Here is a 144,179-nt window from a genome sequence, read left to right on the forward strand (position 1 = left end):
TTAGTGATAAGGTATGACCAAATAATTCATTATAGTCGGCTCAGCAGTACATACATAAGAATCATCGTAGATAATTTATTTATTTAATATAGTACTGTTATACTCGCTGCTACATTTTCGTACGTTTTACAGTAACACATACACACCATCGCAACAACTTTAAACAGACCAAAATCCACTACAAGTTGTAAAAGTAACCATCATTAATACATAAGGCCCACAGTTTATACCCAAGCGTATAGGCTTGCGTCTGATAGCCTAATTTATAGAGTAATTTCGATACCGAGCTCCTCGTCAGGCTGTGAAGGTGCAAGGAATGTCTACCGGCTTCTGTCTCATCCTCTGCCTTGTGACGTCGTGCGGTTGCCGTAAGGAGGGGAACGTGGTCAGCTGCAGTCTCCATTACTCGGTAAAGTTGCTTCTCAGCTGTCATCAAGAGGCTGAGTGCACCATGTACCAATCCTCCCACTACGGAAAAGCGCCTGGCAATACCCTGAGTAGCACCCACGTCCTGCACATTGCAGCCATCTGTGCTGACCACTCAGCTACAGAGGTGGAGACTGGGTGATGTCCATAGTACCACAGAACTATTTCTTCAATTGCTAGATTCACCCCAAAAAAATAGCCCCATCTCTGATACTTCTGTACGAGAGCCTCCGCTAATGGTTTTGTTTTGAAAAATTTGTCACAATTGTTTCCATTAGCCTTTTTATCATCATTGATATGACACGCAGATTTGAGTTCAAGACACCAGTTACGACTCAATGCACATTTCACTATTTGAACAAGATTAGTATGCTCAAAACTAATGACCTCTTTCACTGGACAATTTACGATTTCCTTTAAAGATTGAGAACCCGGCAAATAAAAGAATTTCATCAGGTACAACTAATAAATGTATATTATTATTACACACCCTAACTTCCTTTAAGTTTCTTCTACAAATATCCTTACAAATTCTTCTGAAAAATTTTCTTAGAAACCTGTACGAATATGAGATCATACATCTTTTACTTCAGTTCGTCCGATGTACGTGAAGGTCTCTTTCCTAAGTGAGGAAATGAAAATTCCAGAGCCTCTTTACGGGCTCTTTTAACATAAACATCAGCAAAGTCTCTGTTGTCTCTTTCATGCGAAATTTCAGTAGCACATACAACATTGCTTACACAGGTATTTCCTGACAATTCTTAATACACTACTGGCCAATAAAATTGCTGTACCAAGAAGAAATGCAAATGATAAACGGGTATTCACTGGACAAATATATTATACTAGAACTGACATGTGATTACATTTTCACGCAATTTGGCGCATAGATCCTGAGAAATCAGTACCCACAACAAGCACCTCTGGCCGTAATGGCGGTGTTGATAGCCTGGGCATTGAGTCAAACAGAGCCTGTCAATTGTTGCCTTACACTCTCCCTAAAACTCTGTACAACCTCTGGTTCTTTCAGTTTATCCAGGTCCCATCTCCTTAAATTCCCACCTTTTTGCAGTTTCTTCAGTTTTAATCTACAGGTCATTACCAACAGATTGTGGTCAGAGTCCACATCTGCCCCTGGAAATGTCTTACAATTTGAAACCTGGTTCCTAAATCTCTATCTTACCATTATATAATCTATCTGATACCTTTTAGTATCTCCAGGGTTCTTCCATGTATACAACCTTCTATCATGATTCTTAAACCAAGTGTTAGCTATGATTAAGTTGTGCTCTGTGCAAAATTCTACCAGGCGGCTTCCGGTTTCATTTCTTAGCCCCAATCCATATTCACCTACTACGTTTCCTTCTCTCCTTTTTCCTACACTCGAATTCCAATCACCCATGACTATTAAATTTTCGTCTCCCTTCACTATCTGAATAATTTCTTTTATTTCATCATACATTTCTTCAATTTCTTGGCAAGACAGCCAAGCCACTAGGAGAGGAAGCCGAAAGGCACACGATTAAGCTCACGCAGGCTGGCGTGAGGTCTGGAACAGGACCAGGATATTAGACTTTAGAAAAAACGGACGTAGCTGGTGGAATACTTAACTTTAGTCCATAAACGGTGAACGTCGCTCTTGACTGTACATTACTCACAATGCCAATAGCAACTGGCGTCTTGCTAGGTCGTAGCAAATGACGTAGCTGAAGGCTATGCTAACTATCGTCTCGGCAACTGAGAGCGTATTTGTCAGTGAACCATCGCTAGAAAAATCGGTTGTACAACTGGGCGAGTGCTAGGATGTCTCTCTAGACCTGCCGTGTGGCGGAGCTCGGTCTGCAATTACTGACAGTAGCGACACGCGGGTCCGACGTATACTAACGGACCGCGGCCGATCTAAAGGCTACCACCTAGCAAGTGTGGTGTCTGGCGGTGACACCACACCCCTAGTTATATCGCCAATTTGTAATGTAATCCCTCTGACGAAAATGTATTTGTGAGTAGAGGGCTAACTATTTGCTGTTATTTCCGAAACTCATAAAATAAAAAATATACTCCAGATTTCGCTTTGTTTTAATTGTTGAAGTGTTTAAAATACCGCAGTGTTTAAAAAAATCAAATTTCTACAAAAGCCACCTCTAAGAAGTGTAATGAATGACTGGAAGTCAAGAAACTATATATATTCAGTAAAATTCTCGTTTGATATATAAAATAGAAAAATGCGGTCTGTGAGACACCCTCTATAGTAACTGTGTTCCTGTGAATGACCATAGTAGTTAAGGGTTAAGTACATTCGGTAGACCGAGCGAGGTGGCGCATTGGTTAGCACACTGGACTCGCATTCGGGAGGACGACGGTTTAATCCCGCGTCCGGCCATCCTGATTTAGGTTTTCTGTGATTTCCCTAGATCACTCGAGGCAAATGCCGGGATGGTTCCTTTGAAAGGGCACGGCCGACTTCCTTCCCCATCCTTCCCTAATCCGAGCTTGTGCTCCGTCTCTAACGACCTCGTTGTCGACGGGACGTTAAACACCAATATCCTCCTCCTCCACATTCGGTAGCACGGCACAATTGTTTTTGCTGCGTGACAGATGAGACGAAGACGTGAACTGCACGTCGCAGCGGCGACACGCCGTGCGTCACTAGCGGCCAACTACGCAGCGGCACAGTAGCACAGTAGGCTGCAGTAGTGTGCAGCACGAACGACGCGATCGCCGCTTTCATCCGCCACGGCGGGCACAATCTGGCTTATCGCCATTCAGCGCCGCGCTGCCTTTCGCGATAGCCCGCCTCCGACAACACGCGCGCACCTCACCTGCCGCGCTACCAGCCGCCGGCGAATGTTTTGTGCGGCTCGCAGGCGTTCTTTGATGGCCCGGCAGAGCAATAACACATATCGCCAGCGCGCCGCCATTCACCAGTTGGCAACAAAGACGTGGACGACAAAGCACCGCTTGTTGTGTCGCCTGCACTCGCCGCCAGCTGCCGCTGCGCCACAATTCGCGCCCGCCTGCGCTCCGGCTTGCGTTCAGTCCCTCAAATGCCAAACACAAACCTGCACGTCTGCTGCGCTGCTATTCACCGCCCCGTTCCAGACTGCACCGCCGGCAATACACTGAATGGAATTAGTACTGTCCGCACTGCACTCGCTGTCTGGCAATGGCACGATATTGAGACAAAAATAAAAAAAAATCAGTAGTTCTCCACGGCTTTTTCTTTCGCATCATTTTCAGTTTCATGTTGACTGGCAGATAATAGTGCCATAGTCCATTGGTCCCGCAGTCTCCTTCCGTCTGCTGCACAACAATAGTGGCTGCGTCAGACAGTCGCAGAGTCTGCACACGCTCTGCTTCCTTTAACGTCTGATTTGTGTGTCCAGTCCCTCCTATCCGTCCTCAGTGTCGCACATAAATAGGCGAAGAAAACCACTTCTGTACGGATGCACAGTATTACTTAAAATTCACTGTATTTGTTTATTTATTTATTTATTTATTTATGCATTTATTTTACCTGGCAAGATTAGGGCCTTCAGGCCCTCTCTTACACCTAACCAGGCATACTCAGATTCAACAAATTTCAGTTTCTACAGAACATTAAGGACATATAACATGTTATACAGTATTAATGTTACAGGAAAAAATTAGAGATTATGAAAGTAGTACAATGATTATTATAACAATCAAAAAATAATTATAATAATCAAGAATAATAATAATAGTAATGACTATGTATAGGAAAGTAAACATATTTTTTCTTTTATGAATGTCAGTCCTATTGCTAGTTGGGAATTTTCTCGTTATATTCTTGTAGCTTGTGAGTTATTCTCATCAAGCAGAGACATAAGACGATAGAATGGGGTGAAAGAGTTATAGAAGAGGTAGATAGGTTAGAGGAAGAGAAATAGAATGGTAAAATTCGAAGCTATGATGGAGAGGAGAAAGAAAAAGATGAGAGGGGCACGACAATGGTGGCTATACCGTCCCTAATATGTAAGTCTTGAGTTCCCTCTTGAATGTTAAGTGGCTTTGGATAAGACGCAGATCACAGGGGAGCGCGTTCCATAGTGGTATGGCTGAGATGGAGAATGACACAGAGAAAGATTTTGTGTTATGTAAAGGTACAGCCAAGATGCTAGACGTATCCGATCTGGTATTGCTGTTGTGGAATGATGATAGGTGTTTAATGTGAGAAGATAAGTATTGGGGGCACCAGACGTTAATTACCATAAAATGTACTCCGGAACACAAGTAAATATCTCTCGATTTGGTTTAAGGGTGCCGACAGTCCTCCTCTGTAATGTAGAAAAAGGCCAGAGCTGAGAAGTTCACGTTACAACAACATAAATATGTGGATGGCCATACATTTTCTGCCTGTTTTACGAAGTTAGTTTTATTAGTTCTGCTGAATGTTATTCTAGTAAATATGTTGACAACTTACAAATACTATTTGCTATTTAAGAAAGAGAATACGCATGGAATGTTAACATTTTGCACGTAGACACGCTGGGCTAGTCAGGGAAAAGCTATTGTCAAAGAGTGTAATAAATTGTAAATGCATTATCGCTGCACGTGCGAGCGCGCCCTGAAAGTACCAGTTCGGAGTCGAGAGGAGACGATAGGTGTCGTTGGTTGTGTGCATTGGCCGGTATGGCTACGAAAAAGTGCGGAGATAAAAAGTCTGTTTTCGAAGTGAAAACTGATATGATTGTTTTGGCGAATGTCTAATATGAGCAAGCAATGTGTATGGCCTTTACTGGGCACAGTACAAATGTAGCAAGAGTACTGTGGGCCTTTTTATTGGCTATGGTAAGAAGATCAATCTGTGCCCTATTTTACCGCTAAATGAAGCCGCTCGACAAACGAACGACATGATGAAGTGAAATAAGATCTCGACTTTTTATAAGTAGAAGTGTAACAGACTGACCAGCGTAGTTGGAATTTTATTACATGAATAACATTCTTTTCGTACATATTGTCACGTAAATAATTATCCTAAGTCACTATCCAAGTGGTACCCAATCTATCCATTTATGAACCGAGATAATCAGAAAATGAACTGAAAGTGAAGCCAACATTAATTAACTAGATTATCAAAACATAATTTTTCCAAGTTTTATACAATTACGTAATAATTAAATCTCTGGCTGTAGTGTGAATAATGTGAGAAATAGAATTACACAAAAGCCACTGTTAATTAATTTCCTAAAAACAGAGTAACTTTCATAATGAAAAATTTGTACTAAAAATTCATGTAACTTTCACACTGAATTAATTCTCAAAGCACAGTGGGCATTATTTATAACGTTTATTACAAAGAAATATCAGAGTAACTGCTAGGTGAATGACAGTCCTTACCAATAAGTAAATTGAAACAATCTTTCTGTTTGCTGCAATTGCGGTGAGTAACGTAACAAAACGTTTCAGTCTGCAGCCAGTAAACAATCTTACTTGAAATGATCTTTGAAAATTAATATAATATGTTGTATGTGTTTGCTGTTTGATTATTATTTGACTACTGTGAGGTGGGTGGTGTGAAGTACTTGAAAGTGTGCGTTAGGTACTGTTGCTATGTTATGACACCAGTAACTATTCTTACGTAAGATAGCTTACGAATGTAAAGTTCAGTTGAAATTAAATTATTCTTGTTCCGGTGACGAACTTGAGGCTATTGGTTATTTTTATTAATGACACACTTTGAAAATCTTATTTCCAACTTTTCCACTAGCTACTGTTCATTAAAAGCTAGTTTACGTAATTAAAATATGTAACGTTAACCGAACTTTGTTTCCAATCGTCATTGCTAAAGTACTAAGCAGTTGCGATTCGGTTATAACTTCTTGGTATGGAATTATTCTTCTGAGTAAATGCGTTTTCCCCACAGATTAGGGACTGTAGGTACACGGTCATATAGAAAAGACTAATTAGCTAGAGAGGTAGGAGGGTTATAATGTCATTTGTAAGGTTGGTTAATGGTGTCACATCGGCATCAAATTTGACCACAATTGTGCCCAACGCCACCGCGAACATCTCACAGATAGGAGGGTCGTAAACCTCCTCTTACCCACCTTTTTCTACCTCTCTTCACGTCTTCGTGATAGAGGTTAAAACCGCCATGCTGGTGGCGGAGGAAAATATTTCTGATAGACCACTTCTCATAATCGACACAAAAAAGCATCACCCGGTGAAATATGGGTGTAATGAAAGAACATCTTCTGTTGGGTCGTTGGCTCCCACACACTGAGCAACTGTGTTTAGGTACATGACAAAGTTTTTAACTACCTTTGACGCTGCTGATACCCCTGGACGATTCAATCTCTCTCTGAAGGCGTCGTGGATCCACACTCTCGCTGACAGTGACAGCGCTCCTGTGGAGTGCAGACTTGTTTCTCTGGTTTACAGGGTGGAACTGCTACGGTTCAGAACCATTCGACGCAAAATTTGAACGTAATATGAAGCACCAAGGGCTGTTTATTTTTCTCGGCTCTCCAGTGGCATGACTGAGGACGGGGACTGGTGGTGGGGGAAAGAGTAGGGGTGGGCGGCGTGCGACATTGGCACATAAGTGACTAAAATAGCAACGGGTTCAAAAGTCTCTCTACGATCGCAATGTCATCGTATTTACACATAATCACATTTCATCACTCCTCATTATTCCACTTCCATTTACCTTGATACCTCTAAACGATACTCTATAACTTGAGCCTGCTCCTCACTTTCATTGTGTCCCGTGACTATATGTGGTACTATCATATATCTGATTTCGGGATCTCTACCTGACCACGATGTAAGCCAACTGAAATCTTCCCAGTCTTCCAAAACTTTTCCATGTATTCCTCTACCTCTTCTGTTTCTTGAATAATTTATCCACTATTACAAACTGAAATTTAACCTGGAGCTCAATTACTCTTCCTCCTGTCTTGTCCTACCACCCAGCCCATATTCTTCCGTAACTCTTTCTTCTATTCCTTTCCCTATTACCGAATTCCTATCTACCAAAGTCCAACATAATCTCCTTTTAAATACTTAATTACCTGTTCAATATTGTCATATACTTTCTCCACCTCTTCTTCTGCTTGCAACATCGACTTGTGGCTTACTGACTCACTTTCCTATTCATTACATATCCTAGTCCTTTTAAACATTTTCTGCTGTTGTTGATATTACCCTACATTCATCTGACCAGGAATTCGTATCTTCGTTCATTTTTACTTTACTGAGGCACACTGTATCGAGAGTGAGCTTTTGTATTTTATTCTTCACATTTTCTAGTTTTCCTACTGAGACGCCCTGAAACAAGGAATTCCTGGGCTAATGGAGATTGAACATGATTCGTTAACGAATGTTACAAATTATTCACATTACAAAATTCAACATGAAGCAGTAGATTTAAAAGGATGGCCATCAAAATCAAAGGGTATACTTACCAATTTCTAAATAGAGCACTGCAAGGCAAAGATTTAGGTATGTTGAAATTCACCAAATATTCTTTGCATGAATGAGCATTTGAGAGTAAAATTACGTTACCTTAACGGTATAAGCTGTAAATAAGACTAAACAACTCTTAAAAACTTTTTGCAGTGCGTCTAATAATGTACACAAACGAACACTAACATCCATCTGAAACTTAAATGGGCACATTCTATGACGCATAAATCAATTAAAACAATATTATGAGTAACGATGTATGCAACAACTGTAATACGAAATTTAAAGGTGAGACTTTCACAAAATATTCTACGGAATCATCTGGTATTGAATGCCGTCCGCACCTGCTGGTACTCCACAAGAACGCGGCCAAGTCGTCCAAATTAACTAGTTCTAAAACATGCACTAGACAATTATTACAAAGGCACTAACATCAACACGTGCAATATAGCGTGGCTACAAAGAGTTGAATCGCATACCCCGGCCGGTGAGGCCGTGCACTTGTAGGTGCTTCTGTCTGGAACCGCGTGACTGCTACGGTCGCAGGTTCGAATCCTGCCTCGGGCATGGATGTGTGTGATGTCCTTAGGTTAGTTAGGTTTAAGTAGTTCTAAGTTCTAGGGGACTGATGACCACATATGTTAAGTCCCATTGTGCTCAGAGCCATTAGAATCATTTTTTGAATGGCATACGCTTGGGATCAGATATATGAATTAGCTGAACGCCTTACTTCATTACTTTTATGTTTTACAATACAAGAAAGGACAAAATAAGACATTCCTAGTACCAGGTGATATAACAGATCTGCAATAAGTTAATACAACTTTCCTCCAATTACACCAAATAAAAAGTTTTTGATTACAAGACCATCATCCTGGCTTTAAATAAAAAGTCTCGTTAATACTTAGCGATGGCTGCAAGAGCACAGGTGGAGACTTAAATGTCACGCCAAAACTTTACGCTGTTCACAACGGCAAAATTTTGCTGAATGTGAGATCCTATGTCGTTTTCCACTTGTCTCACCAAAGAACCAATGCAATAAACAACAAGCACGAAATGAGAAGGAAGTTTTATCGCAGGCAGCTGAACGTTGACAAACAAATCAAATGATTTAAATAGCGAGACGATTATTGGCTTCAAATGGCTCTGAGCACTACGGGACTTATCATCTGGGGTCACCAGTCCCCTAGATCTTAGGACTACTTAAACCTAACTAACCTAAGGACATCACACACATCCATGCCCGAGGCAGGATTCGAACCTGCGACCGTAGCGGTCACGCGGTTAAAGACTGAAGCGCCTAGAACCGCACGGCCACACCGGCCGGCGAAGACGATAATTAATGGCTATCGGCTTCTCTCAGAGGTCTGCCCACTGCACGAGCATTAACCATGTTAGCCCAGGTTGCAAGGCTGGTATAAAGTGTAACTGCAGTTACAACAGCGCCGCTGCACTGTTAAATGGAAGCGACAAATTCGAGCTCCTCTGCGGGTATTAAAGAAGAGAAGTAAACGTGCAGCTTGCTGTCCCATGGCGGTAGGTAGAGTAGAGCTCCGGCATAGACGACGGTTTGCAGCACCAGTCCTTGGATAGCGGTGGGAAATGTGTTTCTTTCCGTGGTGCCACCAACTATGACGGGACGCGGCTCACACCCCCGTCGTCGAAAGCTCAGCCCCCAACCTGGGACCGCCAGGTGCTCCAAAAACTCCACGAGTTTTCCAGCTAGACACCAACTGCCTCCGCGGCGGACTGGCTCGCCTCAAACCTCTTAGAATACGATCGTGTTCACTCTGCAGTCATACATGAGCGCACACTGAAGCCTGATGCGATACGTTGTTCCGTGACATGGCTTACCTCCCACATTCAAACTTCTGACGTCCGATCCATAGCACGTTATGCTTGCGCTGATTATTTTATGGTTTCTTTGTTTTTCGATTCACCTCCCCATTAACGGTGCTTTTCCGAATAGGGAACTACGAGGTGCATTCAAGTTCTAAGGCCTCCGATTTTTTTTCTCCGGACTGGAAAGAGATAGAAACATGTGCATTGTTTTAAAATGAGGCCGTGTTCATTGTCAATACGTCCCAGAGATGGCAGCACCGTACAGCAGATGGAATTTTACCGCCAGCGGCGAGAATGAGAACTGTCTTAAATATTTAAAATGCGACGTTTTCCTTACTTGAACAGTGTGCAATCATTCGTTTTCTGAATTTGCGTGGTGTGAAACCAATTGAAATTCATCGACAGTTGAAGGAGAGATATGGTGATGGAGTTATGGATGTGTCTAAAGTGCGTTCGTGGGTGCGACAGTTTAATGAAGGCAGAACATCGTGTGACAACAAACCGAAACAACCTCGGGCTCGCACAAGCCGGTCTGACGACATGATCGAGAAAGTGGAGAAAATTGTTTTGGAGGATCGCCGAATGACTGTTGAACAGATCGCCTCCAGAGTTGGACTTTCTGTGGGTTCTGTACACACAATCCTGCATGACGACCTGAAAATGCGAAAAGTGTCATCCAGGTGGGTGCCACGAATGCTGACGGACGACCACACGGCTGCCCGTGTGGTTCGTTGCCAAGCAATGTTGACGCACAACGATAGCATGAATGGGACTTTCTTTTCGTTGGTTGTGACAATGGATGAGACGTAGATGCCATTTTTCAATCCAGAAAGAAAGCGCCAATCAGCTCAATGGAAGCACACAGATTCACCGCCACCAAAAAAATTTCGGGTAACCACCAGTGCTAAAAAAATGATGGTGTCCATATTCTGGGACAGCGAGGGCCTAATCCTTACCCATTGCGTTCCAAAGGGCACTACGGTAACAGGTGCATCCTACGAAAATGTTTTGAAGAACAAATTCCTTCCTGCACTGCAACAAAAACGTCCGGGAAGGGCTGCGCGTGTGCTGTTTCACCAAGCAACGCACCTGCACATCGAGCTAACGTTACGCAACAGTTTCTTCGTGATAACAACTTTGAAGTGATTCCTCATGCTCCCTACTCACCTAACCTGGCTCCTAGTGACTTTTGGCTTTTTCCAACAATGAAAGAAACTCTCCGTGGCCGCACATTCACCAGCCGTGCTGCTATTGCCTCAGAGATTTTCCAGTGGTCAAAACAGACTCCTAAAGAAGCCTTCGCTGCTGCTATGGAATCATGGCGTCAGCGTTGTAAAACATGTGTACTTCTGCAGGGCGATTACGTCGAGAAGTAAGGCCACATTTCATGGATTTCGGGTGAGTAGTTAATTAGAAAAAAAATCGGAGGGCTTAGAACTTGAATGCACCTCGTAATCCGGGATGTTTTGCCAATGGAGAACCCACTAAGACCTTTCTTTTTTTTCTTTCTTTTTTTTTTAGTTGCAGACACAAATATTGTGGATACAACCTGTGTGTCTTTGATAGTAATGGTCTTTATTTTCGTCTGCAGTCTGATGCTGACTGTCCCTCGTTTTAGGGTCAGTTTATCAGGCCAAGAACGAGAGAGTGGCCTGTACCTCTGTCTGCTCCTCCGCTCACATTGACAAATAGTTGGCAGTTGCTGACGATTTTTGTTCTCTAAAATTTAGTAGTAGCTGGGAAAGAACCCTGAGTGAGGACGTTTTGGTTACTACATTCTATATAATCGTTGCATAAACGTCCGTATTAAATATCCTTCATCCGTTTCTAAGCATTAAGATAAATTCAACCATGAACACTAGCATCAAAGTGACGCCATCTTTCAGAACTGAACCTAAATAGAAGCTGTTGCGTGAGGGAGGGTGACTTAAACGAATTTGCTCTGATGGGATCTATTGTTTCTGTTGCCTTTATCAGACATATGCATTAAGGTCTACATAGGTAAGCAAGCAGACGTACAAACGTGGCAAAGGGTACTTCTGCTACATCTTTGTGCTCCCTCTTCCCTGTTCTATTCGAAAACGCCGGATGGAGAAGTGATTGTTGGTTGACGATATTAGGTCTACTATCTGGGATTTTTTAGTTTTTGTCATTTTACGAGAAGTATGTGGGATGAAATTAAATGTTGCCTGACTCTTTCCGGTACATATTCTATCGAAATGTCTATAGTAAACCTCTCCATCATTCCGTGACTTAAAACGCCTCTCTTGTAGCGTCTGGAACTGGAATTTGCAGATTATGTCCCTAATGTCCTGTGATGATACGTCACATAAATATTGTCATTTTTATCGGTTGTAAACCGTAATTAAGTATTTTATGAATATAATTAATGTAAAAGATATAGTTCTTGAAACAACTGATATGCAGCGATAATTAAAGAGTAGCATCTTTATTTAATGTCTATGAAAATAAAAAAGGATCAAAAGAGACGCGATTCTACGGCCGAGGAGGAAGGACGTATTTTGTGGTACGCACACTGTTTCGTTTCGCTATACGGAAGGCAGCCATTGAGCGGCTACACATATTTTATGTAAGTTATTCGTATTTATTGCTAAAATAAACTTGTTATTATTATAATAAATGAAAAGCACCAGTTTGCTTTTGTTCTACAATATTGTAGAACAAAAGCAGCTGGTGCTTTTCACTTAGTGTTACTATTATTACAAAATGAATTTCTTTGTAATAGTTGTCACCTCAAATACTCGCAGTGGCTAATTATTTTTAATAAGTATTTCTTCAGTAATTTGCGCTGCGAGAAGCTCATCTTCCGATGCAGCCTCTGGGCGGCCATTACGCAACGAAGTATTAATTTATTTTTCAGTGTTAACAGTAACTGTAAATGCGAGATTTTTCGTTATAAGAACCTTTTTAAATTGCAACAGATAATTAATTTACGTTAAAGTTCATTTTTTTAAACTATACAGATTCCATGAGTTCAGTAAGTTTTATCTTGGCCGCTCCACGGCAACAATGGAAATTCTCTCATGCCTTGCTTTGCAATCAATAAATAGAAATTAACAAAATTACGTTCAATTCAGTTAACGGTAACTATGTTTTAGTCATCACGTTCAAAATCTAAAGTTGGTACATGAATAAATGAGGCCCTTCAAGAACCCGTTTCATATTTACATATGCATGTAAGTAAAAGTGATAAGAAAAGACAATATCCCTGAGAGAAAGAAGCATGCTGATAATTAAAAATAAAAATATATAAAATATATAAATGCAATTTTTTTGTATACGACGTCACGAATGCCACCGACGTCACAAGTTGGGCCTAACAACGTGAGGGCCCGAAATTTTATGTAGCAGAAATTGACTGATATATGGTTGTCCGTCTAGAAAACTATATTTAGTTTTGTAAGTACGTAATTATATATATGTGAAATTAATGCCATATATGCAATCTATTTGCACGTACCACAAAATAAAAAAACTTGGTCGAGACCCTACCAGTGAAGGTAAATGGACATGAAGCTGACTAGATGCATACCATTGCCTCGACTGAGATAAAGACAACACCAAGCAACAATAAATAATAAAGGTAAGGGTGTATATGCATGCGCGTCTGGGCTGGAAAGTAAAGGAAGAAAGGATCCTGGAGCCATGCACTGTGTTTATCTTCTTGAGTTAAAATTTGTCACAAGTGTTTATGCAATTTGTTTTAACGTCAGTGGATAGTGAAACAGATTCATTTACTACTACTGAACAAATATCAGTGTTAGAATTCTGAGACAGTGATTAGTGTTCTGGATTTGAGGTCACACAATCAGCTGTCTAAATCAAATAACTGCTAGTGCAGTTGATTGCCCGAGTAATGTTTTTGCAGAAGTAAAATTTTTCACAGTGCAACGGAAATACAACAAGTACGAAAGTGTAACTGTTAGTTTCAGTAATAATAGTAGTAGGTAGCTTCTTTGCTTTACTTGATTTCAGTGTTTTGTATGTGCTTTATGTAGTTAGTATATTTAGTGCGTGTGTCATTTTTGGGGGAAAATAGATTTTGTGTGTACTCGTGTCTTACCAGTCAGGATTAATACTAGTCGAAATGGTGAACACACGGTTAGAGGGGGAAGGTCTGTCAGGCTATGACACTGACGAAAATATACAAGAGTTTCGAGTGAGAAACCCACCCACAATGACAGGTTCTCAACTTCCAAACCCGGAAGCTGAGGAACCTAAAACGGACAAAACATTAGGCACTGATCAGGTTCAAGCTCAATAGAGCAAAGAAATCCACTCGATTACTGGCACAGGGAAGGAGGATGCTACTGCGTCGACAGCGAATGTTGTACAAGTACCTGTACCAACGACCTATTTTCTAACGGTGCTGAGAGCACAATTAGACATGAGAGACAAGCAACGGGAGCAGGCATTAATTAATCAAGTTAAGGACATTTTAGCGGAAGAACGTCTCGAACGTGAGGAAAAGGAAAGACAGGAACGCCTTGAACGCGAACGCAGGGAACTGGCAAAAATGAACGAAATGTTTGAACAACGTGACAGGGCGCTAGTTTCATGTTTGTCACAGGAGATCGATGTAGTAAAACAGCAAGTGGCAGAAGAAAGTCATTCCACAAAAGGACACGCAATTGGACGAGCGCGTGAGTCAATTAGTCAAAGCTCAGAGTGTGTTGGAAAAACAAGTGAAAGATATTCTTAAAACTGTTGATGAAATTTCCAAGTCGCTCGAGCAGCGAGTCGAGGATTGCGTATCACAGGGCTGTGCCTCGCTTAGGGCAGGCCGGGCAGTCATTCACCCCCGCGCTATTCAACAACAACATCATCATCATCATCAGTTATCTGCTATATTAGCAGGTCCTTTGCCTCTCCATTTTCTGCGATCCATTGCATCCTTCTTAAGGCTGCTGTATGTTGTGCCGTCCATCATGTCATCCAGTATCTGGAATCTCTTCCTTCCTGGCTTCCTTTTCCCTTCTACATAACCTTCTAAAACTGTTTTTATCAGTCCGTCATTCTTTCTTAATATATGCCCAGTCCAATTTCTTTTTCTTCTCCTTATTACATCTAGTAACTGTCTTTTCTCTCCCATTCTTCTCAGTACCTCTTCATTTTTTACTCTGTCCATCCAACTTATTCTTTCCATCTTCCGCCATGTCCAGATCTCAAAAGCCTCCAGCCTTTCTCTGTCTTTTTTTCTCATAGTCCATGTTTCAGCTCCATATAGAAGATCACTCCATACAAGACATTTTATGAGTCTCTTTCTGAGTTCTCTGTCCAGACCGCTGCAGAAGATTCTCCTTTTCTTATAAAACGCCTCTTTTGCCATTGCTATCCTTGTTTTAATTTCTGTGGTTCACTTCCAGTCGGTGTCTATCCTGCTCCCAAGATACTTAAAATTTTTCACCTATTCTAATGCTTCTCCATTCTGCACAATTTTTATCTCCTTATTTCCTACTATTGCCAATACTTTTGTTTTATTTGTGTTAATTTTCATTCCAATTTTTTTTCCGTTAGTTGCAATGGTGTCCACCAAATCCTGTAATTCTTTTTCCCCTGTGGCTAGAAGGACCATGTCATCAGCAAATCTCAAGCACCCTACTCTTCTTCCTCCAATTTCTACTCCTTTGTCATCTAATGTGCATTGGTCAATCATATTTTCCAAGTACAGGTTGGAAAGAGTAGGTGATAAACAGCATAAACAACAACATACAGTATGGAAATGTAACGATAAATGTATGCCGAGTGGAAAAAGCTGACTGCGAGAAAGTGCAACCGCCGTACTCGCCAGTCAATTGTTCAGGCTTTGTCGCCGCGAACGGAGAGGTAGCGCTACCAACTGTAGCGCAAGTAAAGCACCAGGAATCACTATTAAAACACAGGCAGTTCCAGACGTATAACGATGAGAAAAAGATTGTCCATCCGGTAATATTTATAAAACGTTTCCGGAATGTACTCCCGGCATCATGGACTGAGCACCAAAAGGTTCAGTTTGTGATCTCTTTCATCACAGGCGACTCGGCGCTGTGGGCGGAGCAGTGTCCGTCGTTTTCTGAATTCAAAAGTAAATTTCTTGCTGGAAACTGTTCGGGAGCGTCTCCGGAAACAAGTGAATAACCCGGAACCATTCAATCCCCGTTCAGGTAACTTGAGAAAGTATTTTGAAAGATACCTGAACAACACCCCATGAACCATTGACCTTGCCGTTGGTGGGGAGGCTTGCGTGCCTCTACGATACTGATAGCCGTACCGTAGGTGCAACCACCACGGAGGGGTATATGTTGAGAGGCCAGACAAACGTGTGGTTCCTAAAGAGGGGCAGCAGCCTTTACAGTAATTGCAGGGGCGACAGTCTGGATGATTGACTAATCTGGTCTTGTAACACTAACCAAAACGGCCTTGCTGCTGTGGTACTGCGAACGGCTGAAAGCAAGGGGAAACTCCAGCCGTAATTTTTCCCGAGGGCATGCAGCTTTACTGTATGGTTAAATGTTGATGGCGTCTTCTTGGATAAAATATTCCGGAGGTAAAATAGTCCCCCATTCGGATCTCCGGGCGGGGTCTACTCAAGAGGACGTCGTTATCAGGAGAAAAAAAACTGGCGTTCTACGGATCGGAGCGTGGAATGTCAGATCCCTTAATCGGGCAGGTAGGTTAGAAAATTTAAAAGAGAAATGGACAGGTTAAAGTTAGATACAGGAGGAAATAGTGAAGTTCGGTGGCAGGAGGAACAAGACTTTTGGTCAGGTGAATATAGGGTTATAAATACAAAATCAAATAGGGGTAATGCAGGAGTAGCTTTAATAATGAATTAAAAAATAGGTGTGCGGGTAAGCTACTACAAACGGCATAGTGAACGTATTATAGTGGCCAAGATAGACACGAAGCCCATGCCTACTACAGTACTACAAGTTTATATGCCAACTAGCTCTGCAGATGACGAAGAAATTGAAGAAATGTACGATGAGATAAAAGAAATTATTCAGGTAGTGAAGGGAGACGAAATTTTAATGGTCATGGGGGAATGGAATTTTACAGTAGGAAAAGGGAGACAAGGAAACATAGTAGGTGAATATGGATTGGGGGAAAGAAATGAAAGAGGAAGCAATCTGATAGAATTTTGCACCGAGCATAACTTAATCATTGCTAACACTTGGTTCAAGAATCATAAAAGAAGGCAGTATACATGGAAGAATCCTGGAGATACTAAAAGGTATCAGATAGATTATATAATGGTAAGACAGAGATTTAGGAACTAGTTTTTAAATTGTAAGAAATTTCCAGGGGCAGATGTGGGCTCTGACCACAATCTATTGGTTATGAACTGTAGATTAAAACAGAAGAAATTGCAAAAAGATGGGAATTTAAGGAGATGGGACCTGAATAGACTGACTAAACCAGAGGTTGTACAGAGTTTTAGGGAGAGCATAAGCGAACAATTGACAGGAATGGGGGAAAGAAATACAGTAGAAGAATGGATAGCTCTCAGGGATGAAGTAGTGAAGGCACTAGCGGATCAAGTAGGTAAAAAGACGAGGGCTAGTAGAAATCCTTGGGTAACAGAAGAAATACTGAATTTAATTGATGAAAGGAGAAAATATAAAAATGCAGTAAATGAAGCAGGCAAAAAGGAACACAAACGTCTCGAAAAATGAGATCGACAGGAAGTGCAAAACGGCTAAGCAGGCATGGATAGAGCACAAATGTAAGGATGTAGAGGCATATATCACTAGGGGTAAGATAGATACTGCCTACAAGAAAATTAAAGAGACAAAGAGACCTTTTGAGAAAAGAGAACCACTTGTATGAATATCAAGAGCTCAGATGGAAACCCAGTTCTAAGCAAAGAGGGGAAAGGAGAAAGGTGGAAGGAGTATATAGAGGGTGTATACAAGGGCGATGTACTTGAGGACAATATTATGGAAATGGAAAAGGATGTAGATGAAGATGAAATGGGAGATGTGATACTGCGTGAAGAGTTTGACAGAGCACTGAAAGACCTGAGTCGAAACAAGGCCTCAAGAGTAGACAACATTCCATTAGAACTACTGACGGCCTTGGGAGAGCCAGTCCTGACAAAACTCTACCATCTGGTGAGCAAGATGTACGAGACAGGCGAAATACCATCAGACTTCAAGACGAGTATAATAATTCCAATCCCAAAGAAAGCAGGTGTTCACAGATGTGAAAATTACCTAACTATCAGTTTAATAAGTCACAGCTGCAAAACACTAACGCGAACTATTTACAGACGATTGGAAAAACTGATAGAAGCCGACCTCGGAGAAGATCAGTTTTGATTCCGTAGAAATGTTGGAACACGTGAGGTACTACTGACCTTACGACTTATCTTAGAAGAAAGATTAAGGAAGGGCAAGCCTACGTTTCTAGTATTTGTAGACTTAGAGAAAACTCTTGACAATGTTGACTGGAATACTCTCTTTCAAATTCTAAATGTGGCAGGGGTAAAACACAGGGAGCAGGCTAATTACAATTTGTACAGAAACCAGATGGCAGTTATAAGAGTCGAGGGGTATGAAAGGGAAGCAGTGGTTCGGAAGGGAGTGAAACTGGGTTGTAGCCTCTCCCCGATATTATACAATGTGTATATTGAGCAAGCAGTAAAGGAAACAAAAGAAAAATTCGGAGCAGGTATGAAAATCCAGGGAGAAGAAATAAAAACTTTGAGGTTCGCCGATGACATTGTAATTCTGTCAGAGAGAGGACTTGAAGGAGCAGTTGAACGGAAAGGACAGTGTCTTGAAAGAAGGATATAAGATGAAAATCAACAAAAGCAAAACGAAGATATTGGAATGTAGTCGAATTAAGTCGGGTGATGCTGAGGGATTTAGATTACGAAATGGGACACTTAAAGTAGTAAAGGAGTTTTGCTATTTGGGGAGCAAAATAACTGATGATGGTCAAAGTAAAGAGGATATAAAATGTAGACTGGCAATGGCAAGGAAAGCTTTTCTGAAGAAGAGAAATTTGTTAACATCGAGTATAGATTTAAGTGTCAGGAAGTCGTTTCTGAAAGTGTTTATATGGAGTGTAGCCATGTATGGAAGTGAAACATGGACAATAAATAGTTTGGCTAAGATGACAATATAAGCTTTCGAAATGTGGTGCTACAGAAGAATGTCGAAGATTAGGTGGGTAGATCACGTAACTAATGAGGAGGTACTGAGTAGGATTGGGATGAAGAGAAGTTCGTGGAACCACTTGACTAGAAGAAGGGATCGGTTGGTAGGACTTGTCCTGAGGCATCAAGGGATCACAAATTTAGCATTGGAGGGCAACGTGGAGGGTAAATATCGTAGAGGGAGACCAAGAGATGAATACATTAAGCAGATTCAGAAGGACGTACGTATCAGTAGGTACTGGGAGAAGAAGAAGCTTGTACAGGATAGGGTAGCGTGGAGAGCTGCATCAACACAGTCTAAGGATGGAAGACCACAACATCAACAACAAACACATTTAAATTCATCCTGCTAAAGAGCGTAACACCTTTGATGCGAATTATATAACCGATATTTCGTAACAATTCTGTAGAGGGCCTCCAGTAATAACAACAAACCAAGGTATCCTGCTGTGCCTATTATGGCCTCCTTTTATACTCTTATAGAACCACAATGATGGAATATAATCAGTCCTGCACCGCTATTTTGTGTGCCAGACATCCGTTGGAAGGATGGAGGTAGTCCACCGTGTGTAATATTCTTATGTACGGTACAGAACCCCACATTGGTCAGGCTTCGAGCAGGTTTTTGAGGAACAGATCGCAGCTGTCGAGGAAAAAAGATAAGTTCTCAAACAAACAAATTCTGATTGCTGGATGTTTCGAAACGCTGTTTCGAAACAGTGAAACAGTTTGTGTTTTGTAATAGTACTGGAGGCGGGAACAAACTGCAGAAACAACGGATACGCTACTGGGATTCCCAAAATTCGTTAGTATGAATAATATATACCCGGCCTGCTAATATTCATATACACATTGTGGAGAATAGGCACATTGACTATAGACTCATGAACAAAGCCACATAATTCGAAAAAATAACGAAATATAAGAGAAAAAAAATTTTTGTCCTTCAAATTGTTTCAAATCTACTATCTTTATAAAGACACCATTTGTTCATTCTGAGAGGGACAGATAGCCTTGTATACACAATGGATCCTTTGCGTACATGTTATTTTACACAGCCGAGTGAGGATGTCGCTTACATTCGAGAATAATTCTACTGCTCGTGTTGGATGCCAAGGAAAGCGCGCCTTGAGATCAGCACAGTGCATTACATACATCTGCCGCCTCCTATAGTATGGGAGTCGAGGGCTGGGAGACTGTTAGAGAGGCAGGCATGTGTTCACCATGCACATCGCTAGACAATGAGCCAAGTGGCGCACGTGGCGTCGGGTGTCTCACCACTAGAAAGTTACGATGCACTTGGCCAGGGGCCCTTTCACCTAAAGATCCCAGAGCAGGGCAGGAAACTGCAGGCGTGTCTGATGTACCAATATACCCGACCCAGTCCTACCACTGGTTACCCACTGTGCACTATATCCAGAACGTGTTTAGAGGATGATCCGCAGGGCAGTACGTCATGGGTACGGTTCAAATGGGGATCCACCTGCTAGAGGACTAGTTGAAACCTCCCACTCACTTATCGACCTTAATGACAGTGAAAAATTAAACCGCGTGTACCTAATGGAAATTTGGGAAAAGCAATAGTCACCGAAGTCAATTTGTCGGTAAAGAGGGAGGAAAGGGTTACATTTAAATGAAAGGAAAATTGCAAATGAAACTGGTGGAAATTAATTTTGAAATGGGGTAAAGTTAATAAAGAAACTAAATGTGCGACCGTTACGTTAACAATTAACTAGCGGTAATTAGATATTTGAGATTTGGGGGAAATTACGGTCGCCAGTCCTAAGGACAATTACTATAGTAACTGAAAAAGAAAGGTTATTACACATATAATTAGCACTAGAAGCGTGGCAACTGAAGGTTGACACGTGTAGTGTGAAAACTGAAAGTTTGTCAGAAGAAATAAACTTCGCTACACTCTGAATTAATTTAGCAAAAGAGTTAATAAAACCGGAATATCGAAAGTTAGTTTAGTGACTGAAGTTAATAGTGAGCTTTCTTTCTGAAGCACATCGAAATTCAGTAAAATACGGTTAGTCTTCGACTACCTCAAGAATCATTTCAAAAGCTGCTTGAATCTACGCAATTTAGAAATAAGAGATTTAACTTTGAACTTGAATTAAATGATTCTGAACAATTAACAATAGTAAAATTTAGTACGTACCAAGCTGAGCTGCAATCACAGGTAACCAAAATACGGTAACAAAACTAGCACTCTTAATTTGTGCTTGTGCAATCTAAATATTGTAGCCAGCTATGAATACCTTAACTGAACTTTGAATTTAAAGCAGTGAAATCGAATGATGCTGGTGTTTGAATTTCAACGACACTCGGATTCATTTCGGAAACGTAAGGGACCCTGCTTGGCTATGCAATTGGGACAATGAGCAACAAAGGTCCATGCTAAGTTGCTGTAATTTTGTGATGCAACAATTTTAAAAGTTTGAAAAGCTGAGGTCTTCCATACAGTTCTAAAACTTTACATGCTTCCAGTCATCCTTGTTGGTTGATTGAAGGTTTTAAGCCGTCGATCGAGAAGGTGACGACAGTCACTCATAGTCAGCCATCACTGTTGCAGAAGCCGGATGTTGGCGCGCCTTCTTCTCGACACGGTCACTAGACGAAACTGGCTCTTGATGTGCGCCAGCTAATGCTTCCCGTCCGCGACACCATGTCAGAAACTATCATCGCAAGTCGAGCGCAATTACATGCTGCCAATCCCCGAAAACGCGGCAACTCGCGGGAGCTTCACACAACACCCCTGCTCCACTGCACCACCCCAGCCAGACCCTCTCTCTGCCCGCGCTCCACGCGACAGAGTTAACACTACCAAAGATCCTAACCACTTTGGTTCTCCACACAACCTATCAATGTATTCGTTCGATAGCATAGTTTTCCCTAAGCCAGACCCAGCGTATAGATACAAATAATATTCACAAAACAAACCAACATAAATGCATAAATACATACATACATACATATATATATATATATATATATATATATATATATATATATACAAACAGTAAAACAATTACAATATATAAAGAGACAGAAATGTCATATCATCAGGTGACAAAATAAGGAAAAAATTTGCAGTGCAATAGATGGAAATAGGAGGATATGCATTTCCGGCGTTACACGTGTCCCACATTGTCTGAGAATGTTCGTGTAACCTAAACAGACTCAGAAAATGTCCGAAAAAGGAAAAAGCAGAAATGCATATGTTCAAAACATCAACAAAATTTAGCATTCGTCTAATTAACCATGAATCAATTTTTAGACCATAATAATTGAGTGGAGACACTCCTAATCTTATACCACTCTGTCATCTTTCACAAAATAAAACAGGTTGAGAACATATTAAAATTCATAGGAAACATTGAAAATGGTTCAGCTATTCAAAAAATCAAAATTCTTAACAGTATCAAGAAAGTACTACTATTTACAAAATTAATCTGAGTACATGGTGATAAAAAACAGGTATATCAAAATACGCAAATTAATAATTAATTACATAGAATAGGTATTTTATATACTTTTCATAATTAATATTCTCGTCATGAGAGTCCACTTAACGCTAAACAAGAAAATAATATACAGCAGATCTCAAAAAACATAAATATTGACAACCGAATTCTTTCACATCAGCTGTCCGGGAAGAAAAACAACTCCACTCTCCATACCCGCAAGTACAAAGAATGCCGACAGCGGCACAAGAGCCGACAGCAGCACAAGAGCCGACAGCGACTCCGCCTCGCCAGTATTGCTGCGCCCGCCTGTGCGGCACGCTTGATCTCACTCGCCCTTGTAACAGTACTTCAGAACGTCCGTTTCACTGAATTCTTTCAGAAGAACTCACTCCCGAGTAATCTCAAAGAGTCCATTAACGTTATCACAGTGGATAACTCAACACTGCCCATCATCGCACGCATGTACTAGCCTGAAACTTCAAACAGTGTCTAAGTACATCGGCAATGACTAGTGGAACACATATTCATGAAATCTTACAGCTAGTTACGAAATCGTATTTACATTACTTGATGTACTGTCACTCAGCTGAAAACTTAAACTAGCAGCTTGGATTTTTCAACTGACAAATAATCACTCTCTCTTAAATCATTTAGTAAAATTAATTTCCTATTAATTAAAACTTCTTTAATGTCCTCTTGGTCGGGCAAACGCATGGCAATCTATCAAGTTTTTAAATCTTACACTCTATATTTACATACTGTACAAATCACCCATTCTGTGGTATTAATCAATCCTATGTTGGTACAATTTCAAGTCTACAATGTTCCGTATACCTAATAGTTTTCCAGAGCCTGGATACTCTGAACAATAAGCATTTGTGTGAGGTATACTAATGACTTTATATGGTCCATTATAAAGAAACTTAAATTCAGAGATTTCATTGTCTATCTCGCTTGATTCCTCATGAGCTTTTACCAGTACTAAGTCTCCGATTGCCAACTTAGCAAAACGCGCTTTAGTGTCATGACGACGTATGCGACCATCGGTTTTTAGCTTCATTATTTCTGACAAACGATCTTTTTTACACCAATACTCGGTTTGTCTGGAAACACACTCTTATTTCTCATTATTACTTCATACAGGCCTCGTCTTTGTTCGTGTGTTACGTTTGACACACCGTCTACAATACTTTCCAATTCACTTTCTACACTATAGTCAATGCCGAGATTCCTCACATTACAGTAGTTCAAATTAATACCTACATCAATACCATCCAGCCAGTTCACAATGTGCATAGGCTGGTATTGCATATGCACACCGTCTCCTGCCTCGTCAAAGCTAACTACTATTGTTTCATCTTCTGACGTACATGTCAAAGTTTTGCTTTCACAATTAATCACTGCACGGCACTTCAATAGCCAATCTAACCCGATAATTACTTCTGTAGTTAAGTCTGGCACGACGACAAGCTCTTGTTCAAATCGCGCCCCACATATCTCGAAGTTGACAAAAATCTGTTTTGTGACCGGTTTACTGGCCTTCCCAGTAGCACTGATAATTTTTACTCCTGTTATTGGCATAACTACGATACCAGGCCTGTCTTTCAGTAACTGAAACATTTTCCCAGATACAGCACTCAATTCTGCACCGGTGTCAATCAACGCGTTTAGTTGTAGGTCGTGCATATTAACAGACCCTATTATCTCTCTACACTTATCCTCGACTGTTTCTTTATTTTCCCACAGTAAATCTTCGTCTATATCCAGGTCATTCCAGAAAAAAACCATCCGGCTTTGATCGTAAATCCGGCTTATCTAGCGGCTTTTTCACCCTCTGTTCACATACAGTTTTAATTTCAACACGTTTGTCCTGAGGCTTAGTCTGCAGCTTCGCCTCCAATATCGAAATATTTTCCTGTAAATCGTCAACTAGTGAGGGTTTCTTTGCTATCAATTCATTAATTGTCACCTTCGTTGATTCCTCTTTGGTCAGATTGATCTCATCCGCCAATCTACCTGGAGGAATGTGCCCAGTAGTATTTGCAATTACTTCCTCTAGATCTGCGCAACCCACACTGCTATCGTCTGACCGTATAATGTCAGCTCTAACCTCATACACGCTGTAATTTATGTGCTTTTCTACCAATCGTGTCCGGCTATCACTAAAATTTTCGTAATCTTTCTCCTTAATACTCTCGCAATGTTTAAACTGGAGGTTTGCGTCGGATGGGTCGGCTACTTCTACCACTATAACTTTCGGTAAAGTCTGCCGGTTAGGGCCAGAACATTCCGTTACTACTTCAACATCCAACTCTTGCGGGACGAAACACGACGAATCTTGCTCGTGCTCCCCATTAACATCAACTATTTCTAGTAAAGTCTGCCGGTTAGGGCCAGAACTTTCTATCACTTCACAAATACTATCTTCCCGTGGGACGAGACGCGGCAAAGCCTGCCCGCGCTCCCCATAAACACTTCTCCCATACAGGCCCCTATAATCTCTTAGTTCGTCATATAAGCGACCGAACTGCCTTAACCAGACCTCATCCCTCTCTGCATCCCCTCGCTCAATGACGGACGTGTTATCCGACATCTGATCTTCTCTCAACAATTGCGAATCATTCTTAAACTCAATCTCCATTTCCGCTGTGGGTGTTACAGCTGCCACTTTATAATCGTTATCCGGAACACTACTTAAATTGTTCTCACTGACAGTGAATGTATTTTCTACTGCCGTGTATACAGCTGATCTACTACATGTGGGCGCACTCCTTTCTCTTAACACTGGCACACTCTCCCACCGTTGAATATTCCATACGGAATTTTCGTAACGACGACACCTGGGTTTTCTCCTGTTATAGGTCTCCAAAATTTCTCCACGCCCGGTCGGCCCCTCACCGGCGTGGCTAATGGTTTCCCTGTCTTGTCCCAGCAGATACGCTCCCCGAATGCTGCAGAGGCGGCTGATCACACCCTCTGGCTTTATTACTATTCTGCGGAGCCCGTATCACGCTAGTATGATACTGGTTTCCGTCATTCCTGTTATTATTTGCATTGTACCGATGGTCATTACGGCCCGAACCACTATTGTTATTGCTGCCAAGATTGCGGTAAGCATTATTCACATAGTTATCGTTGTTGTGGTTGCTGTGGTACCGGTCGTTGTTACCACGGCCTCTACCACTGTCGCGATTATTGCGCCAATTGTCCTCGTCCTCAACTCTTTCCAGGAAATCACTGATTGTCCTGTAATTGCTTCCTACGTAGCGTTTTGTATCATCTGGAAGCTTCTTGTAGAGTTCCCAGACTATTTCGGATTCCGTGCGGCGATCACGCAAATATTCCAACTTGCGGATCCAGTCCTCACAAAACTCCTTTATCGAGCCGCGCGAATTCGCATCGAAAGTCCTCGATACGACAAATTCGCGCCAGACACTTTGCTGTTTTAGCTCTGACCAGTATTCAGCCAGAAACAAATTTTTAAACTCGTCGAAAGGCAGGTTCGTAATGTTGAGGTTTAAGCCCCAACGCTTGGCATCACCAGCCAACACGTCAATAACTGCATTAATTTTTCTCTGATTAGTCCATGATTTGTATAAAACTCTTTCACAATTTTTAATGAAATCCGTCGGGTGTATACCGCATTTTTTCAAGGGGTCGAACCGCTCCTCTTTCGTCAACAATTCCGAACTATGTGCACAGATTGGCACATAGCTCTGTTTTTCGTCAAGTTTCTTTTCTAATTCCGACACTCTCGTAATTACTTGGCAAGTGGTTGTCGCAAGCGTTTCTACTTCCTTTTTTTTCTCTTCGCAGGTATTAGCCTGCTTCGTCACTTTGGTATCTACTTCGGATACTAAAGCCTTTAAAGATTCCACCTTCTTTTGATCCTCTTTTTTCACTAATTGAATTTGTTCCGTCACCTTATTCACGATGATCAGATCAATTGCTTCTCCTACACTTTTCTCAATTCTGCTAATTTCGGAATAAAAACGAGTATTTATGCTCGCAATTTCCGCCTGATCGCCTATCATTTCCTGTTTAAGATTACCGATTTCAGTATTAACCACAGCAATATCTTCTTTGATTTTATCAACTTTTGTGTTAACAACTCCAACATTGTTGTTAACAACATTAATAGCTTTGTTCTGATTGTCTAGCTTTCGTTCAATTTTTTCAGACTGAGCTTCTTGCTTGGCAGCCTGAGCTTCTTCCTTGGCAGCCTGAGCTTCTTCCTTGGCAGCCTGATCTTCTTGCTTGGCAGACAGAGCGTTAATTTCTGCCGATTGACTCTTGATATCGTTAATCAAAACATTCAATAAATAAGTTAAATTCCCGTAAACTACTGGTTTTACTTCCGTAGCGGCTTCCTCTTTAATTGTCCCCCCGTATTCGTCATCAAGGGATTCTGATTTGATTTTCACTTCCGATTCCGAAACATTTTCTAAAGTTTGGAATTTCATTTCTGCTCTTTTTTGCGTTTCGGCGGTAGCGTCTTTCATGCTAGCCGTCTGCCCCTGAACAATGGGTACCACGGTGCGCGTTTCCCACTGTTCGACCGATTGTTCCGTATCCAAGTCTACCACATTTTGGTAATTGTTGCGTTCACTCATTTTAATAATTTTCCATATAAATGCCAAATCCCAAATCTAATTAGGATTCCTCACACTAATATTCTCGCTGACGTATCGACCATTTCGTAACTAATACTTTGTTACCAGATTTCCACAATGCAAAATTCATGTCCAGAACAACCTCAAATCCGAAGATTCTCCTGTCACCAGGTCGCCACGTGTAACCTCCCCCTCACTTAGCGACCTTAATGACAGTGAAAAATTAAACCGCGTGTACCTAATGGAAATTTGGGAGAAGCAATCGTCACCGAAGTCAATTATTCGGTAAAGAGGGAGGAAAGGGTTACATCTAAATCAAAGGAAAAATGCAAATGAAACTGGTGGAAATTAATTTTGAAAAAGGGGTAAAGTTAATAAAGAAACTAAATGTGCGGCCATTACGTTAACAATTAACTAGCGGTAATTAGATATTCGACATTTGGGGGAAATTACGGTCGCCAGTCCTAAGGACAATTACTATAGTAACTGAAAAAGAAAGGTTATTACACATATAATTAGCACTAGAAGCGTGGCAACTGAAGGTTGACACGTGTAGTGTGAAAACTGAAAGTTTGTCAGAAGTAATAAATTTCGCTACACTCTGACTTAATTTAGCAAAAGAATTAATAGAACCGGAAAATCGAAATTCAGTAATATACGGTTAGTCTTCGACTACCTCAAGAATCATTTCAAAAGCTACTTCAATCTACACAATTTAGAAATAAGAGATTTAACTTTGAACTTGAATTAAATGATTCTGAACAATTAACAATAGTAAAATTTAGTACGTACCAAGCTGAGCTGCAGTCACAGGTAACCAAAATACAGTAACAAAACTCGCACTCTTAATTTGTGCTTGTGCAATCTAAATATTGTAGCCAGCTATGAATACCTTAACTGAACTTTGAATTTAAAGCAGTGAAATCGAATGATGCTGGTGTTTGAATTTCAACGACACTCGGGTTCATTTCGGAAAAGGAAGGGACCCTGCTTGGCAATACAATTGGGACAATGAGCAACAAAGGTCCATGCTAAGTTGCTGTAATTTTGTGATGCAACAATTTTAAAAGTTTGGAAAGCCAAGGTCTGCCATACAGTTCTAAAACTTTACGTGCTTCCAGTCATCCTTGTTGGTTCATTGAAGGTTTGATGCCGTCGATCGAGGAGGTGGCGACAGTCACTCATAGTCAGCCGTCGCTGTTGCAGAAGCTGGATGTTGGCGCGCCTTCTTCTCGACACGGTCTCCAGACGAAACTGGCTCTTGATGTGCGCCAGCTAATGCTTCCCGTCCGCGACACCATGTCAGAAACTATCTTCGCAAGTCGAGGGCAATTACATGCTGCCAAACCCCGAAAGCGCGGCAACTCGCGGGAGCTTCACACAACACACCTGCTCTACTGCACCACCCCAGCCAGACCCTCTCTCTGCCCGCGCACCACGCGACAGAGTTAACACTACCAAAGATCCTAAACACTTTGGTTCTCCACACGACCTATCGATGTATTCGTTCGATAGCATAGTTTTCCCTAGGCCAGACCCAGCGTATAGATACAAATAATATTCACAAAACAAACCAACATAAATGCATAAATATATAAAAACAAATAGTAAAACAATTACAATATATAAAGAGACAGAAATGTCATATCTTCAGGTGACAAAATAAGGAAAAAAATTTGCAGTGCAATAGATAGAAATAGGAGGATATGCATTTCCAGTGTTACAAGCCATCCTCAACACAAGCATGGACTCAGACCTAATGTACAACATCAAATCTACAGCATCATTGTGGTCTGAAGAAGATCCTGCAAGAACTGGACCAACGACATCTGAAGAGGATCGTTCAACCTGACAGAAGTGCAACCCTTCGCAAATTGTTGCAGATTTGAATGCTGGGCCATCAACAGTTGTTAGCGTGCGAACTTTTTAACGAAACATCGTCGATATGTGCTTTCAGAGCCGACGCCCCACTCGTGTACCCTTTATAACTGCATGACCCACCGACATTGGACTGTTGATGACTGGAAACGTGTTGCCTTGTCGGACGAGTCTCGTTTCAAATCTTATCGAACGGATGGACGAGTACGAGTACAGACACAACTTCCTGAATCCATGTACCCTCCATGTCGGCAGGGGACTGTTGAAGCTGGCGGAGGCTTTGTAATGGTATGGGGCGTGTGCAGTGGTAATTATAGAGGTCCCCTGATATGTCTGGATACTATTCTGACAGTTGACACGTACGTCAGAATCCTGTCTGATCACCAGCACCCATTCACGTCCATTGTGCATTCCGATGAACTTGGGCAATTCCAGGAGGACAATGCGATGCCTCACACGTACACAATTGCTACAGAGTCGCTCCAGGAACACTGTTCTCAGTTTAAACACCCGCTGGCCACCAAACTTCCCAGACACCAACATTATCAAGCACATCCGGGATGCTTTGCAACTAGCTGATCTGAAGATATCTGCATCCTCTCGCACTCTTACTGTCTTCTGGACAGTCCTCCAGTGCCAATTCAGACATTCGTCGAGTACATCCCACCTCGTGTTGTTGCAGTTTTGCGTACTCGCGGGTGGCCTACATGATATTAGGCAGATGCACTAGATTCTTTGGCTCTTCAGTGTAGTAAACCAAGTTTGGGCGGAACTGTATACAAAAACCAATGTAAATATGAAACTCTCTCATTACTTAAACTCCGAAAAGCCATTTACAAAAGTAATTTTTCACAAAACAATTGCGTGTCAAAACGTGTTAAGTCCACCCAAAGCTTTAAGTAACTCAGTTCATGAAAAACAAACATAATGTGCCAGAGTTTATTTTAATTTCTAGCGTAGCTACAGAAATAGTTATAGGAAGATTATGGTTGCTGCAAAAACTTATTTAAGGCGAAAGTAATATATTGTGCAGAGAATGAAAGCAAAGCAGTGTGAGAACTCATTAAAAAGGAAACAGGGAGAGACAAAGACATAATAACATACTGATAATGGAGGAGGATAAACTAATAAACGTTCTACACCACCTAGAAAACTATAGGAACGAGCATTTTCCAGGTATTGCAGATAGCTTACAAGAATACATTCTCAAAAACCAATAAATCACCTACATATAATTATGCACTTAGTACAATAATGTTTCTACTAACCACAGAGTCTGAAGTCAGTTTAACTGTACAAAATGTAAAACATAAAAAAGCAATAAGGTTAGATAAAGTACCAACGTATGTGCTGAGACAGTGTATACAGAAGACACAAACTTGCTTTACAGTCATAATAAATAAATTATTCACATTAGAGAAAGGTATATAAAACAGATAAGGGTGTTACTTCTACTAACGAAATGTAATGATAACGACAGAAAACTACCAGTCCCCGTCCCTGTTGTCACTATTATCAAACATAATGGAATAAATTGTGAAAGATTAAAGAAATATTTGAGTAAATAAAACCTTTTGTGTATGAAAATTTATTTTCCAATATGGTAGAAATACAGAATCAATCATATAGGAGTTTAAAAGTGTAGTATTTATGCTCTTGACAAAGATAAGTATGGCATTGACATATTTTTAGACTTTTCTAAGGCTTTCGATGCTGCAGTGCATTAGAGTTTTACTAAATAAGCTAAAATAATTAGATGTGCACCTAACGATTCTTTCATAATACACCTAGCACATAGGGCGTGGAGAGCCAAGTTGACACATTTCTCAAATAATTGCCAACTCTTAGTAAAACACTTATGGAAACCAATATACATTAAGACAGGAGTTCCTCAGAATAGTATATTAGCGTCTACACTGTGCCTGACATAAACCAGCGACTTCCCAAATAGTGTCAGCCATTATAAAGGAAATTTTTACAAATGGTCAAAATGCAATAAAATGACATTAATCATAAAGAAAACATATGCTATGAATTTTTATTTGAAGGAAGAAACATTGTTAAATTAAATGTAGATGTTACCCCTACGAACTACATAAAAAACACAAAATTTTAGAAATGGATATTGATTAGAGTTTTGTAATCTGTGTGTAAAATCCAGTGCCTCTTATTTACATGTTATTCATATCTACACCCAGTTCTTAGCGACGGAATTCTTTTCTGCGGAATAATTCTACAAAATATGAACGAAATTTTAAAACTATAGAAAAGAAACTCGAGGCCATTGGAAACGTTTGTTCAATACACTGTGAATTTTAATACACTTATGTTCAGAAAAAAACAGAACATCTTGAACGACTAGAGGTAGCATGTTCATCTTCACAGGACATGTAGATTAGTATGTTCTGCAGAAATGATCAGCATTTCAGTCACTTTGGTTCAGCATATGTAGTCTTCTCCTCCTGTATTATCATGGGCCGGCCGGTGTGGCTGAGCGGTTCTAGGCGCTACAGTCTGGAAACGCGCGACCGCTACGGTCGCAGGTTCGCATCCTTCCTCGGGCATGGATGTGTGTGATGTCCTTAGGTTAGTTAGGTTTAAGTAGTTCTAATTTCTAAGGGATTGATGACCTCAGATGTTAAGTCCCATAGTGCTCAGAGCCATTTGAACTATTTTGTAATTTCGTATCATCTTCTGTGTGCCGGTCCGATATTATAGGAGGAGAAGGCGTACCCGCCTTACAGTCTATAAAGCAGATGCACAAGTTATCCTGCATGGTCCATCAGTGTTCTGTGGTGGACATCTTAACTTTACCCTTAGCAACAGGGCACAGGGTCCGCCATTGACCCTAATAACTGTTCTATGAGAGGTGACATCGACGCGTATAAGGCACAAACAGCGTCATGTAGAGTAGCAGTGCATGCTGCATTCATGTGGTTCCTAATTTCATATGTGGTGGTTGGCATTGGGTCTCAATGTCGCACACGTCATTTCATCACATCCCACACATTTTCGACTGGCGAGAAATCTGGTGATCTGGCGGCCCAGGGCAGAAACCCGACATCCTGGGACACAAAGATGGTGCACGTTCGTGCAGAAACATGGGGTCTGACATTTATTGCTTGTCAATGGTGTCTAGGGTGTGGTGTAGAAAGGGTATGGCTATGGGCTACAGATTGTCATTGATGTAGGTCACACTGGTCACAGAGCCCTCGACATGCACCAATTGTGACATTGGTTGTACTCAGTAGCACCCCACACAGTAAGGCTTTGGTTTGATGGTGTACAATATGATACACTGTTCCACTGCCTCGCCAAAGCCCCTGAGGACGCATATGTGTCTTGCAATGCCATTCGAATGAGATGTCGGTTTTTTTTTGGGGGGGGGGGGGAGGGTTATTGCGACCTGACCCATTGCGTCGTCGTGTTCTCCGGCCTTTGTGAACCGTTCTGAAGACACCATTTGCACTACCGAAACACTTTGACCTAACGAGCAGCAATTTCCCGGGTAGTTGTATCACGTTCGCACATGCCACTAACGCGGCCTCTTTGAAGCTCACTGGTTTGACCGTACGCTTGCGAGGCATGCTGCTCGTCTGCTTACGTGGCAGTGATCCAGTACCTTCCGTTTATAGCGACAACGATAGTCGCAGGTACGTTTCACTGGTGAGTGGTGTTGCGCCGTGATATCGATGTTGCCTTCGATCCTGCTGCCGACGTGGTTCAAATGTTAATAATGTCTGCAGAACATGCTAATGTACTTGTCCAGTGAACATGAACATATCGCTAATCGTCCCACGTGTTGTCTTTTATCTGAACACGGGTGGACAACGTGTGTGTACATTTATCACTCATTTGTAGACATCAGACATCACTGCAGAAATATCCATGACCATAGAACAACAAATTGACTGAACTTACACTTGCCGGTCGGGGTAGCCGAGCGGTTCTAGGCGCTACAGTCTGTAACCGCGCGACCGCTACGGTCGCTGGTTCGAATCTTGCCTCGGGCATTGATATGTGTGATGTCCTTAGGTTAGTTAGTTTTAAGTAGTTGTAAGATCTAGGCGACTGATGATCTCAGAATTTAAGTCCCATAGTGCTCAGAGACGTTTGAACCATTTGAACTTAGACTTACCATGAAGGAAACTGGAAATAGCATTATCTACAAATGAGTATAACTGTACAATAAATTTCCCTCTGTGACATAAGAGATTTCCATGCAAGCGTAGGTTCAAATGGTTCAAATGGCTCAGAGCACTATGGGACTCAACATCTTAGGTCATAAGTCCCCTAGAACTTAGAACTACTTAAACCTAACTAACCTAAGGACATCACACACACCCATGCCCGAGGCAGGATTCGAACCTGCGACCGTAGCAGTCCCGCGGTTCCGGACTGCAGCGCCAGAACCGCTAGACCACCGCGGCCGGCTAGAAAGCGTAGCTGAAACGTTAATTGAAAATACCTATTAAGGAATACAATTATACTTTCACGGAGTAGTTACGATCAGATAACGCAGAGTAGGAGTGTTGTAAAGGTAGCAACACGTATAAACAATAATAACGATAACAAAACTTTTCGTTTATTACTTCGTTTTTTCTGTCAAACTTTAATCCCAAAGTGTAATACTAACACCTTATCGTATTTCTGAGATCAACACCTCATTCGTTAACGACGTATGACGTCTCAGATCATCAGTATTGCAAATTAGAAGTTGCGCTACACAGAATGGAAATCAGACATTGTCGCTGTTGTCCTGACATCAGCTTTCACTGTGTGCGGTGTTCCCTCACATTGTTACAGTTACAGCCGATATGCTGACATTGCGGCGGGGCGTGTTTGGCGGTCCTCGTTTCGCGATTTATTTATTGACGTGCATCTATTCAGTATAGCGTCCGTTCACCATCCGTTGCTCTGCATTCGTAGGTACTATGTGGACGATGAAAAAAGCAGCGTTGAAGAAAACCACCATCCATACTTACGCTTACAAAGTCCGTGTAACTAAAATAACAAGATGAACCTGTAAATCTCTATTAATAACGGGCAAAGTGGGTGCTTCCTCCCTTCATTGAAAATGTTTGTTTGTAGGTGCTGATGTTTTATTACGATCGTTTTCATTAATGGTGTCACCAAGCCCACATTTACGTTGGTAATACGTCCACTACTAGTTCGTGCAGCTTATATCACACGTAAGACCACCAGAAATGTGCTAAGTCCGACCCCAAATATTACGAGATTCACACAGGCGATACACTGTTACAAAACCAGTTCACATTCGATCCTTTTCAGTGGATTCCTCGAAAGAAGAAGCTCGCCAAAATGTTTTGTACATGCATACGGAATATGCCACGCAGAATGTTCACAAAGGCCGATAGTTCCACACGCGGTTTATTCGGCAACCAACATTTCAAAACCTCTCAAACCTTCACCGACATGTCCGTAATTGCATCTGCTAGCACTGCGATTTAAGCCGACCGCGATTTAGCCGTCATTTCCTCATCTTACAGAAAAATTTTTCGGACACATTTAACATGACCTCGTCCGACAGCGAGTCCATGACTGACTAAATGCCGTCGCTCACAGGGCATATAACTCATTCAATTACGCGGGAAAGACTTTCCTCCCATTAGTTGATCAAAATGATCATCCAATCAGATTAACTTTTCACGATCAATTTCGCGCGCAAACCGCTTTACTCCAATCAGCATTCGCAGATGCATCTACGTCATTTCATACTGCAAAATTTCACAAAATGTTCCACAAAACCTAACTAAACGAAAATCAAAAAAATGCTATCCTTGAAATATACTTTAGAACTATTTACGCTACTACCTTTCTGGCTGCTTATTACAAAAGCAAACGCTCGTAGACATACGTCATCCACCAGTTAGGGCGATTCAACATTTTCAGGACATCCTGGTTACGTAACACTTGCTAGTTACGGATGGTGTAATACATTATAAAATTGAAATTTGACGTATGTCCCCACATACACACTCACATTCACTCTGATCTCCCCCCACCCTAACACAAAATATAAATATCAACTTTTAAACCAATACTTCCATTACGAAAGCAAAATTATTGCAAGTTTAGAATCAAAATTCCTTAGAATTAACTTGTGCGCACTGACAGTGCTGTTGTTGTTTTCAGATAGCAAAGAAACTTAAACTGCCATGATTCCTATCTGAAATTACTTTACTAAGCGTGGGCTAAGTTTTTTTTTAATAGGTTTGGTATATTTCCAAAACTATTAAAGTTATCGGCATGAAAATTTTGCACACTGTTCTTCCAAATTATAAAAGTTCCTATATAAAATTTGGAAACAAGCAGATCATATTTATCATAGTTATTTAGTTTCTTAGGTGAGATGAATAAGTGATTTTAGTGCGCTTCACACAGTGCAGTTATCACGTTCCGCACACTGCGACAGATGGCATTATGACGCCAGCAGCCGGCCACACAACGACCGGGGCTGGAGGCTTCATTGCCAGCCTCCAATACTGCTTGACCAAAAGGAATAAAACTTACTGCAAAACTCTGCAGCTGTGCAAATAACTGCGACGTTACAATGTGATATGAAAAGCACTCGTTTCCTGCGCATGCTGCCTTACACCTTGTGCCTGGTGCTGGTTGTTGCGCATAGCTAATGATGGTGGCAGACATAAAACTGTTACTTGACTAGGTGCTACTGCAGTCTGTCGCATTCCTAGGTTCCGGGTTGAAAGGGTCACTGGGTCCTGCATTGCTGGCAGCTCCGCTGTGGAGGTCTCTGCAGGTCTGCCCAGTCGAGGGCCGACAGTGACGGATCATCTGCCACTCAGCTGCGTGCTGGAGGGCGGAGCCGGAGGCGCCTGTCCGGAAAGAGTCGCCCTCTGAAGGGCCCGCTGCCGGCCCTGGACAAACAGCTCAACTCTCCCCACTGCCAGCACGACTCAGGGTAGACGAGACCATCACATCATATATGCTAAACAACACCAGAATGTTTGCACAAAAGAGTCCGCCACCAGAATCTTGCCATAAGACACAAAATAAATAGACAGAAACGCAAAGAATTGTTTAGTGTAAGTTTCCAGTGGAGAATAATAATCAGAAGTTTCAGAGAAATTTGAAGATAACAGCCGTAGTCGTGGTCGAAACGACGTGTGACGTTAACGGTCTTAACGACCGATTCTACTTCGTTCTTTGATTAGTTGTTTATTCGTGAACTTGTTATTTTAAACAGATATGAGACCTTTTGCGACTGCTAGCTTTCTCAGCGTACTTCAGCTATGAAAACTTCACGGGTTATCAGCCGAGTGGCGTCGTCGCAACATTTCAATGGATTGCGCATCCATTATCTTCGCCTGAAGATGATGAATACGCAGTCATTTGAAACGTTGCAAATAGAAGGCAACGCCACTCGGCTGACACCCAATGAAAGTTTCACAGCTGAGACATTTTAGTTGCATACAACACCAAATCATGGTTAATAACAAATCAATGTGCAGGTATATAATTACTTAAAGGTCAAGACAAAGATATTTACACTACTGGCCAATAACATTGCTACACCAACAAGAAAAGCAGAGTATAAACGGGTATTCAGTGGACAAATATACTATACTAGAACTGACATGTGATTACATTTTCACGCAATTTGGGTGCAAAGATCCTGAGAAATCAGTACCCAGAACAACCACCTCTGTCCATAATAACGGCCTTGACAGGCCTGGGCATTGAGTCAAACAGAGCTTGGATGGCGTGTACAGGTACAGCTGCCCATGCAGCTTCAACACGATACCACAGTTCATCAAGAGTAGTGACTGGCGTATTGTGACAAGCCAGTTGCACGGCCACCATTGACCAGACGTTTTCAGTTGGTGAGAGAATGTGCTGATCAGGGCAGCAGTCGAACATTTTCGGTATCCAGAAAGGCCCGTACAGGACCTGCAACATGCGGTCGTGCATTATCCTGCTGAAATGTAGGGTTTCCCAGGGATCGAATGAAGGGTAGAACCACGGGTCGTAACACATCTGAAATGTAACGTCCACTGTTCAAACTGCCTTCAATGTGAACGAGAGGTTACCGAGACGTGCAACCAATGGCACCCCATACCATCACGCCGGGTGATACGCCAGTATGGCAATGACGAATACACGCTTCACATGTGCGTTCACCGCGATGTCGCCCAACACAGATGCGACCATCATGATGCTGTAAACAAAAATGAGGTTTTGCCATTCGTGCACACAGGTTCGTCGTTGAGTACACCATCGCAGGAGCTCCAGCCTGTGATGCAGCGTCAAGGGTAACTGCAGCCATGGTGCCCGAGCTCATAGTTCATGCTGCTGCAAACGTCGTCGAACTGTTCGTGCAGATGGTTGTTGTTTTGCAAACGTCCCCATCTGTTGACTGAGGGATCGAGACGTGGCTGCACGATCCGTTACAGCTATGCGGATAAGATGCCTGTCATCTCGACTGCTAGTGATACGAGGCCGTTGGGATGCAGCACGGCCTTCCGTATTACCCTCCAGAACGCACTGATTCCATATTCTGCTAACAGTCATGGAATCTCGACCAACGCGAGCAGCAATGTCGCGATACGATAAACCGCAATCGAGATAGGCTACAATCCGACCTTAATGAAAGTCGGAAACGTGATGGTACGCATTTCTCCATCTTACACGAGGCATCACAACGTTTCACCAAGCAACGCCGGTCAACTGCTGTTTGTGTATGAGAAATCGGTTGGAAACTTTCCTCAGGTCAGCATGTTGTAGGTGTCGCCCCCGGCGCCAGCCTTGTGTGAATGCTCTGAAAAACTAATCATTTGCATATCACAGCGTCTGTAGCACTTCATTTTCATGGCATAGCAATTTTAATGGCTAATAGTGTATTAGACTACATATTCACTGCCCGTACAACACTCTTTCTGCTCACTATGATCCTATAATTTTGGATGACGTTGGACGTCCCCATTGCTTTCTTTTGCGTAACGACTGTTCTGCTCAGGAATGTGGGTACTGAGGGAGATTTCTTACAGAAGAGGTTCATAGGAGATCAGCATTTTTCCGTTACAAGTCTTAACACACTTAACCTCTTAGCAACAAATACTCCTGAGCTAATAACGAGGATCAAAAGGGATAGAGGAATTAGTGAACACAACATTGTCGTAACGAGACTGAATACTGATACCCCATATCATCCAGACATAAACGATAAATATACCTGTTCAAAAAGGCATGTAAAAATTCACATGACGCCGTCTTGAGAAACAATCTGTGCTCATTCCAAATGAACAGTGTAAGCGTACACCGGATGTGTCTTGAATTCAAAGATGTAGTATATACAGCAATTGAGAGATTCATACGAAATAAATTAACAACCGACGGAGCTGATCCTCATTGGTACACAAAATGGGTCAGAAAACTGTTGCAGAAACAACGAAAAAACCATGCCAAATTTAAACGAACGCTAAATGTCAAAGTCTGGCGATGTTATACAGAAGTTCGAAATTTAGTGCGGACATCAATACGAAATGCATATAATAGTTTCCACAACGAAACTTTGTCATGAAACGTGGCAGAAGATTCGAAGAGATTCGGGTCGTACGTAAAGTATGCTAGCGGCACTACACAATGAATGCCTTTTCTGCGCGATAGCAATGGAAAAACTACCAACGGCAGTGCTGCGAAAGCAGAGTTATTAAACACAGCCTCCCGAAAATTCTTCTCCATAGCAGACGAGGTAAATATTCCAGAATCTGAATCAAGAACAGCTGTCAACATGAGTAACTTAGAAGTAAATATTCTCGGAGTAGTGAAGCAATTTAAATCACTTACTGAAACAAGTCTTCCGCTCCTGATTGTTTACCGATTACGTTTCTTTCAGGGTATGCTCATCGAATAGTTCCATACTTAACACTCGTAAACAACCGAGCGTTCGACGAAAGATTCGTACCAAATGACTGGATAGCTGCACAGGTCACACCAATACTCTAGAATGCTAGTAGGAGCAATCCACTAAATTACCGCCTCATACCATTAACATTAATATGCAGCAGGATTTTGGAACATATCTGGTGTTCGAATATTATGAATTACCTCGAAGAGAATGCTCTATTGATACGCTGTCAACAACGATATAAAAAACATCTTCGTCACAGATAGCTCTTTACACACACCAAGTGTTGAGTGCTTCTGACAAGGGATTTAAAAATTATTCCGTATTTCTAGATTTTCAGAAGGCGTTTGACATTGTACCACACAAGCGGCTTGTAGTGATATTTCGTGCTTGTGGAATATCTTCTCGGTTAAGTGAGTGGATTCGTCATGTCCTGTGAGAGTCGTCACAGTTCGTAGTAATCGACGGAAAGATATCGAATAAAGAAAACATTCTGGCATTCCCTAAGGTAACGTTATAGGCACTCTGCTGTTCCTTATCTATGTACACGATTTACGAGTCAATCGGAGAAGTCATCTTAGGATGTTTACAGATTATGAAGTCGTTTAACATACTGTTAAGTTGTCAGAAGATCAAAAGAAATGGCAAAACGACTCAGAAAAGATATCTCTATGGCGTGAACACCGACCCTAAATAACGAAAAGTGTGAGGTTATCTACAAGACTTGTATAAGGAATTTGTTAAAATCCAATCACACAATAAATCACTCAAATCTAAAGGCCGCAAATTCAGCTTAATACCTAGGAATTTCAATTACCAAAACCTTAATTTCGAAAGAACACACAGAAAATGTTGGGGGAAGGCAAACCAAAGACTGCTTTTTATTAGCAGAACTTTTAGAAAATACAACAGCTCTACTAAACAGACCGCCTACACTACGCATGTCCGTTCTGTTTTGGAATGATGCCGCGCGGATGGGATTAACGGAGTACATGGAGAAAGATGTATTATCGCGAAATAGGGGAGAGAGTGTCAATGACATGACACATGATTTTGGGGGGACGTCATTATAACAAAGGCGTTTTCCGTGGCGCAGAATCTTCTCGCGAAATTTCGATCACCAACTTCCTCCTCCGAGAGCAAATGTATTTTTTTTTAGGCCGACCTACACAGGGAGAAGTGAACATCATAATAAAATAACGGAATTCAGAGCCCGCACGGAAAGATGTAGGTGTTCGTTTTTTCCCCGTGAATATCGAGATTGGAATAACAGAGTATTATTGTGAAGGTGGTACGATGAACCCTCTGCCAGGCACTTAAGTGTGATCTCCAAAGAATCCATGTCAATGTATATGTTAATACTAAACTTTCTAGTAAAATGCATTATACTCTGAAAGCTTATTTCTAAAGAGATGTCGTTTAATTTTTAATTCTCCCTGTAATATTTTTCACCTACTTTTACTTTTCTTTATTTTATTAATATCTTGCTGAGTACTATACAGGGTGATTCAGCTACCGCAACTATGGATTTATGCAACCCGCAACACCTTCAAAAACCACGTGCAAATATTTTATATTGTCTCGCTCGAGATGAGGTAACTGTTAGTCCATCAGGAAAAAATGAACTGGACGTCTTTTCAGCTAATGTTATGTAGTAAATTTGTGTACTGGTCTATGTTTTCGCTGCAGACCACAGTTTTCGAGTAGTAAAAAAAAACCATTAGAAGGTCACTTTTGTAAATTTTCCTTGAATAATTCGAAAACTGTGTCCTCTAGCGAAAACTGGCCCATTATCAAATTTGACTACATTAAATATCCTACAGAATCTCTGTAGTACTAACAGTTTATCCATAGCGATCGATAGAACCTGATAATCTTGAACGTGGAATTTGAGGGCGTTTTGGGTTGCCTAAAACCCACAGGGAGGGGCAGCTGAATTATCCTGAATACGCGCAGCTGACTAAAATAATTCTCGACTAAGAGACGTAATCGTCCCTGTCCTAAACAGTGGCCGCATTTTGGCGAAGAAAGGAGTCCATTGGTTGCCTCAGGTACCTCATTCCCAGCTGAAGCTACTCATTAACGATTACATCCCACTGAGCTACAAAAATGCCCATTATGTTCATTGCAACATTTTACCTGCTATCCCAAATAGTCCCAGGCATGCTTTACGGAACTGTGATCTGATTAGAGGGCGAATTGGGGACGATTGGTTGCCTGGGTGTTCATGAAATCAGGAACTTATGTGTGCATCCCTGTAAACATGGTTGTCAAAAATGGTTCAAATGGCTCTGAGCAGTGTGGGACTTAACATCTGAGGTCAACGGTCCCCTAGAACTTAGAACTACTCCAACCTAACCAACCTAAGGACATCACACACATCCATACCCGAGGCAGGATTCGAATTGGCAACCGTAGCGGTCGCGCGGTTCCGGACTGAAGCGCCTAGAACCGCTCGGCGACACCGGCCAGCAACATGGTTGTCGCCAGGCTAGAAGACGGTAATGTCCATAGCATAGTAATAATGTAGATCTAGAAGGACGCAGATTACTTTATACCTAGGATATAAATAATTATAAATTTTCGTTCATGTTGACGTTAACGAGAATGACTAGGTTCAAGACATGGTACAAAAGACAGATATGTACACACCTCACAGCTAATATCAATTAAATTAACTAAACTAAATTACTATCAAATCCATCTTCATTAACAGTTGCTGACCCTCAAGCCCATTATAAACGTAAATCTACTGTAACCCACACCTAAAACATTACAGAACCGTCTCTGGCGTCAAATGTATTCCTCAAATACGGCGAGTTAAGCTTCTGATTGGGCCATTGTTCACTTGACGCCTTGCATCACTTGCAAAAAGACAAAATCGTCACTCTTCAGATCTCAGTACACACCTCCATTCAGTTGTTCTTCAGTTTCTTTTCTTTTTTTTTTTTTTTGCTTTCTTTTCTTTTTGTCCAGTGAAGACATGCAGCTTCATGCGTAACGTTAGACAATGGACATTTGCGTTTTATCCAACTGCAAACATCCACTACACACAGTTCTCTCCGTATTATTCTTCCGGAAATTCGTTGAGCTGGACTTTCATTCGTTCACACCAACGATTGCTGTCGTGTTTCAAAGCGATTGTCTTTGGCAGAGCGTGACACACATACCCGGACTCAGTCAGTAAGGACGCTTTTACGATCAATGTTATTGCTCCGTGTAAAATGACTGAGAGTTGTACATCATTCCGTGAGAGCACATCAGCTGGCCTCATTGATGCAACAATAAAACAATTGAGGGTAACTACATTCACAGCGTGGTCACGGGCACATTCAGACACGGCAGCTGCATTATATCATTCTGTCACGTTTCCACGAAGACACAGTGTACTGCCCTGACACCAGAGAACCGAGGAGTACATACGAAACACCTCATGGTCAAAAGTTACAGCATTGGTAGAGGCTTTCATGATTGCATGGCAGCAATATTGCATCATGTACAGCGCTTCAGGTTGATAAGAGTTCTATTTTAAGGGAGGCGACTACCATTTGTCCAGTGGTCTTATTGTTTAGTAAATTTCCTTAAACTGTCTTTATAAACATCTTGATTTCAGTTACTTCTTTTATTTACTTACGAGATTTATTGTACAGTTAGATTTCGTGATACTAAATAACAGGAACGTATATGTACCAGGGCAGATCACAAAGTCTTTGCCTAAGGTAAGATTCATATAGGCAACGACGAATATACAATCTATTTTACTTGCCTTACACTATTTTCCAGAAATTGCCAAAACCATTCACACATTTGTCCCATTACAGCACTTAACGTTAGATGCCCCTTCCGCATATTTCGTCTGGTTGACTATGGAACCACCGTCGGAGTGTTGTCTTGGTTTCATCACTGCTTGTGAATCTCTCTCCTGCCAAGAACTTCTTCAGCGGTCCACAAACGTGGAAATTACTAGGAAGAAGGTCTGGACATTATGGTGGGTAGTCCAGAATCTCCCACTAAAACACGTGGAGCTTTTCGGCATTTCGGATTATCACATGTAGTCTCGTATTGTCGTGGAGCTGAATGATATTGTCTACGTCGAGAATCGCTCGACGCCTTCGCCTCATGGCACCCCACAGACGTGACAGTGTGGAACCATAACTGTCGGCATCGGCGTTGGACCTGGTGGCATGGAATCCAGCAGGAGCAGTGCACACCCATCCCAGAAAGCCATTAACATCACTTTTCCAAAAGATGGCGCTGAATGAAAGTTTTTTGTCACAGCGCTGAATGAAAGTTTTTGTCGCAGGTGAGACGCCCGCAAGACCCGCAGGGCAGAACTGGTGATTAGGATTGTGGAAAGGGCCAAATAAGGTGTCTGTCCGGTTAACTCAAAATTGTAATACATTATAATTTAACAACACCTTTAAACCAACACTGCACATAGCCGAACCTTTAGAAGTACGAGCTTCAAAAAGGCAATTATTTCACGGCTGAGGGCCTCCAAACAAGAAATCTTAAAAGGGAACAAAATAAAAATGCAGTTATAGCAGATAAGATAATTAAAATATGTATGGTATCACAGCTAGGCTGGAAAGCCTCAAGGCAAAAGTAGATAGAACAAACATATGCAAGGTGCAATACAAGCGGGTGAGGGCCAAAATTAAATTTGAAAATTTCAAAATATATTACCATAATCTTTTAAGGCAGAAGGCCGCAATGTTTTTGCTTAAAGGTCAATTTCAAAAATAAGCTTTTAAGCGGCTTAAGGCCCACAGTTGATTTCTCAAAATTCAAAAATACATAAAGTCCAGTAAAAAGAAGAATCTTCCAATCATTAGCTATGATAGATTATAAATAGACAATTAAATACCGGTGAGAAGGACAATAAAGAAAACGGCACTAAAAAGCCTCCAGATAGGTCGGTCTGCCCTCGTTCTCTTAATTGAGGCAGATGGTGAACCCAGCTACAGTTGATCCGTCGGAACAAAACCAGGGGAGAGCCACGGACCGACTGACACAAGGACTAGCTTGCCACAAATCAGTACATGAGAACTCAAACACAAAAGGTTACGAACGTGACTATCCACAATGAAATATGTATTAGCTGTCAAAACTACACACCATGTGGGACAGCGACAACAGGTGAGGAAAGGAAGCTGCCTGGAATTACGTTAGTGGCCAGGGCAGGTAACCAGAACACTAACGGGCACAAGGCAGAAAATTCCACTGGTACACTCGAACTGTAGTGAACCAATGTAGTTAATTAAACCGCATGGCGGCTAAATGTCAGCAATAGAAACACTCAGTGTTGCTCTCAGGAAAACCTACCCAATAGTGAACCACCGAAACGAACCACACAACATGAATGGATGTAGCTTAGGTAGCGGAAACCACTACTCAACCTTGACGTCCTGGGTCGGTGAACCACGAAGTTCGTAGCGATCGGACAGCTCCACACACGCTACGACACTGCGCAGAGACCGGCAGCGGACCCAGCCGACTGCACCATGCGGAGATAACTTCCCTGATCCGCAGCAACGGACCGACCAGGCTCAGAATGCCGACAACATCTAAAATCGTGGTCAGTGGACATAACGCCAACTACACACACAACCTGACAAACACTTGCACAAAAACCAGAACGATACGTAACAGTAACTAAGCTCACATGAAGACAAGTCGGGAGTCGATGCGTGCAAAAACACAGCCGCCTCATGAACGATCGGCGAGCCAAAACGCGTCGTCCGATAGGACGACCGACCGACGAGTCACCAAGACCGTGGCCCGGTTCAAGTGATACGCGGCGGCAATGGTCGGGCGAGTCATGTCGACGCAGACCTCATTGCTGCTCCAACCCGACTGCACCAGTGGCAGGTCCGGAATGCACCCCAGACATGTTCCAACTGTTTGGCAGCCTGAACTCACGACCCAATCTCGCGACGAACTGGCTTACGACCGACCACGACGGGGAAGTAATAGCAGTCGAGCAAAGATACTGCGAGAGGGAATACATCGATAATCGCTGCTAGGGCTAGTCACGGCCAGGCAAATCAGCAACTCAGTGACAGCAGTAATTTAAATTAACGTAGTTCGGTGGAAGTACGTTAAAAACAGGGTGCAAAATACATGATGGTGGGAATACGAGCCACTCACGGCTCAACAGGCAAATCCGGACGCTTGCACACCATGCTCTGCTGCTTGGATTCTGGCGTAAAATGTAGTATTCACATTTCATCGCCAGTAACAATGCGGCCCAGGAAACCTTCACCCTTCTTGGAGTATCGTTCCAGATGACTCAGTGAAGGCGTCATTCGCTTGCCTTTCGTCATCTCATCCGATCGCTGACGCACCCATCGACATGAAATCTTCCGGTACCCTAAGGACCCGTGGGTGACATGGTAAGTACTCACATACGATACGCCAAGCTCCCAGGACATGTACAAATGCCGATCATCTTTTACCATTGCATCAACGCAGGAGTTGTTGTCGTCAGTCAGCGACGAAAACGGCATCTCCAACCGCTCTTTGTAATGCAAGACTTCATGCCTTTTGTCGAATTTACAACACCGCGACCTCACAGTTCTCAAAACGAGACAGTTCTTTCCACACGTGGGCTGCTTTTCCCTGTAGATGGGCGTCCGTCCCTTGGTCCATAGAAGACGAATCACACTTCGTTGCTCCAACGCCGAGGGCGTGTGAAGCACAACCACCATCTTTAACACGTTCACTGCCATCGGCGCACCAGCGCGCCCGGCCGATACTGGGCAGATGCCGACAACGCACCCGCGCGGATAGAGACTCAGTTGTTCCGAAGCACCACGGTTTAGTCTGGCACAGCCATTGGGTGCGGTTTATTGCACAGGCAATCTAAGAACGTATTGTTTTCAGTTTGTAAGGGTTCGATTCGCGTCTTCGTCCTACAGTTTTTCTCTGTTGTGGGACTGAAAATGGAAAACAATCGTGACACGGTGAGCCCTTCACAACCTGTTGTTGTTGTGGTCTTCAGTCCTGAGACTGGTTTGATGCAGCTCTCCATGCTACTCTATCCTGTGCAAGCTTCTTCATCTCCCAGTACGTACTGCAACCTACATCCTTCTGAATCTGTTTAGTGTATTCTTTTCTTGGTCTCCCCCTACGATTTTTACCCTCCACGCTGCCCTCCAATACTAAATTGGTGATCCCTTGATGCCTCAGAACATGTCCTACCAACCGATCCCTTCTTCTGGTCAAGTTGTGCCACAAACTCCTCTTCTCCCCAATCCTGTTCAGTACCTCCTCATTAGTTATGTGATCTACCCATCTAATCTTCAGCATTCTTCTGTAGCACCACATTTCGAAAGCTTCTATTCTCTTCTTGTCCAAACTATTTACCGTCCATGTTTCACTTCCATACATGGCTACACTCCATACAAATACTTTCAGAAATGACTTCCTGACACTTAAATCTATACTCGATGTTAACAAATTTCTCTTCTTCAGAAACGCTTTCCTTGCCATTGCCAGTCTACATTTTATATCCTCTCTACTTCGACCATCATCAGTTATTTTGCTCCCCAAATAGCAAAACTCCTTTACTACTTTAAGTGTCTCATTTCCTAATCTAATACCCTCAACATCACCCGACTTAATTCGACTACATTCCATTATCCTCGTTTTGCTTTTGTTGATGTTCATCTTAAATCCTCCCTTCAAGACACCATCCATTCCGTTCAACTGCTCTTCCAAGTCCTTTGCTGTCTCTGACAGGATTACAATGTCATCGACGAACCTCAAAGATTTTATTTCTTCTCCATGGATTTTAATACCTACTCCGAATTTTTCTTTTGTTTCCTTTACTCCTTGCTCAATATAGAGATTGAATAACATCGGGGAGAGGCTACAACCCTGTCTTACTCCCTTCCCAACCACTGCTTCCCTTTCATGTCCCTCGACTCTTATAACTGCCATCTGGTTTCTGTACAAATTGTAAATAGCCTTTCGCTCACAACCTAAGAAACGTAAATACAGGACACAATAAACGTACAAAAACTAACGGATGCGGAATTATTACGAATATTAGAAGAAAGCGATTCCGAAACGGAATTGGCCAGTGTAAATTGTAAATAGCCTTTCGCTCACAACCTAAGAAACGTAAATACAGGACACAATAAACGTACAAAAACTAACGGATGCGGAATTATTACGAATATTAGAAGAAAGCGATTCCGAAACGGAATTGGCCAGTGGCGAGGACGGGTGGGAATCCAGTGAAGAGTCTGACGGAGCAGAGTTTTCTTTAGATGGGACTGTAGCAATGGCTGTGAATCCAAGCGACAGCGAAAGGGCAGAAGGAGTGGTAACAAGTGGTAACGTAGCTGATACGATTGTTGCACGGGAAAGCGAGCCCAGTGGAATGGTAAACTGCCCGTTTATAAAAAAATGAGGGACTGCTAATTCAACCAACGGGAATCACCCCCTTTGATTATTTTCGTCTTTTGCTGACGGACGAATTTCTATTGAAAGTTGTAGAAGGAACAAATCGAAACGCAATTGAATTATTCCATTCTGTCGGAACCAAAGAGAACCAAAGAACAATCACGAATAAGTTGTTGGAAAGATGTGACGGTTGGCAAATTGTTAGTGTTCTTGGGACTTTTCCTGCACATGGAAAATGTCAAGATGAGGAAGTTGCAGGACTATTGGAAAAAGGACCCTTTCTTTCACGTGGAAGGAATTGCCGACACCATTTCACAAAACCGTTTTCTTCTAATACTGCGTGTATTGCATTTTTCTGAAAATTCAAAACAGGGCGAACCAAAACCATCCGACAGGTTGTATAAAATACATCCAGTTATCAATTTTTTCAATGAAAGGATGTGCCAAGTGCCAAGTGTACTACCGTGGACGGAAACTGTCACTGGACGAATCAATGATCCTTTGGCGTGGAAGATTACTTTTCCGCCAATACAACAAAAATAAAAAGCACAAATATGACATAAAGCTATATATTTTGACAACTTCCACTGGAATGGTCCTAAAATTCGCGGTATACACTGGCATGCTGGACGACTTAGGAGGAAGAGGCCATCCGCAAAAGATTGTTCTTCATTTAATGGATGAAAAGTTGAAAGCTGGTCACCACGTGTACATGGACAATTACTATAATAGCTTCGCATTGGCCTTAGTTGCTCCTGGATAAGAAGACTCACTACACGGGAACTCTGAGGGCGAATAGGAAGGATACACCCAAGTAAATACTGAAGTCATAATTACGAAAAGGTGAAGCCGTTGCCAGATTTTAGGAAGGAGTTATGGTAGGTAAGTGGCGTGATAAGAGGGAGGTTTCCTACATTACTGATGCATTTACAAATGAAGTGGCAGAGGGTGAAAACAAAGAAAGGAGACGAAATCTAAACCATTGGCCATTGTAAACTGCAATAAATTTATGTCGGGAGTTGACCGGCTCGATCAGATGTTATCATATTACCTCTCGGGACGAAAAAGCATACGCTGGTACAAGAAACGTTTTATCCACGTTATGGAAATGATGCTGACAAACGCACATGTCCTACGCAATAAATGTTCTGGCACAAAATTTCCCCTCCAAGAATTCAGACGCAGTATTATAAGACCACTATTCCCACAAAAGCAGGCAGAACGGCCAGTCAGAAATCCACAATATGTTGTGGTAAATCAACTGGAAAATCAAAAACACCGAGAAAAAAGTGCAGATCATGCGCCAGCTGAGGACAACGAATAGACACGATTTACGAGTGCCCACATTGCCCAAATAAAGCGGGGTATTGTCTGAATTGTTGTGTTATTCACCACCTCTAAAGGCAGATAGCACTTTCGTTGTTCTTTCATTTTTCGACAGTTATGTGTAGGTACTATTCTTGAACTTTGTATCTATTTAATTTGTTCCAGTGTAATCGGTACAGTTTTTGATTGTATCTTTTCTGAGATTTGACATATATTGTATTTCTGAAGTTTATTCAAGATCTTGTGCTTGTTTTTGAATGCTGTTTCTGCTACAGTTTTGGTTCAATAAATATGACGTTTGTCAGTAGGATGTTTCGTTTTATTTTTGAATATAAGATAAAAATTTTGAACTGTCACAATTTTCAGGAAAAATAAACGAGACGCAGTAGCGCGTCTATGGCTACCCGCTACAGAATGTGACCAGTTATACCACTAACGCCTTAGTGCGCTCCAGAAAAAACTTGATCCACGAGAGTAAATTTTATGGCTCTGAGCACTATGCGACTTAACTTCTGAGGTCATCAGTCGCCTAGAACTTAGAACTAATTAAACCTAACTAACCTAAGGACATCGCATACATCCACGCCCGAGGCAGGATTCGAACCTGCGACCGTAGCGGTCACGCGGTTCCAGACTGTAGCGCCTAGACCCGCACGGCCACTCCGGCCGGCAGAGTAAATTTTACCTTTTACGTATTAAATAAATACATTTTATATTACTTTTAGCAATACAGTTTGACATTCTGTTAAAAAAAAGTAATTGGTTACGTGGCAACGCAAGGCCAATTACAGTGGCAACGAAAGTGTTAACAACTGAAAGCAGCGCCGTGCTATGCAGCTACCGGCATATAAGCCCGCCACGAACCAAGAAAGGTTCAGCACTGGGAATGGAAATGTTGACTTCGCATTTACAGGCTTAATTTGGTTATAAAAAATAGGGCAAAAACTTTCTTGTTTCCTCTCGTAAATTGCAAATGACCGCCGCTCCAGTTAGCACGTGATTTCCTCTTCGTACAACTATAAAGGATCAAATTACCGGTCTTTCGATTTCTGGGAACTATTTGGTTGCGAAACCGATCTACTTGTATACTCGTACTTCTTAGACCGCCATACAGCGCCTGGCGCAGGGTACACTGATTGTCATTCGATTCTCTGTTTCTCTCGCAGATGGATCGACACTGCCGCGCCGATCGGATCGAACGCTGTGTAATCTAGCAGCACGCTTCTAAATATCTGGCGTATCTGTCCTTAATGAGGCCTGGTGGTGATGCCCAACACTCGATTGGCTCTAAAGAGTCGTTGGCTCTAGGATTCTGTACGCTGCACTTCTCCAGATCCACTCTCAAAAAATCTTAGTCGATCTATCGTCTTCCCTAAAATTCACCTGATGTGCCCGTTCGATTTCAGGTCATTTTGCGAAGGTACCCATAGGTATATAATCGATGGGACCATTTATACTCCATGTGCATATAAGTGGAATGTTTCACTTACCGTAAGTATTAACAAAACTCAGTCTACATTTGAAGGAAACTGTCATTAATGATATCAAATAGATATTCTGTCCAAATCTAGGCGAATTCTTCATTCAAAGACAAAATTTAAAGAAAGTAAGTAACAGCGTCATCAGCAAAGAGCCTCATATTTTGTCCACCATGTTGAAGATATTGTTCATTACTAAGGTGGTATAATTCACTTAGAATCCTGACATTGATGTCAATATCACACTCAGGGCTACTCATATGCTCTATGTCCATCAAAACCACAAATAGACTTTATTCGCCTGCCATTGACAGCTCTTCACACAGGACAGTAAGATTTTATTTCTAAGATGGACACTAGGCAAATTATAACAGAAGTAATGTTTGTAGACAAGTGAAGTTACTTGACGCTCAGAAAATAATACATGAAGTGTCTAAACGTCTTGGTGTGCGAAAGGGGCGCAGTCAGTTGTGACGCACTTGTGGTCTGACTGACCTAATGTAAATGACTTCCTGACACTTCACATTCATATCTCTCCGTTCTGCCGAGGCGACGGGATGTTATTTCGTCAAAGACTTGAGGCTTTATGTGTAGCAGTCTGTGGGAATGGAATTATCTCTGCGATCAGATTCTAGATACTGATAACATAGGAAACAAAATTTTTATCTCATCTCTGATATGCTACGCATCCTGCAGTATTTATCATCTCACGTTCAAGGTCGGTTAACCCGCAACGAGCTGCCGTATTAACTCCACAGCTGCTTGTAACAGGCTGCCCAGATATCGTGTCTATACTGTTGCCAAACGCCACATCTCGCCGAAACAGTTGGTCGTCATATACGGCAGTTCTTCAAATACCCTGTGGCTGATGGTCGCTCAGTCCATTACGACTTGAAACATAAAAATCAGTGGAGTAATTTTGCTGTTTGAGGGCTAAAATAACTGACGATTTTAGAAACAATGATGTGAAATGTAGAATGGGATATCAAAAAAGTTTTTTGCATTAGCAAAACTAGCTAATATCGACTGTCAGTTATGTGTTCGGAAAAAAATCATAGATGCCTTCATTCTGTTATAGGACAGTTTCGCTTCCATTTAAAACTGCGTCATGAACAAGTAATTATCCATTGGAAGATTAGTATCGATGCTGCAGCTGTCAATGTAGGCTAAGTTAAAGAAGTCATACTCAGCGTTCTGTAAAGTTTACTGTAATGGAAACGCTACAGGTAACACGAAATGATTATTATCAATTGGAAGTACGTTCAGGTTCCCAATTATTACCACGTCCAACATAGCAAGCAACACAGGTACAACGATTTTTTTGAAGTCTCCTGACTGGTTTGATGCAGCCTGCCACGAATTCTTATACTGCGACAACCTCTTTATCTCAGAGTAGCATTTGTGTCCTACGTCCTCAGTTATTTGCTGGATGTTTGCCAATCTCTGTCTTCCTATACACTTTTTACTGTCTAAAGCGCTCTCTAGTACTACTGAAGTTATTCCGTGACGTCTTAACAGATGTCCTACCATACTGATCTTGTCCGTGTTTTCCATATATTCCTTTCCTCGCCGTTTCTACGGAGAACCTCCTCATCTCTTACCTTATCAGTCCACCTACTTTTCAACATTTTTCTGTAGCATTACATCTCAATCCCTTTCTGTTTATCCATATCCTATCTTTCACTACCATACAACGTGGTGCCCCAAACGTACCTTTTCCGAAATTTCTTCGCCAAATTAAGGCTTGTGTTTGATACTAGTAGACCTCTCTTGGCCATCAGTGACCTTTTTTCCAGTGCTAGTCTGCTTTTCGTCCCCTCCATGCTCCGTCCGTCATGGGTTATTTTGCTGCCTACGTTACAGAATTCTTTAACATCATCAATTTCGTAATCCCCATTGCGATATTAGGTTTTGCGGTGTTCTCATTCCTGCTGCTTCTCATTACTTTCGTCTTTCTTCGATCTACTCTCAAACCATATCCTGTGCTCAGTAGACTTTTCATTTCTTTCAACAAATCCTCTAATTCTTATTCACTTTCACTGAGGAGAGCAATGCCATCAGCGACTCTTGATACCCTTTCACCACGAATTTTAAATCCACTCTTCCACCTTCTCTTTATTTCCGTCATTGTTACATCATGGCCTTCAACCATTTTTAATCTTCTTCCTTCTTGGTCATCCTCTCTTATTGTTTCCTCATGGTTCTTGTACACGTCATCTATTCCTCCCCCCCCCCCCCCTCCACTTTCCCAACAGTTTATCTCTGAAACTTCCTGGCAGATTAAAACTGTGTGCCCGACCGAGACTCGAACTCGGGACCTTTGCCTTTCGCGGGCAAGCGCTCTACCATCTGAGCTACCGACAAGCTGTGAGTGCCGGGCGTGAATCGTGCTTCGGTAGCTCAGATGGTAGAGCGCTTGCCCGCGAAAGGCAAAGGTCCCGAGTTCGAGTCTCGGCCGGGCAAACAGTATTAATCTACCAGGAAGTTTCATATAAGCGCACACTCCGCTGCAGAGTGAAAATCTCATTCTGGAAACCTCCCCCAGGCTGTGGCTAAGCCATGTTTCCGCAATATCCTTTCTCTCAGGAGTGCTAGTTTTGCAAGTTTCGCAGGAGAGCTCCTGTAAAGTTTGGAAGGTAGGAGACGAGATACTGGCAGAAGTACAGCTGTGAGTACCGGACCTGAGTCGTGCTTCGGTAGCTCAGATGGTAGAGCGCTTGCCCGCGAAAGGCAAAGGTCCCGAGTTCGAGTCTGGGTCGGGCACACAGTTTTAATCTGCCAGGAAGTTTCATATCAGCGCACACTCCGCTGCAGAGTGAAAATCTCTTTCTGGAGTTTATCTCTATTTCTATTTTGAACATGTTGACATTAACAAACGCGTTTTCCAGATCGACTAATCCTATGAACGTGTCTTGATTTTTCTTAACTTTTGCGTCCGTTATCAACCGCAACCTGAATTTAAATGACTCTAAGCACTATTGGACTTAATATCTGTGGTCATCAGTCCCCTATGGACATCACACACGTCCATGCCCGAGGCTGGATTCGAACCTGCGACCGCAGCAGCTGCGCGGTTCCGAACTGAAGTGCCTAGAAAAGCTGCGCCACAGAGGCCGGCTATCTATCCTGAAAGCCAAACTGATTTTGATCTAGCACATTCTTTTCCATTCTGCTGTATATTGCCCTTGACAGCAACTTGGATGCATGAGCTGTTAAGCTCTCTCACTTGCAATCTTCGGAATTGTGTGGATGATGTTTTTCCGAAAGTCGGGTGGTATATCGTCAGACACACACATTCTACACATCATCCTGAATAGCAGCTTTGTTGCAACTTTTCCCAATGATTTTAGAAATTCTGATGGGACGTTATCTATTCCTATTTCCTTATTAGATCCTAAGTCTTCCAAAGCTCTGATTCTAATACTGGATCCTCTACCCTTTTAAATCGACTCCTGTTTCTTCTTCTGTCACATCAGACAAATCTTCCCTGTCATAGAGGTCTTCAATGCACTCTTTCCACCCATCTACTCTCTGATCGGCATTTAACAGTGGAATCCTCAATGCATCCTTAATGTTGCCTCCCTTGCTTTTAATTTCATTGAACGTTGTGTTGGCTTTTGTATGTGCTAATTTAGTCCTTCGGAAGATCATTTTATTCGATTTTTCCACATTTTCCATCCAGCCATTTCGCCTCAGCTTCCCCTCTCTTCCTATTTATTTCATTTCTAAGTGGCTTGTGTTTCTGTATTTCTGAATTTCCATGAAAAGTTTTATACGTCCTTCTTTCGACGGTCAGCTGAATTACTTAAAGTGGCGTCGATAGTTACGATGCCACAACGTAGGTGCACGCTCTCGTAAGTGGGCACTACGAGAGAAGACTAGCGACGCCAACCACAAGGTCCTCTAGGCGACGCTGTGTAGCTCAGCCAGTGCCGTCTTCACTTCTGCCTCACTTGATCAAGAGCAGACGGCCTGGATATATCGCTTCTGCTACCGCGTGGGCTAGCTTGCTATTGAGACTCTGTATTAGTTACGTTCAGTTAAAGTTTGGACAGCAACGAGTATTTGTTAGCTTTGATATTACACAGAACATTCATTGTAACTTCACAGGATTAGACATTGCCTACGGCTTCACACCTACCTATTCATCCTAGTCAAAATTATGTAAGCATTTCATGTCCGCGTTCGTGGTCTCGCGGTAGCGTTCTCGCGTCCCGAGCACGGGGTCCCGGGTTCGATTCCCGACGGGGTCAGGAATTTTTCTTGCCCCGAGATGACTGGGTGTTGTTGGGTCGTCTTCATCATCATCATTCATCCCCATTACGGTCGGAGGAAGGCAACGGCAAACCACCTCCATTAGGACCTTGCCTAGTAAGGCGGTGCGGGTCTCCCGCATCGTTCCCCTACGCTCCGTAAAGAAGCATGGGACTTCATTTCTTTTCCATGCATTTGATATTTACTTGTGTTTTGACTCTATTAAAAGTGTTTAAGTTACTTCCAGTACCGAAGTGCTTCACCCCCCCCCCCCCCCTGTTCCTGCTCGCTTCCTTCAAGTTTTGCCTATATTTAAGAAGAAGTTCACAGTAACAGACCCACGCGCCGCCTATGCAGGCAGGAGACAAAACCTCTTCTTGTGCTACCCATGGTTACCTTTTTGTACCGACGATTTGCTTTCCAACTTCTGTGATTGCCCTTTTTAGAGATGTCCATTCCTCTCCAATCGAACTGCTTAAGCTATTCCTTATCGCAGTGTCTACAGCCTCATAGATCCTCAAGCATATCTTTTCATTCCTTAGTATTTTCTTATCCCACTTCGTTGCGCACTGATTCTACCTGACTAGCTCCGTAGCATCTCGAGCTTCAGCCTACGCTTCATCATTACTAAATTGTGATCTGAATCTATATCTGTTCCAGGGTACTACTTACAATCTGCTATCTGATTTTGGAATCTTTTCCTGGCCATGATGTAATCTAACGGAAATCTTCCCGTATCTCCCGGCCTTTTCCAATTTGACCCATTTGCACTCATCAGTATTAGTAATTTATCAAAGACGCCAGGCAGATGCTAGCACTAAGTTCATAGAAAGAGAAACTTGTGTACAAATTGATTGAAATAAAATCAGTACAAGATTAGGGTAGGAGGGTATGCTTCTGAAATGCAAGCCGTAGTGCAGGGAGGTGGCGAGACCTGTAGACATAGGGCCAACTGTGCAACGAAATGGAGAGGGCCAAATGTCGATTCATCTACTGAACCTCTAAAATATTGATTGAAGTAAGTAAAGTAAGCTGTATCCGTTTCTTTTGCTGGTTGGTGAATAACATAAAAAAATTGTGTCTTTAAGACTTAGCCTTATGATAATTAAGTTGCTCTATTTTTGTAGTTGTCGCAATTATTTTTTAATTTTGAAACTACTAATCCTGCATTTTTGAAGAGTTTAAAGTGAAAAATGCTGTTTTATGATTGGTACATTTGACGTCGTACATTGCTATGTATGAAATGTAAGTAACATATCGAAATTATTTTAAAACTCTTAGGAGAAGAGAGTAAAATAGCTGTTACATAGTGTTTACTGGCTGTTGTCGAATACAGCATACCGAACATGAGGCTGCAGATGTGAGCTGCAGGATGACATGTCAGTAGTGAAAAGTCTTTCAGTCAATGTAATCACATCAGTAAGGATAGTTTGTGAGGACAGATGTACGGTTTTATTGTCATTGACGACATAAGTGCTGTACGCAATGGGTGATATTAACAAGCGTTTCATGAATAACACACATATACAGGGCTATTACAAATGATTGAAGCGATTTCATAAATTCACTGTAGCTCCATTCATTGACATATGGTCACGACACACTACAGATACGTAGAAAAACTCATAAAGTTTAGTTCGGCTGAAGCCGCACTTCAGGTTTCTGCCGCCAGAGCGCTCGAGAGCGCAGTGAGACAAAATGGCGACAGGAGCCGAGAAAGCGTATGTCTTGTTTGAAATGCACTCACATCAGTCAGTCATAACAGTGCAACGACACTTCAGGACGAAGTTCAACAAAGATCCACCAACTGCTAACTCCATTCGGCGATGGTATGCGCAGTTTAAAGCTTCTGGATGCCTCTGTAAGGGGAAATTAACGGGTCGGCCTGCAGTGAGAGAAGAAACGGTTGAACGCGTGCGGGCAAGTTTCACGCGTAGCCCGCGGAAGTTGACGAATAAAGCAAGCAGGGAGCTAAACGTACAACAGCGACGGTTTGGAAAATCTTACGGAAAAGGCTAAAGCAGAAGCCTTACCGTTTACAATTCCTACAAGCCCTGACACCCGATGACAAAGTCAAACGCTTTGAATTTTTTTCGCGGTTGCAACAGCTCATGGAAGAGGATGCGTTCAGTGCGAAACTTGTTTTCAGTGATGAAGCAACATTTTTTCTTAATGGTGAAGTGAACAGACACTATGTGCGAATCTGGGCGGTAGAGAATCCTCACGCATTCGTGCAAAAAATTCGCAATTCACCAAAAGTTATCGTGTTTTGTGCAATCTCACGGTTTAAAGTTTACGGCCCCTTTTTCTTCTGTGAAAAAAACGTTACAGGACACGTGTATCTGGACATGCTGTAAAATTGGCTCATGCCACAACTGGAGACCGACAGCGACGACTTCACCTTTCAACAGGTTGGTGCTTCACCGCACTTCTATCATGATGTTCGACATTTCTTAAACAGGAGATTGGAAAACCGATGGATCGGTCGTAGTGGAGATGATGATCGGCAATTCATGTCATGGCCTCCACGCTCTCCCGACTTAACCCCATGCGATTTATTTCTGTGGGGTTATGTGAAAGATTCAGTGTTTAAACCTCCTTTATCAAGAAACGTGCCAGAACTGCGAGCTCGCATCAACGATGCTTTCGAACTCATTGATGGGGACATGCTGCGCCGAGTGTGGGAGGAACTTGATTATCGGCTTGATGTCTGCCGAATCACTAAAGGGGCACATATCGAACATTTGTGAATGCCTAAAAAAACTTTTTGAGTTTTTGTATGTGTGTGCAAAGCATTGTGAAAATATCTCAAATAATAAAGTTATTGTAGAGCTGTGAATTCGCTTCAATCATTTGTAATAACCCTGTATAAATATTTAGTTCATTGGTACATATGCTATGTGATCAAAAGTATCCGGACACCACTAGAAACATACTTTTTCATATTAGGTGCATTGTGCTGCCACCTACTGCCAAGTACTTCTATCAGCGACCTCAATAGTCATTGGACATCGTGAGAGAGCAGAATGGAGAGCTCCGCGGAATTCACGGACTTCGAACGTGGTCAGGTGATTGGGTGTCACTTGTGTCATACGTCTGTACGAGAGATTTCCACACTCCTCAACATCCATAGGTTCACTGTCTCCGATGTGATGGTGAAGTGGAAACGTGAAGCACAAAAGCGTACAGGCCGACCTCGCCTGTTGACTGACAAAGACCGCTGACAGTTGAAGAGGTTCGTAATGAGTACTAGGCAGACATCTATCCAGACCATCACACAGGAATTCCAAACTGCATGAGGATCCGCTAAAAGTACTACGACAGTTAGGTGGGAGGTGAGATAACTATGATATGATGGGCGAGCTACTGCTCATAAGCCAAACATTGAGCCAGTAAATGCCAAACGATGCCTCGCTTGGTATAAGGAGCGTAACCATTGGACTATTGAACAGTGGAAAAACGTTTTGTGGAGTGACGAATGACGGTAAACAATGTGGCGATCCGGTGGCAGGGTGTAGGTACGGCGAATGACCAGTGAACGTCATCTGCTATCGTCTATAGTGCCAACAGTAAAATTCGGAGGCGGTGGTGTTATGGTGCGGTTGTGTTTTTCATGGTGGGGGCTTGCATCCCTTGTTGTTTTGCATGGCACTATCACAGTAAAGGCCTACATTGATGTTTTAAGCAACTTCTGGCTTCCGACTGTTGAAGAGTAATTCGGTGATGGCGATTGCATCTTTCAGCACGATCGCGCACCTGTTCATAATGCACGGCCTGTGGCGGAGTGGTTACACGACAATAACATTCCTGTAATGGAGTGGCCTGCACAGAGTACTGACCTGAATCCTACAGAACACCTCTGGGATGTTGTGGAACGCTGATTTCGTGCCACGCCTCACCGACTGACATCGATACCTCTCCTCAGCAGAGCACTGCGTGAATAATAGGCTGCCATTCCCCAAGAAACCTTCCAGCACCTGATCGAACGTATGCCTGAGAGAGTGGAAGCTGTCATAAAGGCTAAGGGGGAGCCAACACCATATCGAATTCCAGCATTACCGGTGAAGGGCACCACGAACTTGTATGTCAGTTCCTGCCACGCGTCCGGATACTTTTGATCACATAGTGTAATACCAGCATGACAATCACTCGTTCCAGCAGTATTATTGAAATGGTCTTTGTAAGCTGAATACATACATTCTGATTAGATCATTTACTTTCACCGAAAGACCGTGCAGCCCATGTAAGGAACGCCAGCACAAAAACTTGCTGAAACTTTTTCAGACTACATTTAAACACGACGTATGATGTATGAACATCACTTCGGATCCACATGGATTCTACATTACTTGATTATTGTACTATCAAAGTAATTGCATTAACATAATTAAATAAATATGGTGTTTGGAGTCACCAAGAACTTCTATCATTACTCTGTGGACACTCTGCGCAACAAACATTGCTTTGTAGTTAACCATTCATGGACTTTTATACAGTACCAAACATTGTGACGAGACTGTACTATAAATGTAACGTAGCGTTTCCTGCCAAAGTACAATTGAAGCTGTGTTAAGCAGATACTATTGTTCGAAGCTAATGTCTACAACACTGAGAAGAAACATTGTGACTAGATAAATTAATATCAGGGAATGTATTTTTTTTCCAATGAGCATGAAAAACTGTCACATACTACGTTCTAAATGTGGGTTTAGTTCTTCATTGGTTATAAATAAATTGTTAAAATCTTAAAATAATTTGTACAATTTTATAAGAGTATCTGTAAATACCTTTGCAACCATTTTTTGATGAGAATGTAAAGTATTTAACGATATGTAGTTATAGCTCAATCACCAAGGTAGCTAACTCTTAAGCATAGGTACTGGAAGAGGTTTATACTACTTAGGTTGCCATCGCTAACATCCTACAACCCAGTAATCTAGAATGACCGTACGTTTTACTTAGTCAAATAAGGATATGGGGTTGACAATAACATTTGTTACAGTTCACAAAATAATAGCATGTGATTTTTGCCTATTCTTCCACATGTATTGGCCCTTGAGAAAGGACGGCACATGACTGAAGCCGTTTCCATAGATCTATTTAATTCAAGTGCAAAACTTTGTTTCCTGTACTGCATGGTTATCGCAGAAGTCATATATGGGCGAAACGCTAAAAAATTAATCCTGTTGTATTTTTTCTTTATCTTCACAGAGCACATATCTTTCTGTTATCTTAATTTTACTGATTGAGAAAGCTCTGTGGTTAGCACACACAGCTTGCATTTGCTTGGAGGACGATTCAAACCCGAGTCCAACCATCCTAAGTTTGATTTTCCGTATTTCCCTTAATCGCCCACGCCAATACCTGAATGGTTCATTTTTAAAAAGAAGACTTGGCCGATTTCCTTCCTCATTCTTAAAACTATTCGAGCTTGTGTTCTGTCTCTAACAACCTTGATTTTGGCAGGATGTTAAACCCTAATCTTCCTACCTACCTTATTATTTTGTTACTTTCCTTACATTTAGTTCGCACATACAGCATGTATAGATTTTTTTTCCTTTTTTAACCGAATGTAGAAGAAGTAGTACAGTGACGGGAATACACTAGTAACGGGAGATGAAACAGTCAGTATAAATTTGAAAACTGAATAAATTAGGGAATAATGTAGATAGAGAAGTACAAATTGACACACATGCTTGGAATGACATGGGGTTTTATTAGAACCGAAACATTACAAATGTTCAAAAAATGTCCGACAAAGTAAGACAAAGCAAAGATGATGTTCTTTACAGGAAATGCTCAATATGTCCACCATCATTCCTCAACAATAGCTGTAGTCGAGGAATAATGTTGTGAACAGCACTGTAAAGCATGTCCGGAGTTATGGTGAGGCATTGGTGTCGGATGATGTCTTTCAGCATCCCTAGAGATGTCGGTCGATCACGATACACTTGCGACTTCAGGAAACCCCAAAGCCAATAATAGCACGGACTGAGGTCTGGGGACCTGGGAGGCCAAGCATGACGAAAGTGGCGGCTGAGCACACGATCATCACCAAACGACGCGCGCAAGAGATCTTCACGCGTCTATCAATAAGGGGTGTTTCTTTTTTTGGTTCTAATAAAACTCCATGTCATTCTAAGAATATGTGTCAAGTTTTACCTCTATATCTACATTATTCCATGGTTTATTAAGCTTTCGAATTTATACTGTCTTCTTGATCACCCAGTATATTTGTCATATTCTTTATATCCATGCAGTCCTTATACCAAACTCAGTTTCTGATGTGTCACAGGATTTAATTGCTAAGTGCGCAGACGTTCTAGTTTTTTCAGTGTGGAGGGGCTGTTTTCTTATTTTATAGCTACATGTAATAACACAAACTTCCAGCACCATTATCGAAATAGTTTTCGTAAGAAAGACACAGAGTTCTGATTAGTTCAATTTCTTTTACGGGAATAGCGTGCACCCCCGATCTTATTCTCTCGTGAAACAAATTGTCACGAAGTACCAAATATAATGTCCTCTACATTATCCTTAGTATCCACCAGCTCTGAAGGACAATACAGCATATTAGATGAGTGTTCTCACGCCTCGACCAGGGTTTTTGCATCTTAAATCATCTTTTTCCTTCAGCGGGATGTACCTTCTTCGTCTGAGTGAAGCTCGCCCCTCTACTTCTGTGTTTGTGCATACGACCTTCAAATACACCCATCGTCGAATGCCTCAAGAATTTTTGGCAATATTCAGATAAATAAAACGTAAAAGTAATTTCAACGTCTCATCATAGCAGGTATTATTAAAATTTGAGATGATATACAAATAACGTTTAATTAGCATCCCCTGGAATAGGGAAAGAAACTGTGTGAGTGGATGAAATTTTACTCCAGTGGAAAAATTACGGCAGCTAAAATTGTGTATTAATGAACTTTTAAAATCTGGTTTCAACGCTGAAAAATGTTAGGCTAGATGTATTGATCCGCAAGGGTCTACTTCGAAACTGAAGTGTAGTTTTGATAAAAAAAATACACGTTTGCTATTTCCTAGAAGCAAAACTTGCGTAAATATTTATTGAGTTACACCGTCGTTCACTTTAGTGAGTTTCAATATGCCCGTAATGAAAATAGTGGAAAATTGTATAATATTTCCTAATGTAACGATATTACGTAGGTGGAATGCGTCTCCATATATGTGATGTTTCTACTAATAGGCTGTATGTTGCTATGCTTTAGAGTTATCAAAACGCAAGCATTTAATAAACAGCGATTACATGGTTCCAGAATGAGATATTCACTCTGCAGCGGAGTGTGCGCTGATATGAAACTTCCTGGCAGATTAAGTTTGGAAGGTAGGAGACGAGATACCGGCAGAAGTAAAGCTGTGAGGACCGGTAGCTCAGATGGTAGAGCACTTGTCCGCGAAAGGCAAAGGTCCCGAGTTAGAGTCTCGGTCGGGCACACAGTTTTAATCTGCCAGGAAGTTTAAGCGATTACATGCTTGATTTGTAGTTTTATCAACATTAAAAGCTACATGAGAATACTTTATGATTACTTTGCAATTGTTTGACAAGATGAATACGAAAAATAAAACGTGCACTTAAAAGAATACACGATGTCGACATCTGGGCTGTGGAAGAGAAACCGCATAACGTAATTCCGCTTCTTACTGTGAACGCTCATGGTGCTAAATATCCGACGCACTTTAAATTGTAGTTTGCAACCACGGAAAGAAAACTACTACACAGTCTTTCTCTGTCAGGCCAGTGAACTGTTTCGTTGCCTTCTTGCTACTTGCAGGACAAGAAAGAATTTAAACGCCACATATGACTCTGGATGAAGCGCGTCTAAGTTTAATTAGAACACAAACTAGAACCGTTCGACCACTTATTATGCTGCAATAAGTTCATTGCTGTCTTGAGCTGGTATGAAACAAAAAAAAAAATGGCTCTGAGCACTATGGGACTCAACGGCTGAGGTCATTAGTCCCCTAGAACTTAGAACTAGTTAAACCTAACTAACCTAAGGACATCACAAACATCCATGCCCGAGGCAGGATTCGAACTTGCGACCGTAGCGGTCTTGCGGTTTCAGACTGCAGCGCCTTTAACCGCACTGCCACTTCGGCCGGCTGGTATGAAACAGATCGTCGGAATACACTCGAATACATTCTGTGGAAGACAGCAGCAGAATCGAATGATCGCCTAAAAACTTGACTGTGTACATCAGAGTATATGGCTTCATGTGAATCGGCAGTATCCTCCAATACTCTGGAATCACAATGGAAAGCACTCTCAACGCCAGTGCGGTGCCGGTAGCTTTTCCCTAGCCTTTTGCTGGGTTTTCTGTAGCTGCAGTACAACCCGGAGAGGAAACTTTGCCTGCAGCTGGGGCACTTTGCTGCTCCCGCGAAGCACCGACACATTCCCCTGGCTGTCCCGAGAGCACGTACTGTGTTAGCACTGTTCTCCACACTCCCTCCCTCGGGGAGTGGACATTTTGCACGGAGAATGCACTCGCAACGCGCCTCCCGGTGTACCCAGCACGGCAGCTTGTTTTTCTGGCGAGTCTCAACATTTACTAATGTCGTACAAGATTTCGCTTTTAAACGTCCACGGCCTTACCAAGCTAACATTAAATCCTAATGTTGGTGGGAGGATAAGCACTAATTTCTGGTGTTTTTGCCAGTACCTGCGACATACTTACTCTGCTTCCTACATCACTATTCTCATCTTCATTTATAGCAGAGTCTCTTGGATAAACAGCAGCTTTGCTGTTCTTGCAAAGAGTGTTATTTTTTTGGCATGAATTTAATTCTATGAGGATTCTCCTTAATGTCCCTTACACTGTGAACCCTTTACGCTAATTTTGAAAACTCTCGTCGCCAGCTTTGTAGAGGCCTTGTCGCAATTGATGTGGAGGGTGAGTTGCCACTGTTGATACGGTAGGCAGTGTTTATGAGTTCTTGGAAGGGAAAAAATTTCGAAAATTGTGTAAGTTGTCTTGAGACAGCCAGAGCGAGAGCACCAGCAGCAGCGAGTACTGTTTGTATAAAGCGTTTATTTTGCATTTTGTTTACGACCTTCCACTAAGGAAGGGATTCTATTTGTGTTTATCTGCTCTGCATAGTAACTAACAGTTCTTGATAAAACTTTACGTAGTTTTCGTGTTAGATTTCTTAGTGTTTTCTTGATCGTTTAGAACAGAAAGCGCCCTAAAACCGTCTTTTGTTTGTTTCGCGGCCGTTAGCCACTAGTCACTTGAATCAGCAGTTGTCATGTGACAGCCAGAGCGAGAGCACCAGCAGCAGCGAGTACTGTTTGTATAAAGCGTTTTTGTACTTATTTGCTGCGCTTAGCTTTTAAATAGTTTTTCTGGGAAAACCTAGCGTAGTTTTCGCGTCTCGTATTTCAGTGAGTGTTTCTTGATTATCAGAGTAGCTCATCAGAAGATTATCTTGGGAATTTGTCACCGTATAGGGTAGGGTAAACATAGTCATGTGTAGGGACTGTGGTTGTTGTCAGCGGAAAAAGGAGAATTGGCCACTCTTCGGGGGCAGGTGGAGGCTTTGTCTGTAAGGCTCATCGAGCTCGAGGCGCAGGCGTCGGCTCGTAGTGGCGTTGGGGCAACTGTGGTGAGACCTATGCCTACTTCGGTGGCCTTGGAATCACATGGAACCCCTGATGTCGCTGCGTCTTCCGGCAGTGAGCATCTTACCGGTCAGCCATCACTCCAGGGTGAATGGCGGACAGTGGTGGGCTCGCGCGTGCCTGGCCGAAAGGCGAAGGTGGGATCTGGCCGCGTGGCAGCTGCCTTACCCAACAGGTACGGGGTGCTTCCTAGTGGTGATGACATCGTTTCCGAGCCACCACAGGATGCCTCGCCTGTTGGGCCTGTGGCCGATTCTCCGGCAAGGTCCCGACAGTCACAGAGGGCGGGCCTATTAGTTATAGGGAGCTCCAACGTTACGCGGGTTATGGAGCCCCTCAGGAAAATAGCGGGTAGGTCGGGGAAGAATGCCCGTGTGCACTCGGTGTGCTTGCCGGGGGGTCTCGTCCGCAATGTGGAGGAGGCCCTTCCGGCAGCTATTGAACGCACTGGGTGTGACCGGCTGCAGATAGTAGCACATGTCGGAACGAATGACGCCTGCCGCTTGGGTTCTGAGGCCATCCTTGGTTCCTTCCGGCGGCTGGCTGATTTGGTGAAGACAACCAGCATCGCACGCGGAGTGCAAGCTGAGCTTAATATCTGCAGCATAGTGCCCAGAGTCGATCGCAGTCCTCTGGTTTGGAGCCGTGTGGAGGGTCTAAACCAGAGGCTCAGACGACTCTGCGACTATAATGGTTGCAAATTCATCGACCTCCGTTATTGGGTGGAGAACTGTAGGGCCCCCCTAGACAGGTCAGGCGTGCACTACACACCGGAAGCAGCTACTAGGGTAGCAGAGTACGTGTGGCGTGCACACGGGGGTTTTTTAGGTTAGAGGGACCCCCCCTTGGGCGAAACGATAAAATACCTGACGGCTTACCAGAGAGGACATTATCATCGTTGATAAAGAACGTCCGTCCTCAGAGACCAAAAACAGGAAAAGTTAACGTAATATTGGTAAACTGCAGAAGTATCCAGGGCAAGGTTCCTGAATTAGTATCTCTTATTGAAGGAAATAGTGCGCATATAGTATTAGGAACGGAAAGTTGGTTAAAACCGGAAGTGAACAGTAACGAAATCCTAGACACAGAATGGAATATATACCGCAAGGATAGGATAAACGCCAATGGTGGAGGAGTATTTATAGCAGTAAAGAATTCAATAGTATCCAGTGAAGTTATTAGCGAATGCGAATGTGAAATAATCTGGGTTAAGCTAAGTATCAAAGGTGGGTCAGATATGATAGTCGGATGCTTCTATAGACCACCTGCATCAGCAACCGTAGTAGTTGAGCGCCTCAGAGAGAACCTGCAGAACGTCGTGAAGAAGTTTCGTGATCATACTATTGTAATAGGGGGAGACTTCAATCTACCAGGTATAGAATGGGATAGTCACACAATCAGAACTGGAGCCAGGGACAGAGACTCTTGTGACATTATCCTGACTGCCTTGTCCGAGAATTACTTCGAGCAGATAGTTAGAGAACCAACTCGTGAAGCTAACGTTTTAGACCTCATAGCAACAAATAGACCGGAACTTTTCGACTCCGTGAATGTAGAAGAGGCTATCAGTGATCATAAGTCAGTGGTTGCATCAATGACTACAAGTGTAATAAGAAATGCCAAGAAAGGAAGGAAAGTATATTTGCTTAACAAGAGTGATAGGGCACAAATCGCAGAATATCTAAGTGACCACCATCAAACGTTAATTTCTGAGGAAGAGGATGTGGAACAAAAATGGAAAAAATTCAGAAACATCGTCCAGTACGCCTTAGATAAGTTCGTACCGACTAAGGTCCAAAGCGAGGGGAAAGATCCACCGTGGTATAACAATCATGTACGAAAGGTACTACGGAAACAAAGAAAGCTTCATCATAGGTTTAAGAGTAGTCGAATCATAGCTGATAAGGAAAAGCTGAACGAAGCGAAAAAGAGCGTAAAGAGAGCAATGAAAGAAGCATTCAACGAATTCGAACATAAAACATTGGCAAACAATCTAAACAAGAACCCTAAAAAGTTTTGGTCATATGTAAAATCGGTAAGCGGATCTAAATCCCCTATTCAGTCACTCGTTGACCACGATGGCACCGAAACAGAGGACGACCGAAGAAAGGCAGAAATACTGAATTCAGTGTTCCGAAACTGTTTCACTGCGGAAAATCGTAACACGGTCCCTGACTTCAGCCGTCGTACGGACGCCAAATGGAAAATATTGAAATAAACAATATCGGAATTGAAAAAACAACTGCTATCACTTAGTAGCGGAAAAGCATCCGGACCAGACGAGATACCCTTAAGATTCTACAGTGATTATGCTAAAGAACTTGCCCCCTTTCTATCAGCAATTTATCGTAGATCGCTGGAAGAACGTAAAGTACCTAGCGACTGGAAGAAAGCGCAGGTCGTTCCCATTTTCAAGAAAGGTCATAAATCAGATGCGAATAATTATAGGCCTATTTCGCTTACGTCAATCTGTTGAAGAATAATGGAACATGTTTTGTGTTCTCGTATTATGACGTTCTTAGATAATACAAATCTCCTTCATCATAACCAACATGGATTCCGCAAACAGAGATCATGTGAAACTCAGCTCGCCCTATTTGCCCAAGAAATTCACAGTGCCGTAGACACTGGCGAGCAGATTGATGCCGTATTCCTGGACTTCAGGAAGGCATTTGATACGGTTCCGCACTTACGTTTAGTGAAAAAAATACGAGCTTACGGAATATCGGACCAGGTTTGTGATTGGATTCAGGATTTCCTAGAAGAAAGAACACAACATGTCATTCTTAACGGTTCAAAATCTGCAGATGTAGAGGTAATTTCGGGAGTACCGCAAGGAAGCGTGATAGGACCTTTATTGTTTACAATATACATAAATGACTTAGTTGACAACATCGGTAGCTCCGTGAGGCTATTTGCAGATGACACGGTTGTCTACAAGAAAGTAGTAACATCAGAAGACTCGTACGTACTCCAGGAAGACCTGCAGAGGATTAATGCATGGTGCGACAGCTGGCAGCTTTCCCTAAACGTAGATAAATGTAATATAATGCGCATACATAGGGGCAGAAATCCATTCCAGTACGATTATGCCATAGGTGGCAAATCATTGGAAGCGGTAACGACCGTAAAATACTTAGGAGTTACTATCCGGAGCGATCTGAAGTGGAATGATCACATAAAACAAATAGTGGGAAAAGCAGGCGCCAGGTTGAGATTCATAGGAAGAATTCTAAGAAAATGTGACTCATCGACGAAAGAAGTAGCTTACAAAACGCTTGTTCGTCCGATTCTTGAGTATTGCTCATCAGTATGGGACCCTTACCAGGTTGGATTAATAGAAGAGATAGACATGATCCAGCGAAAAGCAGCGCGATTCGTCATGGGGACATTTAGTCAGCGCGAGAGCGTTACGGAGATGCTGAACAAGCTCCAGTGGCGGACACTTCAAGAAAGGCGTTACGCAATACGGAGAGGTTTATTATCGAAATTACGAGAGAGCACATTCCGGGAAGAGATGGGCAACATATTACTACCGCCCACATATATCTCGCGTAATGATCACAACGAAAAGATCCGAGAAATTAGAGCAAATACGGAGACTTACAAGCAGTCGTTCTTCCCACGCACAATTCGTGAATGGAACAGGGAAGGGGGGACCAGATAGTGGTACAATAAGTACCCTCTGCCACACACCGTAAGGTGGCTCGCGGAGTATAGATGTAGATGTAGATGTAGATGTAAGGACTATGCGGACCAAACTGCTGAGTTCGTCGGTCCCTAGGCTTACACACTACTTAATCTAACCTAAACTAACTTACGATAAGCACAACAAACACACTCATGCCCGTGGGAGGACTCGAACCTCAGACAGGGGCAGCCACGCGAACCGTGACAAGGCGCCTCAGACAGCTCGGCTACCTCACGCGGATCGTGGAACAGCTTCTGGTGCAGTACAGCCCTAAGACAATTTCTCCGTGCCACTAATATACAGCTATGCCCGATGGTCAGGTAACAGGATAGGAGAACTTTGTGACTACAGGACGCAGCATGTTATTCTCAATGGAGAGAAGTCTTCCGAAGTAAGAGTGATTTCAGGTGTGCTGCAGGGGAGTGTCATAGGACCGTTGCTATTCACAATATACGTAAATGACCTGGTGGATGACATCGGAAGTTCACTGAGGCTTTTTGCAGATGATGCTGTGGTGTATCGAGAGGTTGTAACAATGGAAAATTGTACTAAAATGCAGGAGGATCTGCAGCGAATTGACGCATGGTGCAGGGAATGGCAATTGAATCTCAATGTAGACAAGTGTAATGTGCTGCGAATACACAGAAAGATAGATCCTTTATCATTTAGCTACAAAATAGCAGGTCAGCAACTGGAAGCAGTTAATACCATAAATTATCTGGGAGTACGCATTAGGAGTGATTTAAAATGGAATGATCATATAATGTTGATTGTCGGTAAAGCAGATGCCAGATTGAGATTCATGGGAAGAATCCTAAGGAAATGCAATCCGAAAACAAAGGAAGTAGTTTACAGTACGCTTGTTCGCCCACTGCTTGAATACTGCTCAGCAGTGTGGGATCCGTACCAGATAGGGTTGATACAAGACATAGAGAAGATCCAACGGAGAGCAGCGCGCTTCGTTACAGGATCATTTAGTAATCGCGAAAGCGTTACGCAGATGATAGATAAACTCCAGTGGAAGACTCTGCAGGAGAGACACTCAGTAGCTCGGTACGGGCTTTTGTCAAAGATTCGAGAACATACCTTCACCGAAGAGTCAGGCAGTATATTGCTCCCTCCTACGTATATCTCGCGAAGGGACCATGAGGATAAAATCAGAGAGATTAGAGCCCACACAGAGGCATACCGACAATCCTTCTTTCCACTAACAATAGGAGACTGGAATAGAAGGGACAACCGATAGAGGTACTGAAGGTACCCTCCGCCAAACACCGTCAGGTGGCTTGCGGAGTATGGATGTAGATGCAGATGCAGATGTAGACTATTTGAATACTGAAGTGTGCAACACTGCTTGTAATATAACACAAAAGGAGGCCCTCAACGGCTAAGTGCAAATAATTGTAAGTAAATTTCACGTTCACTGCAGCTGTCTGCTCAATTCTAAGAGTTCGCTAAACGACATTCCCTATCCAAATCAGCCTGGACGTTGGTCTATCACCAAGTGGACGAGAGCTGCTTTTCTATCTTCCGAGCAGGCTTCTGTCCGTTGTAGCCCCGTCATTGGCGGATTGTACTCGTCCGGCAGTTGGCCGAAGCCAAGTCATAACTCCATCCTCAGTGCCGTCCTTGGAGTGGCTGGAACTCACGCTAGTGGCGAGCCTCTATGGCACCGGCACCAGATCACATGTTTGCGCCTGTGATGCTTTTGCCCAGGCTGTACCTTGTTCGAACGACACAACAGCAAACTTAGATCTCTTCACAAAGTTATTTATCGGAAATGTTCTTCAATTCCGTTTCTCTAACTATTATATCATATGCGTTAACAATGTAGCTAAAACTCCTGCACTCCTGCCAACATCTTCGACATCTCAAGTCAGGAGTACAAGGAGTATCCAATATCCACAAATGACCTCATTAGTGTAAAAATTACGAAGGATCATTAAATTTCATAGTCACCCCTTTCATATCCTACCACGTCTGAGTACTGGCAGCAAAAGAGAGGTTGCCATCAGGCTGCCATCACCAATAAGGGATATAGAAGACTCTCAACAGTTTCAGAACAGGGGTGATGAAGTGCAAAACTAATTTGAAGAAGTGGGGTATCAGGTTCACGAGGTCCGCCCCCGGTAGGTGAGTGGTCAGCGCGACACAATGTCTATCCTAAGGGCCCGGTTTCGATTCCCGGCTGGGTTTGAGATTATCTCTGGGTGTTGTGTTGCCCTAATCATCATCATTTCATCCCCATTGACGGGCAAGCCACCGAAGGGGCGTCAAATCGAAAGACTTTCACACGCCGAACGGTCTACCCGACATCTAGTCACACGACTTTTTTTTTTTTTTCGTTTCGTGATGACTCTGAACACTTCTTGATTCGCAGTAATCGGAGCGAATACTGTGGCGTGGCATGGGACACCTACTTTCAGAGAATGATATTGCCATTCTGACTGTTGAACGTTTTACTCATAAAACATGAAACTTTCAGTCAGTAACATTCGATTGTACTTTTAGCTTATATTGTGTTTTAGAGTTCTTAAGGGTCTCCGGAAAGGCTCAAAATCATGAAGAGTTCAATTTTTACTTTTTTGCGTTTTCTGAATCTGCAGACTATTACCTTTTAATAGATATATAATTTATTCAATTCCGAAGACTACAACTATTTTAAATTTTTTTTTGAAAAGTGTTCTACATGGGCGTGACCCACTGTGGCGCTGTTAAACTGCTGTCAAATGGTGTTATTATTAACGTCCTTGTTCATCAGGTACATTTTAGTGATGTGAGATAAAGTATGTGTTGTGGCTAACCTGTGATGGTTCAATATATATCGCTGGTGTGATTGTCGATTGTTTCATGTTTATTTACTCTGTCGTTATCTCGAAAATATTCGTAATTAATTCTGTTTCTTGAGTCTCTGTTTTGTTGAAGTATAATAATGAGTAAAAGTAAAGTTATTAGAAATCCTCTGAAGGCTTTTAAGAACAGGAGAAATGTTGGAAAGCCAAAGGTGTGTGTTATTACTGTAAATAATAACATTCTAACATGGTACGAGCGATGCTTGCTTTAGACAAGGAACGCCTTCGGGCTGCAGACAGGGCTGTAAAGAGTCTAGAAATACAAGCAAGAGTAAACAGGAGGAGGAACAAGAGGAAGCTGGAGGAGGAGTTTGCAGAGGATGAAGATAATCCATCCTATGGACCTGGAATGCACTAAAAAATTAATCCAATCTTTGTCGCTCGATTCCCAAAACTTTTATTTTCTCATACTAATTACATGTTTTCTAAGGATCTTCCTAACATATTTGTTTCAAACTTTCAGTAAATGTTACACAATACTTTCTGCATAATTTAACACAGCCTTTTTCCAAAGAACTGTATATTTTTGAATATATAAATAAAAAATTGCAAAAAAATGTTGTGAATTTTCATCACAATTGGAAAAAAATCATCTTTAATAACTGAACTAAAATTTTGTAAAATCCCTGTGTTAAGTTGTAGCCCATATTCGAATAAATAATCTGTAAAAAGTTCAACTTCCTACCTCAAATACTTTGTGAGGAAAGATGTAATTTATAAGCGTTATTTTAACATTGCAAGTATAGGGCGTTCCGAAGCCCCTTAAGATAATAACAAACGTTGTTAGAAATGTCACATATGAAACGTATACTAAAAGTTGATTTTCTAGGTAAAACAAACACTGGACGTAGTTTCATATTGTGACAGGAGGAAACACGTGTTACGCAGAGGGACTTCGTCGAACGTGATCGTTGTGGTGGTCCTGGTGCCACGATTTGGGGAAGCATAATGCGGCTAGTGCGAACTGACTGTACCCTCACCAGTCAACGCTACCGTGGCAGTGAAGTGCTTCTGCAAGTCCCTTCTCAGCGGCACATTCGTCCGTCCATGGATGACAATGTTCAACCGCATCGAACTAGGCGGGTGGATTTCCTCGGGGCTCTTGGAACGCGAATATATTCCGCGAATGGACTGTCCTTCCCGGAACTCTGACTTAAATAGCATCGAACACGTGGGAGATGCATTGAAGAGAAATGTTTCAGCAAGTTCACGTGTATCAACGTCCACCCAGCAGCAGTCAAGCGTACTGGGTAGGAACGGTAAGACCTACCACAAGGACTCCTTATCAAGCCCATGGCCAGCATGCGAGCATGATACAGTGCCGTCCGTAGCGACCACATACCCCATCAAGAACCTCTGAAAGGTGGCTACACTGAGCCACAGCGCCAGAGATCGCGCCAGAGAGTTTTGTTCCGCCGCCTCCACTGGCGGTGATTATTGAGAAGTCGTAGTGGGCAGTTCTTGTTCAGATGTAGTGAAGAGTGGTTGTCGTGAAGTCGGAGTGGAGAGTTGTTGAGATGTCGTAGTACTGAGTGCCTGTTCCATGTTTTATGCAGTTGTTTGATGGGAGATACAGCAGATGTTGTTGTAATAGAGATATTGTAATGATTAGAGTGCTTTTCGTCAATAGATATGAAGGTAACAAAACTCGCCTATGTCTTGAATAATGCGTCTTTACAGGTTCAGTCAACAAAGCATCTGGCTTGTGTTCTTGGATTAGAGTGTAATTCTGGTTTTCTTGCGTAATGATAGTATTCCTATTTTCTTTAATTACTTCAGTATATATGGTGTTTAAATTATCTTATCTTATTGAAAAAGAACCGTGCCAGATGTGTACGTTGAGTCACACGTCACACACAGAACAGCTATACTTGTGTTTTGGTTTCGTAGGTTTTATAGTTGCTGGGGACTTAATTAATTAATTGTCTTAACGGAAATTTCATTTCATTCTTTGTTGTTGTTCTATGCAGTCAGATAGCGTACTAAAACTGGTCAGGGCCAACCGTTTACGAGACAGCGTAACCGCACAGACAGTAAAAATTATTTTAATAAAAATTTAATTAAGCCCCCATGCACCACGTCCCGAATTTTCTAATGCCCAGCGGACCATATTCAATACCTGTGACTTCAGTACAATTACTCTCAAAATTTTGCGAATATTGTGCCAGGAAACAGCGACTTAATACTATCATAATTATTTAATAAACGCATTCGTGGTCGCGTATAAGTTGTCGAAACCAGTGATTCACAAATAAAAAGTAAAAACGTACATGCGGTCACGACTAAGTTTAATAACTAAATATAATTATTCTCTTTGAATAAAAGTGCCTTTTCTGTTTGTGTCAGTGCATATTTATTTCGTTTACCTTCTGTATAGCAGTTCTTTCTGTGTGTGCTCCAAGTTCCATCGAGCTAAGTTACTTGCCAGTGCACGTCATGCGGAAATTCTGTTCATCCTTTAGTTGTGCACACCAGTGTATTATCACTTCAAAAAATGTTTCACTCTTTGTGTGTAACTATGAAGCTTTCTAGCTGCTAAGACCGTCCTGGAGCACCACTGAACCCCATATCTCGGCTTTTTTGGGTGGTCCTCTTACGCAATCGCGCACCACTTGTGACCCGCATACCGATCTTTACTTCGGCTGGTACCTCTACCCTAGTCTGCAGATTTCACAGATTGGGATACTACATTTTTCTTGTTAGGAAATTTCTCATGTGTCCCCGAGAGGAAAGTAAGAATGATAATTTCAATACAACTCATTTGAAAGTGTAATTAGTTGACACAAACAAGATGGCGGCGACTAGTAGAATGGGTTCTTGGTTTGAAGAAGGAAACCAGAATGAAGGGTTTTGTTCCTGAGAGATAATTGGCGGGTAAGACCAGGAAGGTAACGGAATTCCCTCAGAACTTGCTTGTAAGACGGACGTTGCTTTTTGTGTGAAAGACCGTGTAGAGTAGCAATAGAAAAATGTGTGTGCCCACCATGGCAGTCTGTTTTTTTCTTGCAATGACTGAGTTTTTAAATGGGATCCAGCAGGGTCACTCACATATACTTTTGCCAGTGTACTGGAGAAGTCAGTATAAAATCAGCGCTCATCACAGATGAGTACGTGGTAGGCGAAAGTCTGGCTATCTTCCTCAAACACTTCAGGAGAAGTGAGTGTGTTGTATACTGGTCACGAGACGAAAATTATCCACGTGATTTATAGCCATACAAAGATGGTTGAGGCTGTTCTATGCATACAGGGGAAGATGATGTAGCGTAGACACTAGGCAATAAGCCATTACGATCTACTACTGCACCTGCTCTTGCTCGTCTCAGCCCTCTAGTTCATTTCTTGATAACATTTGGTAACCTTTATTTCAATTAACTCTTGATCAAATGTGGCAACTGATACATTTCTTCCGATTTCACTGCTTCATAGTCATTTTCGTTTATATTTTCACCTGTTACACTGAAACACCAAAGAACCTGGTATAAGCGTGGGTATTGAAATACAGAACTGTGTAAACATGTTGGTTCGAATCCTGCCTCGGGCATGGATGTGTGTGATGTCCTTAGGTTAGTTAGGTTCAAGTAGTTCTAAGTTCTAGGGGACTGATGACCTGAGAAGTTAAGTCCCATAGTACCCATAGTACTCACAGCCGTTTGAACCATTTGTAAACATGTAGAATACGACGTGAGGTCGGAAACGCCTAAATATGACAACAAGTGTCATTCACAGTTGTTAATCGGTTAGTGCTGCTAGAATGGCAGGTCATCAAGATTTAAGTGAGTCTGAACGTGGTGTTGTAGTCGGCCCACGAGCGATGGGACACAGCATCTCCGAGGTAGCGGTGAAGTGAGGACATTCCGTACGACCATTTCACGAGTGTACCGTGAATACCAGGAATCCGGGAAAACATCAAATCACAGACATCACTAAGGCAGGACGAGGATCCTGCAAGAACGGGACCAAGGACGACTGAAGACAACCTTTCAACATGACAAAATTATAAACCTTCCTCAAATTGTTGCAGATTTCAATGCTGGGCCTCCAACAAGTGTCAGCCTGCGAACCATTCAACGAAACATCATCGACATGAGCGTTTGGAACTGACGGCGCACTGGTGTACCATTGATGACTGGACGTCACAAGGCTTTACGTCTCGCCTGGGCCCATTAACACCTACACTCCTGTTGTTACTTGGTTGGACGAGTCTCGTTTCAGATTGTGTCGGGCGGATGCAAGTATACGGGTATGGAGACAACCTCACGAACCCACGCACCCCGCATGTAAGCAGGGGACATTACAAGTTGGTGGAGGTTCTGTAATGGTGTATGACGTGTGCAGTTGGGGTGTTATGGAACCCCTGATACGTTTAGATAAGTCTCTGACAGGGAACACTTAGGTAAGCATCCTGTCTGGTTCATTCATGTCCATCAGACTTTCCGATGGACTTGGGCAAATCCAGCAGGGCAATGGGAATACCCACACCTCCAGAATTGCTACAGTGTGCCTCCAGGAACACTCTTCTGAGATTAAACACTTCAGCTGGCCGCCAAACTCCTCAGGCATTAGTACCTTATATCATGCTTCCCAGAAGAGATTTCCTACCCTCGTACTCTTACTCATTTGTGGACAGCCCTGGTGAAACGTTGTTGTGATGCCTCGTGTAAGGATGAGAAATGCGTACCATCACGTTTCGGACTTTGATAAAGGTCGGATTGTAGGCTATCGCGATTGCAGTTTATCGTATCGCGACAATGCTGCTCGCGTTGGTCGAGATCCAATAACTGTTAGCAGAATACAGAATCGGTGGGTTTAGGAGGGTAATACGGAACGCCGTGCAGGATCCCAACGGCCTCGTATCGCTAGCAATCGAGACGACAGACATCTTATTCGGATTGCAGTAACGGATCGTGCAGCCACGTCTCGATCCCTGAGTCAATAGATGGGGACGTTCGAAAGACAACAACATGTGTAGGAACAGTTCGACGACGTTTGCAGCAGCGTGGACTATCAGCTCGGAGACCATGGCTGAGGATACCCTTGACGCTGCATCACAGACAGGAGCGCCTGCGATGGTGTACTCAACGACGAACCTCGGTGCACGAATGGTAAAACGTCAATTTTTCGCATGAATCCAGGTTCTGTTTACAGCATCTTGATGGTCGCATCCGTGTTTGGCGACATCGCGGTGAACGCATATTGGAAGCGTGTATTCGGCAGCTACATATTGGCGTATCACCCGGCGAGATGGTATGGGGTGCCATTGGTTACACGTCTCGGTCACCTCTTGTTCGCATTGCCGGCACTTTGAACAGTGGACGTTACATTTCAGATGTGTTACAACCCGTGGCTCTGCCCTTCATTCGATCCCTGCGAAACCCTACATTTCAGCAGGATAATGCACAACCGCATGTTGCAGGTCCTGTACGGGCCTTTCTGGATAGAGGAAATGTTCGACTGCTGCCCTGTCCAGCCCATTCTCCAGATCTCTCACCAATTGAAAACGTCTGGTCAATGGTCGCCGAGCAACTGGCTCGTCACAATACGCCAGTCATTACTCTCGATTAACTGTGGTATCATGTTGAAGCTGCATGGGCCGCTGTACCTGTACACGCCATCCAAGCTTTGTTTGACTCATTGCCCAGGCGTACAAGGCCGATATTAAGGCCAGAGGTGGTTGTTCTGGGTACTGATTTCTCAGGATCTTTGCACCCAAACTGCGTGAAAATGTAATCACATGTCAGTTCTAGTGTAATATATTTGTCCAATGAATACCCGTTTATCACCTGCATATCTTGTTGGTGTAGCAATTGTAATGGCCAGTAGTGTACATTGCTATCGTGCAGACCAGGCATTGTTTGTTTCTAGCCGCTAAAATGCTTCACATAAGGCCACAATCTCTTCGGAATTTCTTCCAGGTTTCGAGACAAAGTTTCGTTGTGGAAATCTCACATTGATCTCCGCACTAAATTTCGAGCTTCTGTAGGGGATCGCCAATCTTGGGGATTTTGCGTCTGTTTAAATTTGGCATGTTTGTGTCGTTGTTTGTCTCAGTGTTCTAACCCATTTTGTGCACCAAGGAGGATCAGCTCCGTCGTTTGTTAATTTATTTTTTATAAATCTCTCCACTGCTGCCCAGAATATTTCTTTGAATTCAAGCCACATCCGGTCTACACTTATATTATTAATTTGGAATGGGTGGAGATTATCTCTCAGGAAGGCATCAAGTGAATTTTTATCCGCTTTTTTGACTATACATATATATAAATTTTTCGCTTATTTTTGTAGGATTTGGAGATTACAATATTCAATCTCGCTACGACAAGCCTGTGTCCACTAATCCCTGTATAGGTTTTGATGCTCGTTATTAACTCATTATTATTTGTTGCTAAGAGGTTAAGTGTGCTTGCACCACCGTTTACTATTCGTGTGGGCTCATGAACTAACTGCTCGAGATAGTTTTGAGAGAATGTGTTTAGCACAATTTCCGATGATATTTTATGTGTACCTCTGGAATTAAACATGTGCTTTGCCAACATATCGAGGGTAAATTAAAGTCACCACCAACTATTATCGTATGAGTCGGGTACGTGTTTGAAATCAAACTCAAGTTTTATTTGAACCTTTCAGCAACTTAAACGTCTGAATTGGAAGGTCGGTAAAAGGATCGTATTATTATTTTATTCCGGTTGCCAAAATGACCTCTGCCTATACTAACTCACAGGAAGTATATAATTCAATTTCGCGACAAGTTACACTAATTCCAACAGAAAAAAAACGCGCCACCGCCAACTATTTTTAGCCTATCCTTCCGGAATACCGTTAGGTCCTTCGCAAACGTTTCGGCTGAGCTTGTATCCGGGTTTTGTCAGCTTTCAGTGTCTATAACGATTTGAGCATCAGTGCTTTCTATTAGCGCTTGAAGCTTTCGTACTTTCCCAACACAGCTGCGGCAGTTAATAACTGTTATACCAATGGTTCCCGTTTCTACGTTCTTCCTGTGTTCAGACTGCAACCTTGGTGACTGAAGCCTTCTTGTGTTTTCCGGAGACCCACTAACCTAAAAAAACCTCCCAGTCCACGCCATACATCCCCTGCTACCATCTAGCACCATTCTGCGTATAGTGGACACCTGACCTATTCAGTGGAACCCGAAACTCAACCACCCTTTGGTGCAAGTCGAGGAATCTGCAACCTTCACGGTAGGAGAACCATCTGAGCCTCTGATTCAGACCCCCCACTCAGCTCTATACCAGAGGTCCGCAATCGGTCCTGTCGACTATGCTGCAAATGAGCAGCTCTGCTTTCGTCTTGCAAGCAAGACTGGCAGCCTTTACCACTTCTGTCAGCCGCTCGAAACCAAAGAGAATCTCTTGTGATCCAAAGTGACACACATCTTCGTACTGATGGGAGCAACCACCTGCAGCTGGTTGCACCCTGTGCTCTTCATTGCATCCGGGAGGACCCTTGCCACATCTGGAAAGACTTCACCCGGTATGCACACGGAGTGCACATTGGTTTTCTTACCCTTCTTGTTTGCCAAGTCCCAAAGGGGCACCATAACGCGCCTAACGTTGGAGCTCCCAACTACCAATAATCCCACCCTTCGTGATGCCCGGATCCTGCAGGCTGAGTGGTTTCCTCTGAAACAGGACAGGTGACAGCATCTGGCTCCACGACACTGTCAGCCACGGATAGCAACTGGAACCTGTTTTTCAGACAAACCGGGGAGGCCTTATATGCGGCCGCCTGGGAAATCTTTCGCCGCCCGCTTCGCCCTGGGGCTACCTCCCACTCGACCACAGGTGAGCAGTAACTGGGATGGTCACCGGTGAGGATCGACCGGAGGACTCGGACGTCCTGGGCGTCCATTGGATCCCCACGGCCGGCCCACAACAATGGTGCCCATCCACTGCAGCCGCAAGCTGTGTAACCGAAGCCATCACAGCCTGAAGCTGAGAGCGAAGTGGCACGAACTCGGCTCGAATCCGCACACAACAATCGCAGTCCCTGTCCCTACTAAAGACTGTGGAAAACTGAAGTATGCAGATAAACTGACTAATAGTACATGCTGCGCAACTCTACACTAGACTCTGCCGAAATCGGAGGAACTGTGTCTAATAATACGCAAACCGGCGGGTGTGGTCGAGCGGTTTAAGGCGCTTCAGTCTGGAACCGCGTGACCACTACGATCGCAGGTTCGAATCCTGCCTCGGGCATGGATGTGCGTGAAGTCCTTAGGTTAGTTAGGTTTAAGTAGTTCTAAGTTCTAGGGGACTGATGACCCCAGATGTTAAGTCCCATAGTGTTCAGAGAGATTTTTATTAATAATACGCAGATATTCAGAAACCTAACTACCAAAGCACTCAGTTGTTGTTGTTGTTGTTGTGGTCTTCAGTCCTAGGACTGGTTTGATGCAGCTCTCCATGCTACTCTATCCTGTGCAAGCCTCTTCATCTCCCAGTACCTACTGAAGCCTACATCCTTCTGAATCTGCTTAGTCTATTCATCTCTTGGTCACCCTCTACGATTTTTACCCTCCACGCTGCCCTCCAGTGCTAAATTGGTGATCCCTTGATGCCTCAGAACATGTCCTACCAACCGATACCGTCTTATAGTCAAGTTGAGCCACAAGCTCCTCTTCTCCACAATTCTATTCAATACCTCCTCATTAGTTATGTGATCTACCCACCTAATCTTCAACATTCTTCTGTAGCACCACATTTCGAAAACTTCTATTCTCTTCTTGTCCAAACTATTTATCGTCCATGTTTCACTTCCCTACATGGCTACACTCCATACAAATACTTTCAGAAACGACTTCCTGACACTCCAGTGAAACTAAATAATTCGCCCCTTATTAGGATCTTGTAATATGTCACAAAAGCGGTTACTTCCCTGTTGCTGCGTCTGTTCCGATCGGCTTCTACTGCCCGATCAGATGAAGAGGTAGCCCTTATAAGCCTTAGAGTGGAACATTTGCCCATTGATACAGGTTCGAATCCTGCCTCGGGCATGGATGTGCGTGAAGTCCTTAGGTTAGTTAGGTTTAAGTAGTTCTAAGTTCTAGGGGACTGATGACCCCAGATGTTAAGTCCCATAGTGTTCAGGAGACCAACCGACTGTAGTGTGTCATAGATGTAGAATACAGATGTAGAATACTATCCTTATGGCACGATTTTAATTGAGTTTGTTACATACAGAATCTGCCTCATATTTTAACATTATGAGGCGAATGTGATTCGTGTTTCAATGTTATGCTTGATGTCAGAACTGCTTCATCAGGTATTGGGCATGAGATTTTAATTAGTACCAGAGTGGCTTAGTCACTTACTATATCTAAGTAGTCTCCCAGCCACACCCACCTGTCCCCATTTTAACTGTGTCTGTAATGGTATTATAGCCTTGGTTTTATTTACTTATTCTGCAGTATTTTCTGTGATTTTTATAACTGGCCATTTACGTGTTAACAATGCCAGGATTGCAATGCTTGTGTGAGGACATGAATTACCTTTAAAATTTACTTTTTTAATACATTTTCACCACTTCCGTCTGCATTTATTTCGTACATTGTAGCTGATAGTCTCGCCGTTTAGCGTCATAAACTATCAATAATCGCCATTATTTAAATGGACGAAAAAGAAACTGGTACTAACGTATTTAAGAATTAATGATCCAGGAGAATCTCCAGAAGCAGTACGCAGAACGTATCTCGGCTCAGCTGCGAAGCAGCAACTATTTGGCGATGGAAACGGAAAAGAGAGGATTGTGTCAGTCTTTGAACCGCTTACATTCATGAGACTGTCAAGGGCTGTTCATAGACGGGACGCAAAAAGCTGGAACCAATCGGCTTACGTTTTAAAATGGGTATGGATCCGATAAATGATTAATCCAAGCAAAAAGTCCGTTCGTCTTTCTTTGTACCGAAGATGTCTGCACAGCAAGTTTCCAAACCATTTAATGTCAGTGGCTTCAGTGTAGCGAATACTGATTTTCCGGGAAGTCGTCTCTTTAAAAGTCATCTTTGGAAAATAGAAAACAGTTAAGGAAAGAGTCTCAGAGTAGGACAAATAAGAATTACACTAAAAATTTACAGTGTTATTCCAAGCGTTTTTTCAGTGTGTGTGTGTGTGTGTGTGTGTGTGTGTGTGTGTGTATGTGTGTGTGTTCGTGTGTGTGTTCATTTGTTTGGGCGTATGTGACATGGAGACATAGAGAGAGAGAGAGAATGAGAGAGAGAGAAAGACGGGGCCGCAGACGGGGAAAATTTGGCGATTTTTTAGGTACGTGGAGGAAGTTCGTGAGGGAACACTCATAAATAACTACAAGCCTATGCACTATAAATAACCGATTCTGAACATGAAATAATTTCTCTAAAATTGGGAATGAATAACACACATTACATTTCAGAGACGTAAGTCCGTTTATTGACTTTGTCATTCGGATACTTAATGCTAGTGATCGAGATGTTGTTCATTATTTTTTTCAGAGTTTTGGTTTTGAGGCGGGTATTCAGTTATCGCTATAAAACTTTGGAACCATGAGAAAGTTACAGAGTTCTGGATAATTTATTACTTATAAATAATAGTGGCAACTATTTATTTACAGCTCCTACTAAATGGATACGTGTTTCGTAGTTTTACTGACCTCCGAATTAGTCATCAGCGTTGTGTATAACCAGTTGCCAGTGATGTGGAAGCCGTAGGATACTCTTAGCAGTGCCAGTTGTGTTGACAGTTCGAGTGGCGCGGTCTATTGCTCGACGAATTTGTTGCACTTCTGAAGCGATTGCCGTGAAGTGTTTGCTTCAGTTTAGAAATCGAATTGAACGCAGTTGATTATACACTATTTTTGTTTTGTAACATACATGAAGATGGCAGTCGACCGCTGTGGCTGAGCGGTTCTAGGCGCTTCAGTGTGGACCCTCGCGACCGCTACTGTCGTAGGTTCGAATGCCGCCTCGGGCATGGATGTGTGTGATGTCCTTAGGTTAGTTAGGTTTAAGTAGTTCTACGTTCTAGGGGACTGATGACCGCAAATGTTAAATGCTCAGAGCCATTTGAACCATTTTTGATCAGCTTGCACTGTGCGTGCTTGAGTATGGTCCTGCAAAATGATGGTCAGGTCCTGCAGAAAGTGTCATCACTTCTGTCTTTATGCTGTTCATTTTTAGTACAGAAACTCGCATGGTGTAAAATAGCGATCCAAACTGTTTCCTACGTGCTCACATGAAAGGACGACGGTAAATTCGGTACAATAGTTTGTACATATGAAATATGAGAACAAATATTTGGAAATATATTAAACCACGGACCTTGCCGTTGGTGGGGAGGCTTGCGTGCCTCAACGATACAAAAATGGCTCTGAGTACTATGGGACCTAACTGCTGAGGTCATCAGTCCCATGGAACTTAGAACTACTCAAACCTAACCAACCTAAGGACATCACACATATCCATGCCCGAGGCAGGATTCGAACCTGTAACCGCACTGGTCGCACGGTTCCAGACTGTAGCGCCTAGAACCGCTCGGCCACCATGGCCGGCTCAGCGATACGTATAGCCGTACCGTAGATGCAACGACAATGGAGTGGTATCTGTTGAAAGATCAGACAAACGTGTGGTTCCTGAAGAGGGGTAGCAGTCTTTTCAGTAGTCAGGGACAACGTTCTGGATGATTCACTGATCTGACATTGTAACATCAGCCAAAACGACCTTGCTGTGCTGGTACTGCGAACGGCTAAAAGAATGGGGAAACTATAGCCGTAATTTTTCCCGAGGGTGTGAAGATTTACTGTATGGTTAAATGATAATGGCGTCCTCTTGGGTGAAATATTCCGTAGGTAAAGTAGTCCCCCATTCGGATCTCTGGGCGGGGACTACTCAGGAGTACATCGCCATCAGGAGGAACAAAACTGGCGATCTGCGGATCGGAGAGTGGAACGTCAGATCACTTAATCGGGAAGGTAGGATAGAAAATTTAGAGAGTTAATGGGAAATAAATAGGTTAAAATTAGGTACAGTGGGAATTACTGAAGTTCGGTGGCATGAGGAACGACACCCCTGGTCAGGTGAATACAGCGTTATAATTAATAAATCAAGTAGGGGTAATACAGAAGTGGGTTTAATAATGAATAAAAAAATGGAAACGTGGATAAGGTACTTCGAACGGCATAGCGAACGCATTTATGTAGCCAAGATTGACACGCGGCCCACGCCTACCACAGTAGTATAAACTGATATGCCAACTAGCTCCGCAGATGATGAAGGGGTTGAACAAATGGATGATGCGATAAAAGAAATTATTCAGATAGTTAACGGAGACGAAAATTTAGTAGTCATGGGGGACGGGAATGAGACTGTACGAAAAGGAAGAGTAGGAAATAGGTAGGTGAATGTGGGCTGCGGGTAAGGAATGAAAAGGGAATCCACCGAGTAGAATTTTTCACAGAGCATAACTTAATCATTGATAACACTTGGTGTAAGAAGCATGAAAAAAGATTGTATACATGGAAGAGGATTGGTGACACTGGAAGGCTTCATATAGATTATATAATGATGACAGAGATTTAGGAACCAGGTTTTACATTGTAATACATTTCAAGGGGCAGATGAGGACTCGCACCACGATCAATTGATTATGAAATGTAGATTGAAACTGAAGAAAAAGCGAGAAGGTAAGAATTTAAGGTGGTGGGACCAGGATAAACGGAAAGAATCAGAGGTTGTAGGGAGTTTCAGAGAGAGTATTATTGAACAACTGACAAGAACAGGGGAACCAAATACAGTAGAAGAGGAATGGTAGCTTTGAGACATGAAGTAGTGGAGGCAGAAAAGGATCAAGTGTGTAAAAAGACGAGGGCCAGTAGAAATCCTTGGGCAGCAGAAGAGATACTAAACTTAACTGATGTAAGGAGAAAATATAAAAATGTAATAAATGAAGTAGGCGAAAATGAAGAGAAAGGTCTCAAAAATGAGATCGACCGGAAGTGCCAATTAGCTAAGCAGGGATGACTAGAGGACAAACAGAAGGATGTAGAAGCATGTATCACTAGGGGTAAGGTAAATACTGCCTACAGGAAAATTAAACAGACGGAGGAAAGAGTATCACCTGTATGAAAATCAAGAGCTTAGACGGAAAACCCGTCCTAAGCAATGAAGGAAAGCAGAAAGGTTGAAGGAGTATATAGACGGGCGACGTACTTCAGGGCAATATTATGGAAATGGAAGAGGACGTGGATGAAGAATAAATGGGAGCTGTGGTACTGCTTGAAGAATTGGACAGAGAACTGAAAGACGTAAATCTAAGGAGGGCCCTGGGAGTCGACAACATTCCATTAGAACACCTGACAGTCTTGGGAGAGTCAGTCATGACGAAACTCTTCCATCTTGTGAGCAAGATGCATGAGACAGGCCTAATACCCTCAGACTTAAGAAAATAATAATTGCAATTGCAAAGATAGCAGCTTTCGGCAGAAGTGAGAATTACCGAACTATCAGTTTAATATATCACCGTTACCATGTACTGACACGAATTCTTCACAAACGAGCAGAAAAACTAGCCGATGCCGACGTGGGGAAGATCAGTTTCGATTCCGCAGAAATGTTGGAAAATTTGAGGCAATACTGACTCCACGACTTATCTTATAAGATAGATTAAAGAAAGACAAACCTACGTTTCTAGTGTTTGTAGACTTAGAGAAGGCTTTTGTCAATAATGACTGGAATACTCTCTTTCAGTTTCTGAATGTGGTAGGGGTAAAGTACAGGAAGCGAAAGACTATTTGCAATTTGTACAGAAACCAGATGACAGTTATAAGAGTCGAGGGGCACCAAAGGGAAGCACTGGTTGAGAAAGGAGTAAGACAGAGTTGGAGCCTAACCCCAACGTTATTCAATCTGTATATTGAGCAAGCAGTAAAGGAAACGAATGAGAAATTTAGAGTAGCAATTAAAATCCATGGAGAAGAAATAAAAAGTTTGAGCTTTACCAATGGCACTGTAATTCTGTCAGAGACGGCAAAGGATCTGGAAGAGCAGTTGAACGGAATGGACTATGTCTTGAAAGACATGAACATCAACAAATGCAAAATGAGGATAATGGAATGTAGTCGAACTGAATCATGTGATGTTGAGGGAATTAGATTAGGAAATGAGACACTTAAATTAGTAGATGAATTTTGCTATGTGGGGAACAAAGTAACTGATGATTGTCGAAGTAGAAAGGATATAAGATGTAGATGGTCTATGGCAAGGAAAGCGTTTATGAAGGATAGAAATGTTAACATCGAGTGTAGATTTATGTGTCAACATGTCCTTTCTGATTGTATTTGTATGGAGTATAGCTGTTTATGGAAGCGAAATAGGGATGGTAAACTGTTTAGACAAGAAGGGAATAGAAGCTTTCGATACGTGCTGCTACAGAAGAATGCTGAAGATTAGATGCAGGGTTCACGTAAGAAATGAGGAGGTACTGAATAGAATTCAGGAGAAGAGGATTTTGGGACTCGACTTGAGAAGAAGAATGGATCGGTTGGTGGGATACGTACTGAGGCATCAAGGGATCACCAATTTAGGACTGGAGGGAAGTGTGGAGGGTAAAAATAATAGAGGGAGATCAAGAGATTCATAAGGAAGTAAGTTACAGTAGTTATTCGGAGATGATGAGGCTTGCACACGATTGAGTAGCACGGAGAGCTGCATGAAACCAGTTTGTGGACTGAAGACCACAACACCAACAACAACAACAACAACATTAAACAATGGAAATTCCAGGATGGGATATGATAATGTTATGAAAAGGTGCTACTGACCATGTACCGGATAGGCGTCGCAGATAGGCAGAAGTAAAAGACTGACTCGGAAATAGGCAGCACACACACACAGACGCACACACACACACACACACACACACACACGATGACAGTCTCTGGCTGGCTTCAGCAAGAACTGACTGTGGTTATGTGTGTGAAAGTTGCGTTTGTATGAATATGTGTATGTATGTTGTCTACGACCATATCCGATAAGGCCTTGTTGGCCGAATGCTTAATTTCTGATAGTCTTTTTGTTGTGCTTATCTGCAACTCTGTATCTCTTCTATATGGAGAGTAGCTACTACCCTTTTCATATTACTGGAAATATATTAAATATATGAGATATATGTACAGCTTGCCTCTCCTAACAGTCCTCAGGTGAAGTTTCACTGGTGGAATTTTGTCTTCAAATGCGCAGCTGTAGTCAGTCCAAAAAACTTCTGCCCATTGCATCTTTCATGCGACGCCCAGTGTCTGTAGAAAACGACGAAGTGTTTCAAATAAAATGATTCCAAAGCGATATCTTATGTGTCCATTCAATGGAGTGGTCCAAAAACAGTATAGCGCGATGCTGGTTTTGTCGACATTTATTAAAAGAAACAGTAAAAGAGGGAGAATAACTTTTATAGTCCTGTCCTCCTCAGTTGCGCGCAATATTACGGTATATTTATAATTTTTACTTATGGACCGTCTGACAACAACTGAATAAAACACAATTTTAGTGCCATACGCGTTTCGCCTCTATTTTCTGCAAAGCATCATCAGTGGCCTGGAATATGTACATATGTTAGCTATTTTATTTACATTTTTGTCATTGTGCCTATAGGTTATAAACAGTTCTGGTGGTTGGTATTTCCTATTAAGTAGTATTGTTTTGATCTGTACTTACAGGTTGCGTGGACAATTTCCTACATGATGCCTTGCAGAAAATAAAGGCGAATCGCGTATGGCACTAAAATTGTGTTTTATTCAGTTGCTGTCAGACGGTCCATAAGTAAAAATTATAAATATACCGTAATAGGGAGAATAACATTTACTACAGCAGCGACTACGCTTTGATAACCATTTTGTTTGCAACGGGAAACAAACCGATGCTTTCCACTGACACTAGGTGTTGACGTGATAAGTCGTATTTGTTTGGGCTGACTCCAGCTAAACATTACAAAAACGAAATTTCTTACATCTGCCGAAACTGGAGAGGTTATACACCTGATGGTTCTTAGAAGAGACACCCGGTATAAGGGTGACTGTGTGCGTGTTTGCGTGTGTGTAATAAGTGTGACTTATGCGTAAGCGGGTGAAGCCGCCGGTGAAAAGCTGCTGTCGTACTGCACGTGCTCGATTACCTAAGAGTCTTGTACGTATCCTTAGGCTGCTAAATGACTATTGAGGACAGAGATGTAGAAAATAAATCTCGTGGTTCAAGGACTATTGGACTCGAATAATCAATTTGGCATTCTCGTCAAATATACATGTATTTTTCGCTCTTGGCAGGAAACAAAGGGTATTATTAGGAAAGAGACATGTATCAAGCTATCAGGCATCATCCAACTGGGAGTTAATTACATGTGGGGTCGCACAAGATTCCATTTTGGGGCCCTTACTTTTCCTCGTGTATATCAATGACCTTTCATCAGTAACATTACCAGATGCCAAGTTTGTTTTGTTTGCCGATGATACAAACATTGCAATAAATAGCAAATCAAGTGTAGTCTTAGAAAGATCAGCCAATAAAATATTTGTGGACATTAATCACTGGTTCCTAGCCAATTCTTTGTCACTAAACTTTGAAAAAACACACTACATGCAGTTCAGAACTTGTAAGGGGTGTCCCAAGAGTATATGTCTAACATATGATGACAAGAAGATAGAAGAAGTGGACAGTGTTAAATTCTTGGGATTACAGCTTGATAATAAATTCAACTGGGAGGAGCACACCACAGAACTGCTGAAGCGTCTTGACAAATCTCTGTTTGCAATGCGAATTTTGTCAGACATAGGGGATATAAAAATGAAAAAGCTGGCATACTATGCTTACTTTCATTCCATAATGTCATATGGGATTATTTTTTGGGGTAATTCATCAAGCCAAGCTAAAGTTTTCCGGGCACAAAAACGTGCAGTCAGAATTATATGTGGTGTGAACTCAAGAACATCCTGCAGAAGCCTGTTTAGGGAACTAGGGATACTAACTACAGCTTCCCAATATATTTATTCCTTAATGAAATTTGTCATTAAAAATATATCACTTTTTCAAACCAACAGCTCAATTCATGGAATCAATACTAGAAATAAGAATAATCTTCACAAGGATTTAAAGTCACTTAGACTTGCACAAAAAGGTGTGCATTATTCAGGAACACACATTTTCAATAACTTGCCAGCAGCCATAAAAAGCTTAACAACCAATGAAATACAGTTTAAGAGAAGCCTAAAGGATTTATTGGTGGCCAACTCCTTCTACTCCATTGATGAATTTCTTAGTAAAACCAACTGATTTGTATATAAGTACAACATAACTTCTGCACAATTTCAGTGCAGTAATGTGTTCACTGAAAAATTGTGTGTCTGTGTATGTGTGTGTGTGTGTGTGTGTGTGTGTGTGTGTGTGTGTGTGTGTGGTTGTGTGTCAGTATAATCTAACTTCTGCACCATTTCAGTGCAGTAATGTGTTCATTGTAAATAAGTATTTCAGTAGTTGTATTACATGTTTATTACCTTATAAATAAATAAAAAACTTTTTTATTTTAAATTCAGTGCATTAGTATTTGTAAAATGACTCTTAGTGTTCATTAAAATATGACGATCATTCCACTTGGGACCTGTGGAATGGTACATTAGCTTATTTGTTTTAGTTGTAAATATTTGTCATGTATTGTGGTTTTTCTGACATGTTCCACATCCTGGAGGACCTCCTCACTACGGATCAATTGGAATGAAAGTAAATCTAATCTAATCTAATCTTCTTCATTTTATTGCAAATTGTATCTTGTATCAGGCATTGAAAAAAGCAAAGCACAGTGCACGCAGGACAAGAAAGAATGAGGGAACAGTTTTACTAGGCGCAAGAGCATTTTATTACAGTTTTAGCACGATTGACAATATTTAGAACTGGATGGATCACATGGGATGGGTAACCTTCGGCTGGAGTGGCAAATAGAAGACAGTTGAAGAGCAAAGGTACAGAAGCAGGGTGGAGTGCAGTTAACAATTAGTGTGAATTTGAAAAGAATGGAAAGAATACGAAACTTTCCGGAAGTGGGATAGAAGTTAACCTTAGGAAAATATTTTCATTTAATAATGTAAAGGCTTCCTACAGAAAAGTCTCTTGTTTATCGAAAGAGAATCATGTAATTAACTAAGAAAATTATTTTTATTAATAAATCGGTAGCATAGGTTTGACAATGACAAACTGAATCATTTCAGACAGAAAAATGTCATGAAAAGAGACAGTCCTGACAGAGATCAATAAAAACAGAATGTTGCCAGAGCCATTCACAAATTGTCATAAAAAGGGGATATGCTGGAAATAAACTCTAAAACTGGTTCTTGAACTTTGACACCATCTACTGGATTTTCCAGAAGTAGTTTTACAAGTCTTGAGGGCCATATTCCTCGCTACAATATAAGAAAAAAGCGTAAGTATTTCTCTTAACATCGTTTGTTTTTAAGTAGTAATGTGAGCCTTACACCAATCAATTAAAGGTCAACTGCAACAAACGTTGCTTGCAATCAGTGCTTAAAATTCATTGTGTTAGACTGAAAAGCGGCTAGCCATTCGGCTCGTCTCTTTTCATTCTCACCGGTAAAATAATTATCCCGCACGTGAGTTGAGCTAGACAGGGTCTGACAATATAAAAGCTTATGGGGAATCATGGGATTATGCTGATTAAATTTCCTTTTCTAAAATTTTTTTTATCTAATCTAGTGCTGGCTATTCTGATTTCTGGCTGACCTTTATAACAGAGAAGCGTTGAGAGTCGGAAATTTGGCACGCTGAAACCGACAACCTGAGGGGCAAAGCAACCAGACTTTCGCAGACTGCTGTTGAGGTATGGCTGCTAGCGGGGGATGAACAGGTGGAAGTTGACTTCGTGTTACCTTGGGGAAGGTGTCACAGTAGCGGCCAGCTTACTGAGTGGTTGATTGCAATTATCCACGTAAGACGGATGAGTCGAAAGTATTCCTTCTCGACTACGGAAATCTGTCGGCAGGACGTAGGCGTCTGGGCCAAGCTAAGGATGTGCGTTCAGCTGACAAACTCCTCCCGGCTCTCCAAAGAACATGGAAAAACAGCTCCAACTTGTTACAGGTTACCGGACAGCGGCTGATATCCTCGAGCACTATCTCTTAGCTTTTCCCATGGCCTGTGATTCGACGCTAGCTACTGCTTCAGGCAGCACCGATTGGTGAAATTAATGTGATGTCACGAGGACGTAACTCGCAGCACAAAGTTTGTTAGGAAAGTGTGGAGGACGTCGAGATCGGTTTTTTTACCGTTTGCCTCTGCTGAAGTGACATTGTGTTACTGAGCAGCAATTACACCACAGATAGTCCGGTGTACATTTAAGCGTATTGGATGCCGAGATTCTTGGGGAGAATAAGGAACCTGTTCTTCATTGACTAGAAATTCGGACTTTGCCTCTCAATTTGACCCTAAATGCATCGGTACTCCTCAATCTTCACTCTCAACAATAAGAACAGATTACACTGGCAGAGGATGGTCCAACGTCCGAGTCCTTTGCAGAGCAGTTCTAGCGTCATATGTGAGAGCAGCCAGAGACGGTTCCATCAATCTGCTTATATCGCACCACCGATAATGGCGACCATAAAATGAAACTTGGGAATGTTAGCGATCATCGCAAGATAGAAAACCATTGAGTTTACATCCATTTTCCCACATTCGACAGTGAATTCTCATTTGCATGATCTACTCCGTTTCTCTAGTCAGACAAACAGTCACTGTAAGTGATGTCTAGGAATTACAAAGTAAATTTTATAAATTCAGGTCTATGATTATAACTAATTGCCTTTAGGATTCTGTTTCGGAAACTTCGTCCAAAGTTTGATAGGTGATTTTTCCGACGTTTCGTCAGCGCGAGTGGCTGGCATTGTCAAAGCTTCACCGTCCATTGCTGGTGCTGGAGCCACTCGCGCTGGCGAAACGTCAAAAAAAAAAAAAAAAAAAAAATCATCGAAGAAACGTCGTCCAAGGAGACCGAGACAGGAGACAACTAGCAGTTTGTCAAGAAGTGGCCACGCATGCATTAACAATATTGTGTTTAGAATATAAGTTAATTCTGACCCTCACTAAGTAAGTTTGCAATCCTGTAAGTCACATGTCTACTTCTCACCGTTTAATAATTTATTTAGTTGAGAGTTCATTCTCATGACTCTTCGTAAGAAACTAAAGAATTCACGCAAATCAAATCTTTAATTCGAGTACACGTTGCCTCCTATCATATTCAATAATTTTGATTAAATGTTTACTCCCCACCTTAAGATCTCCTGCTAAGACCAGAATCTTTCATATCGTTAATCATTCTATTGCTTACATTTGTTCCAGCATTGTGCCTCAAGGGTGTTTCTATTACACGTTTAGTTCTGATTCAGTCAATTTGACTCTCACACAGACGTGAGCTTTTGCATAAATTGGGGAACCCTGTCCTGGATGGAATTAAAATAAGAGATGCTGAGAGGCAATCATAAAATTAAACTTGTTTCGATTTAATTATCATTTCAGAAGTTTTGAACATTAGGACTGCTGAGAATAACTAATATTGTACTTTATTTTGAGGTTGCTTATTGTGTTTCGTGGACTCCGTTCCACATCTGATAGGCTTTCTTCATCGTGATTTCAGCGTCAAAACTTTTGGAACGATTTTATGTATGTGTTTGTTTCATAAAATCACATATTGCGTGTGAAAGGTTAGGTAAATGGGATGATGCGCTTTCTAATCAAGACTTCAGTAGACTTCCAGCAGTTTCCCTTGTTGTTGTAAGGACGATAAATTTTACCAAATAAAGGATGAGAGGCAGTCAGAAAATGCACTGTTTACAAAACTATGATTTTTAGATGCTAAAGAAAAATACTTTTTGGATAGAATGAATATTGGACTAACAATGGAAAACAAAAGTGCCAGACGGCTGTGGTCAGCCTAGGGCCACAATAGTAAAAATTAATTAACTATGATGGGAAGTAGGTGTCTGAAAGAAAATGGTCAGGTCAAATTTGTGAGGATGGTACTATGGCAAGTTTGCCGGAAAGTGACTTAAAAGCTATATTAAAAGAACACAATAAGGAAGTAGTAGGGTAATGGGATCTCTGGTGTGTTTTTGATATTAAATTGTCATCTAATTTATTATGCAAATTAATCAAACGAATGAATTATTACCTCCACACCCCTGATGATACCATAGGATTTCACCAGCTAGCATGTGGCCACGACACAAGAGCACTTTCCCTTGTCACCCTCCCCCCAGCTAAATCCTCTCCCCTTCCCAGAGCCCCTATGCCTACCTCCATGCCGATACGATTGCAAATTTTACATTTCACTCGCTTTTGAATAGTGCTTGTGGTGACCTTTCCTTGTCACCCTATTAATCTACTGTTTTGTTGCATGTCAGCAACTTTGAAATAAAAGTAACTGAAAAATTAATCAAATTGATCGAAAATAATTGGCTGGATGTAGCTAAACTGAGGTACCTCCGTTCCCCTTAACATACTGTGCAACATTTGGGTTGCTACAGGTGTGCCTGAGTTATTTGAATACGCCCCTCCCAATCGATGAAACTGATTGACTATTTATTTGAACCGATATCATTTTGTGTAGGACAGTTCGTCTTTGTGGATACAACTCTCTTCTAGATATATTGATTGATTAATGGGAAATCAATTGCAGTGTGTGGAACATTGTTTATTTTAAGAAATTTGTGAGAAATTTCATTGCAATGTGTAGATTATTTAAACAATTGTCACAATTTTTCCAATCTTGTAAGTTATACGTGGTTACCCTATCACAGATCACTCTAAACAAATCTGATAACTGCAAGGCTGCACCGCTCTCTGCATGACACACAGCACTCCAAGCTGGGTGAGAGTCATGCACACACCATCTGATGCAAGCTGTAGTGCCCCTGGGCTCAGAAGATGGCACTGTGAGGAACTGTCAGCCATCTACCGTTAAGGTTGCATCTCCTGGTAATAGCAAGATAACCAAACAGAGATGGTCAGACAGTACTGAAATTACACGATGCATACTGAGCTCAAAGTGAGCTTCGCTGCCCATGATAGCAGTTGGAAGCAATCTGGTCTCCCCACAGCTGCAGTTACTTGTGTTCATGGAGGCATCTCTGGCATGGATGTGTGTGATGTCCTTAGGTTATTTAGGTTTAAGTAGTTCTAAGTTCTAGGGGACTGATGACCTAAGATATTAAGTCCCATAGTGCTCAGAGTCATTTGAACCATGGAGGCATCCTGTTCTGGGGAATTTTTACCTCAAGTGACTACTTCTGGTTGCAGTGTCTGCGCCTCAGAACAGCGGACCAAACTGTCCCAAAATACAGGACTCCTTTTGACTTAAATAAGAGGGTTGTCCAGAAAGTAAGTTCCGATCGGTCGCAAAATGGAAACCACAGTGAAAACCAGAAGCGTTTTTCTTGCAACAGTTGGGTACACTTTCTACCTACTTCTCTACATAATCGCCTCTCCAACTTCGAGTTTTGTCGTAGTGTTGTATCAACTTTCAAATATCCTCGTCATAGAAAGCAGCCGCCTGTACTTTCAGCCAGTTATCTGTACTGGTCTGCATCTCGTTGTCTGTGGAAAAATTTTGTCTTCATTGCCAGCGTTTCTGGTGAACAGAGATGAGGCTCAGGGAGATCCAATTACGGACTGTACTGTGGGTGGTCAAACACTTCTCATCAGAAATGCTGCAGGAGCGTCTTCATTGCCTCTGCAGTGTGTGGCCGAGAATTGGCATGAAGAAGGAGAGTTGTGTTATGTGGGCTGCATGACAGATGCGAAATCTCTAACCACGCCCTCATACTTGGCGGAAGACGCTGTTCCCTAAGCATCTTTACGTGCTCCGTGCTCACTGTTCGCTCAAAACTGAAAAGAGCGACACGACACGATCGATGGTCATACTAGAGACATTGCCCAACACATCTGTGCAAAGCATTACCGGATTTTCCCATTGGTTTCGATTTCGCGACAGATCGGAACTTACTTTCTGGACAATCCACGTACTACAATCTGGAAACCACACTAACACCTCTTTTGTCCTGAACAAGGTAGTGGATACCTGGTAAATATTCCATTTTCACTTTCCCCACTCCACCAAATTGATTGACTAATTAATTAAGTCAATGTGGGATAGTTTTTACTTGCTTCTGCTTGGTGAATACTGGGACAGGCATATCTGGGAAATTCTGGTGTTATCCACGAATCAATCTTGCAATCGTCAGGTTTCCAAGCACTTCTCTTCTCCTTTCTGGGCTTTCCTTTCCGTCTGTTGGCGGATACTGGCACAGTGAGAAATCCCTTACCTTCAAGGTAGCTGAAAATAGTAATATGAAAGGGAAATTTCAGATTAGTTGTACTATGTCATTAAGCAATCTGCCAGAGAGAAAGTACTGGAGTGTGCTCACAGTCCGACTACTGGGGACAATATATTGATCAGTCAGGAATTTCACATTGAGATGGGAGGGTGCTGTGTAAAATTACAGTTGTAATTTAAAATTTTGGTGGGAAATTATGCCATCATGGTTGTGTAATTCCTGACCATCTATAGGTCTGCCAAGCGTATTTTTTAAAGCACCTTAGAATTCCCTAGATGGTTCTCTCGGCTACAACAGCAAGAAGTAGGAGATGTAGGGGCGTATCGCATGATGGGATAGTAACAACAACTAATCCACATTATTTTCTTCTCTATTGCAAGACAGAGTCCACCGGGCTGTATTGAGAAGCACTCGACGTCACACAAGGGAGACATCAGAACAAGGACAAGGCTCTTTATAAACATATACATTTGAGTCGTGATGCACTGCACAGTCGATGCTACGATTAGATGTCTGAGATTGCCGAATATTCCATAAGCAACTGCCGCCGGCAGATGCACACACATTTCCATGCATCCATATGTCGGTTGTGCCAGAGGTTCAGAGGCTGGAGAGACGGCCACCGTCACAGATAAGCCGTCAACCGGTCAGTTTACGTAGGAGTAATAATCGTCCAGCACAAACACTCTCAATATTGACTGTACTCACGCAACAGACACGTTCGCTTCTGTCGCCGCTCTACCAACATACTAGGGAGTTCACTGTTCAGCTATACACAGAGCGCCATGAGCGCCAAAGCTTGCAACTTGTTCCCCCTGGCTGCAGGCAACAGCCGACTTACTTGTGGCTGGAATCCATTCTTTAAGTTGCTACTTTCGGTCAACCACTTATAAAGGCACATTTGCATGCCGAGCGTGAGCTTCCTCGGAAACTCGAAATATTAATTAAATAAATAATCAGTGACAAATAAATAAAGCCTATGGCACACAACTGCAGCGCTGTGTCGCTGATAAAACAAAAGCACAATTACGTTACTCTTATGTTTGATGAGAAAAGAGAGAGCTCTGGTAGAAGTGGTGTCTGGCACACCGCCATATTTCATGTTATAGAAGAATACTGCGAGTTGCAACCAGACTAGGCACTCGATTCTGTAAAGAATTTATATTTATGAAAGTAAGTAGGATTATGAACTGTAGGCTTATTCATTGAATATATCTGATTTAACTAACTGTGTAACTTTTTTATATTTATAAAATAGACAATCACCTCTGTACGACGTATTGGCATGGCTGGCAAATTATTGAAATAGTGAGATTTAGATTATGAGTCCGCACCTACCGCAGCAGTCTTTGGAAACGATTTATTTACGAAGTCCGATTATTTCAGTTTTATTTCACGGTCAACTACGAGTAACATTGCCTTTACGAGAAAGCCATTGTCAAGCGTCTGATACCGAATAATTAAACGTCCACGTTCCAGATAAGCAAATATTAATTACAATTACAATCACAATCACCATCATACAGATAGAAAAATTAATATTTAAATAATATTTTTTATTTTATTTATTTTATACACTGGCTGCAGATATCGCGAGACTAGCTGCAGCATCTTCGACATATACAGTACTTAGAACCAATTCAACCCCAGATAAAATAATAATCCAGTTTTTTTTCAGTTCAGTTGACCATACGCCTCGAGTCTCATCTGAAATGTAGGTTTCTCACTTTTGTGCGAGTTATTTTCCATGACAGAAGAAATCAGGGTATAAACTCGTTTTCACATCCCTAAAATATCATTACTTGTTATGTAAAACTTGTAACTGTATGGTACAGGTTATATTTCTTGCATCAGGTAAAAATATCTGTTATAATCATAGGATTACAACATGATATTAATTTTTGGCCCATGATAAAGTGCTAAGGCCATTCTCTACCTCTGTCACATGATGCAATTTCCAATTTTCTTTAAGTATCCAAATGCTTTGTAACATGCTAAGTCTCTTACGGTAGCAGCACAGGGAAATTGTAGGTATCAGGTTTATATTATCTATCACGTTACAAATTTGGCAATGCAGCTGATTTTATTACAGTGGTCTTCACTCCTCGTGTAGCTGAAGATTGAAATTACGCTAAAAGATCACTCTGTAACGAAAAAAAAAGCCGGATTACCTCTCCATCCCTCGATTCACATCTGTGGTACGTTAGCTCTCGCTTCCAGCCGCCTAGCAGCACATCACTGTTATAAAATTGATGGACTAATTAATTAAAGTGATCATGAGAGCTACTTTGGACGGTGAGTGACTTGTTCTAGATCTCGGATTACACTCGCCAGGAAGCTCAAATCGGAAACACTGGAGGGAAGACGATGCTCTTTTCAAGGAACATTATTGATAACCAACATTTGAAGCAGACCGCAGAAGGAATCTAGGGCCGAGAACATACATTTCGCATAAGGACTGCGAAGATATGGTACGGGAAATGAACGCACATAAGGAGCCCTGTAGGAAGTCTTTTTCCCTCGCTCTGTTTGCAAATGGAGTAGGAAAGGGAATGCCTAGTATAGGTTGTCTTTTGAAGTAAGCATGTAGATGTAAATATAAATTTGGTCTACCTAATAAGACTGAATGGTTACCTTCTCCGTTGTTATCTTTATTTCTTCCTCGTTCAATCTATGTTCGAGCGTGACAAATGCGTGTGTGCCAAGGCATCTCATTTACAGGATGCTTACCCGCTTGGTTCAATGCTTGGGAGGATTCATTGAGAGGGGACCGGCCCGACGTTAGTATCTGAATTGTTGGCTGATTATTATATCAATACTTCGCAACGGGTAACGCACGGGAGGACTCAAGCAGCCAAGTTGACAAGTAATTAATTTCCACGCTCTAACATGGTCTATAGTCTCTATCCTTGTTAATTTTCATGTCCGCCAGATTATATTGATTTTAATTTAGTACCAACAATTTCTCTACACAGGATGGGGGTGTTATGATGAATCACTAAATCCATGACATTAAATACATATGCCTTTTTTTATTATTTACCCATAAACTTTAAAAATTTATTAACCATCTATTTTACTCGCTACTTAAGTGAGCTCATAATTGCAAATAACAAAGCAAAAACGAATAAATTTTATCTTATTTAGCATTAAGGTACTCATATTATCAGTAATCTATTAAACGCTGTCTCCCACTAAAGGTGCTTATACAATCGGAAATCTGATCACTTTTTTTTATTATTGTGCCCTGGGAAAGGGAAGGGATCTACGTTGCTGCACATGTAGTCCGTATGCTTGGTCAGCGACTGAAATTCACACTCCATGCTGTTACTTGTTTGACCGAATCGTTATGAATTAACGAACCACACATTGGCTCCTCAATGGTCACTCTCTCCATTACTTCTCAGCATCGTTCCCATAGTCAAAATTACAGTAAACATTCTTGGCGACAAAACGGGGGTACAAAGCAGACACAAACCTCTCTTGTATACACAAAAAACACTTTTTTTTAAAAATAAAACATCCTACAAAATTTGGCACACGCAAATTAACAGTTTACACCACACGGAAGCATTCTCAAAGTAACTATTTACAAGAACGAACTGCTAGCTCGCTGGCGGTGCACTTCCACACCACGTGGGTGATCGACACCAAAAGCTAATTTTTTGTACTCACCCCACTAGTCATTCATGTTTTCAATTTATACAATTACTCACAGGCACAATCTGTCATTTACCAATTAGTTAGGACGTGGAACCTCATGTAGGGTGCTGCTTGCAAATGGGGGTTCGTCATGAGTCAAGTGATCCGCGCACAAAATTCATGGATTTGCTAAAAAGAATTACGTCACACACTAGCAGCCTTCAGTAACTCACACAAAACACACACATATCTTAGCACGTTTCACACGGAATCATCGTCCAAATTTCTCATCAGCAGTTACGACCACGTGTGAAGCTAACTAGTTTGGGTGAGGCCCCATGTTACCTTAACAAAGCAAGTAAGAAATTTAAAATTGCAAAATGCTACTGTTAATAGCGAAACTATATAATTTTTGATACTATTGCTGCTCGAGTGTGCTGAAGGCACTAACTGATTGCATTACTACAAATAGATAACGTGAGCCCCCCATGCTCACCTCTGGAATAAAACACTAAATGGAGATTCTAATTTTGTTTACAGGCAAACTGAATGATCATAAAGAGATGCTAACTACTTCATTCTGAAAAAGAGCGGTTTAATAACAAAATAATAAATTAAAGCTCATCCCACAAAGAATTTGGCAGTAAAGTCGGAGATCGCCCTCGATTCCGACTTCTCGGTTTAACAGCTTCCCGCAGAGTGGCCCAATCATTGCGGCCCTCTCCAGCAGTTCCCTTCCGCCCTGGAGGGGAGGGGTACTTGTCACCAACCCGGATGTCCCCCTGGCAAATAGGTGCGTCATCGCTGCCCTTTCCCCAAATTTATGTTGGCACTAACCAACCTACAGGGTGACCACATCTCTACCTTGCCACTACTAGCATTCATGCCCTTCCCTCTCATACCCCCTCCTCATGATGTAAAAATGGACTAGACTCATTTGGACATTTTTTTTTCGTACCACGCTCTTTTGTTGTTGTATTACCTCTCGACCTCGACCTGGAGGAGCCTCTGACTTTCAGTCAGGGCTGTGTATGATGTATCTACTAGGCCATTGTAAACAATACCTGATTTACATCCACCACCTTATCTAAGACTTTGACCGATTCAGTTTAGATAAACCTTCTTTTGCAACCGAAACCAGTTGATAACAACATTCATTTCTAACACCAGTGTCACATCAAAAATAAAGAAAATCATCCAGACTACTAAGCCAGTTACATGAGTCACGGCGAAACTATAAAATGTAGAGAAAACAATTAACTCGTATTAAGTATACTTCAGCAATACAAATAAGTGCCCTGTTCACTCCTTTTCTCCCTATTCAGCATCACAAAAAATGAATATAACTACTGAGGATAGTATTTACACGTTAGCTATCACAATTCGTCAAATACAACCTAACAACCATCAAACATTATCAAGAACATTATTTTAAATCATTTTTCTTTCATATTCACGAGCACTGTTAAGCAATGTACTACAGATAACATCACCTTTATCATCCATTAAAGTAGGCAATTTTAAAAGAAACACTGAAAGGTGGCTACACTGAGTCACAGCGCCAGAGATTGCGCCAGAGAGTATTATTCAGCTGCCTCCACAGGCAGTTCTTGTCGAGAAGCGGTGGTAGAGAATGCTTGTGGACATGTTGCAGCAGCGTGTCGTTGTTGCGAAGTTCCCATGGAGAGTGCTTGTTCAGATGTTGTCATATTGTTTTGATGGACTAGACACCAGATATTGTTGGATAGTGGATGTTTTAATGACCAGAGTGTGCTTTTCGTCAATATATATGAAGGTAAAAAATTCCTTTTTTTTTATTATTTCAATGTCTTAAACAATAATGCCTCTTGGTCACAGGTTCAGTCAACAAAGCATCTGGCTCATGTTCATGTATTAGACTGTAATTCGGGTTTCTATGTGCAATTATAGTATTTCAGTTTTATTTAATTAATTCAGTCTAAATGGTATCTAAAATACCTTGTCATATTGAGGAAGTACCGTGCCAGATGTGTACGTTGAATCACACTTGCACACACAGAAGAGCTACACTTGTGTTTTGTTGTTTCGTAGGTTTTATAGTTGCTGGGGACTTAATTAATTAATTGTGTTAACGGAAGTTTTCTTTCATTCTTTGTTGTTATTCTATGCAGTCAGATTGCGTACTAATACCAGTCAGGGCCAACCGGTTACGAGACTGCGTAACCGGACAGACATTAAAATTATTTGCATTAAAATTTAATTAAGCCCTATGCACGTGGCGACTGCTGCTTCGGATCGTCCCTTGGAAATCTTCTGATAGTAAAAATAGCAGACAGTAGTATTGTTGTAGTAATTTGTAATTTAGTAATTGTACTCTATATTGCATGTGTATATTTTGTAATTGAACATTTGCAGTTGTCTTGTCATTCTTCTGACGGTATTTCTGCAGAATTTAATTTTTAAGGTCTTGTATACACGTTTGACAATTTTGTGCAATTATGAAGATTTCAATTGTTCGTTAATCGTGTTAGTCGGGAAGCATTTCGTGTGAATGGTATTGTTGGAGATAAAGTGTCATTGTGTGAAATTTCATATAGTGACGAGTTTTGTATGTTTTGTAAATGATTACGCGATCGATGAAAAGGCGAAAATGATGAATAGTGAGAATGACGAAATTGTTAACATGGCGAACTCGCCAACACAGGAGAACAGGTTGATGAATAATGATGTGGAAAACAATTTAATAAGTCGGGAAAATAGTCCGGAAACAGTTCAAAATTTTTCACAATCAAAAAATTTTCAGAATACGAGATTAACGACAGAAGATATGGAGAAGTTGATGAGTGCAATATTAAATTTGGGATCTGAATTAAGAGCAATGGTAACACGGTTAGGCTCACAAATAGGAACAAGTAAAACCGAGATGGAAACGATGGAAACACAGTTAGGCTCACGAACAGGGTCATGTTTCAAAAACATGTAAGATGAATCAAAGAAAGACATTAGAGAAGAGGTACAACCGATTTTGAATGCTCATAATAATAGTTTAATTTCAATAGAAATCAGACAAAAGGAACAGGATAGAGAACAGGAAGAAAGAGATCGCGCGATAGTACAAAAATTTTCAGAGTTAAATTTACAACGTGCACACGATAAGGAAGAAATATTTGAAAGATTCGAGGAATCCGTACCAAATGACAGAATAAATAACCTAACACAACAGCATGGACAGTTAAATACTAAATGTGTCAATACTGAAACCCGAGTCGCGACACTTACGGAAGACGTAAATAAACAAAAAGAACAATTATGTGACTTATAGGAAAGAGTTGAGGAGATTCCAGATAAATTAACAAATCTTAGTTTAAATGGGGACAGAGATTCGGATGATACAGCTCCTTTACCATTTGCAGAAACCGAAGAGTACCAGAACATAAATAAACATGTTGAAAATCAGGGAAAATTTAATGAACGCATTAAAAGGGAATTTGAGGCATTAGGAAAGCAAGTAAAACAAATTGAAAGTGAAATCGTAGGAAAAGACAGCAGAATAAATTTAGAATCGCAGATAGCAGAGGGGTTTTGAAGAAAATAATTTGTTTCATTTACGAGATGCAACAAGAGAGCGCCAGGCGCGCGAACTTGACAATAATCGACATTGGGACTGGGACAGACGCGGTAGGTCTTTGTCGCCACGGGGAGAAAACTTTGACTATAAACACTTCTTAACTGTTCGGATATTCAAGATCTTTCGCAATTCTAAGAACGACATACATCCATGTTCATGGTTAGATCAATTTATGTACGCACTTCCACCAAATTGGCCACTAAGTCACAAACTAGAATTTATGTGCGGCTATTAATGTCCTCAGGGGATTCACTACACTAAGTGAATATGTGCCGTAGCGTGCACAGGGCCCCGAGCTGTAGTGGTGCTATTTCCCTTTTAGTTTTCTGCACCGCTGCCTACTCTTTTACTATTCTTTGCATCTATCAAAACAACCCTTCGACTATCAATCTATCTAGAGAGCGTGTAAAAAAACCGGATATGACTATTTTACCCAAAAGTGATTTAGGAAATTACCGTTTGGACTTACTGTATCTTCAGCAGCATTCATTCGTAGTTTAAACGAAATTTTACCTGTTTATCTTCTTGACAATATTACTTCATATGTTGACGATATTCTTATTGCTAAACGTTCTTGGAGTGAGCACAACAAAATTTTGGATTCATTATTACGTATTTTTGCAAGAGTTGGCATTACAGTGAACTTGAAAAAATCTGAATTTGGTCGTTCTCAGGTGAAATTTCTTGGTCATATTATTTCTACAGAAGGTATTTTTCCTGATCCAGAGAAACTAGACGCTATTCGTAATTATGCTGTTCCTACTACAAAACGTGATGTTCGTAGTTTCCTTGGTGTCTGTAATTTTCTTAGACGCTTTGTTAGATTGGATAATTTGGCCACACCTCGTTTATGTGAACTATCTGGAAAGAATTCTAATTGGTGTTGGGATGAGGAAGCTCAATCAGAATTTGAACAACTTCGTGATGCCTTAGTTGCTGCTCCACTTCTTTCACACCCGGATTTATCTAAAGATTTTTGTTTGGCGACGGACTCATCATACAAAGGCCTAGGTGCACATTTATTTCAAGAGATAGAAGAAGACGGCGTTGTAGTACAGAAAACTATTGCATTTGGAAGTCGTGTTCTCTCTAAAGCAGAAAAGACTTATTCGATTACGGAACTTGAAGCTTTGGCTGTTGTATGGGCTTTCACAAAATTTCGCAAATTTTGTATGGCAGACATACTAAGGCTTACACCGATCACCGAGCTCTGGAATTTCTTATGTCAACAAAATTAACACATGGAAGATTGTCACGATGGGCGCTGTATCTACAGGAATTTGACTTTAGTATTGTTTACATACAGGGTTCTTCAAATATTATTGCTGATACTTTATCATGTGCACCGATGGGTTTGAAACAAAGTGCTGAGGAGGACCGCAAGGAAAACAATTATTGTTTGATGTATATTCAAGGTGCTGCGTTTGAGAATTTTATTTCGTCTTCGCTCCAGGACATCGCTAAGGAGCAAAATAAGGATCCAATCTGGAAGGACATTAAGGAGAAGTGGAGGAGAAAGGAAAGCGTAGCGATCAGTCAGTATTATTTAGTTTGCAACGATATTCTTTTTAAACGAAAATCGGTCGACATCTCTGTTTGGTTAGTTTGTATTCCTGATGAGTGGGTTAATAAATTGATTTGGTACACACATTTCAGTTATGCACACTTTGGTCCCAGAAAATGCTTTCATAAATTACGAGATAATTGCTACTTCAGTAATATGGAAAAACGTATTCGATCTGTTCTTGCCAAATGCAAATTATGTCAAAAGGCTAAGGCGCCAACTATTTCTCACAGACCACCGTTGTTTCCTCTCATTCCAGTGAAATTATAGGACATGGCTGCAGTCGATTTGTTCGGTCCAGTGGTTCGTTCTACTAAGGTTTTGCGTACATTTTGGTAGCAGTGGAATTGACATCAAAATATGTGTGTTTTACACCTTTACGTAAAGCAACAGCTCGTTCAGTATCTAATGCTTTCATCAAACATTTTCTTAAAGAAGTGGGTCATGTTGATAAGGTTATATCAGATAATGGATCACAGTTTCGCTCTAAAATTTGGCTTCGTACTCTACGGCGTCGTAAGATTAAACCAATTTTCATTTCACTTTTTCACCCTCAATCTAGCGCTTCAGAGAGATGGATGAAGGAAATCAATAAATTGTGTCGTCTTTATTGTCATCAGAATCACAGAACATGGGATCAGTATCTTCATATTTTTTAAAACGTTCTGAATGAACTCCCTAATGATTCAACTTCTTTACCGCCTATACTGATATTAAAAAATAAAGCACCGACAAATCGCATTTCTGAAATTGTTCCTTTTCCGCCTTCACGGAAACTGCGGCATTTTGAAGTTCTTAATCTGGCTATGCAAAATATTGCATCTGCGGCTGCTAGAAGAGAGAAATCAGCTAAGCGTTCTGGTCGTTTGAAAACCTTGTCAGTTGGTCAAAAGATATTAATTAAGTCTCATCGTTTGTCTCACAAAGGAAAAGGCTTGTGTCGCAATTTTTTCTGCTTTATAACGGTCCATATAGAGTTCGCAAAATTATTCTACACTGTCGAAGTAGAAACTCTTAAATCTCGACGCTCTAAGGGAATATATCACATATAGAACGTTAAAATTTTTGTGGAATGACATACTTTCGAGAAACCAACAGTTATACGTAAACATGCAGAGAATACAAGGATACCGCGCTGTGTTTTGGCGGCGGCACATACGCAAAGCAACAGTCAAGTCTGCGCGCCTCACTGGGCAGTCGTTGACCGCAAACAATTACGTCCTACGTCACGCGTATCATCAGCTGATCGAGCGCTCAGTGCGAATGCACTGACAGCCGTAAACAAATACACAGTCTAATTTCTCCGATTAAATTCAGTATAAAGCTAAAGTGACTTGATAAATTGTGTTATTAACGTTCAGTATCTTTCAGGATACGGTTGTATAAAATATTTAAGAACTTCAGGTAAATTCTGTGTGTGTCCGACGTTAAGAGGATTTGCTATCGAGAAAATTTCGGGAAGAATGTAATTTCGAAGAAGAAAGTAATAAACTAAAAAGGTAACTATCAATTGAGTTTATTTTTCAGGTAACATATTTCCTCTTAGGTACGTACTTTAGACGTAATTTGCTGCTCGCGATTACGTGATTTATACTTTGTGTTAACTGATTTTGACAATGATTGATTAGTGAACAATGTTGTTATTTATGTATATTATGCATCGCTTGGGTGCACTGCTTTTTCACTGTCACATTTTTTTTATTATTTGCCTGCTGTGCTTATTGATGTAAATTATAATTGTCACCTGATTAGTTGTGCTGATATGGTTATTTATGTAAGTTATACTTTGTGATTTATCTGCTTGCGCCTTCATGTGTACTTATTAAGATTTCATATGAAAATTTATTTGCTTACGGTGATACGATTCTAATGACCTGTTTATTATGTAAGATACATATTTGCTGCATTGCGTATGGATTGCATATTTACACATTTCTGCTTGTTGTCATAACTACTCTTTAATTTGGTATATAGAAATGCTGATATGCGGTGTACGAACATGGAGTTTAGGTCACACTATGGTATTAATTATTGTTCGCTTGGCAGAGCCTCATTGTAGGGATTGTGTTGCATCCACTTGTTGACATTGTGTTCTCTACTGGTATATTTACTCGCTATTGCATGTTTTGCTTATGCTCAGTGCCGTATATTTTAAGATAAGAAAATGAATTGCTATAATTCTACGAACGACATTGGTACAAGAAATTTCATTGATGTCATATGAGCTGGAGGTTTTATGTAAGCTATATAAATTTATGCTAACAGGAAGGAAGCTAACGACATGACATACCAACACTAGGTTTAGACCATTAACAGTTATTACACTGCATTCTTCGTGAGCAATTGAAATAGTAAGTGACACTTGACACAAGATATACTCCACATGTTTGCTTCTGTTTTGCCATGATTCTTGAAGTGGTGTATACACTTGTAATATTAAGATTTATTCATTCAAAGTCTTATGTGATCTTTCATACTACGTAACCGCACCTACTTACTGAAAGTTATCCAAACTGAAGGCTGTTAGAGGTCATGTATGCATTTCTTTTATTTTATGATGGACAAGGTAACCAAAATGTATTTTATAATTCATAATGAGTAGAAGATTTGGGTCAGATGGATTACACAGAGGTTGTGTGTGGACATTGTGTCTTTGGATTGCATGGGATGATAAATTGAAGTTTGCACTAGGATTTTGTCTGTACTTGTTCGAGGAGACTGACTAGAGGAAAGAGTTGTTAGGGAAGTGAAATGATATTGGTGATAAGGTTTATATGTATCGACGTATTGAAGAGGTATTATTGAGGTATTGAGATTGTGTGAAGTTGATGATTATTGGAGTTTTGGTGGACAAGAGGTAAGGTAAATGATATTGGCGATAAGGTTTATATGTATCGACGTATTGAAGAGGTATTATTGAGGTATTGAGATTGTGTGAAATTGATGATTATTGGAAGTTTTGGTAGACAAGAGGTAACGTAAATGGTATTGATGATAAGGTTTATATGTATCGACGTAAGAGGTAGTATTGAAGTATTAAGATTATGCGATGATGATGATTATTGGAGTTTTGGTGGATTAGAGGTGAAGTAAGTGAGGAGCATTTTTTTTTTTTTTTGTTGGTCTATATGGAACAAGGAGGATGAAGATGGCAGACTAGAACACTCAAGTGAAAAGAAGATTGTATACACACACACTTTGTTAAATCACTAAGCAGCGTATACTTTTTTTGGAGAGAGGAAGTAATTGCATATCTTGGCACACTGACAGTTGTTCAGAAACCGTACATTTTGATTTGGCTTGGCAAACATTGGTCTTGACATGATGACTACGACACTGACTAACTATTATTGACTGTTATACACTGCTGCTACTACTATTTGATACACATGTTGAACATCAAATTCTGAATGAATTACATTTACACAGTTGAACTATTCAATTACACAGTAGTACTTAATGTGGATGAAAGATAAGTGAGTGTGTTTTGTGTGCTTTCCCTTCCTAATCCCAAATTATAGGTACCGATCTATCTCCTAAATATTATTTTACTTGTTTGTTGTGGCCTGCACTGACACCCATAAATATTATAGGTTTACTGATATTTGTATCTTTGTAATAGTTAATATGACAATTATCTGATATCAATTGTGTGTTTGTTATAATGTGTATGTTTAGTGTAAGAGCATTGATAATGATTTTGTAAAAGCAATTGTGTGTGCATTCAAACTGTTGTTCGTGCTTGCACCTATTTAACATTGCTGGGTGCCACTTGGAAATGTTTAATTACTGCTAATGAACTGTCTAATTAGTGATAGTGAATATTGTGGACTGTTACTTGCACCTACTCAACAATACTGGTGCAATGATGGACTGCTTCTACTGGAATGGTGTCACTTGTTGGTGTCTGCACCTGTTCAACATTACTGGGTGCCACTGATGGACTGCATCTATTGACATAATGTCACTTGTTGGTGTCCGCACCTGTTCAACATGGCTGGGTGCCATTGATGGACTGCTTCTACTGAAATAATGTCACTTGTTGCTGTCTGCACCAGCTCAACATTGCTGGGTGCCACTGATGGACTGCTTCTACTGAAATGATGTCACTTGTTGGTGTCTGCACCTGTTCAACATTACTGGATGCCACTAATGGACTGCTTATACTGAAAAGATGTCACTTGGTAGAGTCTGCACCTGTTCAACATTGCTGGGTGCCACTGATGGATTGCTTCTACTGAAATGATGTCACTTGTTGGTGTCTGCACCTGCTCTACATTGCTGGGTGCCACTGATGGAACTGCTTCTACTGAAATGATGTCACTTGTTGGTGTCTGCACCTGCTCAATATTACTGGGTGCCACTGATGGACTGCTTCTACTGAAATGATGTCACTTGTTGGTGTCTGCACCTGCTCAACATTGCTGGGTGCCACTGTTGGAGATGCTTCTACTGAAATTGTCACTTGTTGCTGTCTGCACCTGTTCAATATTGCTGGGTGCCACTAATGGACTGCTTCTACTGAAATAATGTCACTTGTTGGTGTCTGCACCTGTTCAACATTACTGGGTGCCACTGATGGAACTGCTTCTACTGAAATGTCACTTGTTGGTGTCTGCACCTGCTCAACATTGCTGGGTGCCACTGATGGAACTGCTTCTACTGAGATAATGTCACTTGTTGGTGTCTGCACCTGTTCAACAATACTGGGTGCCAGTGATGGAACTGCTTCTACTGAAATGTCACTTGTTGGTGTCTGCACCTGCTCAACATTACTGGGTGCCACTGGTGGAACTGCTTCTACTGAAATAATGTCACTTGTTGGTGTCTGCACCTGTTCAACAGTACTGGGTGCCACTGATGGACTGATTCTACTGAAATGATGTCACTTGTTAGTGTCTGCACCTGTTCAACTTTCCTGGGTGCCACTGTTGACACTGTTTAAATTCTGCTGGTGAAATGTTATGAGACTGCTATTTGCACCTGTTCATCATTGCTGGGTGCTACTGTTGGAACTGTGAACTACTCTGAGTTCTACTTATTTATTGAACTATTGTGAGGGATTTATGTGAATATTTGTAAAAGCTGATTTTTTGTGTGTTTACTGTTTATGAAATGTTATGAGATTCTTATCTGCACCTGTTCGTCATTTCTGGTGCCATTGATTGAATAATACTTATGTAAACTATTATGTAAAATCATATGTATGCAAGCATTTGTATTCCTTACTGTATTTTATATATTAGGTTATTGAAGGGTCAGTGCAAAGCGAAAATTTATTTAGGTATGTGATATTTACTTATTAATAATACTTTTTAATTTTTGTCTGTATTTTTTGGACGAATTTGGTGGTATTTTCACCACCAATGCTGGCAAAAATACCATCAAATTCTAGCCCGTGGAGGAGGGGCATATGAAAGGTGGCTACACTGAGTCACAGCGCCAGAGATTGCGCCAAAGAGTATTATTCAGCCGCCTCCACAGGCAGTAGTGGTTCAGAAGCGGTGGTAGGCAGTGGTTGTCGTGAAGTCGTTTGGAGTTCTTGTCGAGAAGCGGTGGTAGAGAGTGCTTGTGGAGATGTTGCAGTAGCGTGTCGTTGTTGAGAATTTCCATGGAGAGTGCTTGTTCAGATGTTGTCATATTGCTTTGATGGACTAGTGTGTACTTTTCGTCAATATATATGAAGGTAAAAAATTCCTGTTTTTAATTATTTCAATGTCTTAAACAATGAAGCCTCTTGGTCACATGTTCAGTCAACAAAGCATCTAGCTCGTGATCTTGTATCAGACTGTATTGTGGTTTCTATGTGCAATTATAGTATTTTAGTTTTATTTAATTAATTCAGTCTAAATGGTATCTAAAATATCTTGTCTTATTGAGGAAGTACCGTGCCAGATGTGTACGTTGAATCACACTTCCACACACAGAACAGTTACATTTGTGTTTTGTTGGTTTGTAGGTTATATAGTTGCTGGGGACTTAATTAATTAATTGTGTTAACGGAAGTTTTCTTTCATTCTTTGTTGTTGTTCTATGCAGTCAGATTGCGTACTAATACTGCTCAGGGCCAACCGGTTACGAGACTGCGTAACCGGACAGACAGTAAAAATTATTTGCATATTAAAAATAATTAAGCCCCCATGCATACCCACTTGCTGTATCTGATAACATGTCCTTTATTAATCTCGATCTGTCCTCTGCTCGCTACTACACGACTCCGTCAGCTATTATTTGCAACAGAAACGTAATTTTTCACCTTTAATGCCCATTTTCATTCACAGCACTATTCATCCAAATGTTTTCAAAGAGTTCTCTCATTACCTACACTTTCTCATTTAACCATGAGTACTGTCGTTATCATTGTATCTTGACACAGTTTCTTCCCTCCACCTACTAATTCTTTAAGATCTAGAGAAGCACCAGCGTCATGTTGCAAAACCTATGACCATAGTGACTAAGAATTTAATCAGTTACTCACCCCTGTTACCATGTCTTAGTATCCATCGGTTCCTCATCTACTGGTCTCATCTTATCACAGTTCCAGAAGTCATTATCCACCTACTGTCCTAAGCATTGTCTCGATTTTGCAAACTGTGACCAGCTGTTAACCCTCTTGCTAGGCTAATGAACTTCAGGAGTGCTGCCGTTGGACACTCAGTGTCGTGCCCTCCGACGTCGGCGACGAGGGACACGCCCCTCCAGCATGCGCTGCTAGCGTATGGACAGCTTTGCCCTGGCGTTCCGCCTGGTTCAGTGACACTGGCTGTGGCATACCGCTGCCAGCTGTAAGAGCCCGTAGTGGAGGAGAGCCGCGCCCCAGGGCTGGCAGGTTCAAGCATCATGTTAACACCAGGACGGCGAACAGAATCTAACACCGAGCCAGCCTTGCACTGGTAATAGAAAGAGTGCGTGATATGCGCCACCGCCTAGATGTCACGTCCAGGGATTTTCTGTATCTCCACCTTTCCATAGCAGCTACCCTGACCCGAGAAGACTGGGACAAGGTTGATGGTGCCTCCTGGTCCTTGGCTGAGTGCGCCATGAGGAAATCAAGAGCATGTCAACAGGCCAAGTTTAGTGTCTTAACAAGAAGGTACAACAGGATGGGGACACACAGACAGTGGTCAACCTGAGCGACAAGCAGCTCGATGAGGCCACCTCCAAAGCACTCACCAAGGGCCTCAACTTCGCAGTGACTCCAAGAAGCGTACATGTTGCAGCCTACATCAGTTCGGTTGAGCAAGTTGTCAACACACTACCTTCCAACGTGTCTGAAGAGACCCACAGGGAGACGTGCAGGGCACTCACCAGGATGAAGCCCCCCAAATCCAACATCTCGAGTGAGGAGAGGGTGGCACTCACGCAGCTACGGGAGGATGACAGCATTTTAGTTCTGCCAGCTGATAAGGGTAGCTCCACGGTCATCTTAAACAAGTTAGAGTATGATAGGAAGGTGCAACAACTTCTGGAAGACACTGCTTACAAACCACTAGATGGCGACCCCACTGACAAGGTGGACAAGAAGACCCAGAAGTTGCTGAAGGAGACAGGTCTACCTGAACAGGTCATCAAGAAGATTCATCCCAAAGTACCTGGACCACCCAGACTCTATGGACTCCCCAAGGTCCACAAGGAGGGGGTCCCTCTTCAACCTCTTGTCAGTAACATCAGCACAGCGACGTACCTCACTGCACAATACCCGAAGAACATATTGTCACCATATGTGGGCAAATGTGCACACCACATTCAGAACTCAGAGGACTTCCTACAATGGCTAAGGCAGCTACACACCGTGTACTCTGACGTCATAGGCAGTTTCCATGTGGTGTTGGTCTTCACACAAGTGCCACTCACCGATTCATTGGAGAGACGTTCGATGGTGCCCTGCTCGACCTGTTCCAGCATGCACTGACCTCAACATATTTTCTTTATGGGGGTCAATTTTATGAGCAAACGGAAGGAGTAGCAATGGGTAGCCCTTTATCACCAGTGGTACAGAACCTTTTTATGGAAAGGTACGAAGAGGAGGCACTTGCATCAGCCACATACCAACCCAAGTGCTTTCTTAGGTACGTCGATGACACTTTTGTCATTTTGATCCATGGCAGGGAGAAGCTGGATGACTTTTTGGACCATCTCATTTCACGCCACCCAAGTATAAGATTTACTGTGGAGCTAGAGAAGGATGGACAGCTCCCATTGTTGAATGTCCTGGTCAAGAGGAAGGCAGATGGCACTCTGGGGCACAGTGTGTATTGTACGCCCACCCACACTGACTTATACCTTAAAGCCAGTAGCTGCCACCACCCAGCACAGAAGAATGGAGTCTTGAAAACACTATATCACAGGGCTCGAGCTCTGTTGGATACGGAGTCTGGCCACAGAGATGGAACATCTACAGCTGGTGTTCAGCAGAAATACTCCTCCACAGACATCCAAAGGGCACTTCGTACTACCAGCCAACCACAGGGTACAGAAGAGCAGCCAGAGGAATTTAAGAAGGTGGCATACCTGCCATACGCTGGACCTATTTTTGCAAAGATCAGCAGAATTATTTCAAAACATGATGTAAAGAGTATCTTCTGCCCACCCTCCAATATTGGGACAATGCTAGGGAGTGTGAAGGACGACCCGGGGCTAAAACCAGGCATTTACAACATCCCGTGCCAGTGTGGAAAGTCATACATTGGCCAGACAACCAAGATGGTGGACGTCAGGTGCAAAGAAAACCAGCGGCACACCAGACTCGGACAGGCAACAAAATCTGCCATAGCAGAGCACTGTCTGGAGCTCGGCCACTAAACGGACTACAACAACACCAAAATTGTGACACAGACGCCAAGATTTTGGGACAGTGTGTAACGCCGGAAATGCATAGCCTCCTATTTCCATCTATTGTACTATTTTTTTTCTTGCTTTGTTACCTCAAGATATGACATTTCTGTCTCTTTGTATATTGTAATTGTTTTACTGTTTGTATATATGTATTTATACATTTATGTCGATTTATAATTGGTTTGTTTCGTAAATATTATTTGTATTTTTACGCTGGGTCTTGCCTAGGGAAGATTGCTATCGAACGATTACGTCGATAGATCGTGTGAAGAATCAAAGTGTGTAGGATCTTTGGTAGTGTTAACTCTGCCGCGAGGAGCGCGGGCTGAGCAGAAGGAGGGCGGCTGGAGTAGCGAGTGGAGCAGGTGTGTTGTGTGACGCTCCCGCGAGTTGCCGCGCTTTCGGGGTTTGGCAGCATGTAATTGCGCTCGACTTGCGATGATAGTTTCTGACATGGTGTCGCGGACGGGAAACATTAACTAGCGCACATCAAGAGCCCGTTTCGTCTGGTGACCGTGTCGAGAAGAAGGCGCGCCAACATCCAGCTTCTGCAACAGCGACGGCCGACAATGAGTGACTGTCGCCACCTCGTCGACCGACGGCTTCAAACCTTCAATCAACCGACAAGGAAGACTGGACGCACGTAAAGCTTTAGAACTGTATGGCAGACCTCAGCTTTTCAAACTGTTCCATTTTCGTCACTATAATTACAGCAACTTAGCATGAACGTTTGTTGCTCATTGTCCCAATTGCATTACCAAGCAGAGTCCCTTCCTTTTCCGAAATGAACCCGAGTGTCGTTGAAGTTCAAACGCCAGCATTAAAGTAATATAGCTAACTCGTTTTCACTGCTTTAATTTCAAAATTCGGTTATAAAGCATTTATAGCTGGCTACACTATTTAGATTACACAAGCACAAATTAAGAGTGCGAGTTTTGTTACCATATTTTAGCTTACCTGTGACTGCAGCTCAGCTTGGTACGTACTAAATTTTACTATTGTTAATTGTTCAGAATCATTTAATTCAAGTTCAACGTTAAATCTCTTATTTCTAAATTGCGTAGATTCAAGTAGTTTTTGAAATGATTGTTGAGGTAGTCCAAAACTAACCGTATTTTACTGAATTTCGATGTGCTTCAGAAAGAAAGCTCACTATTAACTTCAGTCACTAAATTAACTTTCGATTTTCCGGTTTTATTAATTCTTTTGCTAACTTAAGTCAGGGTGTAGCGATATTTATTACTTCTGACAAACTTTCAGTTTTCACACTACAAATGTCAACCTTCAGTTGCCATGCTTCTAGTGCTAATTATATGTGTAATAACCTTTCTTTTTCAGTTACTATAGTAATTGTCCTTAGGACTGGCGACCGTGATTTCCCCCAAATCTCAAATACCTAATTACCGCTAGTTAATTGTTAACATAACGGCTGCACATTTACTTTCTTTATTAACTTTACCCCTTTTCAAAATTAATTTCCACCAGTTTCATTAGCACATTTCCTTTCATCTAGATGTAACCCTTTCCTCCCTCTTTACCGACAGGTTAACTTCGGTGACGATTGCTTTTCCAAAACTCCCATTAGGTACATGCGGTTTCATTTTTCACTGTCACTAAGGTCGACAAGTGAGGGGGAGGTTACACGTGGCGACCTGGTGACAGGACAATCTTCGGATTTGAGGTTGTTCTGGACACGAATTTTGCATTGTGCAAATCTCGTAACAAAGTACTGGTTACGTACAGGCCGTTACGTCAGCGAGAATAAGTAGTGGGAGTAATCCTAATTATATTTGAGATTTGTCATTTATATTGAAAATTATTAAAATGAGTGAAGGCAACAATTACCAAAATTTGGTAGACTTGGATACGAAACAATCGGTCGAACAGTGGGAAACGCGCACGGCGGTTCCCATTGTTCAGGGGCAGGCGGCTAGCATGAAAGACGCGACCGCCGAAACGCAACAAAGAGCAGAAATGGAATTCCAAACTTTAGAAAATGTTTCGGAATCGGAAGCGAAAATCAAATCTGTACCCCTTGATGATGAATACGGGGGAACATATATAGAGGAACCAGCTACGGAAGTAAAACCGGTAGTCTCTGGGAATTTAACTGATTTATTGAATGTTTTGATTAATGAAATCAAGAGTCAATCGGCAGAAATTATAGCTCTGTCTGCCAAGCAAGAAGCTCAGGCTGCCAAGCAACAAGCTCAGTCTGAAAAAATTGAACAGATGCTAGACAATCAGAACAAAGCTATTAACGTTGTTAACAACAATGTTGGAGTTGTTAACACAAAAGTTGCGAGCATAAATACTCGTTTTTATTCCGAAATTAACAGAATCGAGAAAAGTGTAGGAGAGTCAGTTGCTCCGATCATCGAGAATAAGGTGACGGAACAAATTCAATTAGTGAAAAAAGAGAATCAAAAGAAAGTGGAAACTTTAAAGGCTTTAGTGTCCGAAGTAGATACTAAAGTGAGGGAGCAGGCTAATACCTGCGAAGAGAAAAGGAGGGAAGTGGAAACGCTTGCGACAACCACTTTCAAAGTAATAACGAGAGTGTCGGAATTAGAAAAGAAACTTGACGAAAAACAGAGCTATGTGCCAATCTATGCACACAGTTCGGAATTGTTGACGAAAGAGGAGCGGTTCGACCCCTTGAAAAAAGGCGGTATACACACGACGGATTTCATTAAGAATTGTGAAAGAGTTTTACCCAGATCATGGACTAATGAGAGAAAAATTAATGCGGTTATTGATGTGCTGGCTGGTGATGCCAAGCGTTGGGGCTTAAACCTCAACATTACGAACCTAACTTTTGACGAGTTTAAAAATTTGTTTCTGGCTGAATACTGGTCAGAGCAAAAACAGCAAAGTGTCTGGCGCGAATTTGTCGTATCGAGGCCTTTCGATGCGAATTCGCGCGGTTCGATGAAGGAGTTTTGTGAGGGCTGGATCCGCAAGTTGGAATATTTGCGTGATCGCCGCAAGGAATCCGAAATAGTCTGGGAACTCTACAAGAAGCTTCCAGATAATACAAAACGCTACGTAGGAAGCAACTACAGGACAATCAATGATTTCCTGGAAAGAGTTGAGGACGAGGACAATTGGCGCAATAATCGCGACAGTGGTAGAGGCCGTGGTAACAACAACGGGTACAACCCCAACCATAACAACGATAACCATGGGAATAATGCATACCGCAGCAATAACAATAATGGTTCGGACCGTAATAACAATCGGTACAATGCAAATAATAACAGGAATGACAGAAAGCAGTATCATATTAACGTGATACGGGCTTCACAGAATAGTAATAACGCCAGAGGGTGTGATCAGCCGCCTCAGCAGCATCCGGGGAGCGTATCTGCTGGGACGAGACAGGGAAACCATTAGCCGCGCCGGTGAGGGGCCGAGCGGGCGTGGAGAAATTTTGGCGGCCCAATAACAGGAGAAAACCCAGGTATCGTCATTATGAAAATTCCGTGTGGAATAATCAACGGCGGGAGTGTGTGCCAGTGTTAGGAGAAAGGAGTGCGCCCACAAGTAGTAGATCAGCTGTATACACGGCAGTAGGTAGTACATTCACTGTCAGTGAGAACAATTTAAGTAGTGTTCCGGAAATCGATTATAAAGTGGCAGCTGTAATACCCACAGCGGAACTGGAGATTGAGTTTAAGAATGATTCGCAATTGTTGAGAGAAGATCAGATGTCGGATAACACGTCCGTCATCGAGCGAGGGGATGGAGAGAGGGATGAGGTCTGGTTAAGGCAGTTCGGTCGCTTATACGACGAACTAAGAGATTATAGGGGTCTGTATGGGAGAAGTGTTTATGGGGAGCGCGTGCAGGATTTGCCGCGTCTCGTCCCGCAGGAAGATAGTGTTTGTGAAGTGATAGAAAGTTCTGGCCCTAACCGGCAGACTTTACCAGAAATAGTTGATGTTAATGGGGAGCACGAGCAAGATTCGTCGTGTTTCGTCCCGCAGGGATTGGATGTTGAAGTAGTAACGGAAAGTTCTGGCCCTAACCAGCAGACCTTACCGAAAGTTGTAGTGGTAGAAGTAGCCGACCCATCCGACGCAAACCTCCAGTTTAAACATTGTGAAAGTATTAAGGAGAAAGATTACGAGAATTTTAGTGGCAGCCGGACACGATTGGTAGAAAAGCACGTAGATTACAGCGTGTATGAGGTTAGGGCTGACGTTATACGGTCGGACGATAGCAGTGTGGGTTGCGCAGATCTAGCGGAAGTAATTGCAGAAACTACTGGGCACATTCCTCCAGGTAGATTGGCAGATGAGATCAGTCTGACCAAAGAGGAATCAACGAAGGTGACAATTAATGAATTGATAGCAAAGCAACACTCACTAGTTGACGAGTTACAGGAAAAGGTTTCGTTATTGGAGGCAAAGCTACAGACTAAGCCTCAGGACAAACGTGTTGAAATTAAAACTGTATTTGAACGGAGGCTGAAAAAGCCGCCAGATAAACCGGATTTAGGATCAAAGCCGGATGGCTTTTTCTGGAATGACCTGGATATAGACGAGGATTTACTATGGGAAAAGAAAGAAACAGTCGAGGACAAGTGTAGACAGATAGTAGTGTCTGTTAATATGCATGACCTACAACTAAATGTGTTGATTGACACCGGTGCAGAATTGAGTGCTGTATCTGGGAAAATATTTGAGTTGCTGAAAGACAGACCTGGCATCGTAGTTATGCCAGTAAGAGGAGTGAAAATTATCGGTGCTACTGGGAAGGCCAGCAAACCGGTCACAAAACAGATTTTTGTCAACTTCGAGATATGTGGGGCACGATTTGAACAAGAGTTTGTCGTCGTGCCAGACTTGACTACGGAAGTAATTATTGGGTTAGATTGGCTATTAAAGTACCGTGCAGTGATTAATTGCGAAAGCAAAACTTTGACATGTACGTCACAAGGTAAAACAATAGTAGTTAGTTTTGACGAGGCAGGAGACGGTGTGCATAGGCAATACCAGCCTATACACATTGTTAACTGGCCGGATGACATTGACGTAGGAATGAATTTGAACTGCCGTAACGTGAGGAATTTCGGCATTGACAAAAGTGTAGAAAGTGAATTGGAAGAGATAATCAAATTCCCTCCACGGATTGACATTAATATTGGTGTGAAAAAAGATCGTTTGCGAGAAGTAATGAAGCTAAAAGCCGATGCCCGCGTACGTCGTCATGACGCTAAAGCGCGTTTTGCTAAGTTTGCAATCGGAGACTTAGTACTTGTAAAAGCTCATGAGAAAACGAGTGAGATAGACAATGAAATCTCTAAATTTAAGTTTGTTTATAATGGACCATATAAAGTCATTGGTATACCTCACACAAATGCTTATTGCTTAGAGTATCCAAACTCTGGAAAACGATTAGGTATACGGAATATTGTAGACTTGAAATTGCACCAACCTAGGATCGATTAATACCACACAATGGGTAACATGTACAGTATGTAAATATAGAGTGTAAGATTTAAGGATGTGCCATGTTACGATTATTTTGCTGGACCTAGAGGTCTTTAAAGAAGTTGTAATTAATAAGTAATTAATTTTGACTAAATGATTTAAGAGTAACTGATTAGTAATCATCTGCAAAATCCAAGCTGCTAGTTTAAGTTTTCAGCTGAGTCACAGTAGATAAAGGAATGTAAATATGATATTGTAACTTGCTGTAATATTTCATGAATGTGTGTTTTTATTAGTCATTGCTGATGTACTTAGACGCTGTTTTAAGTTTCAGGCTAGTACATGCGTGTCATGATGTACAGTGTTGAGTTATCCGCTGTGATAGTGTTTATGGACTCCTTGAGATTACTCGGGAGTGAGTTTTTCCGAAAGAATTCAGTGAAACGGACGTTCTGGAAACGCCGTTACAAGGGCGAGTGAGATCAAGCGTGCCGCACAGGCGGGCGCAACAATACTTGCGAGGCGAAGCAGCTGTCGGCTCTTGTGCCGCTGTCGGATCTCGTGCCGCTGTCGGCATCCTTTGTACTTGCGAGTACCGAAGGTGGAGGTGTTTTTCTTCCCGGACAGCTGATGTGAAAGAATTCTGCTGTCAATATTTATGTTTTATTTTATCTGCTGTATATTATTTTCTTGTTTAGCGTTAATTGGACATGACGAGAATATTAATTATGAAAAGGTTACATGAAAATGTGTATTCTATGTAATTAATTATTAGTTTGCGTATTTTGATATACCTGTTTTTTATGACCATGTACTCTGATCAATTTTGCAAATAGTATTCCATTTCTTATAGTGTTACGAATTTTAATGATTTTGGAATAGCTAAACTATTTTCTATGTTTTTTATGAATTTTGATATGTTGTCAACCTGTTTTACTTTGTGCGAGATGACAGAGTGGAATAAGATTAGGAGTATCTCCACTCAATTATTATTGTATAAAAATTGGTTTATGATTAATTAGACGAATGCTAAATTTTTTTGATGTTTTGAGCATATGCATTTCCGCTGTTTCTTTTTTGGGACATTTTCTGAGTCTGTTTACGTTACACGAACATCCTCAGACAATGTGGGGCACGTGTAACGCCGGAAATGCATAGCCTCCTATTTCCATCTATTGTACTATTTTTTTTCCTTGCTTTGTTACCTCAAGATATGACATTTCTGTCTCTTTGTATATTGTAATTGTTTTACTGTTTGTATATATATATTTATACATTTATGTCGATGTATAATTGGTTTGTTTCGTAAATATTATTTGTATTTTTACGCTGGGTCTTGCCTAGGGAAGACTGCTATCGAACGATTACGTCGATAGGTCGTGTGAAGAATCAAAGTGTGTAGGATCTTTGGTAGTGTTAACTCTGCCGCGTGGAGCGCGGGCTGAGCAGAAGGAGGGCGGCTGGAGTAGCGAGTGGAGCAGGTGTGTTGTGTGACGCTCCCGCGAGTTGCCGCGCTTTCGGGGTTTGGCAGCATGTAATTGCGCTCGACTTGCGATGATAGTTTCTGACATGGTGTGGCGGACAGGAAACATTAACTAGCGCACATCAAGAGCCCGTTTCGTCTGGTGACCGTGTCGAGAAGAAGGCGCGCCAACATCCAGCTGCTGCAACAGCGACGGCCGACAATGAGTGACTGTCGCCACCTCGTCGACCGACGGCTTCAAGCCTTCAATCAACCGACAAGGAAGACTGGACGCACGTAAAGTTTTAGAACTGTATGGCAGACCTCAGCTTTTCAAACTGTTCCATTTTCGTCACTATAATTACAGCAACTTAGCATGAACGTTTGTTGCTCATTGTCCCAATTGCATTACAAAGCAGAGTCCCTTTCTTTTCCGAAATGAACCCGAGTGTCGTTGAAATTCAAACGCCAGCATTAAAGTAATATAGCTAACTCGTTTTCACTGCTTTAATTTCAAAATTTGGTTATAAAGCATTTATAGCTGGCTACACTATTTAGATTACACAAGCACAAATTAAGAGTGCGAGTTTTGTTACCATATTTTAGCTTACCTGTGACTGCAGCTCAGCTTGGTATGTACTAAATTTTACTATTGTTAATTGTTCAGAATCATTTAATTCAAGTTCAACGTTAAATCTCTTATTTCTAAATTGTGTAGATTCAAGTAGTTTTTGAAATGATTGTTGAGGTAGTCCAAAACTAACCGTATTTTACTGAATTTCGATGTGCTTCAGAAAGAAAGCTCACTATTAACTTCAGTCACTAAATTAACTTTCGATTTTCCGGTTTTATTAATTCTTCTGCTAAATTAAGTCAGGGTGTAGCGAAATTTATTACTTCTGACAAACTTTCAGTTTTCACACTACACGTGTCAACCTTCAGTTGCCATGCTTCTAGTGCTAATTATATGTGTAATAACCTTTCTTTTTCAGTTACTATAGTAATTGTCCTTAGGACTGGCGACCGTGATTTCCCCCAAATCTCAAATACCTAATTACCGCTAGTTAATTGTTAACATAACGGCTGCACATTTACTTTCTTTATTAACTTTACCCCTTTTCAAAATTAATTTCCACCAGTTTCATTAGCACATTTCCTTTCATCTAGATGTAACCCTTTCCTCCCTCTTTACCGACAGGTTAACTTCGGTGACGATTGCTTTTCCAAAACTCCCATTAGGTACACGCGGTTTCATTTTTCACTGTCATTAAGGTCGATAAGTGAGGGGGAGGTTACACGTGGCGACCTGGTGACAGGACAATCTTCGGATTTGAGGTTGTTCTGGACACGAATTTTGCATTGTGCAAATCTCGTAACAAAGTACTGGTTACGTACAGGCCGTTACGTCAGCGAGAATAAGTAGTGGGAGTAATCCTAATTATATTTGAGATTTGTCATTTATATTGAAAATTATTAAAATGAGTGAAGGCGACAATTACCAAAATTTGGTAGACTTGGATACGAAACAATCGGTCGAACAGTGGGAAACGCGCACGGCGGTTCCCATTGTTCAGGGGCAGGCGGCTAGCATGAAAGACGCGACCGCCGAAACGCAACAAAGAGCAGAAATGGAATTCCAAACTTTAGAAAATGTTTCGGAATCGGAAGCGAAAATCAAATCTGTACCCCTTGATGATGAATACGGGGGAACATATATAGAGGAACCAGCTACGGAAGTAAAACCGGTAGTCTCTGGGAATTTAACTGATTTATTGAATGTTTTGATTAATGAAATCAAGAGTCAATCGGCAGAAATTATAGCAAGAAGCTCAGGCTGCCAAGCAACAAGCTCAGTCTGAAAAAATTGAACGGATGCTAGACAATCAGAACAAAGCTATTAACGTTGTTAACAACAATGTTGGAGTTGTTAACACAAAAGTTGATAAAATCAAAGAAGATATTGTTGTAATTAATACCGAAATCGGTAATCTTAAACAGGAAATGATAGGCGTTCAGGCGGAAATTGCGAGCATAAATACTCGTTTTTATTCCGAAATTAACAGAATCGAGAAAAGTGTAGGAGAGTCAGTTGCTCCGAACATCGAGAATAAGGTGACGGAACAAATTCAATTAGTGAAAAAAGAGAATCAAAAGAAAGTGGAAACTTTAAAGGCTTTAGTGTCCGAAGTAGATACTAAAGTGAGGGAGCAGGCTAATACCTGCGAAGAGAAAAGGAGGGAAGTGGAAACGCTTGCGACAACCACTTTCAAAGTAATAACGAGAGTGTCGGAATTAGAAAAGAAACTTGACGAAAAACAGAGCTATGTGCCAATCTATGCACACAGTTCGGAATTGTTGACGAAAGAGGAGCGGTTCGACCCCTTGAAAAAAGGCGGTATACACACGACGGATTTCATTAAGAATTGTGAAAGAGTTTTACCCAGATCATGGACTAATGAGAGAAAAATTAATGCGGTTATTGATGTGCTGGCTGGTGATGCCAAGCGTTGGGGCTTAAACCTCAACATTACGAACCTAACTTTTGACGAGTTTAAAAATTTGTTTCTGGCTGAATACTGGTCAGAGCAAAAACAGCAAAGTGTCTGGCGCGAATTTGTCGTATCGAGGCCTTTCGATGCGAATTCGCGCGGTTCGATGAAGGAGTTTTGTGAGGGCTGGATCCGCAAGTTGGAATATTTGCGTGATCGCCGCAAGGAATCCGAAATAGTCTGGGAACTCTACAAGAAGCTTCCAGATGATACAAAACGCTACGTAGGAAGCAACTACAGGACAATCAATGATTTCCTGGAAAGAGTTGAGGACGAGGACAATTGGCGCAATAATCGCGACAGTGGTAGAGGCCGTGGTAACAACAACGGGTACAACCCCAACCATAACAACGATAACCATGGGAATAATGCATACCGCAGCAATAACAATAATGGTTCGGACCGTAATAACAATCGGTACAATGCAAATAATAACAGGAATGACAGAAAGCAGTATCATACTAACGTGATACGGGCTTCACAGAATAGTAATAAAGCCAGAGGGTGTGATCAGCCGCCTCAGCAGCATCCGGGGAGCGTATCTGCTGGGACGAGACAGGGAAACCATTAGCCGCGCCGGTGAGGGGCCGAGCGGGCGTGGAGAAATTTTGGCGGCCCAATAACAGGAGAAAACCCAGGTATCGTCATTATGAAAATTCCGTGTGGAATAATCAACGGCGGGAGTGTGTGCCAGTGTTAGGAGAAAGGAGTGCGCCCACAAGTAGTAGATCAGCTGTATACACGGCAGTAGGTAGTACATTCACTGTCAGTGAGAACAATTTAAGTAGTGTTCCGGAAATCGATTATAAAGTGGCAGCTGTAATACCCACAGCGGAACTGGAGATTGAGTTTAAGAATGATTCGCAATTGTTGAGAGAAGATCAGATGTCGGATAACACGTCCGTCATCGAGCGAGGGGATGCAGAGAGGGATGAGGTCTGGTTAAGGCAGTTCGGTCGCTTATACGACGAACTAAGAGATTATAGGGGTCTGTATGGGAGAAGTGTTTATGGGGAGCGCGTGCAGGATTTGCCGCGTCTCGTCCCGCAGGAAGATAGTGTTTGTGAAGTGATAGAAAGTTCTGGCCCTAACCGGCAGACTTTACCAGAAATAGTTGATGTTAATGGGGAGCACGAGCAAGATTCGTCGTGTTTCGTCCCGCAAGGGTTGGATGTTGAAGTAGTAACGGAAAGTTCTAGCCCTAACCGGCAGACCTTACCGAAAGTTGTAGTGGTAGAAGTAGCCGACCCATCCGACGCAAACCTCCAGTTTAAACATTGTGAAAGTATTAAGGAGAAAGATTACGAGAATTTTAGTGGCAGCCGGACACGATTGGTAGAAAAGCACGTAGATTACAGCGTGTATGAGGTTAGGGCTGACGTTATACGGTCGGACGATAGCAGTGTGGGTTGCGCAGATCTAGCGGAAGTAATTGCAGAAACTACTGGGCACATTCCTCCAGGTAGATTGGCAGATGAGATCAGTCTGACCAAAGAGGAATCAATGAAGGTGACAATTAATGAATTGATAGCAAAGCAACACTCACTAGTTGACGAGTTACAGGAAAAGGTTTCGTTATTGGAGGCGAAGCTACAGACTAAGCCTCAGGACAAACGTGTTGAAATTAAAACTGTATTTGAACGGAGGCTGAAAAAGCCGCCAGATAAGCCGGATTTAGGATCAAAGCCGGATGGCTTTTTCTGGAATGACCTGGATATAGACGAGGATTTACTATGGGAAAAGAAAGAAACAGTCGAGTGACCTACAACTAAATGTGTTGATTAACACCGGTGCAGAATTGAGTGCTGTATCTGGGAAAATATTTGAGTTACTGAAAGACAGACCTGGCATCGTAGTTATGCCAGTAAGAGGAGTGAAAATTATCGGTGCTACTGGGAAGGCCAGTAAACCGGTCACAAAACAGATTTTTGTCAACTTCGAGATATGTGGGGCACGATTTGAACAAGAGTTTGTCGTCGTGCCAGACTTGACTACGGAAGTAATTATTGGGTTAGATTGGCTATTAAAGTACCGTGCAGTGATTAATTGCGAAAGCAAAACTTTGACATGTACGTCACAAGATAAAACAATAGTAGTTAGTTTTGACGAGGCAGGAGACGGTGTGCATAGGCAATACCAGCCTATACACATTGTTAACTGGCCGGATGACATTGACGTAGGAATGAATTTGAACTGCCGTAACGTGAGGAATTTCGGCATTGACAAAAGTGTAGAAAGTGAATTGGAAGAGATAATCAAATTCCCTCCACGGATTGACATTAATATTGGTGTGAAAAAAGATCGTTTGCGAGAAGTAATGAAGCTAAAAGCCGATGCCCGCGTACGTCGTCATGACGCTAAAGCGCGTTTTGCTAAGTTTGCAATCGGAGACTTAGTACTTGTAAAAGCTCATGAGAAAACGAGCGAGATAGACAATGAAATCTCTAAATTTAAGTTTGTTTATAATGGACCATATAAAGTCATTGGTATACCTCACACAAATGCTTATTGCTTAGAGTATCCAAACTCTGGAAAACGATTAGGTATACGGAATATTGTAGACTTGAAATTGCACCAACCTAGGATCGATTAATACCACACAATGGGTAACTTGTACAGTATGTAAATATAGAGTGTAAGATTTAAGGATGTGCCATGTTACGATTATTTTGCCGGACCTAGAGGTCATTAAAGAAGTTGTAATTAATAAGTAATTAATTTTGACTAAATGATTTAAGAGTAACTGATTAGTAATCATCTGCAAATTCCAAGCTGCTAGTTTAAGTTTTCAGCTGAGTCACAGTAGATAAAGGAATGTAAATATGATATTGTAACTTGCTGTTATATTTCATGAATGTGTGTTTTTATTAGTAATTGCCGATGTACTTAGACGCTGTTTTAAGTTTCAGGCTAGTACATGCGTGTCATGATGGACAGTGTTGAGTTATCCGCTGTGATAGTGTTTATGGACTCCTTGAGATTACTCGGGAGTGAGTTTTTCCGAAAGAATTCAGTGAAACGGACGTTCTGGAAACGCCGTTACAAGGGCGAGTGAGATCAAGCGTGCCGCACAGGCGGGCGCAACAATACTTGCGAGGCGAAGCCGCTGTCGGCTCTTGTGCCGCTGTCGGATCTTGTGCCGCTGTCGGCATCCTTTGCACTTGCGAGTACGGAAGGTGGAGTTGTTTTTCTTCCCGGACAGCTGATGTGAAAGATTTCTGCTGTCAATATTTATGTTTTATTTTATCTGCTATATATTATTTTCTTGTTTAGCGTTAATTGGACATGACGAGAATATTAATTATGAAAAGGTTACATGAAAATGTGTATTCTATGTAATTAATCCCCCCCATGAACCATGGACCTTGCCGCTGGTGGGGAGGCTTGCGTGCCTCAGTGATACAGATGTCCGTACCGTAGGTGCAACCACAACGGAGGGGTATCTGTTGAGAGGCCAGACAAACGTGTGGTTCCTGAAGAGGGGCAGCAGCCTTTTCAGTAGTTGCAGGGGCAACAGTCTGGATGATTGACTGATATGGCCTTCTAACAATAACCAAAACGGCCTTGCTGTGCTGGTACTGCGAACGGCTGAAAGCAAGGGGAAACTACAGCCGTAAATTTTCCCGAGGACATGCAGCTCTACTGTATGATTAAATGATGATGGCGTCCTCTTGGGTAAAATATTCCGGAGGTAAAATAGTCCCCCATTCGGATCTCCGGGCGGGGACTACTCAGGAGGACGTCGTTATCAGGAGAAAGAAAACTGGCGTTCTACGGATCGGAGCGTGGAATGTCAGATCCCTTAATCGGGCAGGTAGGTTAGAAAATTTAAAAAGGGAAATGGATAGGTTAAAGTTAGATATAGTGGGAATTAGTGAAGTTCGGTGGCAGGAGGAACAAGACTTTTGGTCAGGTAATTACAGGGTTATAAATACAAAATCAAATAGGGGTAATGCAGGAGTAGGTTTAATAATGAATAAAAAAATAGGAGTGCGGGTTAGCTACTACAAACAGCATAGTGAACGCATTATTGTGGCCGAGATAGACACAAAGCCCATGCCTACTACAGTAGTACAAGTTTATATGCCAACTACCTCTGCAGATGATGAAGAAATAGAAGAAATGTATGACGAGATAAAAGAAATTATTCAGGTAGTGAAAGGAGACGAAAATTTAATAGTCATGGGTGACTGGAATTCATCAGTAGGAAAAGGGAGAGAAGGAAACATAGTAGGTGAATATGGATTGGGGGGAAGGAATGAAAGAGGAAGCCGCCTTGTAGAATTTTGCACAGAGCATAACTTAATCATAGCCAACACTTGGTTCAAGAATCATAAAAGAATGTTGTATACCTGGAAGAATCCTGGAGATACTAGTAGGTATCAGATGGATTATATAATGGTAAGACAGAGATTTAGGAACCAGGTTTTAAATTGTAAGACATTTCCTGGGGCAGATGTGGATTCTGACCACAATCTATTGGTTATGAACTGCAGATTGAAACTGAAGAAACTGCAAAAAGGTGGGAATTTAAGGAGATGGGACCTGGATAAACTGAAAGAACCAGAGGTTGTAGAGAGTTTCAGGGAGAGCATAAGGGAACAATTGACAGGAATGGGGGAAAGAAATACAGTAGAAGAAGAATGGGTAGCTCTGAGGGATGAAGTAGTGAAGGCAGCAGAGGATCAAGTAGGTAAAAAGACGAGGGCTAATAGAAATCCTTGGGTAACAGAAGAAATATTGAATTTAATTGATGAAAGGAGAAAATACAAAAATGCAGTAAATGAAGCAGGCAAAAAGGAATACAGACGTCTCAAAAATGATATCGACAGGAAGTGCAAAATGGCTAAGCAGGGATGGCTAGAGGACAAATGTAAGGATGTAGAGGCTTGTCTCACTAGGGGTAAGATAGATACTGCCTACAGGAAAATTAAAGAGACCTTTGGAGAGAAGAGAACCACTTGTATGAATATCAAGAGCTCAGATGGCAACACAGTTCTAAGCAAAGAAGGGAAGGCAGAAAGATGGAAGGAGTATATAGAGGGTTTATACAAGGGCGATGTACTTGAGGACAATATTATGGAAATGGAAGAGGATGTAGATGAAGACGAAATGGGAGATAAGATACTGCGTGAAGAGTTTGACACAGCACTGAAAGACCTGAGTCGAAACAAGGCCCGGGAGTAGACAACATTCCCATTGAACTACTGATGGCCTCGGGAGAGCCAGTCATGACAAAACTCTACCATCTGGTGGGCACGATGTATGAGACAGGCGAAATACCCTCAGACTTCAAGAAGAATATAATAATTCCAATCCCAAAGAAAGCAGGTGTTGACAGATGTGAAAATTACCGAACTATCAGTTCAATAAGTCACAGCTGCAAAATACTAACGCGAATTCTTTACAGACGAATGGAAAAACTGGTAGAAGCCGACCTCGGGGAAGATCAGTTTGCATTCCGTAGAAATGTTGGAACACGTGAGGCAATACTGACCTTACGACTTATCTTAGAAGAAAGATTAAGAAAAGGCAAACCTACGTTTCTAGCATTTGTAGACTTAGAGAAAGCTTTTGACAATGTTAACTGGAATACTCTCTTTCAAATTCTGAAGGTGGCAGGGGTAAAATACAGGGAGCGAAAGGCTATTTACAGTTTGTACAGAAACCAGATGGCAGTTATAAGAGTCGAGGGGCATGAAAGGGAAGCAGTGGTTGGGAAAGGAGTAAGACAGGGTTGTATTCTCTCCCCAATGTTATTCAATCTGTATATTGAGCAAGCAGTAAAGGAAACAAAAGAAAAATTCGGAGTAGGTATTAAAATTCATGGAGAAGAAGTAAAAACTTTGAGGTTCGCCGATGACATTGTAATTCTGTCAGAGACAGCAAAGGACTTGGAAGAGCAGTTGAACAGAATGGACAGTGTCTTGAAAGGAGGATATAAGATGAACATCAACAAAAGCAAAACGAGGATAATGGAATGTAGTCAAATTAAGTCGGGCGATGCTGAGGGAATTAGATTAGGAAATGAGACACTTAAAGTAGTAAAGGAGTTTTGCTATTTAGGGAGTAAAATAACCGATGATGGTCGAAGTAGAGAGGATATAAAATGTAGACTGGCAATGGCAAGGAAAGTGTTTCTCAAGAAGAGGAATTTGTTAACATCGAGTATAGATTTAAGTGTCAGAAAGTCGTTTCTGAAAGTATTTGTATGGAGTGTAGCCATGTATGGAAGTGAAACATGGACGGTAACTAGTTTGGACAGGAAGAGAATAGAAGCTTTCGAAATGTGGTGCTACAGAAGAATGCTGAAGATAAGGTGGGTAGATCACGTAACTAATGTGGAGGTATTGAATAGGATTGGGGAGAAGAGAAGTTTGTGGCACAACTTGACTAGAAGAAGGGATCGGTTGGTAGGACATGTTTTGAGGCATCAAGGGATCACAAATTTAGCATTGGAGGGCAGTGTGGAGGGTAAAAATCGTTGAGGGAGACCAAGAGATGAATACACTAAGCAGATTCAGAAGGATGTAGGTTGCAGTAGATACTGGGAGATGAAGAAGCTTGCACAGGATAGAGTAGCATGGAGAGCTGCATCAAACCAGTCTCAGGACTGAAGACCACAACAAACAACAAACAACAACATGTAATTAATTATTAGTTTGCGTATTTTGATATACCTGTCTTTTATGACCATGTACTCTGATCAATTTTGCAAATAGTATTCCATTTCTTATAGTGTTACGAATTTTAATGATTTTGGAATAGCTAAACCATTTTCTATGTTTTTTATGAATTGTTTTACTTTGTGCGAGATGACAGAGTGGAATAAGATTAGGAGTATCTCCACTCAATTATTATTGTATAAAAATTGGTTTATGATTAATTAGACGAATGCTAAATTTTTTTTTGATGATTTGAGCATATGCATTTCCGCTGTTTCTTTTTTGGGACATTTTCTGAGTCTGTTTACGTTACACGAACATCCTCAGACAATGTGGGGCACGTGTAACGCCGGAAATGCATAGCCTCCTATTTCCATCTATTGTACTATTTTTTTTCCTTGCTTTGTTACCTCAAGATATGACATTTCTGTCTCTTTGTATATTGTAATTGTTTTACTGTTTGTATATATATATTTATACATTTATGTCGATGTATAATTGGTTTGTTTCGTAAATATTATTTGTATTTTTACGCTGGGTCTTGCCTAGGGAAGACTGCTATCGAACGATTACGTCGATAGGTCGTGTGAAGAATCAAAGTGTGTAGGATCTTTGGTAGTGTTAACTCTGCCGCGTGGAGCGCGGGCTGAGCTGAAGGAGGGTGGCTGGAGTAGCGAGTGGAGCAGGTGTGTTGTGTGACGCTCCCGCGAGTTGCCGCGCTTTCGGGGTTTGGCAGCATGTAATTGCGCTCGACTTGCGATGATAGTTTCTGACATGGTGTGGCGGACGGGAAACATTAACTAGTGCACATCAAGAGCTCGTTTCGTCTGGTGACCGTGTCGAGAAGAAGGCGCGCCAACATCCAGCTTCTGCAACAGCGACGGCCGACAATGAGTGACTGTCGCCACCTCGTCGACCGACGGCTTCAAGCCTTCAATCAACCGACAAGGAAGACTGGACGCACGTAAAGTTTTAGAACTGTATGGCAGACCTCAGCTTTTCAAACTGTTCCATTTTCGTCACTATAATTACAGCAACTTAGCATGAACGTTTGTTGCTCATTGTCCCAATTGCATTACCAAGCAGAGTCCCTTCCTTTTCCGAAATGAACCGGTGTGTCGTTGAAATTCAAACGCCAGCATTAAAGTAATATAGCTAACTCGTTTTCACTGCTTTAATTTCAAAGTTCGGTTATAAAGTATTTATAGCTGGCTACACTACTTAGATTACACAAGCACAAATTAAGAGTGCGAGTTTTGTTACCATATTTTAGCTTACCTGTGACTGCAGCTCAGCTTGGTACGTACTAAATTTTACTATTGTTAAATGTTCAGAATCATTTAATTCAAGTTCAAAGTTAAATCTCTTATTTCTAAATTGCATAGATTCAAGTAGTTTTTGAAATGATTGTTGAGGTAGTCCAAGACTAACCGTATTTTACTGAATTTCGATGTGCTTCAGAAAGAAAGCTCACTATTAACTTCAGTCACTAAATTAACTTTCGATTTTCCGGTTTTATTAATTCTTTTGCTAAATTAAGTCAGGGTGTAGCGAAATTTATTACTTCTGACAAACTTTCAGTTTTCACACTACACGTGTCAACCTTCAGTTGCCACGCTTCTAGTGCTAATTATATGTGTAATAACCTTTCTTTTTCAGTTACTATAGTAATTGTCCTTAGGACTGGCGACCGTGATTTCCCCCAAATCTCAAAAACCTAATTACCGCTAGTTAATTGTTAACGTAACGGCTGCACATTTACTTTCTTTATTAACTTTACCCCTTTTCAAAATTAATTTCCACCAGTTTCGTTACCACATTTCCTTTCATCTAGATGTAACCCTTTCCTCCCTCTTTACCGACAGGTTAACTTCGGTGACGATTGCTTTTCCAAAACTCCCATTATGTACACGCGGTTTCATTTTTCACTGTCATTAAGGTCGATAAGTGAGGGGGAGGTTACAAGTGTCATAAAGGAGGCTATTGACATGAAGGTCACAGACAACCTAATAAACCGACACATCGGTTACCAGCACAGCTCGGCGTGGAGTCCGGCTCTGGAACTTATCAGGGCCCAACGAAATGAACCAAGAAGCTCCTCAAGAAGTAGTAACACCGCAGGAGCAGCGCCAGACGGGCGCGGACTGCGAACGCAACTCCCGACGCAGGACAGGCCTCTGACAGCCGCCACGACCTCAGATAATGGACGAGCCGACCACGGACGACCGTCTGGGCACCAGGGAAGTGCCAACACCGCAGGAGCAGCGCCAAGCTGGCGCGGACCACGAATGGAACGCCAAACGCGGGTCCGGCACCAGACAACTGCCAGGACCACAGATTGTGGATGAGCCGGGCGCGGACGTCCATGGGAGCACCAGGGAGTGGTCAAAACCTCAGGAGTAGCACCTGGCGGGCGCGGACCGCGAACGGAACGCCCGACACCGGACAGGCCTCAGAGAGCAGCCACAGATGGCGACCAAGACGGGCGCGGACGTCCGAGGGAGCACCGGGGAAGAGACAACACATTACAAGCAGCGCCAGGCGGGCGCGGACGGCAAAGAGAGCAGCCAGCGCCCTCTGGGCGTATATACTGGACAAGATCCTCCTATATGCAGTCTCAGGTAGCACCTGAAGAAGGCAACGAGTTACGTGGCCGAAATATTGTGCCAGAGCGACACAAACATCCGGCAGTAGACTCGATTATTCCACAAGTCAAGATCTCGCCGGGAAAGCCTGAAGAGTTACATCAGAATACTCTTTATCTTATTTACTTCTCATCTGATTCACACAATCTCACCGTGTGCTATTTAGGCGTGACTTCAACGGCGCTCGTAGAGGTAAGCTGACTCAACGTTTTTGCGTATAGGTTCGTAATCGGTATGAGAACGAAGTGAACGTGTCCCCATATGTAGATGGAAGGACATTAAAATGTTGCAGGTGATCTAACTACAGTTTTTCATACTCTCATATTGTCAAAGATAATATCAGCTGCAGAAGTATGGATTATGGAAATAAAATATCGAATTATATTTTCCATGACTTTAATTTGGCTTAGACAATGACATGTGGTCGAATTACAGCGCAAGCAACTGAAAAAAATTTATTTTCTCCAAAAGGAGTTCAGAGGTTCATTAACGTCGTGATAGATGCAGCTAAATCAAGTAGCTGTTTCTCTACAGCAAACTGATGCCCGTAACCACAAAAACGGAAAGATATCCCATCTAGTAGTAAGCTATTTTGATCCTGTAGATGAACTTCATTGAATAGGCTGATGAGAGAGCCTACTCAGGTCTTCATTGAATTTTCGTAACTTTGATGTAAAGAACGTCAAATAATGAAAATGTAAATTTCGAGAAGCATAATTCAGTGTTTCTACTGTTTCAGGAAGACAACTAACATTTGGGGAAACTAAATAATACTTGTGTGTGATGCATTACGTAGATGTAGATGTTGCAGTGCTTGTCTTGACTGTATCAGCCATTCCACGAAAACTAAATATAATTTTGCAGTTGAAATTTATTGAAATGAAATCTCTCTTAAACTTCCCTTAAAATCATGGTCAGATGTGGCCATCTTCATTAAAACTATGATCAAATGTTAGTCGCCCCATTGATGAGTGTGATGTACATCAGTTTACATCAGCATTATAGACAATGCGCCGTTGAACTTGATCATTACGATAATGCAATATGATGTTTTATGTGTTTGATAACTTAAGGAGACGGCACGACCGTGGGGTCGGGGATTTCTCCGAAATTTTGTGTGGTGATAGAGGACCCCTAACACCTCACGTGGTAGAAATATTAGGTGGTACTATCCGGAAAATCCCGGGAAAAATCGATCCAAATTTTCTTAGGTGCCTTACGAGTATAAAATGTCAATACAATGCCGAGCCGCCATCTGGTCTAGATGGATGCCGGCTCGGTAGCTCAGCGTATTTGGTCAGAGGGTTAGCAGCCCTCTGTAATATAAAAACTGAGCTGATCGGTCAACAACGAATTTAAACGGATGTCTTACGATGTCCGCCCCGAGCAGATGCAACGAACAAAAGCGAACAAAATGAGATTTAAAAAATAAAAAAGAAGGGTAGGGCTTGGACTCTTATGCCAGAGGTTTCAGTTCAATTCCTCTTCCGGCACTTTTTTTTCTTCTGTTTCATTTTCTTTTGTTATTGCACCAATTATTCAGAAAGTTTCCCAAATCTACATTGTCTTTAACAAAATAGTTACATTATTCAAGAAATATTATTTTCTTTTGTCCAACAACGCAATTCATGGCGGTGGGTTTTCCATTTTTCATTGTAAAACATATGAAGAGAAACATTTGGTTTTTAATCAGAATAACAAAGTCGATTGGGAAACATTCAATTTTTATACATATAATAATTATAAACAAGAACCGCAGTGGTAATTATCGTAAAAACAAACAAATAAATAATTTTTGCGACATCTTGTGCAACATATAAAAGCGGATTTTTTACAATCATAGGGCGTTTGCAATAAATCTGTACAAAACATGCCCCATTAACATTTACGAAAATGCTTCTTGTTTCTGATAATTTTGAGGCAAACCAGGCATATTGAATCATGTCTTGGAATATTAGTGATGATAATTGATGATGAATTATAGAATGAATTATTATACAAACTTCTTGGGAATTAATTTCACGATTCTCCTGTAACAATGCGCTGCAATTTTGCAAGCGCTTTATGAAATTTTTAACTTGCCTGTAAGAGTAAACATCAGCTGGTTGCACCAAAGTAGTGCATTTTGGAGGTATCACTTTTACAGACCAAGTTGGCATATTTTCGTCATGTGGAAAAACTGCATCACATATCTCCGGATTCGTTTGACCTCCCCAAGAGTCAATGAGAAGTAAATATATATTCTCCGCGACGTAAGATTTTAAACATTTCCGGAAAAAATTCATGTATAAAACTGTTGTTAATTTTCCAGGCTTCGATGATATTACGATGACGTTCGTATAAGTATTGGCATAGCCATCTATTAATTTTTGAATATGAGGTGCAAAATGACCGGTCGCTTCTTGTAATCATATGAAGACATGTGGGAGCAGTTTTCCGAATAATGTTATTGAATATTGTGCGGTGTACGAACGCGTCACTTTATTCAAATCCAACTTTTTCACGAAAACTGTTTTACTCCCTTTTTCAGTGAGAGTCCTGTTGAAAATAGATTGATATTGGCATCCTGAAACAATAATATTTTAATATTAAACAATATTCGAATGTGTATGTAAAATCTTTTTCTTCAATTAAATTTGAATTGATATATCTTACATCGGTAAATACATGTTGTACGCAGAAAACATGTATTTACCTGTTTGCTGAGTATTTATCACATTGGTATTGAGGGATTAAACTGCACATCTACCGCCGAAAGGTCTCTGCAGACTCCTGGATGTCATATATTGACGCCGTTTCTTTTTTCGAAACCAGTTTCGTGATCTTGCGTTGTGAAATTCTGTGCTTCTGTTTAAATGCCGTGACCCATCGATCAGACGCGTTCAATTTGAAATCGACGAATTGTGCAGCCGCAGCCAGTGCCCATAGCTGTAAATTTCTTATCGTGACTTGCTGATATTGCTGTACTGCTTCCACAAAACGGTCGTAGGTCCACGAATCTATCGCCTCAAATTTATCCATTCGCGTACCACCTCTTCTAATATCTTTCTCCCATTGTGAAAGATATTCTTTTCTCTTCAGTTGGCAGCATCCTTTTTTTTGCAATGTCACCAAGGGCCATGTGAGGTGTGCTTTAGCAATATTCACGACTTTGGCTTTGTAGGCAATGGGTATCATGTCACTTTTAAATCTTTACGGTGACGGTTTATATTCGTCTGGAGACGAATCACTTTGTGGCACTTCGAACTGTTCGTCGTTCTCCTCACATTCTTCGCAATCCTCGTGAGCGTGAGTTAATTCCTCTTCAGTTACGAATACTTTTTCACCCAAAAGTTCCAGTGTATTATTATAACGTTCTCCGGCCAATAACATAGCAACGCGAGAGATTTCTTCCGAAGATGCCGATGCAATTAAATTATTTTCCGTCAACAGCTTTTCATAATACATTACTGTGTCCTTCAATCATACTTTTGATAGATCAATATGAATGGATTCTTCAGGAATGTCTTCTCCTATTCCAGATGAGCCAGCAACTTCTTCAGTCGACATGCTTAACCTCGGATCCGAATAACACGTTTAAATTTGAAACAGGCACGTCTGTGCACGACGAAATTGAAAAACAAACTGCCGTTTACTTCTCACGGCTCGCGCACAGTCCTATGCGCAGATGACCGTTATAATCCCAAGGGGACCCTTACAAAGGCCCTTTAAACCTTGAAACCCCATAAAACGAAATAGAACAACGAGCACGAATATTTGTCGGTGAATGAAATACTTTACGTTCTTGAGGTAAAATAATGTTTAAAAATAATGTAGGTTTCAGAAACTTTTTGAATAATTGCTGGAATAAGAAACGAAAATGAAACAAAAGAAAAAAAAGTGCTGGAGGAAGAATCGAACCCGAGACCTCTGGCATAAGAGTCCGAGCCCTAAACATCTGTTTTATGTCGTTTTGTTTGTTAATGTTCGTTATATTTGTTCGGGATTGACATCCCATGACGCTAGTTCAAGGTCATCGTTGATCCATTAACTCAGTTTTTTTTTTTTATTACAGAGAGCAGCTAACCCTCTGACCGAACACGCTGACCTACTGTGCCGGCATTTTTTTCTTTTTTTTCTTTTTTTTTTTTTTTTGTTCGTTGCATCTGCTCATGGCCGTCGTCACAAGACTCCTGTTTCAGTTAGTCAGTTCGTCATAGCTCCATTAACTCAGTTTTTTTGTTACAGTGTGCAGCTATCCCTCTGACCGAACATGCTGAGCTACCATGCCAGCATTTCTTTCTTTTGTTTTTTTTTTTCGTTCGTTGCATCTGCTTATGGCCGTCGTCACAAGAGTCCCGTTTCCGTTCGTCTTTGCTCCATTAACTCAGTTTTTTTGTTACAGAAGGCAACTAACCCTCTCACCGAACACGCTGATTTACCGTGTTGGCATCTAGGCCAGACGGCGGCTCAGCAGTGGACTACCATTTTATACTCATAAGAAACTTTGGATCGATTTTTCTCGGGATTTTCCGAGTAGTGCGTCCTAATATTTTAACCACGTGAGGTGTTAGGGGTCACCTTTCACCACACAAAATTTCGGACAAATCCCCGCCCCACGGTGAAACATCATATCATGCTGGGACAGAGTGATCACAGACATAAAAACAACATGCAAGGTTAAAATGAGCAAAACGATTAACATAACTAACGACGTCAGCAAACTACCAAGACAGTGTGTAGCTGTAAATTTTTACATTAGAACGTCATGAACACTACCGCTTCACTGTGCCAGGGATTCCAATGGCCAGTTTAAAATTTGATGGCATAATTTGAGTTGTCTTTGTGTGAGATACTATTCATCCGTGGAGCTGTTGGTACTTCGGAACGAAAATTGGTGTGGCCAAACTATAAGAAATAAATGGAACAGCTGTAGGAAACTGAAATTGTATTGAGTCTGTAATAGCCGCAGAACAACGAAGAGAAGACCTGTAATGAGCAGAGAGACAAGACGGGAACTACACTTGGGTTACACTAATCATGGGTGACTACTTTTTATTTATTGATATTAAGTTTCTTATTTTCTCATTGGAAGATAAGTAATTGGGTCACTATGAGCGTGCAACTAATTAGGCTTTGTTGATCCCACGGTGTAGCATTTGTGGATGAAAATGGAGATAGGACTAATCAACTTACAACAACAGACTACCCATAAACAAACATTGATCTATGTATGCAAATATACACACAGTATGTAAAATAACATAGAATAACATGTGATAGTCGCAGCACTTATTATAACTCAGAGCGTGCTGTAATTTAGAATGCGGCAGCTGTCTACTCTGACAACCTCTTCTACCAAGCGCGATGATATTATTTGTACCTTGTATCTCTGTTCAGCAGGAAATGAACATTTCGTTACAGCTCTTCTGGTACGGAAGGGCTACATTAAAGTGATCAATAAAAAATGGCTCTGAGCACTATGGGACTTAACATCTATGGTCATCAGTCCACTAGAACTTAGAACTACTTAAAGCTAACTAACCTAAGGACATCACACGATGCAGAGAAAATCCCTGTCCCCGCCGGGAATCGAACCCGGGAACCCGGGCGCGCGAAGCGAGGACGCTACCGCACAACCACGAGCTGCGGAAAAAGTGATCAATAGACATAGCTTTTTTCCTGGTCAGTCTGTACCACTTTGCAGTAGTTTGTTCGATTATTGTAATCTGATTTCCCAGGGAGAACACCCAGATGCTATCAACTGTGATGAGGGGTATTGTGGAACACGTCCATTTCAACCTAAGCCCCCGAATGACAAGGTTCTACACCATAACTGAGATCTGTTCTGCTCTTCATAGAGCAATTAGCACCACACTGCCATTGCACAGTCGAGCTCCCAATTTTTTAATGACAAACATTCATTAGTAGTATATACAACTTTGGGAAATGTTACAAACATGTTCCTTGCACACAAACATGTTGCCTTCCAGCTAATACACAGCAGAAGAGAAGTTGCAGTCCTATCATTATTTGGACGCTTGGCGACACCTCATGGATAGACTTACATGCACCGTCTTCCTAATGATTCCTGACCTGAGAAGAAGGTCGTCTGCCTGCTGTCTTTAGCCGGAAGATGAATCTGCCGGATGCGTCACGCCGAGTCTATGATCCACAGCCACATACATAACCAACGAGATGAGTCTCACCTTGCTCCAGGGCAATTATCCTCGTTATGCTGTTGTTCATGTTCATCTTACACACTCTTTTCAAGACACTGTCCATTCCATTCAACTGCTCTTCCAAGTCCTTTGCTGTCTCTGACAGAATTACAATGTCATCGGCGAACCTCAAAGTTTTTATTTCTTCTCCATGGATCTTAATACCTACTCCGAACTTTTCTATTGTTTCCTTTACTGCTTGCTCAATATGCGGATTGAATAACATCGGGGAGAGGCTACAACTCTGTCTTACTCCCTTCCCAACCACTGCATCCCTTTCATGCACTTCGACTCTTATAACTTCTGTACAAATTGTAGACAGCCTTTCACTCCCTGTATTATACCTCTGCCACCTTCAGAATTTGAAAGAGAGTATTCCAGTCAACATTGTCAAAAGCTTTCTCTAAGTCTACAAATGCTAGAAACGTAGGTTTGCCTCTTCTTAATCTGGCTTCTATGGTAAGTCGTAGGGTCAGTATTGCCTCACGTGTTCCAATATTTCTACGGAATCCAAACTGATCTTCCCTGAGGTCGGCTTCTACCAGTTTTTCCATTCGTCTGTAAAGAATTCGCGTTAGTATTTTGCAGCCGTGACTTTTTAAACTGATAGTTCGGTAATTTTAACGTCTGTGAACACCTGCTTTCTTTGGGATTGGAGTTGTTATATTCTTCTTGAAGTCTAAGGGTATTTCGCCTGTCTCATACATTTTGCTCACCAGGTGGGAGAGTTTGGTCAGGACTGGCTCTTCCATACTTCAGTTTATTCTGTGTTCTCTGTCAGCAGACTTTATTTGTGACCACTGTGTTCTTTTTAAGGCGTTATTTGTATGTAAGTTTTATGTTATAGCAATACATATGCTGTGTCCTCAACAGTTTTCATCATTATATCTCATGTACATTTTATTTTGAAGTAAAGATTATGGAATAAAAATGCGTCATAGTTCTGGCTATGTTCGCTTTTGTGCTGACACTAATTACCGCACTTGGGACTATCAGTATATACTAGGTCTGTCATATGTTCGTACGTGCGAATAACATGCCGTAGTTAGTGCCTGCTTATCTTATATGTTGTAACAGACACAGAAAACCAATTTGCACACACCATTGTTTTCACGTACTTGCTAGTTGGATTTTGATGCAAACACAGGAAAGTAATTTGCACTCAACATGTATTCACACACTATCTAGTTAGATTTCGATGCTTCATTAATGTTCCAGTGTTATTGTTTGCCATATCTGAGGAGTGAACGTATACATCACACTGACATGGCGTGCGGGTAACTCCATGAGTAAAATTGACATTTTGTATAACGTGTGGTAATGTGTTTGCTTTGTTTGCTTCCAATAAATTCCAATAAAACGATTCTTGTGTTTAACATTCTTTTGTGTTTCATACTGTTTATTTTATCACATACATATCATCATTATATTTAGTAACAATTTATCCTTTTAGTGTAACAGGCATTCTTTTACAAACTTTTGTACTGGAATAGCGATAAAATTTGTTTGCCATTGGTATGAGTGGATTTTAAGTCAATTTTTAATTTGTCGTATCACTAGGAGAGAAACCAGGGTACTAAACATTGAGAAAAGGCACATATACAACATAATACTCTGAAAAATGTCAGCTGTTGCCCTGGTGAGGGGGCTCAACCAGATGAACAATTGATATTCTATTTGTATAGTTGTTGATGATCCTTAGTCTGCTGGGGCAGTATCTAGTAGTGACCCTCAGCAATTTGAGCAGCTTTAAGGATGTGTGTGCCAGGTGGTTTCGCTGTAGATGGATGTGCGGGCTTTTTTAGGGACCTTTCCTTACATGATCCGATCGGCAAAGATATGTTCTCTCTCTCCTATTTTTTACACCAATTCCAGCTGTTGATACTGGGAGTCATGTAGATTACCTTGTGCACCTCACCGAGACAGCCAGTTGAAAATTTTGCTTGTTTCTGTCCCATTAAGTTTCTTCGGAAGGATACTTTCTGCCCTAAAATTTTGTGAAAATGGGACTTGTTGAAAAGTGACAACCCATCTTTTCATTCATATCTGATAAAATAATCCAACTGCACGAGAGCTGAGCAACACGAAGTCTGATAATATAAAAGTTAGTGTCAATTATCAGTGGTTATAGGTGCTGATTTCATTTCCTTTTCTTGCCATTCTTTAGTTTAACCTGGTGCTGGCTATTTCAGTTCCTTTCTGGGTGAGCTTTAAAAGTGAGAGGCACTAGGCTCACAGTAGAGGAAAGTTGCAAGTACGGCATGCAGAAATCATTCTCCTACCTGACGTTGGAGTGCGACCTTCACAGGGCTGATAGTGGAGGGTGGACTGGAAGAATCTGCCGTAGTGTCATACTGAAGCCCGGACTATTATTCAGTTTATAGCATTTGTCCGCCTGCGACTGGGCGGTGAAAATATTAGTTCTTGAGACGGAAATCTGCCAGTAGGCGGTGGATGTGAGGGCCATGCTAAGAAAAGTGCACTTAGTAGATAAACATCTCGCGGCTCTCCAGAAAATACAGCAAACAGCACTGAATCACAGGTCCAGAAGAATGCGGAGCGAGGCGTACAGGCTCGAGCACAGTTTTTCTTAGCTTCTCCCACCGTCTGTGATGCGAGGGTAGCTGCTGTTTGAAAGCACACCGTCCGGTGTATTGGATGTGATGACGGGGAGCGTAAAATTAAGAGCGAAGTTTTTAGAGAACTGGGGAAGAAATCAAGATTATTTATTTTTGACGTTTCGCCTATGCTGAAGGTAGCTTTTGTTACTAAGAAACAATTATGTAATTGGCGGACCAATTTAATCTCAAGAGGATTATTTGCTGAGAATATTAGTTGGAATTCGGGTGCAGTCAGTACTTTACAAACTAGAAATTGGGACTTCATCTCTGAACTTGGCACAGAATGCATTAGGACTCGGCAGGCTTTGCTCTCAGCAGGAACGGCAGAGCCCATTAGCAGAGTGGGGTCTAAAGTTCGAGAGCAGAGCAGTTCTAGCAACGTGCTTGATGGCAGCCAGAAACAGTGCCACAGTTTGCTCATATCGAACTGGCGATGTTGGTGAGCGTAACATGCAGCTTCAGCATGCTAGGACTAATGAGAACTTGAAATTGAGCGTCAAGTTCAGATCTACTTTCCAGCCATTGTCACAGCCTTCACATGGTCTTCCGCATTTCTACTGCCAGATTTACAACCATGGTCTTTGATATGTAGGCAGGACGAATTAGAAGCCACAACGTCACGCCTGTGATTAGGAGGTAATTCCGACCCCAGCCGAGTAAATTTGTCAATCATCGTTCACTTATCTACTTCTCCAAGTCAATCGTTACGGCCCGGAAGCTCTGTAACAAATACACTCCTGGAAATGGAAAAAAGAACACATTGACACCGCTGTGTCAGACCCACCATACTTACTCCGGACACTGCGAGAGGGCTGTACAAGCAATGATCACACGCACGGCACAGCGGACACACCAGGAACCGCGGTGTTGGCCGTCGAATGGCGCTAGCTGCGCAGCATTTGTGCACCGCCGCCGTCAGTGTCAGCCAGTTTGCTGTGGCATACGGAGCTCCATCGCAGTCTTTAACACTGGTAGCATGCCGCGACAGCGTGGACGTGAACCGTATGTGCAGTTGACGGACTTTGAGCGAGGGCGTATAGTGGGCATGCGGGAGGCCGGGTGGACGTACCGCCGTATTGCTCAACACGTGGGGCAAGAGGTCTCCACAGTACATCGATGTTGTCGCCAGTGGTCGGCGGAAGGTGCACGTGCCCCTCGACCTGGGACCGGACCGCAGCGACGCACGGATGCACGCCAAGACCGTAGGATCCTACGCAGTGCCGTAGGGAACCGCACCACCACTTCCCAGCCACTTAGGGACACTGTTGCTCCTGGGGTATCGACGAGGACCATTCGCAACCGTTTCCATGAAGCTGGGCTACGGTCCCGCACACCGTGAGGCCGTCTTCCGCTCACGCCCCAACATCGTGCAGCCCGCCTCCAGTGGTGTCGCGACAGGCGTGAATGGAGGGACGAATGGAGACGTGTCGTCTTCAGCGATGAGAGTCGCTTCTGCCTCGGTGCCAATGATGGTTGTATGCGTGTTTGGCGCCGTGCAGATGAGCGCCACAATCAGGACTGCATACGACCAAGGCACACAGGGCCAACACCCGGCATCATGGTGTGGGGAGCGATCTCCTACACTGGCCGTACACCACTGGTGATCGTCGAGGGGACACTGAATAGTGCACGGTACATCCAAACCGTCATCGAACCCATCGTTCTACCATTCCTAGACCGGCAAGGGAACTTGCTGTTCCAACAGGACAATGCACGTCCGCATGTATCCCGTGCCACCCAACGTGCTCTAGAAGGTGTAAGTCAACTACCCTGGCCAGCAAGATCTCCGGATCTGCCCCCCATTGAGAATGTTTGGGCCTGGATGAAGCGTCGTCTCACGCGGTCTGCACGTCCAGCACGAACGCTGGTCCAACTGAGGTGCCAGGTGGAAATGGCATGGCAAGCCGTTCCACAGGACTACATCCAGCATCTCTACGATCGTCTCCATGGGAGAATAGCAGCCTGCATTGCTGCGAAAGGTGGATATACACTGTACTAGTGCCGACATTGTGCATGCTCTGTTGCCTGTGTCTATGTGCCTGTGGTTCTGTCAGTGTGATCATGTGATGTATCTGACCCCAGGAATGTGTCAATAAAGTTTCCCCTTCCTGGGACAATGAATTCACGGTGTTCTTATTTCAATTTCCAGGAGTGTATATCTGTAAAGGCTGCATGAAGAATCGAGGTCTAAGAGGTCTTGGTGCTAATTCGTATTTGAGCAACGAACATGCGTGAAAAGGATTTTGGTTTGGCGTGGACCATAGGCCATTTGAAGATCCATTCGAACGTATCTCTAGGTGTAGCTGTATTACAATATATTAAGCAAGAACTGAACGAAGAACCGGAGCTGGCCCCTAGACAAACTGTGCGAATGGATCAATCCCTTTTGCAAAAGATTTTAATATACCTTAAATTAATCAAATAATGGGATGTTTTTACTTGCAAAAATAGCCAGCCTTAAATAACTCTAGACTGGAGTGAGACTGAAGTTTGTCTACCGGCATTTCATACCGCTTGAAAAATTCTTGCTGCGTCGGGATTTTACGTGAAAAAAAATTTATTTTTATGGGAGTTTTCCGAAGAGCACAACTTTTATATTTTAATCTTATGGGAATCGGTTCATACTTTGGAAGAGGGTGGATAAATGGATAAAATCGAAACAAATATTTCGTACAATAATCTCTACCCGTTTCGCGGTACTACGGTTCAAATTAGAGCTAAACGTAGGGTATTATGTGAATTGAAAGTGTGGAGGCGGTTTAAAGCAAATCAAATGAATGAAAAATTCATTCTTACACTAAAATTTAAAGAACATCTTCTAAAATCGAGCCTCATTCGCATTTTACGTGCGCAAAACAAGGATTCTTGTGAGTTTCCTTACGCACGCCATTTCTGTGATTCTTGTGTGAATCTGTTCAGGTTTTGTAAGAAAGTAGACAAATACATTTAATTATGTACTGCTGTCTTTAGGAAGCTTTATCTGTAGCCACTATATAGCCAACATTGTTTCGAATACAATATAAAAACCTATACTGGATTAGTCGTCGCAGGAGTGAACGAAAATGTACATCGATTGCCAAGCTATGGCATTCTAATGTCAAAATCATGGTTGAGTATAAGTGAAGAACAATAATCATAAAGATTCTATCATCGTACAAAGAAGGCAAATGTATCCTGGGCAGATTTAGGGATGTAAATGAAGGGAACTAGCTTTTCGACTTATCTGGCACCGTAAAGACATCAAAATCAAAATAATTTGACATAAACGCCAATTTTTACGAGTTAACACCACTTCCCCAGAGTAGTGAACTCTCTTAGCTCCAAAGAGCTTGCGTAATGCATTTTATAAGTTATAGTTTCGTATTCACAGGAAACAATATATAATACCATATGATTGAGGACCATACATGTAACAGCTAAAAGAAGCTTTCCTGAAAGGATAAAATTCTGGCGCGCAAATTTATTACTGTGGGCGAGGGTTCAAATGGTTCAGATGGCTCTGAGCACTATGGGACTTAACTTCTGAGGTCATCATTCCCCTAGATCTTATAACTACTTAAACCTAACTAACCTAAGGACAGCACACACACCCATGCCGGAGGCAGGATTCGAACCTGCGACCGTAGCGGTCGCGCGGTTCAAGATTGGAGCACCTAGAACTGCTCGGCCACTGCGGCCAGCGTTGGCGAGGCGTTGGGGAGAATATGTGGAAAGGGGGGGGGGCGGAATGGACGTTAAAGCAGGTCTTTGACATCAGGTAGGGGAGGGGCTGTTCTATACAGGGTGAGTCACCTAACATTACCGCTGGATATATTTCGTAAACCGCATCAAATACTGACGAATCGATTCCACAGACCGAACGTGAGGAGAGGGGCTAGTGTAACTGGTTAATACAAAGCATGAAAAAATGCACGGAAGTATGTTTTTTAACACAAACCTACGTCTTTTTAAATGGAACCCCGTTAGTTTTGTTGGCACATCTGACCATATAAACAAATACGTAATCAGTGCCGTTTGTTGCATTGTAAAATGTTAATTACATCCTAACCTAAAGTTGAAATTGTAACCTAAAGTTGACGCTTGAGTACCACTCCTCCGCTGTTCGATCGTGTGTATCGGAGAGCACCGAATTACGTAGGGATCCAAAGGGAACGGTGATGGACCTTAGGTACAGAAGAGACTGGAACAGCACATTACGTCCACATGCTAACACCTTTTTATTGGTCTTTTTCACTGACGCACATGTACATTACCACGAGGGGTGAGGTACACGTACACACGTGGTTTCCGTTTTCAATTACAGAGTGGAATAGAGTGTGTCCCGACATGTGAGGCCAATAGATGTTCAATGTGGTGGCCATCATTTGCTGCACACAATTGCAATCTCTGGCGTAATGAATGTCGTACTGGCCGCAGTACATCTGATGTAATGTCGCCGCAATCTCTGGGGTTGGAGGCACATCACGGTACACATTCCCCTTTAACGTACCCCACAGAAAGAAGTCCAGAGATGTAAGATCAGGAGAACGGGCTGGCCAATTTATGCTTCCTCCACGTCCTATGAAACTCCCGTCGAACATCCTGTCAAGGGTGAGCCTAGTGTTAATTGCGGAATGTGCAGGTGCACCATCGTGCTGATAACACATGCGTCGACGCGTTTCCAGTGGGACATTTTCGAGCAACGTTGGCAGATAAATAAAAATAAATGGCGTTTAACGAGGGCCTCCCGTCGGGTAGACCGCTCGCCTGGTGCAAGTCTTTCGATTTGATGCCACTTCGGCGACTTGCGCGTCGATGGGGATGAAATGACGATGATTAGGACGTCACAACACCCAATCCCTGAGCGGAGAAAATCTCCGACCCAGCCGGGAATCGAAGCCGGGCCCTTATGATTGACATTAAGTCGCGCTGACCACTCAGCTACCGGGGGCGGACGATCATTCTCTATAAACGCTATGTATGTTGCAGCTGTTTGTTGCAACACGCAACTGAACGTCGGAGGTTTCAAGCGTCAACTTTAGGTTACAATATCTCCGGATGTAATTAACATTTTAAAATGCAACAAACGGCACTGATTACGTATTTGTTTATATGTTCAGATGGGCTAACAAAACTAACGGGGTTCCATTTAAAAAAACGTAGGTTTGTGTTAAAAAACATACTTCCGTGCATTTCTGTATGATTTGTATTAAACAATTACACTAGCCCCTCTCCTC

The 144,179-nt window shown here is 41.9% G+C and overlaps 1 non-coding gene across 1 annotated transcript; it reads left to right on the forward strand.

The window, feature by feature from the left end:
* Window positions 1-52,316: 52,316 nt before the first annotated feature.
* Window positions 52,317-52,391, forward strand: Trnas-cga (transfer RNA serine (anticodon CGA)). Its single transcript has one exon. It is a non-coding gene; the product is annotated as a tRNA-Ser (tRNA).
* The last annotated feature ends 91,788 nt before the right edge of the window (window positions 52,392-144,179 follow it).

This window comes from Schistocerca cancellata, chromosome 6 (genome assembly GCF_023864275.1).
Source record: "Schistocerca cancellata isolate TAMUIC-IGC-003103 chromosome 6, iqSchCanc2.1, whole genome shotgun sequence".
NCBI lineage: Eukaryota > Metazoa > Arthropoda > Insecta > Orthoptera > Acrididae > Schistocerca > Schistocerca cancellata.